The sequence below is a fragment of the Bufo gargarizans genome, chromosome 2 (assembly GCF_014858855.1).
Source record: "Bufo gargarizans isolate SCDJY-AF-19 chromosome 2, ASM1485885v1, whole genome shotgun sequence".
Lineage (NCBI taxonomy): Eukaryota > Metazoa > Chordata > Amphibia > Anura > Bufonidae > Bufo > Bufo gargarizans.
Window position 1 is genome coordinate 674,160,919 of NC_058081.1, and position 144,179 is coordinate 674,305,097.

The following is a 144,179-nucleotide window of genomic DNA, read 5'->3' on the forward strand; positions in this document are numbered from 1 at the left end:
GTCTGGTGCAGTTCACACCAGCGCTGACGTATGGAGTTGTAACTACACTATGGTCAAGAACAATATATGTCATTCACAGCCCACTAGGTAAATGTGGTTCCGAACCAGGCACACCAGCAACAAGTAAGTAAAATGAGCAGAGTGAGGAAGTGAAAGAGGAGGTGGTGGATGATGAAGTCACTGGCCAGGTGAAGGCAATGCCGCCTCTGTGTTGTAATGCTGGGATTTCTGTGCCAATGTCCTCCTCTGCCTCTTCATCCTCCAGCTTGTCCTCACCCTCCCCATTAGGCACAGTTCACAGTGGTCCTCCAGTATATCACCTATGCAAAGCTAGGTGTTGTCATGTGGTTCTGCCCCTTGTCAGGATGAGGACGAGAATGTCGGAACAGCTTTCCGGTGATCGTTGCCACAGATGTGAAATTAGCCTAAGTCAGGACATGCTTTCCGCCTCAGTGCATCCATTTCCTGAAAGTAAGTAGAGGTCTGGAAATATTTGACAAAGCAGACACAGCTCTTAAATTCCATATTCTGGAATAAAATGGATGTAAATGAGTGCTAACATCAAATGATTTCAATGTGGATAAAATTGGAGGAGTATTATTTCCAATAAACAAAAAAACATTGCCTGTACCATTTTAATTATGCCAAAATCTTTTTTGTGCTCACCTTACCATGATCCACTGACAATCTTCTGGTAACATGTCTGGATTTTCCCTGGTACTTCTGCTCGGTCCTTATCACCTTACCAGTATTGACTCTGAGTGATTATCTGAGTTATTCTGTGACTACTAGTGTTGATCGAGAATGCTCGACCGAACACCAGTTCAGCTCGAGCATCTTGAAGCTCGGCACATGGCGTATTCGGCCAAATGCCGCATGTAATCGAGCGCAATGCTTGAGTTTCCTCCCCGCACGTTTGTTGGATGCTGCACAGCCAACAAACGTACAGGTAAGTACTGCCCTTCACTGTAAGGGTCCATTCACACGTCCGTTGTTTCTTTCCTGATCTGTTCCGTTTTTTGCTGAACAGACCTGGACCAGATCTGGACCCATTCATTTTCAATGGGTCCTGAAAAAAAATCAGATATTGTGCTGTCAGGAAAGAAACAACGGACGTGTGAATGGACCCTTATGCCGTAGCCATGTTGGTTACTGGCATTAAAGTGATTGGCTGTCCGGAACTCTATATAGCACCCAATGACACGTGTTCGGCTCAGTGTTAGGGAGAGCTGTGCTGAAGAAGGGAAAGATAGTGTAGGGAGTGAAAAACTTGTCAGAGACCCAAAAGTCCTTTTAAGGACTATTGTTGTGTGTGGCAGCAGCAATATATATTTTTAGCGCAACCTGCGCTAAATTGCTAAAACTTTACAGACCCAAAAGTCCTTTTAAGGACAATTGTGTGTGGCAGCAATATCTATTTTTAGCGCATCCTGCGCTAAATAGCGTGCAATAGTTAGGCCGCTGCAGACAGCGACATTATCTGCGCTACATCTGTGGGGTACATCTCCTGTGTAACGTTTCCACATCCCAAATACCTGTGAAATTCTCTGTCATTTTATATTAGCTGCTGCTGACATCATTGACATTATCTGCGGTATTTCTCCTGTGTAACATTTCCACATCCCAAACACCTGTGACATTCCCTGTAATTTTTTATTAGCCGCTTCTGACATCAGCCACATTATCTGCGATATATCTCCTGTGTGATGTTTCCACATCCCAAATACATTATTTTTTTTTTTTTGCACATACACTTACAAATCCTATGCTACTGTACGTGTGACATACTTTTAAGCATATATAACATTTAATATAAAGAAGGCGAGCAGTAAGGGACAGGGAAGTAGCCGTGATGCTGATGATGCATGCAGAGGCCATGGCCCTGGGTGCATTGAAACTGTGCCTGCTGCCAGAGCACCAGAAAAACAATCATCCACGATACCTAGCTTCATGTCCCAGTTTGCAGGGCGGTGCAGGACAAAGTTCTCGAAGTCAGACCAGTGCGACCAGGTGGTTGGTTTGATTGCAGTAAGATAATGCTTCCAGTCGGTTAAGCACCACCCTGTCTTCCACCAAGTCCAGTCTCAGTAGCCAAGAGTCTGGTCAACACAATCCTCACCCTGATCCTCCTTCCTCCCACCATGGAGAGTCTTGCCAAGCAAGTGATCCCACACTCAGATATTCCAAGGAGCTCTTTTCAGCGCCATTCCTTCATTTGGGCCTCTGGACAAGACGCTTGAAGAGGGACATGAGATCTTGTGCCCTGATTCCAAAACTCTTGAGCATCCACAGTCACAAGGAGATGATAGTGGGAAACGGCAATTAGTGTTTCACTAATGATGATGATGATGAGACACAGTTGTCAATAACTGAGGTTGTTGTTAAGTCAACAAGTAAGAAGGATGAGCAGAGTGAGGAAGTGGAAGAGGAGGTGGTGGATGATAAAGTCACTGACCCAACCTGGGAAGGTGGCAAGCCAAGCGAGGACAGCAGTACAGATGGGGAGGGATCCACAGCACTGCAACAGGCTGGAAAAGGCAGTGAAGTGGCAAAAGAGATGGCCACACCAAACAGGCCCGCAACTGTTCCCCGGAGCACACCCTTGCGGAAATTTCCCTTGCCTAGGGGTAGGTGTTCAGCAGTCTGGCGCTTTATTGAGAAAAGTGTGAACGACAAAAGAATTGTAATTTGTAACCTGTGCCATACAAAAATGAGCAAGGGTGTGAACACTAGCAACCTCACCACCACCAGCAGAATCTGCCACATGGCATCAAAGCACCGTAACAGGTGGGCCAAACGCCTGGGTCCATAATCTGTTTCTGCGGGTACACCACTGCCTCCACTTCCCCTGTGTCACGTGCTGGCCAATCCCCTGTCGAAGGCGCAGGCCCGGATGCCTCCCGCCCTGCACCTGGACCTTCGCAAACACCATCCGCGACCACATCCACTTCCGTGTCCTAGCGCAGCGTACAAATGTCCTTACCCCAGGCATTTAAACGCAAACACAAATACCCAGCCACCCACCAACAGGCCATAGCAGTAAATGCGCAACTTAAAAAATTACTGGGCCTGGAAATGTTGCCGTTTAGGCTTGTGGACACTGAGGCCTTCCGCAGCCTGATGTCGTCGTCCGTCCCTCGTTATGCAGTCCCCAGCCGCCACAATTTTTCACGGTGTGGCGTGCCTGCCTTACAACAGCATGTGTCCCATAACATCACCCGTGCCCTGAAAAACGCAGTTACTGGGAAGGTCCACTTAACCACTGACACATGGACAAGTGCTTTCGGCCTGGGACACTACATTTCTCTGACGGCACACTGGGTGAACGTTGTGGAGGCCGGGAGCAAGTCGTACCCTGGGATGACACAGGTGCTACCGACGCCAAGGATTGCAGGCCCTAATTCCATCAGGGTTTCCACCACCACCTACGTTAGTGGCTCCAACCCCCACTTCTCCTCCTCCGTCTCCTCCTCCACTTCCACCTCAGGATTATCTTCTTGCAGCACCAGTCAGCCAACAGATGGTAGCTGGAAGCAGTGTAGCACTGCAGTTGGGAAGCGTCAACAGGCCGTGCTTAAGCTGATCTGCTTAGGTGACAAACAGCACACTTCCGCAGAGCTGTGGCAGGAGATAAGAGACCAGACTGAGCCGTGGCTCTCGCCACTCAACCTAGAACCAGGCATGGTTGTGTCTGATAATGGCCGTAACTTGGTGGTGGCTTTGGAGCTTGGGAAGCTCACACACATCGCATGCCTAGCCCACGTCTTCAACTTAGTGGTTCAGCGGTTTCTGAAAACCTACCCCAATTTGCCTGAGCTACTGGTGAAGGTGCGCCGCATGTGTGCACATTTCCGGAAGTCATCGACAGCTTCCGCTGGTCTGTCAACGCTGCAACAGCGCTTACAATTGCCAGCTCACCGACTGTTGTGCGAAACTCCTTGTTCCACATGTTGGCCAGGCTTTGTGAGCAGCAGAGGGCAGTAGTGGAATACCAGCTGCAACATGGTCGTCGCCTTTCCAGTCAGTTTCCGCTCTTCACAAGCGAGGAGTGGGCATGGATGCAGGCCCGGGTCTACCATAAGGCAGACCTAACGGCTGCTTTAGGGCGCACCTGACGCAGAGAAGGGGTGGGCGGAAAAATTAACCTTCTTTTTTATTTAAAAAAAAAACACTTGCGAGGAGTCCGAGTAGTTCCTGCGCCGCACCGCAGCTGGGCGCCTGGGTGCGTGTGTGCCATGCGGCCCCAGCGTCAGCTCTCACTCACAGAGCAGCACGAGAGCACGGCAACACGGTCACGGGGTCAGCAAGGGGTGTGACTGGCGTGGCGAGTGGCGCCGCAGCGCACGGCGGCGGGCAGCAACCGCTGGGACTGGAGGGAGCTGGTGACTCATGCTGTGACTCACACACAGCCAGACTGCCGATTGGTAGGTGATGATGAGCGCACGCAGAGCGCATAATGTTTATTACTGTAACTTACTTTCACAACATTACTGGGGGGGGGGGGGTTGTCTGTAGTCTGTGCCAGTGCCACGGAGGGGGAGAAATATGCCATGGAGGGGGAGAAATGGGCCATGGGGGGGAAGAAATGTGGCACAATAGGGGGTCATGGGGGTGATGTAAAAAGGAGGGGGTGATGTAGAAAGGAAGGGGAGACATGTGACATGGGGAGAATGATGTGCCATGGGGGGGGGGGGAAGAAATGTGACACAATAGGGGGTTATGGGGGTGATGTAAAAAGGAGGGGTTGATGTGACATGGAGGGGGAGAAATGTGACATGGAGGGCTGATGTGACATAGGTAATTTGACATGGAGGGGAGAAATGTGACATGGGGGAGAAATGTGACATGGGGGGCTGATGGTTGACATAGGGGCATGATGACTGACATGGGGGCATGATGGCTGACAATGGGGGCATGATGGCTGACAAGGGGGGCTGATGGCTGTCATGGGGGGCTGATGAATGGGGACTGATGGCTGACATGGGGGGCTAGTAGATGGGGCTGATGGGTGACATGGGGGGCTGATCTGAGGCTTTAGGGGTCTGATCTGAGGTCTGATTAACATTGGGGGTCTGATTTGGGGCTGTGAGCTGAGGTCTGATTAACATTGGGGGTCTGATTGCTGGTCTGACCTGAGGTGTAATGGAAAATATTTTTTTCTTATTATCCTCCTCTAAAATCTAGGTGCGTCTTATGATCCTCCAACCAGCAATTGTCTGAAGCAGAACGAAGATACCAGGACCACACAGAGGAGAAGCCAGCTGCTGCAGACAGGACCAGGGCCAGGTGAGCTGTGGGGAAGGGGAGGGGGGCAAAATGTAGCTTTGCTTGTGTTGGCAAAAATCCTTGCACCGACCCTGCATGGATGTCTGAATCAACACAGATGGTGAGCGGCGATAGCACTATTATCAGCATCACCATCCCACTTATGTGTCTACTGAAACGCTCGCTGCTCACAAGTAAGGCCAACGCTTTTCATGTGGAAGAGGTGGAAATGGGGGAAGATATTACACAGGGTGATAGCCAGACCACCCTCAGTCCATCTTCTCAGCGCAAATTGGATGATGATGAGGAGCACGAGACAGTTGCCTCCGCTACAGAGGGTAGTACGCATGAAAGTTTAATTCCATCTGTTCAGCGTGGATGGGCAGAAGAGAAGGAAGTGGATGAGGAGATTGAGAGTCATCCTTCTGATGACGACAGCGAAGTCTTGCCTGTTGGGACTCTGGCACACATGGCTGACTTTATGTTAGGCTGCCTTTCCCATGACCCACGCGTTTTATGCATTTTGGACAACACCGATTACTGGTTGTTCACCCTTCTCGACCCCCACTACAAAGAGAACTTCTCATCTCTCATTCCTGAGGTGGAGAGGACGAGCAAAATGGTGCAATACCAGAAGGTCCTTGTGGAAAAATTGCTCCAAAAATTTCCAGCTGACAATGCTGGCGGCAAAGTACATAGTTCCTTGGGCAACCGAGGAGGGGAGACGAGGGAAACACACAGTGGTTTCAACAGAGGCAGGGCAACACTCTCCAAAGCCTGGGACAGTTTCTTGACACCCCGCCAGGACCCTCACCCTGATTTGCAGCCTAGTGTCACAAGGAGGGAAAGACTTTGGAAGATGGTGAAGGAGTACGTAGCAGACCGTGTCAGCGTCCTCTATGATCCCTCTGTGCCTTACAACTACTGGGTGTCCAAGCTGGACACGTGGCACGAACTGGCGCTTTACGCCTTGGAGGTGCTGGCCTGCCCTGCCACCAGCGTTTTGTCAAAGCGGGTATTTAGTACTGCTGGGGGCATAATAACTGATAAGCGCACCCGCCTGTCAACTAAAAATGCTGACAGGTTGACTCTTATGAATATAATCAAGGCCTGGATTGCCCTGACTTCTCTACTCCACCAGAGGAAAGTGGCTAAACATAAAGGCACTTCAAATGTGTTTTTTATAATGTACTGAATACACTGTGTTCCCATGTACCCCTTCCACCACAAAAAAGGTATATGGTTCAATCTTCCTTTTCCCTTCCTCCTCCTTTCCTTCATATCAACATGCTTATTAGTCTGCCTTCGCTCCTAATGTTGTAAAGCATGGGTGTCAAACATGCGGCCCGCGGGCCGCATGCGGCCCGCAATGAATATTTTTGCGGCCCGGCAAGTATTTCTGAACATGAGCGCGCTGCTATCGGCGCGCTCATGTTCTCTCAGCAGCACGGGGAGAAGGAAGCTGTCCTCCCTCCCCCTGTGCTGCTGCCGCTGCCACCAATGAGAAGAGAGGGGGGGAGGAGGGGCGGGCGCACTGCGCCACCAATGAGAATAGAGGGGGGAGGAGGGGCGGGCGCACTGCGCCACCAATGAGAATAGGGGGGGGGCGCACTGCGCCACCAATGATTGGACTATTTCCATACAGAGCGGCGCCCAGCACTCACCATTAGTCCTGGGTGCCGCTCCGTTCGCCCGCAGTGCCCCATTACTGTCTCCTCTCCTGCTCCACATGCTGCTTACTATCGGAGCGATGGGAGGAGACATCAGCTTCACTAGTGGGCGTTCCTTCTCCCTGCGCTGCGATTGGACAGCGCTACAGCCAGGAAGAAGGAACGCCCACTAGTGAAGCTGATGTCTCCTCCCATCGCTCCGATAGTAATCAGCAGCATGTGGAGCAGGAGAGGAGACAGTAATGGAGCACTGCAGTCGAACGAGCGGCGCCCAGGACTAATGGTGAGTGCTGAGACATCGCTGGGCGCCGCTCTGTGTGGCCTGATAGTGAAAGTAGTTTAACACAATACAGGAGGCGGGTGCCGGCAGCAGAATCGCATTGCCGGCACCCTGCCGCTGACAGGGAGCTGCGATCATCAGAGGCTGTTAACCCCTTAGGTGCCGCACCTGAGGGGTTAACTGCTGTTCTGCCAGTACCCGCCTCCTGTATAAAGGGGTAATTTATCATTGGTGGTGCAGTGTGCCCCCCCCCCCCTCAACCCCCCCATCCCATTAAAATCATTGGTGGCACAGTGCGCCAGCCCCTCTCAACCCCCCCAGTATTGAAATCATTGGTGGCAGTGGCCACAGGGACCTCTCCCCTCCCCCTCATTGGTGGTGCAGTGGCAGCTTCTGATCGGAGCCCCAGCTGTGTAAGCCTGGGCCTCCGATCAGTTACCATGGCAGCCAGGACGCTACAGAAGCCCTGGTTGCCATGGTAACATCCCTGATGCTGTGTGCACAAGGCACAGAGCAGTAGGGACAGTGTGAACTCCTATTCACCCTGATAGAGCTGAATAGGACAAGGGATGAAAGATCCCAGGTTCTCGCCCCTAAGGCTACTTTCACACTTGCGTTCAGAGCGGATCCGTCTGAGACGGATCCGCTCATATAATGCAGACGGTGGATCCGTTCAGAACGGATCCGTCTGCATTATATTGTAAAAAAAATTCTAACTGTGAAAGTAGCCTGAACGGATCCGTCCAGACTTTTACATTGAAAGTCAATGGGGGACGGATCCGTTTGAAGATTGAGCCATATTGTGTCATCTTCAAACGGATCCGTCCCCATTGACTTCCATTGTAAGTCTGGACGGATCCGCACGCCTCCGCACGGCCAGGCGTTTTTTTTTTATGCGGCCCACATAAACTTAAATTATTTTTTTTTGGCCCATGTTAGCCTTTGAGTTTGACATGCTTGTTGTAAAGGGTCAGCTCACCTGCAGGCCCTCGCCTACAATCTTTTAGAGGGCCAGCTCACCTGCAGGCCCTCGCATGTAATGTTTTAGAGGGTCAGCTCACCTGCAGGCCCTCGCATATAATGTTTTAGAGGGTCAGCTCACCAGCAGGCCCTCACCTACAATCTTTTAGAGGGTCAGCTCACCTGCAGGCCCTCGAATATAATGTTTTAGAGCGTTAGCTCACCAGTAGGCCCTCACCTACAATCTCTTAGAGGGTCAGCTCACCTGCAGGCCCTTGCATGTAATGTTTTAGAGGGTCAGCTCACCAGCATGCCCTCACCTACAATCTTTTAGAGGGTGAGCTCACCTGCAGGCCTCGCATATAATGTTTTTGAGGGTCAGCTGACCAGCAGGCCCTCAACCATAATGTTTTACAGGGTCAGCTCACCAGCAGGTCCTCACCTACAATCTTTTAGAGCAGGGGTGGCCAACCTTACATACACAAAGAGCCAAAAAAAAAAAAAACATATGACTACCAGGAGCCACAAGATATACAATTACACATGAGTCACTATATTTTTCGCTCTACAAGATGCACCTAGGTTTTAACAAAGAAAAATAAGATAAAATAAATATTTTTCATCCGATCTGAGGTCTGCTAAAAATATTTATTTATTATTTTTCATTAGCAGAGAAAAAATATATATATATTTTTCATCAGACCTCAGATCAGACTCCTAAATCAGATCCCCAATCCTAATCTGACCTACAATAAGATCCCCAAACCTCATCAGACCTCCAAATCAGACCTCCAAAATAAGACCCTCAATGCTAGGATCAGGCAACAGAAATCAGACTCCCAGTGTCAGATCTCCCCCCCATGCTCATATCTCCCCCTTCTCAGATCTGACCTCCCATGATGAGACCTGACCAACCCATGCTCAAACAAGACCCCCATGATCAGATCTGCCCATGCTCAAATCTGAACCCTCATGCTCCGATCTTCCCACTCATGCTCAGATCAGACCCCCATTGTCCAGATCAGGACCCCCCCCCCCCCCCCCATGCTCAGATCAGAACCTCCCATGCTAAGATCAGACCCCATGCTCAGTTCTATAAATTAAAAAAAATATCTTCCCTCTCTTGATCAGGCACTGGGCTCCTGCTACTCTGCAGGTCTGACACGCTCTCCACTGTGACCTGATGAGCACAATGCCAGGTCATAGTGCGTGTCTCCACATACTACGTTCTCACACTGTGTTCTTTAGGACATAGTGAAGAGTGAGCTGGAGCTGCAAAGTAGTAACAGTGCCCTATCAGGAAAAGAGATCTGAGCATGGGGTGGAGAGTGAGCTTTCCTGGCTTCACAGCTAGAGCCTCACTTGAAGAATCAAAGAGCCGCATGTGGCTCAAGAGCCACAGGTTGGCCACCCCTGTTTTAGAGGGTCAGCTAACCAGCAGGCTCTCGCATATAATGTTTTTGAGGGTCAGCCCACAGCAGGCCCTCAACCATAATGTTTTACAGGGTCAGCTCACCAGCAGGCCCTCATCTACAATCTTTTAGAGGGTCAGCTCACCAGCAGGCCCTCACATATAATGTTTTTGAGGGTCAGCTCACCAGCAGGGCCTCAACCATAATAGTTTACAGGTTTCAGCTCACCAGCAAGCCCTCATCTACAAAGTTTTAGAGGGTCAGATCACCAGCAGGCCCTCGCATATAATGTTTTTGAGGGTCAGCTCACCAGCAGGCCCTCAACCATAATATTTTACAGGGTCAACTCACCAGCAGGCCCTCGTCCATCATTTTTTCAGTGGTTAGCTAAGCAGCAGGCACTAGCCCATCATTTTTTCCATGGTCAGCTCAGCAGCAGTCACTAGCCCATAATTTTTTCAATGGTCAGCTCAGCAGCAGGCACTCTCCCATAATTTTTTCGATGTTCAGATCAGCAGCAGGCACTCGCCCCTAATGTTTTAGAGAGTCAGCTCTGCAGCAGACCCTCACTCCTAATGATTTAGATGGTCAGCTCAGCAGCAGGCCCTCGCCCATAATGTTTTAGATGGTCACCAGCAGGCCCTTGCTCCTAATGTTTTTGAGGGTCACCAGCAGGCCATTAATCATAATTTTTCAAGGGTGTATGATGCCCTCATTTATGTGTAATAAAGGGTGTATTGGACTGTCGGTTCCTTGTAATTTTTGAAAACCCTTTCACTTAGTGCATAGCCTTTATGAGTGTAGGAGTCCCACTACCTGAACAATTGTACCACAATGTGAATGAGGCCCTCCATTATGTGATATACCGGTTGTATCGGAGTGCCCCTTCCTTCCAATTTTTGGCAGCACTTGCACTTTATATACAAGTAAATATACAGGAAAGAATGTTTCCTAACAATTTTTCCTCTAAAATCGATTTTATCTTCGGTTTTGTGCGTATTATTGTCAGTCTGTAAAAGTGGCGTACTACTAGGACAACAGCGTTCCAAGCAACGACCTGGGAGTCCAAGAGGCATCCAGACATCCTCCCCATGCTGTTCCCGAACCATTTCGGTGGTGTTTCCATCAATTTCTGACCTTTTCCTATGAACCAGACACCCTCCCCTCTTCAGAGCAGGGGGTGCTTGATTTAAAGGTTCTCCCTTTGACTTCCATTGTGCTTGGGTGCTTGGTAGACCACCCGAGCACTTTGGTGCTCGATCAATACTAGTGACCACACTTCTTAACCTCCTGCTGCATTGTACCTGACATCTAAGGCCTCTCAGCAATTTTCTCACTGGCCACTAGGCCCAATAATATGTAATGATTTCCTGGTTTGTACAGGTCATTTTTAGCACCTATCATGTTATCATTTCAGGCAGAATTACAATTAAAAGTAACACCTCTATATATAGATAACACAGTATCCAACTTTCACTATAGGCGATATCACAGCTTATCTACTCCCTCCTGGCATCTACACAGGTCACAGAGCATGCCTAGAAAACTCTCCCATAAAAGTCAATGACGTCACCTCTTGTGTATTGTGTCCACGGCTGCTGCGTTCAAAAGACAGGAAGTTTAAATATATTTTATGCCTAGTGACCAAAAAAAATATTGTAGGATTATATACATTTTTTTATATAGATAGTGACAGAAAATAAAGATGAGCCTCTTAGTCCACACTTGTGGAAGTGGTTTGCTCTCCCCTCCTCACAATTCTGGGCAAAGGGAAACAAAAGGTGCTATTGACCACTACCACTAATAGCAGGATGTCTCCATGACCGAGAGTAGTAACCTCTTCTTTTGGGAATCAGTTAACCAGAATGTAGCTATTGACGCCATGTTGCTCATTTAAAAGGAACCTGTCATCAACTTTCTGTGTCATGGTCATATTGTTGTTGGACCGTGACGCAGTTGCCGTGCAGTCTGGTTGCCAGTGGCAACGTGTAGTTTGCGGTTTGCACGTTCACTTCCCCTTTAAGGTGTGTCTCCCTGCTGTTTGGTGAGCTAGGGGTTAATCTTCTAGCTGGTGTGGATTTAGGTTTGTCCTGGGTGTGGCCACGTGGTGGATATTACCTGTGGCTTCCTGGCTTGAGTCAGTGGTACTCCAGCCTTGTTTGGTGTTGGAGCTCTGCTCCTTTCCTGGGTGAACTTGCCCAGTACTTGAGGGCCACCTTGTTGGACACAAATTGTCTTCCTTTTGTATGCTCCTTATACCCTACCTCACTTGTTGTATGTTGGGTGTGGGTTTATGTTCACGGTGTGTTGTAAGTCTTGATTGTTGTTACATGTCAGGGCTGTTGTTGGTGTTTGTCTCTGCATGTATGTAAGACGTTTTCCCTGTGTGTTGTTTCCTCCGGAAGGGGGTTGGTTTCCGGGAGGGATGAACCACTAGCCTGTATGCAGCGCTGCCTGGGGCTGTCATGCACCTTGCGGTATGGGGGTCCTGGCGGGGTCTGGTGTGCTGGATACCTGTGTGAGTTGTTTGTATGGCACCCCTTTTGGTGTTAGGGCTTCTGTACGTATGCACGGGTTCCAGTCGTGGAGACTTCGGCGGGTAAGTGTGTTGTCTTGTGTTCTTACCTGCCGATCCTCTTGCTGTGTATGGTCTCTCCTTTTCCCTGCTATTAGGTCTAAAGAGACTCTTGTGCTTCCATGAATAGGATGAACAGGATGTCTCCTCCCTGCTCCTATTTGAGGCATTATCAGGGCGACTCAGGGTCCCAGGTTTCCAGGGTATGAGCCGTTCCACCATCGGGGTCCACTCATGCGGCGAGGAGTTAGGGAGAGGATTAGGGACGATATAGGAGGTGACCTGCTTCCCTTTTCCTGGCTTCTTGGCCTAGCAGCTATCTGTTATATCTCTTGCATTGTACGGTGGGGAGTTTCCCCCACTCCCCACCGTGACACTATGCTGCCCATACTAACGGCAGAATAAAGTAGAGACAGTTTAGTTGATTTCACCAGTCTGTCATTTAAAAATAAATGGTTGCCGAGAACCAACATCACAATCATTGCAGACTGGGCCCGGAAAAAAGTCACGGCCACCCGAGAAGGCCCCCGGCAGCTGTCCTCGGGACTGCCTGCTCCCAGTGACCGCATTTGATTTCAGACCGGCTCCTGGCACAGTCACAGGTAAGGGCTTACCTGTGCATCGCCGGATGGGTGAGTCAAGATGGCAGCCCGCATGTGTTCGCTGGCGAACACTGCGAACTGGCCATCACTGTACATTTCCAGGAAGACTTATAGAGGGACACAGGCTTATGAGAAGAGAAGTATGTCCCTCTTGATTATCCTCTGCAATTTTGCCTTTTATTGCTGGTGTTCACATTGGCTACCGCTCTGCTTTTGTTTTATTTCAAGTAGCTCTGAAAAAAAAAAATCTCTGGCAAGACGATATTACATTTCCATTATAGAGTTAAGTACTTCCTTTTGCAAACTGCGAGCTGACATAACATTAATGTTACAAACAGCCAATTGAAAACCAATTAAGTGACTGGCACCAAGTGTATTTAAAGAAGGCTAATGGTGGTAGGCAGGGGTGCGAGAGAATCGGACTGCACCTGAGACTCTGGAAATGTATTTGTTAAATACCAGATATTAGAGGACGACCACATCTGATGATACTAGACTCACATCGACTATAGACAAAGCATCTACTGAATAAGCAGAAGCAATGAACTACATACGGACATTACCCTGTATTTGGATCCTATATCTTATGAAAACCTGCACAGGTAAGTACATCCGCTAGATCAGTGTTAGTATAGGCGACTATATATACCTTAATGTATCCAACTAACTTGTATGTAATATCTTACAATGTTTTGAAGCCCATGAAAATAGCTCAACTCTTAAAGCAAGCCATGCAAGACTTATAGACCACCTAATGCATGGGTACAACAAGGGGGTGAGACCTGTGCAAGACTGGAGAAAGGCCACAGATGTGTATGTAGATCTCTTCATATATGCCATTCTGGCAGTGGTAAGTGGTTCCCTGGACTTGTTCTTTCTCTTCGCATTCCCAATTTTGCTGGATAGCTCTGAATTATAGCTTGTGGGTTCATGCATGTTCTGGGGAGGATCAGTTTGCTACAGTAACATAGAAAGAGCCATGTGAAAAGCCAGGAAACCTTATTATCATTCCTCGCAGGAGAAAGCCACAATAGCAATTCATGCAAACCCAATTTACAGCTTGACGACTAATTTGTTTTTAATCAAATGTTATGAAACAAATGCAGAAAAATAGAAGATGATTACAGAAATCCTGGAGCCGAGTATTTGCATTGCAAAATGCACTTTATTTTTATATTCTCTATGGACCGCGGGTGAGTGCACAGGGGGAGATTAGGTTTCTGGAGACACTGAGACTTCTTATGGGTACAGTAGGCTTACTGGAGGATATACTGTAGAAATAGATGGAAAGATAGATAGAAGATATGAGATAGATAATTAAAAGATAGATAGCTAGATAGATAATTGATAGATAAATAGATATAAGATATGAGATAGATAGATAGATAGATAGATAGATAGATATGAGATAGATAATTGATAGATAGATACAGTATAAGATATGAGATAGATAATTGATAGATAGATAGATAGATTTAAGATATGAGCTAGATAGGTATAAGATATGAGATAGATAGATATAAGATATGAGATAGATAAGTGATAGATAAATAGATATAAGATATGAGATAGATAGATATAAGATATGAGATAGATAAGTGATAGATAAATAGATATAAGATATGAGATAGATAGATAGATATAAGATGTGAGATAGATAATAGATAGATAGATAGATAGATAGATAGATAGATAGATATAAGATATGAGATAGATAGATAGATAATACGGTAGATAGATAGATATAAGATATGAGATAGATAGATAGATAGATAGATAAGGAATGGATGTATGATGGAGATAGATAGAAGATATGAGATTAGATCAGTGTTTCTCAGCTCCGGTCCTCAGGGCCCACCTACCGCTCATGATTTGACAATACCCCACAGAAGAATACCTGGGGTAAGTCCTGATGCACTGACACTAATTCTATCAGCTGCTCAATACAAAGGAAATCCTGAAAACATGACCGGCAGGTGGGCCCTGAGGACCGGAGCTGAGGAACGCTGGATGAGATAGGTAACCCCCCCCCCCCCCATTAATAGTAATGCCCTCCTTAATGTGCCTAATAATAATAACTAGATGTGCATTTCATGAAGGAAATACATAGGAGGTTGCTTAAAAGACGCCGGTCTTAATAACCCATAAACCTGAAGCGTCAGCCTCTATATAACTTTGGCGCGTCCAGTGCCAATCTAAATGTAAGAAAGCTTCCGAGCTGTTTTACATTTAGACCATTTTCTAAGCTTATGGGCGCATTCAGACGATCGTAGCGGACCGCACATGGCCGCAACATGATAGAAAATGCCTATTGCTGTCTGCACCTGCGGACAAGAATAAGAATCTTTTCTACGGATCCACAGAACGGAACCACGGATGCGAAAGCACACGGTATGCTGTCCGCATCTGTTGCGGACCCATAGAAATGAATGGATTCGCACCCATTCCGCAAAATTGCGGAAATGGCTGTGGACTCATTTATATGGCCATTTGAATGAGCCCTAAAACTGGTGTAAAAAATGATGAATGAGACATTCCCCATCCCGTTCTGCACCCGTCCACTATTTAGACATGGCTTGAGCGGGGAAAGTTGCAGATTGCAAGGCTATTTGCGCCGCAATCTGCTCCAGAAGTACGAATAATATAGGCATATTTCTGAATAATAAATGTCCCCATAGTGCCTGAAAAGAGTTGAACGTTTGTGTGTGTAGTATGAAGTAATCTATGCATAATACTGTGTTTGCTGTCTATTATTTTGAATAGAATGAATATGTGGTGCAGTGCATACTGACACCAAGTGTGTCTAAATCATCATAGTATACGGAATAAAGAACTGCCATTAAAAAAACTGCAGACGAGCGTTAAGCTGTTTGGACTGTATTAATAGCAGAATTTTTCCATTCATTTCTATGGGGGTCTTTTAATTTTTTTTTATGTAATTTTTTTCAAAACAACAAAACAGATTGACCCCAGTAATACATACATAGTGCACCTCTTAGCACCAAAAGCTGCCAAATACAGTCTGCAGGTTGGGCTGTATTAATCGCAGAATTCTGCCATTCATTTCTATGAGGAATTTTGTTTATTTTTTAAATGTAAATTTATTAAAAACAACAAACCCAATCAACTGTATTCCCCTGTGTTACAATGTCACATGCACAGCTTCAACCTGTATTCTAATGCCCCGCTCACCCTGTGTAATGTCAATATGTATAATCCCCCCCCCCCCATTTGTCCCCAGTATTATAGTGCCCTTTGTATTGCTCCAACCTGTATTATAATGCCCCACTTACCCTGTGTAATGTCAATATATATATAATACCCCCCCATTTGTCCCCAGTATTATAGTGCCCTTTGTATTGCTCCAACCTGTATTATAATGCCCCCTTATTCTGTGTAGTGCCAGTATGTATAATATCCCCCCCCATTTGTCCCCAGTATTATAGTGCCCTCTGTATTGCTCTAACCTGTATTATAATGCCCCCCTTACCCTGTGTAGTGCCAGTATGTATAATATCCCCCTCCCCTATTTGTCCCCGGTATTTTAGTGCCCTCTGTATTGCTCCAACCTGTATTATAATTCCCCCCTTATTCTGTGTAGTGCCAGTATGTATAATACCCCCCCCCCCATTTGTCCCCAGTATTATAGTACCCTTTGTATTGCTCCAACCCGTATTATAATGCCCCCCTTACCCTGTGTAGTGCCAGTATGTATAATATCCCCCCCCCCCCATTTGTCCCCGGTATTATAGTGCCCTCTGTATTGCTCTAACCTGTATTATAATGCCCCCCTTACCCTGTGTTATGCCAGTATGTATAATGTTCCCCCTTGTATTGCCCTCTGTATTATAATGTCCCCTGTAGTTCCCCCTGTAGTTCTAGTATTTGTAATGCTCTCATCCCCCCCTGTACTATAATGCTCGTAGTGCTAGCATGTATAATGCTTTCACCTCCCCCAGAGTGGCCCCTGTACAGTAGTATAATGTCCCCCTGTAGTGCTAATATGTGTATTATAATGCCATAATGTCCCCCTGTAATATTATGTGTATTCCCCCTGCAGTATAATGCCATAATGCCTCCCTTTAGTATAATGCCCCCCCCCCCCTGTAGTCCCACTGTAGTATTATGCCCCCTCATAGTATAATCACCGTATAATGCACTTCTGTAGTCTCCCATAATATAATGCACCCTGGTAGTCCTCCTGTAGCATAATGCGCCCCTGAAGTCCACCATAATGTAATGTCCCCTGTAGTCATTTTATACACAATACTCTAACCCCCTCCCACCAGTGCTTTCAGTAGTGCCAAAATAAATATAGTAAAAAAAATATATACTCAGCTGCATCCCTCTCCATGTCCCCATATGCGATCCAGGCCTGCAGTATGAGTAGCCCCATGTTGGACCAGGTGATGACATCGCTGCAACCTCCTGAGCCGTTCTGCTGCCTCATAAACTTCAAGTTTGGTGGCCTGCGACATATAAGGCTGAACAGCCAGGATGGGAGCCATAAGCTCCCATGACCCACTGAAAACTGCTGCCCCCTCAGAGGCAGGTCAGCCGTCTCCTGAGGAAAGATTCTCACCTCATGGCTGATGCGGCCCCAGATAGATAGATAGATAGATAGATTAGCAGGAAACCTGGTATTAAGAAGGAGATTTATGAAGACTGGTGCTGTCTGACATCCCCTGCTGCTGGAGGATGTGTCTAATCTACTGGATGATGAGGCGTCATAAATTAGGCGCATCCTCCTGAAGTCCATTCATCTAACCAGATATCTACGACAGCTCTGAGCTGCTGTACATTTCTGGCTTCATGTTCGCCAGAAAAGGGGCATAAATGTAGATACATTTGTCAGGGTGACTGGCCATGCCCCTGCCCTTGCTACACCCCCTTTCACAAAAGTGGTGAGAATGTCGAAAATGTTTGAGATGTGACAATTTTTAGATATAATAAATCTCCCCTTAGTGTTTAATTTCTCTACAGCGCCACCATTCGCCGAGGTCTCGCGCAACTTTGGGTGAAACTAATTTTTCCTCCATGGGGGCAATACATTTTAATACTGTACGGAGACAGCATTAAAAACAAGGCGGTAATTTATTAAGGGCCTTACATAACTTCAGAGCATCCAGCGCCAGTTCTAAATAAAAGACAGCTTCCTTGATGTCTTACAGTTAGACCACTGTCTACGCCTAAACCAGGTGTAGGAAATGATGAATGAGACGGGCCTGCCGGGCCGTCCATCTCTCCACCCACACCACGCCCACTTTTTTACACATAGCATAAGCTGGGAAAAGTTGCAGATTGCGGCACAATTGCCCCAAAATCTGTGCCTGAAATGCGCCTAATATAGATGTATTTCAGGATAATAAATGACCCCCGAAGTGTTTGAACGAATCGACTTTTGATCTATGATCCAAAGCTCATCTTGTTCAAGCCTAGTCATCACTGTCACAGTTTTTTTTTTTATCTTCTTTTGAAAATTCACCTATTACAGACCATGAATTTTTGGGGTTTCTGAGCAGTTCTGTCTTAATAACATAACATTTTATTTCTTCTTTTGCAAATTACTACTGTAAACCTACATCATGTCCTGTTGTCATCAGGAGGAGAAGGAGCAGTTAATTACAACTTACATCTGGTATCATCAGGTAAAGTGGCATCTTTTATGATGAGATAAAAATTATATGCATAAGGTTAAAACCAATGAGTAATGTATTTTTGTATTTTGCCCCTCGGGAGGATCTGGTGATGTCACTGCCTAGTTCTATCTGGCGGTGGGCACTGGGTCTGTCTCCGGGAAAGAAAAGCAGCACAATACAAAATCACTGTAATTAAAATCCAAAAATAAATGTTTTTAATTTATTTGCACTTGTAAATTTTTATTTTTATTTTTTTATGTTCAGTATGGATATGGAGATCAGGAATATGAGAATCTAAATATGTGAGTCAACAATAGCATAATCTATTACTGTATTTGTAATACCCATTTACCATTTGTCCCTTTCTTTTACTATACAGAGCTGGTTTGATGAGTTTCTTACTTGGGATCCAGAGGAATTTGATAATGTAACAAAAATTTCAGTTCCTGTAAGTTGGATATGGGTACCAGATATAATGGTCATGGAACTGTAAGTATACAAAAACACACATGCCATGATAGGTGAATTATTGATTAGAACTATACATCAATAATAAAAAAAAAAGCATAATTAAAGTAAATGAAACCAAGGTATAGTAGTCAAGACAAGGGGGCACTACATCCATCTGGAGTAGAAAAAGTTCAGTCTCCAGAAGTGTCAAAGCTTCTTTACTGTAAGGGTACTTTTACACTTGTGACAGAGGATTCTAGGAGGCGGTTCCGTCACCAGAACTGCCTGCCGGATCCGGCAATCCGGCCACAAACAGATGCCATTTGTCAGACAGGTCCGGATGCGGATCCGTCTGACAAATGCATTTTAATACCGGATCCGTCTCTCCGGTGTCATACAGAAAAAAACGGATCCAGTATTTTATTTTATTTTTTACAGATTTAAAGGTCTGCGCATCCGCGGACTGGAAGAACGGATCCGTCAATGCAGCAATTTTAATGCCGGATCCGGCACTAATACATTTCAATGGAAATTAATGCCGGATCCGGCATTCTGGCAAGTGTTCAGGATTTTTGTCCGTAGAGAAAAATACAGCATGCTGCGGTATTTTCTCCGGCCAAAAAACGTAAGATGGAATGAACTGATGCATCCTGAACGGAATGCTCTCCATTCAGAATGCATGGGGATAAAACAAATCACTTTTTTCCGGTATTGAGCCTATGTGACGGAACTCAATACCGGAAAAGAAAAACGCTAGTGTGAAAGTACCCTTAGAACTGTGAATTTGTGGAACAGACTTCCTCAGGACGTGGTCACAGCAGGAACAGTGGATAGTTAAAAAAAAAAGGGTTTAGATAAATTCTTAAACATAAATTACATTAATGCTTATGAAAATGTGTAGGGTCTCATTCCGTTTTCTAAACTTTGCGTCCCCTCCTATCACTTGAACTTGATGGACTTATGTCTTTTTTTTTAACCATATTAACTATGTAACTACAGTATGTAACATGTGTGTCTGGTTAGGTCAGAAAAGGTTTTATTAAACACAGGCATGTCTTGGGTAAAATAGGGTAACGACCTGTCCATAAGACATCCTACATTTCCCCAGGTGTACTGCTTTGATCAGGATCCTAACAACATTTACCCAAACAGTGCTCTTTTGTAAGTTGAGGTACCTAACATTTAGTAACATAGTTTACTATAAAAAAAGACATAAGTCCATCCAGTATAAACTGTTCTCTGACAATGTTTATCCAGGTCCAAAAATCCCCAAAAAATATAAACAATTTTCATCATCTTAGGGAGAAATTCCTTTCTGAATCAAAATATGTGAATCAGAAACCCTTGATTAACAAGTAATTTAGATGTCACCATACAGAACCATAGCCAGCAAACACAAAAATGTGCTACCCAATAGAGTTGAGCGGACACCTGGATGTTCGGGTTCGAGAAGTTCGGCCGAACTTCCCGAAAATGTTCGGGTTCGGGATCCGAACCCGATCCGAACTTCGTCCCGAACCGAACCCCACTGAAGTCAATGGGGACCCGAACTTTTCGGCACTAAAAAGGCTGTAAAACAGCCCAGGAAAGGGCTAGAGGGCTGCAAAAGGCTGCAACATGTAGGTAAATCCCCTGCAAACAAATGTGGATAGGGAAATGAATTAAAATAAAAATTAAATAAATAAAAATTAACCAAAATCAATTGGAGAGAGGTCCCATAGCAGAGAATCTGGCTTCACGTCACCCACCACTGGAACAGTCCATTCTCAGATATTTAGGCCCCGGCACCCAGGCAGAGGAGAGAGGTCCCGTAACAGAGAATCTGTCTTCATGTCAGCAGAGAATCAGTCTGCACGACATAGCAGAGAATCAGGCTTCACGTCAGCCAACACTGCAACAGTCCATTTTCATAAATTTAGGCCAAGCACCCAGGCAGAGGAGAGAGGTTCCGTAACACAGAATCTGGCTTCATGTCACCAGAGAATCAGTCTTCATGTCATAGCAAAGAATCAGGCTTCACGTCAGCCACCACTGTAACAGTCCATTTTCATAAATTTAGGCCCAGCACCCAGGCAGAGGAGAGAGGTCCCGTAACAGACAATCTGGCTTCATGTCAGCAGAGAATCAGTCTTCATATCATAGCAGAGAATCAGGCTTCACGTCACCCACCACTGCAACAGTCCATTTTCATAAATTTAGGCCCAGCACCCAGGCAGAGGAGAGAGGTCCCGTAACAGACAATCTGGCTTCATGTCAGCAGAGAATCAGTCTTCATATCATAGCAGAGAATCAGGCTTCACGTCAGCCACCAATGCAACAGTCCATTGTCAGATATTTAGGCCCAGCACCCAGGCAGAGGAGAGAGGTCCCGTAACAGACAATCTGGCTTCATGTCAGCAGAGAATCAGTCTTCATATCATAGCAGAGAATCAGGCTTCACGTCAGCCACCAATGCAACAGTCCATTGTCAGATATTTAGGCCCAGCACCCAGGCAGAGGAGAGAGGTCCCGTAACAGAGGATCTGGCTTCATGTCAGCAGAGAATCAGTCTGCATGTCATAGCAGAGAATCAGGCTTCACGTCAGCCACCACTGCAACAGCCCATTGGCATATATTTAGGCCCCGGCACCCAGACAGAGGAGAGGTTCATTCAACTTTGGGTAGCCTCGCAAATATAATGGTAAAATGAAAATAAAAATAGGATTCAATGATGAAGTGCCCTAACCATATGCCCTTAATATATGGTTAAGGGGAGGTAGTTAATGTCTAATCTGGACAAGGGATGGACAGGTCCTGTGGGATCCATGCCTGGTTCATTTTTATGAACGTCAGCTTGTCCACATTGGCTGTAGACAGGCGGCTGCGTTTGTCTGTATTGACGCCCCCTGCCGTGCTGAATACACGTTCAGACAAAACGCTGGCCGCCGGGCAGGCCAGCACCTCCAAGGCATAAAAGGCTAGCTCTGGCCACGTGGACAATTTAGAGACCCAAAAGTTTAATGGGGCCTGAACCATCAGTCAGTACGTGGAGGGGTGTGCACACGTACTGTTCCACCATGTTAGTGAAATGTTGCCTCCTGCTAACACGTTGCGTATCAGGTGGTGGTGCAGTTAGCTGTGGCGTGTTGACAAAAGTTTTCCACATCTCTGCCATGCTAACCCTGCCCTCAGAGGAGCTGGCCGTGACACAGCTGCCTTGGCGACCTCTTGCTCCTCCTCTACCTTGGCCTTGGGCTTCCACTTGTTCCCCTGTGACATTTGGGAATGCTCTAAGTAGCACGTCTACCAACGTGCGCTTGTACTCGCGCATCTTCCTATCACGCTCCAGTGCAGGAAGTAAGGTGGGCACATTGTCTTTGTACCGTGGATCCAGCAGGGTGGCAACCCAGTAGTCCGCACACGTTAAAATGTGGGCAACTCTGCTGTCGTTGCGCAGGCACTGCAGCATGTAGTCGCTCATGTGTGCCAGGCAGCCCAGGGGTAAGGACAAGCTGTCCTCTGTGGGAGGCGTATCGTCATCGTCCTGCCTTTCCCCCCAGCCACGCACCAGTGATGGGCCCGAGCTGCGTTGGGTGCCACCCCGCTGTGACCATGCTTCATCCTCATCCTCCTCCACCTCCTCCTCATCCTCGTCCTCCTCGTCCTCCAGTAGTGGGCCCTGGCTGGCCACATTTGTACCTGGCCTCTGCTGTTGCAAAAAACCTCCCTCTGAGTCACTTCGAAGAGACTGGCCTGAAAGTGTTAAAAATGACCCCTCTTCCTCCTCCTCCTCCTCCTCCTCCTCCTGGGCCACCTCCTCTTCCATCATCGCCCTAAGTGTTTTCTCAAGGAGACATAGAAGTGGTATTGTAACGCTGATAACGGCGTCATCGCCACTGGCCATGTTGGTGGAGTACTCGAAACAGTGCAACAGGGCACACAGGTCTCGCATGGAGGCCCAGTCATTGGTGGTGAAGTGGTGCTGTTCCGCAGTGCGACTGACCCGTGCGTGCTACAGCTGAAACTCCACTATGGCCTGCTGCTGCTGCTCGCACAGTCTGTCCAGCATGTGCAAGGTGGAGTTCCACCTGGTGGGCACGTCGCATATGAGGCGGTGAGCGGGAAGGCCGAAGTTACGCTGTAGCGCAGACATGCGAGCAGCGGCAGGATGTGAACGCCGGAAGCGCGAACAGACGGCCCGCACTTTATGCAGCAGCTCTGACATGTCGGGGTAGTTGTGAATGAACTTCTGCACCACCAAATTCAGCACATGCGCCAGGCAAGGGATGTGCGTCAAACCGGCTAGTCCCAGAGCTGCAACGAGATTTCGCCCATTATCGCACACCACCATGTAACGGTCAGCAGAGGAAGAGACCGTAGAGCAGGACTCAAGTACAGTGCAGCAGACAAGGAGGCTGAAGTAGAAACCGGCTTTATTAAAGGAGAACTCTAACTGCCGGAGAAGCAGATTTACAATATGAACAGCTTGAGAATTCACAACAAAGATAATGGAAATTTGCATAAAGAACACAAATGAATCACAAACACAAGTACAGACAATAGCAGGCTACTCTCTTCTAGGTAGTCCTATCTGTCCCCGCTACCCGGGGTGCACCTCTACGGTGCACTAAACTAAATCCTATTCCACTATGTCCTAGCTCCGGTTAGCATCAGAGCACTCACAGTTCGGTGTCCGGCACATGCAGGCAGGTACAGTCTGGGTCCCGATCTGGTTGCTTGCTTGCTTGCTTCAGCGTGGCTCAGCTCTGGCCTCTCTTTGTAGTCTCTGTAACTCTGGTTAGAGATAATCAGCAGCTCTGGACGTATAATCAGGCAGGGCCTGGAATTCACTCACAGTTCCTCTGGTAAGTGCCTCACACTACAGCAGTCTCTCTTCTACACCAGGACACATCAGCTCAGTCAGAGAGCAAACACACTCTAATGTCCCAGATACCATGTCACAGCAGGTTGGCAGGGAGAAATCGCTCTAACCTTCCCTGTGGATCTCCCTCTCAGTGCACAGCGTCCTTCTTCCTGTGTACTCAGACACCTGCACCCCAGGCTCTCTGCTCAGCCCGGGAAAAACACTTAACTCCTTGTCCTCTGGAAACAACTCCTCACACTGTCCTACTTAGCCACAGTGGCCTCTGGTGGCTGGAGGGAAACATGACAGTCTGCTATATATATATGTGTTGGAAATGTTGCTGGATGATCAGGGCTGCCTCTTACAACCAGGCCGGGCTTGAGGCTCACCGGCAGCAACCACTCGTCGGTCAGTTGTTCTATACCCTGCCACAACTCCTGTGCGGTGTGGGGCCTGTCTCCCCAAACATATGAGTTTCAGAATGGCCTGCTGACGTTTACCCCGGGCTGTGCTGAAGTTGGTGGTGAAGGTGTGTGGCTGACTGGATGAGCAGGTGGAAGAAGAGGAGGAGGAAGCCGAGAAGGAGGAGGTGGCAACAGGAGGCAAAGAATGTTGCCCTGCGATCCTTGGCGGCGGAAGGACGTGCGCCAAACAGCTCTCCGCCTGGGGCCCAGCTGCCACTACATTTACCCAGTGTGCAGTTAGGGAGATATAGCGTCCCTGGCCGTGCTTACTGGTCCACGTATCTGTGGTTAGGTGGACCTTGCTACAGATGGCGTTGCGCAGTGCACACTTGATTTTATCTGATACTTGGTTGTGCAGGGAAGGCACGGCTCTCTTGGAGAAGTAGTGGCGGCTGGGAACAACATACTGTGGGACAGCAAGCGACATGAGCTGTTTGAAGCTGTCTGTGTCCACCAGCCTAAATGACAGCATTTCATAGGCCAGTAGTTTAGAAATGCTGGCATTCAGGGCCAGGGATCGAGGGTGGCTAGGTGGGAATTTACGCTTTCTCTCAAATGTTTGTGAGATGGAGAGCTGAACGCTGCTGTGTGACATGGTTGAGACGCTTGGTGACGGAGGTGGTGGTGGTGTTGGTGGTACATCCCCTGTTTGCTGGGCGGCAGGTGCCAACGTTCCTCCAGAGGCGGAGGAAGAGGCCGAGGCGGCAGCAGCAGAAGAGGCCGAGGCGGCAGCAGCAGAAGAGGCCGAGGCGGCAGCAGCAGAAGAGGCCGAGGCGGCAGCAGCAGAAGAGGTAGCAGGAGGAGCCTGAGCGACTTCCTTGTTTTTAAGGTGTTTACTCCACTGCAGTTCATGCTTTGCATGCAGGTGCCTGGTCATGCAGGTTGTGCTAAGGTTCAGAACGTTAATGCCTCGCTTCAGGCTCTGATGGCACAGCGTGCAAACCACTCGGGTCTTGTCGTCAGCACATTGTTTGAAGAAGTGCCATGCCAGGGAACTCCTTGAAGCTGCCTTTGGGGTGCTCGGTCCCAGATGGCGGCGGTCAGTAGCAGGTGGAGTCTCTTGGCGGCGGGTGTTCTGCTTTTGCCCACTGCTCCCTCTTTTGCTATGCTGTTGGCTCGGTCTCACCACTGCCTCTTCCTCCGAACTGTGAAAGTCAGTGGCACGACCTTCATTCCATGTGGGGTCTAGGACCTCATCAGTCCCCTGCATCGTCTTCCACCCAGTCTTGATCCCTGACCTCCTGTTCAGTCTGCACACTGCAGAAAGACGCAGCAGTTGGCACCTGTGTTTCGTCATCAGAGATATGCTGAGGTGGTATTCCCATGTCCTCATCATCAAGAAACATAAGTGGTTGTGCGTCAGTGCATTCTATGTCTTTCACCGCTGGGGAAGGGCTAGGTGGATGCCCTTGGGAAACCCTGCCAGCGGAGTCTTCAAACAGCATAAGAGACTGCTGCATAACTTGAGGCTGAGACAGTTTCCCTGGTATGCATGGGGGTGATGTGACAGACTGATGGGGTTGGTTTTCAGGCGCCATCTGTGCACTTTCTGCAGAAGACTGGGTGGGAGATAATGTGAACGTGCTGGATCCACTGTCGGCCACCCAATTGACTAATGCCTGTACCTGCTCAGGCCTTACCATCCTTAGAACGGCATTGGGCCCCACCATATATCGCTGTAAATTCTGGCGGCTACTGGGACCTGAGGTAGTTGGTACACTAGGACGTGTGGATGTGGCAGAACGGCCACGTCCTCTCCCAGCACCAGAGGGTCCACTAACACCACCACGACCATGTCCACGTCCGCGTCCCTTACTAGATGTTTTCCTCATTGTTATCTTTCACCACAACAACAAAAATATTATTTGGCCCAATGTATTGTATTCAAATTAAGCTGAATATAAATTTGAGGCCTAGTATTTAGGCGCTGGGTGACAGGTATAGATTTACTGACAGAATTAGACTTGGAAATGCACAGTAGCGTGTGTGTGAAGTTATTCTGAATGACCCTATGTGCACCTTGAATATTATATACCCTTTTAGGGATAGATTTCAAATAGCTCTGATACAGCAGAAACCACTAAATTAGGAAATTGCTAAATTGGGAATTGTATTTCAACCCAGAACAAAAAATGTGCTTTGACGGACACTAACTAACTTGCCCAGCCACAACAGTACAGCAGTAACGACAGATTTAGCGGGATATAAATTTGAGGCCTAGTATTTAGGCGCTGGGTGACAGGTATAGATTTACTGACGGAATTAGACTTGGAAATGCACAGTAGCGTGTGTGTGAAGTTATTCAGAATGATCCTATCAGCACCTTGATTCTGATATACCCTTTTAGGGATGTATTTAAAGTAGGCCTGATACAGCAGAAACCACTAAATTAGGAAATTGCTAAATTGGGAATTGTATTTCAACCCAGAACAAAAACTGTGCTTTGACGGACACTAAATAACTTGCCCAGCCACAACAGTACAGCAGTAACGACAGATTTAGCGGGATATAAATTTGAGGCCTAGTATTTAGGCGCTGGGTGACAGGTAGAGATTTACTGACGGAATTAGACTTGGAAATGCACAGTAGCGTGTGTGTGAAGTTATTTAGAATGATCCTATCAGCACCTTGATTCTGATATACCCTTTTAGGGATGTATTTAAAGTAGGCCTGATACAGCAGAAACCACTAAATTAGGAAATTGCTAAATTGGGAATTGTATTTCAAACCAGAACAAAAATTGTGCTTTGACGGACACTAAATAACTTTCCCAGCCACAACAGTACAGCAGTAACGACAGATTTAGCGGGATATAAATTTGAGGCCTAGTATTTAGGCGCTGGGTGACAGGTATAGATTTACTGACAGAATTAGACTTGGAAATGCACAGTAGCGTGTGTGTGAAGTTATTCTGAATGACCCTATGTGCACCTTGAATATTATATACCCTTTTAGGGATAGATTTCAAATAGCTCTGATACAGCAGAAACCACTAAATTAGGAAATTGCTAAATTGGGAATTGTATTTCAACCCAGAACAAAAAATGTGCTTTGACGGACACTAACTAACTTGCCCAGCCACAACAGTACAGCAGTAACGACAGATTTAGCGGGATATAAATTTGAGGCCTAGTATTTAGGCGCTGGGTGACAGGTATAGATTTACTGACGGAATTAGACTTGGAAATGCACAGTAGCGTGTGTGTGAAGTTATTCAGAATGATCCTATCAGCACCTTGATTCTGATATACCCTTTTAGGGATGTATTTAAAGTAGGCCTGATACAGCAGAAACCACTAAATTAGGAAATTGCTAAATTGGGAATTGTATTTCAACCCAGAACAAAAACTGTGCTTTGACGGACACTAAATAACTTGCCCAGCCACAACAGTACAGCAGTAACGACAGATTTAGCTGGATACAAACTTGAGGCCTAGTATTTAGGCGCTGGGTGACAGGTATACGTTTACTGACAGAATTAGACTGGGATATGGCCAAAAAATAACCACACTATTGCTGGTTAAATGCACTTGGTGTGACAGCTTGACCAACCACACTACTGAGGGTTAAATGCACTTGGTGACAGGCGCAGCTTGCCCCTGATGTAGTATATGGCCAAAAAATAAACAGACTATTGCTGGTTAAATGCACTTGGTGTGACATCTTGACCAACCACACTACTGAGGGTTAAATGCACTTGGTGACAGGCGCAGCTTGCCCCTGATGTAGTATATGGCCAAAAAATAAACAGACTATTGCTGGTTAAATGCACTTGGTGTGACAGCTTGACCAACCACACTACTGAGGGTTAAATGCACTTGGTGACAGGCGCAGCTTGCCCCTGATGTAGTATATGGCCAAAAAATAAACAGACTATTGCTGGTTAAATGCACTTGGTGTGACAGCTTCACCCTGATGTAGGCTTTAGCCAAAAAACAACCACACCATTGAGGGTTAAATGCACTTGGTGACAGGCGCAGCTTTCCCCTGATGTAGTATATGGCCAAAAAATAAACAGACTATTGCTGGTTAAATGCACTTGGTGTGACAGCTTCACCCTGATGTAGGCTTTAGCCAAAAAACAACCACACCATTGAGGGTTAAATGCACTTGGTGACAGGCGCAGCTTGCCCCTGATGTAGTATATGGCCAAAAAATAAACAGACTATTGCTGGTTAAATGCACTTGGTGTGACAGCTTCACCCTGATGTAGGCTTTAGCCAAAAAACAACCACACCATTGAGGGTTAAATGCACTTGGTCGCAGCTTGTGCTGGCGCACCACAAGACACAAAATGGCCGCCGATCACACCAGAAAAATGTGACTGACAAACGGTCTGGGCAGCCTAAAAACAGTGAGCAATTGAGTATCAGCAGCTCAATGATCCACAGCTGCAGATCGATCAATAATCAAGTACTTTGGAGGAGTTAATCTGCCTAATCTCGCCCTACTGTCGCGGCCGCAACCTCTCCCTACGCTAATCAGAGCAGAGTGACGGGCGGCGCTATGTGACTCCAGCTTAAATAGAGGCTGGGTCACATGGTGCTCTGGCCAATCACAGCCATGCCAATAGTAGGCATGGCTGTGATGGCCTCTTCGGGCAAGTAGTATGACGCTTGTTGATTGGCTGCTTTGCAGCCTTTCAAAAAACGCCAAGAAAGCGACGAACACCGAACCCGAACCCGGACTTTTACGAAAATGTCCGGGTTCGGGTCCGTGTCACGGACACCCCAAAATTCGGTACGAACCCGAACTATACAGTTCGGGTTCGCTCATCCCTACTACCCAATCTTCTAAGGCCAACCCTAGGTGGTCACCTAGAACATGTCACAAGACCAGATGAACTTCACTGCTAGATTACATCTGAAGAGTAAAGTGTCAAAAAATGGGTGTGAGCTCACAGTTAGAAGACCTAACCAGATGACCATAAGGAAACAGAGAAGTAGCTAGCAAGGGTCAAAGCCAGTGGAGTAAGTAGAAGCCAAATCAGTAGACAAGAGGTTAATCAGCAGTCAAATCAAAATTTGTACACAGAGGCTATCTAAGCAGAAATAGGGTATAGCACAAATGGACAAACAGAAGCCAGAAAACACAGGCACTGTTGTGCGCACCACTCCTGATCTCAACCAGCACCACCACACAGAGCAGAGTGGTGGCTAAGCGGGTGCACAGACACAGTCGGATCATAGTTAACTAACTAACTAATAGGGGGTCAGCCTGTCAGTGTTCCGACCATACGCTGCACACCTTATAAAATTGGTCTGCATTAGAGATGAGCGAATCGAAGTTGACAAAGTGGAATTCTATCCGAATTTCAGGAAAAATTCGATGTGCATTGAATCTGAATTTCCTCACGTTTCGTGGTAACGAATCGCATTTTTTCCTAAAATGGCTGCAGCACGTGTTAGGACATGGAGCAAGGAACTCGAGGAACTCGGGATCACCCACAATGCCATGCATGCAGCCAATCAGCAGCCAGCCAGCTCTGTGATGTCACAGCCCTATAAATAGCCTCCGGCATCTTGGATTCAGCCATTTTCCAGTGTACTTAGTGCAGGGAGAGACGACAGCAGGCGCTAGGGACAGTGCTAGGAAAGACTTTAAAACTTTTAATTTGCTGTATAGAAGTTCAGGGAAAGGATAGGGAGGAAGCATTCCATAGTATTGAAGCAGAACAGGGTTCAGTAGTAAAGGTTACACCCTGGGTAATAGGAACAATCCTATTCCACCTTGCTGCACTGACTGCAGATCCAAATTGCCATTATACAGCTCTGTAATTCCAGCAAACCGTTCTTGTTATTGGGGTGCAAGTGCTGTTTGATACAGACATTAACAGGGTTTATTACAATGAAATATATTATTTGCCCTTGTGCGGTGCATTTATATGTTCTAAAGCAGGCATGCTCAACCTGTGGCCCTCCAGCAGTTGTAAAACTACGACTCCCACAATGCCCTGCTGTAGGCTGATAGCTGTAGGCTGTTTGGGCATGTTTGAGAGTTGTAGTTTTGCAGCAGCTGGAGGGCCGCATGCCTGTTCTAAAGCATTGTTTGGCTTGTATTAGTGGGAAGAAAAGGCTTATTAGTCATTGTGTGGTGAAGTGTGAAAATTACAGCCCTTTTTGGTGTGTATTAGTGGCAAAAAATATATATTATTTGTCGTTCAGCGGTACAATTATATGTTCTAAAGCTTTTTGTGGCGTGTATAAGTGGAAAAAAGTATGGGCCTATTTGCCGTCCAGCGGTGCAGTTATATGTTCTAAAGACCTTTTTGGTGTGTATAAGTGGAAAAAAGTAAGGCCCTATTTGCCGTTCAACGGTGCAGTTATATGTTCTAAAGCCCTTTTTGGCGTGTATTAGTGGCACAAATAAAAGTATTTACGGTTGTGTGGTAAAGTGAGAAAATTACAGCCCTTTTTGGCATGTATTAGTGGGAAAAAAATACATATTATTTGCCGTTCAGAGGTGCAGTTATATGTTCTAAAGCCTTTTGTGGAGTGTATAAGTGGAAAAAAATAAGGGCCTATTTGCCGTTCAGCGGTGCAGTTATATGTTCTAAAGCCCTTTTTGGCGTGTATTAGTGGCAAAAAAATATATATTATTTGCCGTTCTGCGGTTCAGTTATATGTTCTAAAACCTTTTGTGGAGTGTATTAGTGGCACAAAAAAAAGTATTTGCCTATGTGTGGTAAAGTGAGAGAGTTAAAGCCCTTTTTGGCATGCATTAGTGGCAAAAAATATATATTTGCCGTTCAGCGGTGCAGTTATATGTTCTAAACCCCTTTTTGGCATTTATTAGTGGAAATAAATATAATATTATTTGCCGTTCAGCGGTGCAGTTATATGTTCTAATGCCTATTATGGAGTGTATGAGTGGAAAAAAGTAAGGGCCTATTTGCCGTTCAGTGGTACAGTTATATGTTCTAAAGCCCTTTTTGGTGTGTACAGGTGAAACGCGAAAAATTAGAATATCGTGCAAAGTTCATTTATTTCAGTAATGCAACTTAAAAGGTGAAACTAACATATGAGATAGACTCATTACATGCAAAGCGAGATATTTCAAGCCTTTATTTGTTATAATTTGGATGATTATGGCTTACAGCTTATGAAACCCCAAAGTCACAATTTTGAGGTACCCTTTGCTCAGGGGGTATGGATTAATTAGCTGACTAGAGTGTGACACTTTGAGTCTAGAATATTGAACCTTTTTACAAAATTCTAAGTTTAAGCTGCAATAATGCAATTCCTTTTAATTTGCATTACTGAAATAAATGGACTTTTGCGCGATATTCAAATTTTTTCGAGTTTTACCTGTATTAGTGGCAAAAAAATAAAATTATTTGCTGTTCAGCGGTGCAGTTATATGTTCTAAAGCCTTCTTTGGAGTGTATTAGTGGAAGAAAAAAAGAAAAAAAAGGGCTTATTAGCCGTTGTGTGGTGAAGTGAGAAAATTTACAGACTTTTTTTTGGGTGTTTTAATTTCCTTTTTATTTATTTGATCTAACGGTATGTCAGACAGAGAAGTACCAGGCCCTGCACAGGGGAGTGACAGAAATCTAAATGTTTCTAGTGCAGGCACAGGTCACAGCAGAGTAAGGGGGCGTGGCAGCAGGCAGCGAGAAGCCTGAGCTCCCGGTGTCATCTAGCGGTCGTGTCTTGACCAGCAACCAAGCGGTTCTTGAATGGTTGACTCGGTCATCCACTTCGTCCCAAGTGACATCAGACACCCCCAGCCAAGAGTTGATGTGTTCATCAGACACAACATTTAGTTGGCATGGCCCGGGAGCAGGCCCTGTGCCCTCACCTGTCCTCAACCTGCCTCTGTCCTTTTCTATTCCCTCAGCCAGAGAAGTATTATATGCTGTGGGCTCAGCTCCACTATACAGCGAGGACGAGCTACTAGAGGACAGACAGCAGCTACTGGCCAGCCAAGATGTGGAGGAGATATCCGCTGTTTCCTCCGGTAGGCGGGCAAGTAGTGATGAGGAGAGTGGTGTGGGAGCTGTAGTTGCGAGCAATCAGGCTCCTGACCCAAAGAACGTTGAGGAGAACATCAGTGACGTGCAGACAGTACTCAATGATGATGATGTAGCTGATCGTACTTGGGAGCCGGGTGAATTAGGGGCTTCATCATCATCGGGAAAAGAGGGTGGCAGCTTGCCCGTGAGGCAGCGTCGGAGCCAGTAAGTTGCTAGCGTGGCCGGGAGTCAGCAGGGTGGGAGCAGTGGGAGGTTGGGAGCCAAACGTGCTCGGGGTAGACCCCCCCGCTTTGCAGAAGCCTACCTGCCTGGAAAGTAGTGGTGCAGGGGTTCACGGAAGCAGCAGCGGTAGCAGTCAGTCAGTGCGGAGTGTGGCAGTTTTTTGTTAAGCCGCCAGAGGAGATGAACATGGCCATTTGTAGAATCTGTGGGCAGAAGGTGAAGCGTGGTCAGGTTGCCAATTTTGGCACTACAACATATGCAGCGTCACCATAAAGTGGTCTGGTTGAAGCGTGCCTCCGATGTGGTGGTCCAGCCTGCCGCAGCAACCGCTGCTTCACTCAGTGACACACACACGATTTCAGGCAGTCAAGGCTTCACCACCTCATCCGAAGGGAGCTGTATGTCCTTCCCATTATCTGCTGGTTCTGATGTTCCTGCTCCTTCTCCTACTCCTTGTTAGTCATTCCGTCTGCAATCGATTGCTAAAGCGATTGCCAAGAGAAAACAGTATGCGTGCACTCATCCAACGGCGCAGAAGCTGAATGTGCTCCTATCAAAGTTGCTGGTGCTGCAGTCCCTCCCTACCAAGTGGTGGACTCTGCACCTTTCAGAGAACTGATGGTTTGTGCCAAGCTGAAGTGGAGAGTCCCGAGTAGGGTTCGGACGAAATTCAGGTGAAAGTTCAGGTTCGGGACTCAAACTTGACCCGAACCTCACCCTCATACCGGACGCCATTTAAGTCAATAGGGACCCAAACTTCACTTTATTATTTTCCGTTATAACATGGTTATAACGGAAAATAATAGCATTCTGAAAACAGAATGCTAAATAAAATGTCTACAAACTCATCTCATCCACTTGATCGTGCAGCCGGTATCTTCTTTTCTTCAGGACCTGCAAAAGGACCTGCGGTGACGTCACCGAGCTTATTACATGGTGAGCGCGGTGACGTCACCGCAGGTCCTTTTGTAGGTCCTGAAATAAAGAAGATACGATCAAGTGGATGACGTGAGTTTTTTTTTTTTTTTTGTTTGTTTTTTTAACCACTCTATAGACATTTTATTTAGCATTCTGTTTTAAGAATGCTATTATTTTCCATTATAACTATGTTATAACGGAAAATAATAAAATCACCAAAACACTGAAGCCAAACTTGAACTTCAATGAAAAAGTTCGGGTTCAGGTCCGGGTACCCGAACTCGCAAAGTTTGATACGAACCCAAACTTTGCAGTTCGGGTTCGCTCAACTCTAGTCCCAAGCCATAATTTCTTTGCCAAAAAGGCAGTACCAGCCCTGCACATATATGTAGAACCGAAGGTGGGCCAGTCATTGAGCCTGTCGGTGTCTGCCAAAGTGCACGGTGGCGCCAACGTGTAGACCTGTAGCTACGGTCAGGGACAATACATGTCCTTTACGTCCCACTGGGTGAATGTGGTACTTGCAGAGCCACACCAGCAACTTGGCCAGGTGACGCCACTTCTGCCTCCACGTTCTTATGCCATTGGTCCTGCGACAATGTCCGCCTCTGCCTCCTCATCGTCTACCGTGTCCTCAGCCTCCACTACAGGGACAATTCACAGTGTCCCTCCAACATAACATATGTGCAGGGCATGGCGGTGTCACGTTGTTCTGCACCTCGTTTGCCTGGGCGAACAGAGTCACATAGGGAAGGAACTGCTTTGTGTCCTTCATCAAGAAATCACATCCTGGATTTCACCGCGACAACTCAAAATCGGAGCTATGTTGACCGACAACGGGAAGAAAATGGTATAGGCACTGCGTCAAGGAGGGCTGAGCCATGCGCCCTGCATGGCACATGTGTTTAATCTGGTTGTCAAGCGGTTCCTGAGGTCTTCCACCCATCTGCAAGACATCCTAAAAATGGCCAGGAAACTTTGCATGCACTTCAGCCACTCATACACCGCAAAGCACACTCTCCTTGAGCTGCAGTGGCAGAACAGCATACCCCAACATAGGCTGATATGCAACGTTTCCACCTGTTAGAATTCCACCCTCCATATGTTGGACCGACTATACGAACAGAAAAAGGCCATAAACGATTTCTTGATGATCCAAGCGGACAGGAGTACTCCCCTGTGCAACTTTGATATCAGACAGTGGCAGCTCATGCGTGGAACCTGCCATTTGCTCAGGCCCTTTGAGGAGGCCATGTTATTTGTCAGTCGCCAGGACTACAGGATGATTAACGTCATTCCACTGCTTCATTTCCTGGAACAGATGCTGGTAAATCTGGCTGGTCAAGGGACTGGAGACGTGGTGCCTAGATCTCACGGCCACATGAGCCCTGTGGGGCTGAACTGGAGGAGGAGGACATTGGAGCACAAGCAATGTGTAGCAAAATGGGTGGTTTTTATACACAGGTGACAGGAGAGGAGGAGCAGGAGCAGCCACTGGAGCTACAGTGAGATGAGGAAGATGAGGCAGAGGACCCAGACACCGTGGCAGTATGCAGTGGAGATGGAGGCAGGGAGTCCCTCCGAGTCACTTGCACAAATGGCCCGTTGCATGCTCACTTGCTTGCGAAGTGACAGCCGAATTGTCACCATTCGGCAGAGGAATGACTTCTGGCTCTCCATCTTGTTGGACCCTCACTACCGGTCCAAAATGGGGACCTTTTTTACACCCGCTGAGAGGGAGGACAAACTGAACTACTATAGAGACATCCTATGAAGTCAGTTGGCCGCTGCTTATCTGCGCCATAGTCCATCCTCTTGCAGGTCTGACCCAGGGGGGCCCTCTGCCCTCATGTTCCTCTGCCATGACTGCTGTGGCAGGGTGGGGGTAGGAGAAGTTCCAGCTCCATCAGCAGCAACTTAAGTCTAGAGTCGCTGATGAGCAGCTTTCTTCACCTGTCTAGTGAAGAAACTTCTCATCGGCAGTAGCAGCAGCTAGACCTGGAGCAGGACCAGCAGATGGTGGCATACTTGGACAGCACCCTGCCATCCCAAATTGAACATCCGCTGGAATATTGGATTTGTGGCCGCAACTGGAAGAGTTTGCCCTGAAAAAGCTGTCCTGCCCGGCCAGTAGTGTGGCATCAGGGCGGGTGTTTAGTGCGGTGGGGGCTATAGTTACCCCAAGAAGAACTCAACTGGCCACCCAAAATGTGGAGAGATTGACCTTTGTCAAGATTAATCAGGCGTGGATCTGCCAGGATTTCCACCCACCAATGCCTGATGCATCAGACTAGATCATCTATGGTGCCACACCAACACTTTGACAAAAGAGACCTGTTTCTTCTGGCTACCTGTCTCAGCTACTATTCTGATGCTGCAACCCGCCTGATGCCACACATCTTATGCCAATTGCTCCTTCTTTCACCCACCATCTTCAGCTAGTACTGGTTTTGCCACCCACCTCTCCACTCTGTCAATGGGTCACTCTGTGGTCTCCTGATGCTTCTGCCACCTCACTACTCAGGTTTCCTGATGCTGCTGCTGCCACCTCCACACTGTTATTGTGCCATTCTGTGGCCTCCTCCTGATGCTGCTGCTGCCGCTACCTCCACACTCTGTCATTATGCCACTCTGTGGCCTCCTGATGCTGCTGCTGCCGCCACCTCCACACTCTGTTCTTGTGCCACTCTGTGGCCTCCTGATGCTGTTGCCACATCCACAATGTCATTGTGCCACTCTGTGGCCTCCTTCTGATGCTGCTACCACCTCCAGACTCTGTCATTTGGCCACTCTATGGTCTCCTCATGCTGCTTCCACCTCACCACTATGTCATAGGGCCACTCTGTGTACTTCTCCTGCTGTTCCCACCCTCCCCACTTCATGACTGGGCCACTATTTTGCCTTTCGGCCTGGCTGACATCATCATTTATTTGACCCTTCTTTTGATCTGTCAGAAGAAAGGAAAAATTAGAAGCACAACGGATCCTGTCTATGTAACAGCTGTAAGGCCTGCATGACATGGTCCCTATTTTGCATCAGAATTGGCTTATGATTTGGTATACAAAAGGAGGAGTGGGTACAAAACACAGAAGACATGCAAATATTCCAGTCACGTGTCATCTCTGTTTTGGATCCACTCCTGTTTTTTGTTTTAGCAATATTGATGGATTACTGACCAAATGCTGACCGAGTGAAGGCGGATGCTCCACAGACTGGATCTGTTTTTTGGGGGTTGTTATTTTGATGGATCAGAGGAAGGGCAAAATAATCAGTGACATCAACACAAACTTCTTGACACCCATTCCACTCTGTCATGGGGGCTCTACTTGTATAATTATTTAATGGAACAGGTTGTTTTTGAAATCTATGTGGAATCAGTGAATTGGTGTAAAAGGAGTGCGGTCTTTCACTCTATAGTAGGATCTTGGGCCTCTGCACGGTTCTTTATACCTGGCGCTCACATCGACCTGTAAGGCTGAGTTGACACTTGAGTTATTTGGTCAGTAACTGCCCAAATAAGTGAAGTGTGCAGTGATTCTAAGAGCGACACCTGTCATGTGCGTGTCATACTGACTCACAGTATTGTTTTACTACCACAGCAGACTCCCTATGCGTGTTACTGCAAGGCAACACTGGTTCTACACCACTATAAAGGCTCTCTGCAGCCAGGAAATAGACGTTTTTTTTAATGCAATTCACCACGAATAAATTTTGGAGAATTTGACAAACCAAATTTTTTAGAAATTCGCTCATCTCTAGTCTGCATAGCTGCCATCCCTGAAGGAAGCCTCTTGTAAAGATGATGCACAAGAAAGCTCTGAAACAGTTTGCTGAAGACAAGCAGACTAAGGACATGGGTTACTAAAACAATGTCCTGTGGTCTGATGAGACCAAGATAAACCTATTTGGTCCAGATGGTGTCAAGCATGTGGGCTGGCAACCAGCTCAGGAGTCTACAGCCTACAGTCAAGCATAGTGGTGGGAGTGTCATGGTTTGGGGCTGCATGAGTGCTGCCGGCTGTGAGGAGCTAGAGTTCATTGAGGGAACCATGAATGCCAACATGTACACTGTGACATACTGAAGCAGAGCACGATCCCCTTCCTTCGGAAAGTGTGCCACAGGGCAGTATTCCAAAATTATAACGACCCCAAAGACCTCCAAGATGTCCACTGCCCTACTAAAGAAACTGAGGGTATAGGTGCTGGACTGGCCAAGCATGTCTCCAGACTTAAACCCTATTGAGCATCTGTGGGGCATTCTCAAATGGAAGGTGGAGTAGCGCAAAGTCTTTAACATCCACCAGGTCCGTGATGTCGTTATGTAGGACTGGAAGAGGATTCCACTAGCAACCTGTGAAGCTCTAATGAACTCCATGCCCAAGAGAGTTAAAGCAGTGCTGATAAATATTGTTGGCCACACAAAATATTGACACTTTGGGCACAATTTGGCCATTTTCACTTAGGGGTGTACTCACTTTTGTTGCCAGCGGTTCAGACATTAATGGCTGAGTGTTGAGTTATTTTGAGGGCACACCAAATATACACTGTTATACAAGCTGCACACTGACTACTTTACATTGTATCAAAGTGTCATTTCTTCAGTGTTGTCCCATGAGCGTAAGCGTAATATAGTGGGATTAAGTATATTAACAACATACATTTTGCCTCCCCACTTCCTCCCTTGTCCTCTCCATTTATATACATATGGGGGTGTTTTTCCTTCATATGCCACTGTACCAACAGACAGATGTACCAACAATCACCTGGTGATGTTTTTATTGTAGCATCAAGTATTTGAAGTCAATGGAGAATATAAAAATATATCCTTTATTTCAATTCATTAAGATACACACATAGATATTTAAAATTGGAGAAGTACACACCACATTAAGTGAATAAAAATCAATGTGAGGGACAGACTCAGGCAGACATAGGTCCCTTTCACACGGGCGAGAACTCAGCGCTGGTGCAATGCGTGAGGTGAACACATTGCACCCGCACTGAATCCAGACCCATTCACTTCAATGGGGCTGTGCAGATAAGCTGTGATTTTTACGCATCACTTGTGCGTTGCGTGAAAATTGCAGCATGTTCTATAGTCTGAGTTTTTCATGCAACGCAGGCCCCATAGAAATGAATGAGGCTGCATGAAAATTGCATAGAATCCTCAAGCAAGTGCGGATGCAATGCGATTTTCACGCATGGTTGCTAGGAGATGTTGTTAGTAAATTCATAAAAGTCAGTTTACTGTATTATTTTCCCGTTATAAAGGAAATTAATAGCACTTTTAATACAGAATGCTTAGTAAAATGTTGCTTGAGGGGTTACATTTTTTTTTACTCATCTTATCCACTTGATCACGCAGCTGGCATCGTCTTTCTTCTTCTTTCAGGATCTGCAAAAGGACCTTTGATGACGTAATCGCGTGGTGAGTGCGGTGACGTCAGCGCAGGTCCTGCTGAATGAAGATATAAGATTCTTCTATTATCTATTACATCATCAAAGGTCCTTTTGCAGGTCCTGAAAGAAGAAAAAAGAAGATGATGCCGGCTGCGTGTGGGATAAGGTGAGTTAATTTTTTATTTTTTTTAACCCCTCAATCGAGATTTTAGCAAATATTCGCCATGTTATAAGGAAAAATAATAAAATATACAGAACATCTAACCCAATACTGAACTTCAGTGAAGAACTCCGGGTTCTGGTCTGGGTACCACAGTTTTTTTTATCACGCGCGTGCAAAAACTGAACAACACAACGCAATCGCAGTCACAACTGACTAAAATTGCGTGCGCACTCGCGCGGGTTTCCTACAATGCACACGCTAAGCATCTGGAGCAAATCCGGGACGCCCGTGTGAAAGAGGCCATAGTGTTAACTACAAATGAGCATGAGCACTGGAAAGATAGAAAATGGTACAGAAAGGTTGAGCTCTGGCATCCAAACAAGGATTGCCTTGAAATAAAGTGCATAAAATGCAGCCCAGACCTAAACAATGCATGTAAACAAAAGTCATCCATAAATACAGATACCAAAAACTATCAAACTAATTATCAAATTCACAGCAGGAACCGGCTAAGCACCGCAGTCACCAAACCTGATAAAACCAAATTTCTAAACTTGTTCTGGAATATTCAGTATTAGATATCTTAAAAATTCTGTGTTTTGGGTAAAGGTCATTTGGTCTTTATAGTTAAAGAACAACCAACTTGTGCTTGATTTCTAGAGTGGATGCTGGGAAACTTCCAGAAGACAGTTATGTCTACATTGATTCTACTGGCAAAGTCTATAACAACAAGCCCTTTCAAATACAATCTACCTGCACCTTCGACATCTATTATTTTCCATTTGATCGTCAGAACTGCTCCATAACGTTCACTAGCTGGACTCACACAAGTATGTTTTGTCCTATTTCTGAAAGAAATGTACTAATTATTAGCATGCTCTGTTTAAATACAGGCCTTGGAGTGTAAAAAACACTATTTTATAACAATTTTATACAAGAGAGGAAAGGAAATACAGTTGAGATAAAATAGATATTCCCTCAGTTTTTCATTTAGGTCTGCTTTCACAGAATATTAACCTTTTTCAACTTTTTCTTTTTTTAGCACAAGATATTAATGTCTATTTTTGGAAACATAAAAGCAAGAAAAGTAGTTACACAAGTAAATATGCAAATGATAGCGCATGGGATATTCTCAAAGTATATCCCCGAAACGTACTATTTGAATATGGCACGAATAACAGCTTTGGAGAGACGGTATTCTATGTAAGTTAGAGGGTGTTTTTTTATTTATTTGCTGTATTGATGAAATATGAGGACTTCATGTCATCTTGTCTATTTGATACTACTATAGGAGGTTTTAGTCTTCCTTATAAGTAAGCAGTATTCTGACCTAAAAACAAGTAAACTTTATTCTGTAAAGTATACTGGTGGGTGCTACAGAACCAGCTAAATGGTGCCTCAAATGCTTGTTTGGGACTTGTGAAAAAAGGATTGTGAGAGGTAAAGGTGACTTGGATCGGCTTTAATTCTGCCTAAACATAAGTGGTTGTGCGTCAGTGCATTCTATGTCTTCCACCCCTGGGGAAGGGTTAGGTGGATGCCCTTGGGAAACCCTGCCAGCAGAGTCTTTAAACAGCATAAGAGACTGCTGCATGACTTGAGGCTCAGACAGGTTCCCCGATTTGCACGGGGGTGATGTGACAGACTGATGGGCATGGGTTTCAGGCGCCACCTGTGCGGTTTCTGCAGAAGACTGGGTGGGAGATAATGTGAACGTGCTGAATCCACTGTCGGCCACCCAATTGACTAGCGCCTGTACCTGCTCAGGCCTTACCATCCTAAGAACGGCATTAGGCCCGACCAAATATCACTGTAGATTCTGGCGGCTACTGGGACCTGAGGTAGTTGGTTCAGTAGGACGTGTAGCTGTGGCAGAACGGCCACGTCCTCTCCCTGCACCAGAGGCTCCACCAACACCATCACCACAACCATGACCGCGTCCCTTATTAGATGTTTACCTCATAGTTAGCGTTCACAAAGCAAAGTAAAAAGTGGTTAAGTCTGTTAAAAATAATTAACTGCCAATAAAAACCCTGATGTAGGGTATTGCACTAAATTATTTTTTTTTTACTCTATATGACAGCGGTATTTATGGCCTAAATTTCACAGTAACCTATGCACGTCTAATCCCAGATGTGCAGTATATCAGAGGGTTTTTATAACCCCCAGTAAGCACAAAGCCGTATTTCTGGCCTAAATGTGACACTCACTTATGCACGTCTAATCCTAGATGTGCACTATATGAAACAGATGTTTTTTTTCACCCCAGTAAGCAAAAAGCTGCATTTTTGGACTTGCAGACATGCAGATAGCCGGTGCTGGTGCACTATCGTTGCATAAAATGGCTGCCGATCATGTATTGATGTTGACTAACTGAAATAAAAAAAGTTTGTTTTCAGCAGTAGTTGGCTCAGGGCAGGCTTAAAAAAATTGTGCACTGCACCCACAAAACACTTTTGCTGTAGATCGCTGAGTAAAGAAGCAGTTCTTCATAAGATTTCCCCCTGATCTCTCCCTCACAGCAGCTGCAGCCTCTCCCTACACTAATCCGAGCCGAGTGACGGGCTGCGCTATGTGACTCCAGCTTAAATAGAGGCTGGGTCACATGCTGCAGTTGGCCAATCACAGCCATGCCAATAGTAGGCCTTTTGGGGCAAGTAGTATGACACTTGTTGATTGGCTGCTGTGCAGCCTTTCAAAAAGAGCCATGAAAGCGCCGAACACTGAACCCAAACCCGAACTTTTACATAAATGTTCGGGTTCGGGTCCGGGTGCCTAAAAACCTAAAGTTCGGTAAGAACCCGCTAAACTCTACTCATGATCTTGAGTACCATGACCAACAGTCCAGCTGGGTGCTTCACCTATGAGATTAGTTTTTATCTCCCGTGTTGATTGCCTTGTCTCTTGAGCAGTGGTGTAGCTCTAGGTGGTGAGGAGGTATCAGCCACACCCAGAAAAAGCCCAGACATTAGTATCATTTTGTTAGGGTCCAAAGAGTTTCAGGATATGCATCTGCTCTTGTGTACTGAAGTATTGTTATGGTTCTTCCAAGATTATTTCTTGTTAATGTAATTGTTAATGTAGTGAGCTACTTAACAGATACAAAGCCATAGTGGTACAAAGTCACATTCCTGAGGGGTTTGCTTGAGACATGCATACTGCACATGGGACATTCTCAGAAGGACCAATTGACCGGGTAGAAAAGTTCTATAGTTGTAACAAGGGCTTAAGATGTCTGCATTTCACTATTTTTAGGCACCGGAAAGCAGAAATGTGCTTGCCCAATTTCAGGTTAAGAGATTGTTTCTGCATTTTATGATCTGTATATCTTTTCTGTATATACCTTTATCAGTGCTTAGGAAACTTCTTATCCACTTACCTATTGTTTCAGCCTATTTATTCCCGTAGAATCCACCATAAAAGAGCTTTTGAAACTTTAGCTTGTGCTGATTGGTGAGTACACTTTTTAGTGTTGGTCAATGATTTTTCCATAGATGAATCTATACTTTAAACAGCATACAATCTAAAACTGACTGTATGCATGCTTAAGATGAACCTGAACCTGATGATTTTGGCAGGTCCAAACAGTCCTATCAATGTGTATATGATCCTTCTGACTCTCTCCTGACAAATTATATATTTTTTTTAAACTTTCTTTCCTTTTCCGATGCAAGCATGAATGTGTATGGGCAGGGAGGCTTGCTTGGCAACCAAATGTTAATGTTAACAATATTATCTTAATATAAAGACACAGTGAGAGCAGTGGGTCTAAAGAATTGTTCTAGTTTCCTATATAAAGACTCCACAGAAAAGAATCATATTTTTGGTACATATGGGTTTGACAGTGTGAAAATTCCATTAATTGTGTCTTTATTCTTGAGATTTGCTGTTCATTTTAGGGTTAAATATACACTGACCAAAAATATAAACACAACACTTTCTGTTTTGCTCCTATTTTGCATGATCTGAACTCAAAGATGTGAAACATTTTCTACATACACAAAAGACCCAATACTCTCAAATATTGTTCACAAATCTGTCTAAATCTGATAGTGAGCACTTCTTTTTTGCCGAGATAATGCATCCCACCTCACAGCTGTGGCATATCAAGGTGCTGATTAGACAGAATAATTATTGCACAGGTGTGCCTTAGACTGCCCACAATAAAAGGCCTCTCTGAAATGTGCAGTTTGATCACACAGCACAATGCCACAGATGTTGCAACGTTTGAGGGAGCGTGCAATTGGCATGCTGACCGCAGGAATGTCTACCAGAGCTATTGCTCATGCAATGACTGTTCATTTCTCTACTATAAGCCGTCTTCAAAGGCATTTCAGAGAATTTGGCAGAACATCCAACCGGTCTCACAACCGCAGACCACATGTAACCACACCAGCCCAGGACCTCCACATCCAGCATGTTCACCTCCATGATCATCTGAGACCAGCCACCCGGACAGCTTCAGCAACAATCGGTTTTCATAACCAAAGAATTCCTGCACAAACTGTCAGAAACCGTCTCAGGGAAGCTCATCTGCATACTCGTTGTCCTCATCGGGGTCTAGAACTTACTGCAGTTTGTTGTCGTAACCGACTTAAGTGGGCAAATGCTCACATTAGATGGTGTCTGGCACATTGGAGAGGCATTCTGTTCATAGATGAGTCCCAGTTTTCACTGTTCAGGGCAGATGGCAGACAGTGTGTGTGGCGTTGTGTGGGTGAGCGATTTGCTGACGTCAAGGTTGTGCATTGAGTAGCCCATGGTGGCGGTGGGGTTATGGTATGGGCAGGCGTATGTTATGGAAAACAAACACAGGTACATTTTATTGATGGCATTTTGAATGCACAGAGATACCGTGACGAGATCCAGAGGCCCATTGTTGTGCCATTTATCCACGACCATCACCTCATGTTGCAGCATGATAATGCACGGCCCCATATTGCAAGGATCTGTACAGAATTCCTGGAAGCTGAAAACATCTCAGTTCTTCCATGGCCAGCATACTCACCGGACATGTCTCACATTGAGCATGTTTGGGATGCTCTGGATCGGCGTATACGACAGCGTGTTCCAGTTCCTGCCAATATTCTGCAACTTTGCACAGCTATTGAAGAGGAGTGGACCAACATTCCACAGGCCACAATCAACAAACTGATCAACTCTATGCGACATAGATGTTTGCACTAAGTGATGCAAATGGTGACCACACCAGATACTGACTGGTTTTCTGATCCTCTTCCCCCAGTAAGGCAAAACTGTGCACATTTCAGAGTGGTCTTCTATTGTGGGCAGTCTAAGGCACAATATTCATGCAGTCTAATCAGCACCTGATTAGACACCTGTGAGGTGGGATGGATTATCTCGGCAAAGGACATTTTCTACTAACACAGATTTAGGGCTCTTTCACACTTGCGTTGTCCGGATCCGGCGTGTACTCCACTTGCCGGAATTACACGCCGGATCCGGAAAAACGCAAGTGTACTGAAAGCATTTGAAGACGGATCCGTCTTCAAAATGCTTTCAGTGTTACTATGGCACCCAGGACGCTATTAAAGTCCTGGTTGCCATAGTAGGAGTGGGGAGCGGGGGAGCGGTATACTTACAGTCCGCGCGGCTCCCGGGGCGCTCCAGAATGACGTCAGAGCGCCCCATGCGCATGGCTGACGTGCCATGCGATCACGTCATCCATGCGCCTGGGGCGCCCTGACGTCACTCTGGAGCGCCCCGGGAGCCGCACGGATGGTAAGTATACTGCTCCCCCGCTCCCCGCTCCACTTTACCATGGCTGCCAGGACTTTAGCGTCCCAGCAGCCATGGTAACCACTCTAAAAAAGCTAAACGTCGTATCCGGCAATGCGCCGAAACGACGTTTAGCTTAAGGCCGGATCCGGATCAATGCCTTTCAATGGGCATTCATTCCGGATCCGGCCTTGCGGCAAGTCTTAAGTTTTTTTGGCCGGAGCAAAAAGCGCAGCATGCTGCGGTATTTTCTCCGGCCAAAAAACGTTCCGTTCCGGAACTGAAGACATCCTGATGCATCCTGAACGGATTTCACTCCATTCAGAATGCATGGGGATAATCCTGATCAGGATTCTTCCGGCATAGAGCCCCGACGAGGGAACTCTATGCCGGAAGACAATAACGCAGGTGTGAAAGAGCCCTTATACAGATTTGTGAACAATATTTGAGAGTAATGGGTCTTTTGTGTATGTAGAAAATGTTTCAGATCTTTGAGTTCAGCTCATGCAAAATGGGAGCAAAACCAAAAGTGTTGCGTTTATATTTTTGGTCAGTGTATTTATGAAGGATTATATGAATCTATGGTTTTAATATTTTGCCCTGTTCATTTTTCCAGATAATATTAAAAAGAAAACCTCAGTTTTATATTGTGAATCTGATCCTGCCCAGTATGTTGCTAATGGTTATGAATATTGTTGGATTCTACATACCTCCAGAAAAAGGAGAGAGAACATCTTTCAAGATAACTCTCCTCCTTGGATATTCCGTCTTTCTCCTCATTGTAGCAGAGGCATCTCCTCCTATTGGAACACCATTAATAGGTGAAACCTTTTTACAAGAATTTACTGCATCTAAATGTTCTGTTATGGTAACAACAAAGGCATTCTCCTAAAAATTATCAGGGGGTAAAAATTTTATGGAAGAAAAAAATTCAATAATAATATACCCTTGTTGACAAAAAAAAAAAAGAAAATAACGCACCCAGATAGAAATGTTGGATTGCTTAAAATTTGGCATGCAGTTGTCTCTCAGGCAGATATGTAAATGATGACAGTTGTGGTCTGATAAATCACTGGGTCTTACCACAAGAGGGAGTAACAGTGCTTCCCTGCCTTATAAAAGGCTCTCAGAGGCTACTTTTGAGTAGTGTACTTCTTGGTGAGTGATCGTTTACTGGTAGACATGCCTCTATGACTCACTCAAAAAAATGTTTCCCAGTTGACAGACTTTGAGAGAGGGTGTATTATTGGACTGAGAGAAGCAAGATTTCAATGATTTGCCCGCCATCTACACCATTACAACGTAGTTGTTATGAAGTGTTGGGAGCAGTGGTTACGTGAGGTCAAGCATACAGTAACCCCGATAGGATTCCCCTAGAGGTATTGGCCGATGAGGCCACAGAGGCCACATCTATCCCGGAGCTGGAGGTGTTCCGGGACAGGTTTGGGGCCGCCCAACTCCAGGACCCTGCTCTGGTACGGGACAGAGAGAGAGTGACTGTAATCAATGGGGTAGCCCAACACCCGGGGGCAGAAGCAGTGATTTCCCATATGGCTGTTTCCTCAGATTTATTGTACTGCGTTGACAAGTTCCGACAAGTAGTGGAGAAGTTAGTAGTACCACAGCGCTACCGTCGGACAGTATTAGACTTGGCTCACACACATGTAATGGGAAGTCATCTTGGGGTCAAAAAGACACTAGAGCGTATACTCCAGTGGTTCTTCTGGCCTAGAGTCTATGAAGAGGAGGTATTGTGAGTCATGTCCAGAGTGTCAGATTACTGCTCCCACTGAGGATTTTTGTAGTCCACTGGTACCTCTTCCCATAATAGAGGTATCTTTTGAGTGGATCACTATGGATCTTTTAGGGCCTGTGGTAAAGTCGGCCTGGGGCCACCAACACATATTAGTGGTATTGGACTATCCGCAGTATTCCTCTCTGCCATACCTCATCCAAACTTATTGCCAGGGAACTATTTGCCATGTTTTGCTGCACTGAGTTGCCAAAAGAGATCCGTACGGATCAAGGTACTCCTTTTATATCCAAAGTGACAAAGGAGTTGTGCAAGCTGCTTTAAATCAAACAGTTACACACATCAGTGTATTACCCCAAACAGATGGGCTGGTGGAAAGGAGGGCTGCACTCCTGACCGATCTGCTGAAAGGAAGGAAGTCAGTCAGAATTCAGTGGAATCCTCAGGCAGAAGAAGCATTTCAGGCCCTGAAATTGGCCCTTTGTAAACAGCCCGTCCTTTCCAACCCCAACTTTAAGGACGAATTCATCGTCCAAACGCATCTGAAGTAGGGCTAGGAGCAGTTCTATCTCAAAAAGTGAGTGGAGAAGAACATCCGATCACTTATTTGAGCAGAAAGCTTATCCCAGCAGAAAAGAACTATAGTGTAGTGGAGAAGGAGTGCCTAGCCATCAAATGGGCCTTGGAGTCCTTACGGTACTACCTGCTGGGGCAACATTTTCGCCTGGTGACGGACCATTCACCATTGGTCTGGATGAGAAATTCCAAGGAGAGAAATGCTCGGGTCACCAGGTGGTTTCGTTCCTTGCAGAATTTTAATTTCTTGGTGGAACATCAGGCAGGAAAACTACAGGGTAATGCTCCCAGAATGGTGCAGGAACCCTATTTAGGAGATACATATTGTGGTTTGTTGTGGTGCACCTGAGATGTGCCACCAAGGTACCCAGCCTTGGTGGAGTGGAAGCCAGAGCCTGGCTTTTACTGGGAGTAAGCAAAGAGCTGGGTGGGTGCTTACTCCCCACGATCCACTCTGGGGTTTATACATGGCTCATGTCCTAGATTGTCTTTTAAAAGTGAGCAGCAGGAAGCAGGGTGTGTCTGTGGAGTGAGAGGCTGCAGATCACACACTGCAAGGCACGTGTAAAGGAAGCACTGGCCTGTGGACTGATTACCTAACCCGGCTGCGATACGGCTGCAACTGAACTGTAAGTTGGCTGGAACAAGCAATAAACAGTGTTGAAGAGACTTTGTTGTGTCCCTGCTTTTGTTGTGTCCCTGCCCACGGCATTACAGTGCATTATTTTTTGGTGTCAGTTCCTGTACATTTTATATATTTATTTGAAAGCATCATTGGAATTCACTATGGAAAGCCAAAATAAATCAATATGAAATACCAGTGATTTAATATGACATAAGCTGGCACAGTCATGACAAGTTTAATTTTAATAGGGTTTTCCAAGTTTTTTTAACTGATGACCTACCCTCTGTATAGGTCATCAGTATCTGAATGGTGGGGGTCCGACACCTGGGATCCACGTGATCAGCTGTTTGAGAAGGCAGTAGAGCCACCAGTAGTGTTGCGGTCTTCTCTCTGCTTACCAAGCACAGCACTGTACATTTAATTGGGGCTTTGCTTGGTATTGCAGCCCACTGTCAGACCCCACTGGTCAGATACTGATGACCTATCCAGAGGATAGGTCACCAGTAAAAAAAACACCTGGAAACCCCTTTACAAAAGAAACTGCTGACCTTTGTCAAGCCAAGTCCAAATCTCTCCAACCACCAACATAAGTCATCTGTGTATCTCTTTCTCATAGAACCATGTACTGTATGTAGGTACAACATAGAATGCAAGTTTCCTGCGTAGCCCAAGACTACCAAACACATGACTGTCTTCAAGAGCTTGGACAAAAAGATGACACCTACTGTACAATATGTGAAACCTTGTTATAAGAATCAGTAATGTGAACTAAATAATATTCCACAGCAGAAGAAATGTTTGCAGAAGTATATTACATCATGAAAGATCCAAATAGAAATATTTGACTTCATTCAGTATTCTTCACAGTGGTAGGATTCAGTCAGATGTTGAAATGACTATAAAATGAGACAGAAGCAGAATATCCACATAGTTTTTCCCAGCCCTGCCACTAGCCTCATTTGTGTCTGTATCCTTAGGGAATGGATACAATGGTGCAAAAAGTGCATTTGTAGATGCTGATGGGTGCACTGGAACCCTTGGCTCAAGAACGTCTCACAAGATATATGTGGCATTTTGATGTCATTGGTGAAATGGGGGACAAATATCTGTGTTTCACAGTGAGTTTAAAGTACTCTTGCTTTAAATTGTCAACCCATACCATATTAGGCAGATTACAATAGAAGCATAGAGATTTCATTTGAGATATGGTGAGGATAAGTTGTCAGTGAGGTCTGGGCTGAGTGGAAAACAAAAATAATAATACCTTAATTGAAAGAAGTCTCCTGTGAGTCAATGAATTTCATTGTGTATTATTCTTTTACTACATAGCATGAGTGCTGTATTCACTGTATTGTCTGCAGCGATGATGCGTGGTGCTACTGAATTCAATTGATCCTACTGAACTTAATTTTGGGATAAAATGTATGTACTGAGCTTGTTTCTGGTACTGTAGTTATATAGTCTACCTGGTTCTGGTACTGAGTATATATAATGAGCTTAGTTTTGGTAAATTATTTGTTATAAATTTGGTTCAGTTAATGTATTTTAATGTTAAATTTGGCTCTGACTTTTATATTTAGACGGTTAGATTTGCTGTGGTGATCTGTACACGCCGTACATCTTTCTTTTTGCTATGCATGCCTATGAATGTGTGTATATTACATCTATAGTGTAGCAAATGAATTTTTAAATTCTAGGCTGAGGGTGCATACATAGTTACCCAGATTCCATATTAATGTATAGTGAATTTGGAATATTGTAATTGTTGATTATTAGGGTATAGAATCCTACAAGCTGAGGTGGGAATTTGTTAATAAACTTGATTCCCACACCTGATTATTTATAATGTATATGGAATCACCTAGTGATTATTCTCCAGAAATACGTGAACTATTTATTTCTCTCTTATAGGTTCATATTTTGGTATGGGCATGGTATTAATTGTGCTCAGCGTAATGGAGAGCATTTTCATATCTCATCTAGTCCATCAACAGGAACTTAATCGAGCAGTTCCTAAGTGGGTGAAAACACTGGTCCTGGAGAAAATGGCAACTGTTCTTTGCTTAAAGAACAATGATTCATTTATTACATCATGCAATGATGCATCATCAGATGTATCAGAGCAAAAAGAGAACAGCAGCACTGGTAAGTGGTAGACTACAGGTAAAACCAACTACTGCGTGCTACTTGTATTACTGAACTAAAGGTGAACTGACATTTCCTTGTGCAAACACTCCAAGCCAATCAGATATTTCTCCACTTCTGCTCTCTCTCCCCTCTCACAGCATGCAGATACCGTACATCTGTCTTACCCCTTATTTGAGCAGTTACGGGGCCAAAACTGACCATATTACTTAAGTGTCAACTCAGCCTTACAGGCCTTACAGGTCGATGTTAGTGCCAGGTATAAAGAACCGTGCAGAGGCCCAAGATCCTACTATAGCGTGAAAGAATGCACTCCTTTTACACCAATTCACTGATTACACATAGATTTCTACAGGACCTGTTCTATTAAACGCTTATACAAGTAGAGCCCCCCCCCCCCCCAACAGAGTGGAGAGGGTGTTAGCAGTAAGTTTCTGTTGACGTCACTGATTATTTTGCCCTTCCTATGATCCGTCAGAACAATAACCCCCCAAAAAAGGATCCTGTCTGTGGAGCATCCGCCTTCACTCAGGAGTGGATCTAAAACAGAGATGACATGTGAATGGAATATTTGCATGTCTTCTGTGTTTTGTACCCACTCCTGCTTTTGCTACCAAATCATAAGCTAATTCTGATGCAAAATAGAGACCATGTTATGCCAGCCTTACAGCTGTTACATAGACAGGATATGTTGTGTGTCTCATTTTTCCGTCCTTCTGACAGATCAGAAGAAGGGTCAAATAAATTATGATTTCAGCCAGGCCGAAAGGCAAAATAGTGGCCCAGTCATGAAGTGGAGAGGGTGGGAACAGCATGAGAAGTCCACAGTGTGGACCTATGACATAGTGGTGAGGTGGAAGCAGCATGAGGAGACCACAGAGTGGCCCAATGACAGAGTGGGGAGGTGGGTGGCAATACCAGTACCAGCAGAAGATGGTGGGTAAAAGAAGGAGCACTTGGCATCAGATGTGTGGCATCAGGTGGGTGCAGCAGGTGGCAGGTAGTCAGAAGAAACCGATCTCTCTTGTCAAACTGTTGGTGTGGCACCATGGATGATCTAGTCTGATGCATCAGACATTGGTGGGTGGAAATCCTGGCTGATCCACGCTTGATTTATCTTGACAAAGATCAGTCTCTCCACATGTTGGGTGGACAGGCGAGTTCTTATTGGGGTAACTATGGCCCTCGCCGCACTAAACACCCGCACTGATGCTACACTACTGGGCAAACTCTGCTAGTTGCGGCCACAAATCCAGTTTGGCTGCCCAGTAGTCCAGTGGATCATCAATGTGGGGTGGCAGAGTGCTGTCCAAGTATGCCACTACCTGCTGGTTCAGGTCCTGCTCCAGGTCTAGCTGCTGCTGCTGGTGAGTAGTTTCTTCACTAGGCGGGTCAAGATAGCTGCTCATCAGTGACTCTAGACTCAAGTTGCTGCTGATGCAGCTGGAACTGCTCCTACCCCTACCATGGCAGAGGAACGTGAGCGCAGAGGGCCCCCCCGGTCAGACCTGCAAGAGGATGGACGATGGCTCAGATAGGCAGCGGCCAACTGACTACATAGGATGTCTCTATAGTAGTTCAGTTTGTCCTCCCTCTGAGTGGGTGTAAAAAATGCCCCCATTTTGGACCGGATGTGAGAGTCCAACAAGGTGGAGAGCCAGAAGTCATCCCTCTGCTGAATGCTGCCAATTCAGCTGTCACTACGCAAGCAATTGAGCATGCATCGAGCCATTTGTGCAAGTGACTCGGAGGGACTCCCTGCCTCCACCTCCACTGCATACTGCCATGGTGTGTCTGGGTCCTCTGCCTCATTGCCCTGTAGCTCCTGTGGCTGCTCCTGCTCCTCCTCTCCTGTCACCTGTGTATAAAAACCACCCATTTCACTACATATTGCTTGTGCTCCAATGTCCTCCTCCTCCAGTTCAGCCCACACAGGGCTCATGTGGCCGTGAGATGTAGGTGCCACATCTCCAGTCCCCTGACCAGCCAGATTTACCAGCATCTGTTCCAGGACATGAAGCAGTAGAATGACGTTGTTCATCCCGTACTCCTGGCGACTGACAAATAACGTGGCCTCCTCAAAGGGCCTGAGCACGCATGAGCTGCCACTGGCTGACATCAAAGTTACACAGGGGAGTACTCCTGTCTGCTTGGATTATCAAAAAATTGTTTATGGCCTTTCTCTGTTCGTATAGTCAGTCCAACATATGAAGGGTGGAATTCCAGCGGGTGGATATATCAGCCTATGCTGGAGGATGCCGTTCTGCCGCTGCAGCTCAAGGAGGGTGTGCTTTGCAGTGTACGAGTGGCTGAAGTGCATGCAAAGTTTCCTGGCCATTTTTAGGATGTCTTGCAGATAGGTGGAAGACTTCAGGAACTGCTTGACAACCAGATTGAACACGTGTGCCAAGCAGGGAGCATGGCTCAGCCCTCCTTGACCCAGCGCCGATACCATGTTCTTCCAGTTGTTGGTAACCATGGTTCCGAATTTGAGTTGTTGCCGAGAAAGCCAGGATTCAATTTCTTGATGAAGGACATGGAGCAGTTCCTGCCCTGTGTGACTCTGTACGCCCATGCAAACAAGGTGCAGAACAGCGTGACACCGTCATGCCCTGCACATGTATTATACTGGAGGGGCACTGTGATTTGTCCCTGCAGTGGAGGCTCAGGACACGGTGGAGTATGAGGAGGCAGAGGTGGACATTGTAGCAGGACCAAAAGCGTGAGAATGTGGAGGCAGAAGCGGAGTCACCTGGCCAAGTTGCTGGTGTGGCTGTGCAGAAACCACATTCACCCAGTGAGCCGTAAAGGATATGTTATGTCCCTGACCGTAGTTGAACTCCACACGTCCGCACTGCCGTGCACTTTGGCAGATACCAACAGGCTTAAGGATTGGTGCAGAGTCCACCACTTGGAAAGGGAGGGACTGCAGCACCACCATCTTGGCCATGAGCACATTCAGCTTCTGCGCCATTGGATGAGTGCACGCATACTGTTGTCTCTTGGCAATCACTTTGGGTATTGATTGCTGACGGAATGACTGATGAGGAGGAGCAGGAGCATCAAGACCAGCAAATGATGGGAAGGACAGACAGCTCCCTTTGGCTGAGGTGGTGGAGCCTTGATTGCCTGAAATCAGATACCGATGCCGCTGGGTGATGCAGCAGTTGCTGCTGCAGGCTGGACCACTACAACAGAGCCACTTTTCTCCCAGGCCACTTTATGGTGATGCTGCATATTTTGACGCAGGGCCGTGGTGCCAATATTGGCACCCTGGCCACACTTCACCTTCTGCCCACAGATTCTACAAATGGCCATGTTCACCTCCTCTGGTGGCGTACACCGCCGAGTAGGTGATTTTACCCCCAACACTTCGTACTGACGGACTGCTACTGCTGCTGCTTCCGTGAACCCCTGCACCACCACTTTCCAGGCAGGTAGGCTCTGGAAAAGCGGTTGGTCTACCCCGGGCATGTTTGCTCCCGACCTCCCACTGCTGCCACCCTGCTGACTCCCGGCCACTCTAGTGACTTAGTTGCTCCGCTGCTACCTCACGGGCAAGCTGACACCCTCTTCTCCCGATAATGATGAAGCCCCTAATTCACCTGGCTCCCAAGTGTGATCACCTACATTATCATCATCGAGTACTATCTTCACATCACTGATGTCCTCCTCAACAGTCTTTGGGTCAGGAGCCCAACCGCTCGCAACACCAGCTCCCACGTCACTCTCCTCATCACTACTTGCACGCTTACCGGAAGAAGCGGCAGATGTCTCCTCCAGATCTTGGCTGGGCAGTAGCTGCTGACTGTGCTCTAGTAGATCCTCCTCGCTGAAAAGTGGAATCGAGCCTACGGGATATAATACTTCTCGCGGTGAGGGAACTGAAAATAACAGAGGAAGGTTTAGGACAGGTGTGGGCACAGGGCCTGCTCCCAGGCCATGCCAACTAAGCGTCGTGTCAGAGGAACCCACCGACTCTTGGCTGGGGGTGTCTGATGTCACGTGGGATTAAATGGTTGACCGAGTGAACCATTCAAGAACCACTGGGTTGCTGGTCAAGACATGACCGCTAGATGTCACCAGGAGCTTAGGCCTCTTGCTGCGACTCCTGCTGCTACGCCCCCTTACTCTGCTGCGACCTGTGCCTGCGCCAGAAACATTTAGGCCTCTGCCACTCCCCTTTGCAGGGCCTGGCACTTCTCTGCCTGACATAGTGTTAGATCAAATAAATAAATACAAAAAAAATTAACCCCACCCCACATCACCACACAATGGCTAATAAGCCCTTTTTTTTCCACTAATACACGCCAAAAAGGGCTTTAGAACATATAACTGCACCGCTGAACGGCAAATAGGCCCTTATATTTTTCCACTTATACAAGCCACAAAAGGCTTTAGAACATATAACTGCACCGCTGAACGGCAAATATATATATATTTTTTTCCACTAATACACACCAAAAAGGGCTTTAGAACATAAAACTGCACCACCGAATGGCAAATATCTATTTTTTGTCACTAATACATGCAAAAAATGGCTTTAGAACATATAACTGTACCGCTGAACGGCAAATATATATTTTTTTGCCACTAATACACGCCAAAAAGGGCTTTAGAACATATAACTACACTGCTGAACGGCAAATAGGCCCTTATATTTTTTCACTTATACAAGCCACAAAAGGCTTTAGAACATATAACTGCACTGCTGAATGGCAAATAGGCCCTTATGTTTTTTCCACTTATACACACCATAAAAGCTTTAGAATATACAACTGCATCACTGAACGGCAAATAATATATATTTGTTTCCACTAATACACACCAAAAAGGCCTGTCATTTTCTCATTTCCCCACACAACGTCAAATAAACTTTTTTTGTGCCACTAATACACGCAAAAAAGGGCTTTAGAACATATAACTGCACCGCTGAACAGCAAATAGGCCCTTACTTTTTTCCACTTATAAACTTCACAAAAGGCATTAGAACATATAACTGCACCACTGAATGGCAAATAATATATATATTTTTTGCCACTAATATACGCCAAAAAGTGCTTTAGAACATATAACTGCACCGCAGAACGGCAAATAATATATATTTTTTTGCAACTAATACATGCCAGAAAGGGCTTTAGAACATATAACTACACCGCTGAACAGCAAGTAGGCCCTTATTTTTTTTCACTTATACACGCCACAAAAGGCTTTAGAACATATAACTGCACCTCTGAACTGCAAATAATAGAAATTTTTTTGCGAGAATGGGCGAGCACTCATACACTTGGTCACCAGATTGAAATATGCTAAAAATGTATTAATCTCTAAATATATATCCCCATAAAATATAAAACAATAAAAATAATGTGATAAAATAATGCAATAATCAAGGTCTACAATGACATATAATAAAAACAATCAGGGTATTCTGTGGTATATAGTGCACCAAAAATCTTTCTGGTTATACACCCGGACTTTGTATATCATTGTAATTGTATACTGCTGTTTCAAAAAGAGAAAAGAAAAAAGTTTCCTTTATATCTCTGTCCCAGGTTGGAAAAGTGGATGTCACTTCAGGTGTTAGTAATGCACTTATCACAAGAGCGCAATGTGGCTGAATCCAAGATGGCTGCGGCTATTTATAGGGCTGTGACATCACAAGTGTGGCTGGCTGCTGATTGGCTGCATGTATGGCATTGTGGGTGATCCCTTGTTCCCAGAGTTTCTTGCTCCATGTCCTAACACATGCAGCAGCCATTTAAGGAAAAAATGCGAAACGTTACCACGAAGCGTGAGGAAATTCGGATTCGGTGCAAATCGAATTTTTTCTGAAATTCGGATAGAATTCCACTTCGTCAACTTCGATTCGCTCATCTCTAGTTAACTTTAAAGCTGCGCACAAGGCATGGCTCAGCAGGCCAAATGACAGAATCCCATAGATCAGAAGATCACACGTTTTAGCCCCCTTAGAAGGCTAAAAAAAATCATTCAAAATTCACAATTATACAAATAAAAATAAACATAAATAAAAATGTCTGAGCTATTAAAATATAAAATATAAATATTGAATAAGAATGATCAAAAAGTCATACATACCACAAAAATGGTACCAATAAATACTAAAGTTCATCCTGCAAAAAACAAGCTCTCATAGATCTTGCTATGCAGAAAAATAAAAAAAGTTATGGCTGTCAGAAACAGAAAAATTATGTTAAAGGTTTTTTTTTAAGTAGTTAAACAAAATAAATACTATACAAATTTGGTATCAACCTAATCATATTCCCCCGCAGATTAAGGATGTCATTTCATTTTTACTGCACAGTGAATGCCGTAATATCAAAAAACTTTTGCAGACTTGTGGGTTTTTTCAATTTCATCCCAAGAGTTTTTTTCCAATACACAACATGGTAAATTACATGGTCTAATAAAAGCATACAAAAAATATGTGAATGGTAAATTTAAAAAACGTTATGGCTCTTAGAATGTAGGGAGAAAAAAACAAAAAAGCAAAAATGAAAATGGTATTGTTTTTAAGGGGTTAACGGCCCAACATCCATGATACATGTACAGTGGATGTCAGGAAGGGGTTAATATATAACATTTTCCTATAGAATGAGACTAATGACTACATGGATAATTAGTTATATCTGTCTAGACTGGGAGTACAATATGCTTTGCGTAAAGAATCATTTGGAAAGATATCCAATAAAGATTAGCAAATTGTCCGGTTTGGAATCCATCCCAAATTTTTTTAAAATGTTAATTCTAATGTGTAGTACATGTGGCAAGTATCATAAGCCAGTCAATCCCCATTTGGGTTTTTAGGAAAGATATTCAAATTAGCTTTCCTAGGCCACTTTTTTCATATATTTTTCACAGAAACCCAGGGGAGCATTGACTGGCTCCTCCATAAGAAGTGATCCATGGCCTCTCAGGCAAACAAGCAACTTTTCTTTGATTTGCTCCGTTAAAGGGTGTTGGAATGCTGGATTCCTAGTATGATTCTCTCGGTTTTCTTTCCTTTTTATTTTTTTAGAAGAGAGGCTAACTTGCATGTTTCCTTTCAAGAGAAGGGTTATGTGGGAATGCAAGCACAACAACAGATAAAAAATCTTATAATGAAAAGGCACAGATTAAACAGTTTCAGGCTACCACTAAGGGGAATTCTTATTATGATTGATTAACAACAAAATATTTGAGAAAATTAATCTATGAAGCACAAGGAGATATGTATAACTATACATACTAGAGTTCAACAAATTAAATCAACAAATCAAATCTATTTTAATTTTGAATCCATCCAGAATTTTGCAAACATTTTTGACTCTAGCAAACCCAAATATTTTGTGATTCATTTTAGTCGAAGAGAGAGACCTGAATGTAAAAAACATGTGCTTTCTACCTAAAAAGATTAGAAAAGTTTAGTGTTTCACAACTATAGTGTAGCTTTCTAAATCATTGCTCAACTACTTACACGAGATTCCTAACATAACTGGTGCAATAGCTGTTCCAGAACAAACAATTTATTTTTACCATAGCAACAGTAGAAAGAAGGTTTATTTACAGCTGAGAGGCCTTGGGGGACCTTTGTGTGGGTAATATTTATTTTATGGAGACCACTATGTGATGACTAGCTGGGAAAAATATATGCTATTGAGAATGTCTATCAGCTGGCATTAGAAAGATTGATTTTCAAATTAAATAATTATAATTAAAATTACAACATGCAGCAAAATAAATTCTTTCTGATTCCAACTGATGTTAGACATTCAAGTTTGCATATATTTACCCAGAAATAATTATAATTAAAATTACAAAATGCAGCAAAATAAATTATTTCTGATTCTAACTGATGTTGAAATGCTAGTTTGCATATATTTTCCCAGAAATCAAGAAGAGCATTGTCTAGCCTACAAGAGTCATTACATATGTTAACTGGTCTCCATAATAGAAGTAGTACACACCCAGAGGTTTCAAGTAGAAAAGCTCAAGTTACCTGCGTTGCTGGTGCAAGGAAGGTTTAACTCTGTAAGGCTATTCTGTATTTTTTTTTTTTATTCCTGTGTTCCACATGTTTTCCATGAATTGAAATATGTTTGGGTTTGTTAGAATCAATGATGAGCAAAAAAAAATCAAAATTCTTAGTAAGTTCTAAAAAAAAAACAGTTTTTGGGAGGGTTCATTTAAAACAACCCTGAGAGAGCCCCCACATTCAAGTGAAAGTGAAACAACAGAGCTACATTTCAGTCAAGAAGCCATGCAAGCTAGCTCTGCTTCCGGAAGAACAAAAGATCCAGAATGTCTCAAGAGAAAGCTGCCTCACTTAGCTGACTGGCCTTGGGAGGGCTGGGTGGTCTTCAGGGTGCTCTTCATCATTAGGGTGTCACAGCTGTGTCATGGTCTGGTGGTAGTGAACCGTGACACTTTAGCCATGCATGCTTGTTGCCGGTGGCAACGCGTAGTTTTTAGCATGTTTACACACTTCCCCTTTAAGGTTGTTGTCCATACAATGTAGGAAGGCGGGATATGCCACTCCCAGCTCAACCTTGCTCACACTTTAACCCCATACCCACTAGAATGGGAAGGGACAATAACCTTAAACCTTACACGTTGCCACCGGCAACAAGCATGCACGGCTAAAGTGTCACGGTCCACTACCATCAGACCATGACACAGCGGTGACATAGGGATACCAAAAGAATATGCATGATTATCAAATGACAGGCAACATTGCTGTTGGTTTCTATGGAGAATTTATGCAAATTTGTATGTCTTAATTCAGCTGGCATTTGATAAGATTACAATTATTTTCCATTTTGGAAAAAAAAAAAGCTTAATTTGAATATCTTTATTTAGAAACTTTATGCAAATTAGATTACCTGACAAAATAGAAAGTACAGGATATCCTGTCTGATGCCGACAGAATTAAGATATATGAATTTGCATATATTATTCCCAGAAAGCTAAAACAATGTTTCCCGTAATACAGTGCTCAGCATGAATGTTTTTTGGTTTCCGTAATGATAAAAAGCACAGTGAGGAGTACCCTCCAAGGCCAATGAATAGAGCAAAGCAATTTTCTCTTGAGATGTTCTGGTTCTTTTGTTTTTCTGGATGTGGAACTAGTTTGTATTTTTTTTTTATTGAGAGTGTGACTCTGTGTGAGGATCCCAACACTCTCTCTAAAATAAATACAAATCATACAAGTACAAACTAAAGAATTGTTAGAAATATATATATATATAATGGCCAAGTCAGAGTCCTGCCCTTTACCTTGTCAAAATGTTTTGGTATGACCTGCAGGCAGCTGTGCTTGCAAGGCATCACAGGAATATTGAACCACATTTAAAGGGGGGAATGATCCCAAATTCCTCCCCAACATCATGCAACTCATATTTTTAGCCACAAGAAATGTTTGTTGATGAAGGGAGATCTACAGGCTATTCAATTCAAGGGTTTACTTTCTTGTACTGTTGGTATTTACTCAAAAAAGACAGACGTAGTGTGTTATTTGTTTTGTTAGACTGATTTATGTATAAGTGTGACACATAGTAAACTGTTTATTAATAATGCAGAAATGTAGGTAATTTAGAAGGTTTCACTTACTGTACATTTTCATGAACTTGTATAAGGTATGCTGATTGTGTTTATGTGAAGAGAAACATTGGCCGATTTTTGTTTCTTGATCATGTGTTTAGATACCACTTAGTAGTAGCAGCTATGATATATGTACTTTGTATTAGTGGATTTATACTTAGTTTTTTATGTGCAGAAAAACTGGCAAACTACAATGATGGGAACATGAAGCATGATGGGCAATTGTCAACCACACAAGACTCGGAAGTACTTCTCAGAGTTCTAAAGGAAATTGTATCCTTCCGAGAGTGCCTGAAGAAGAATACTAATCAGTGTGACGCCAGAGAGTGGCTTCACGTTGGATACATCATTGATAAATTCCTTTTCCGAATATATGTATTAATCATAGTTGTGTATATGGCTTCCATGATAGTTATATGGGCTCAATAGCCTAGTGTTTGAGGTTTACTGGCCCAATGCCTAATGTTAAACAATATGCAGTACCCCTTTATGTATAATGGAACAAAAATCAATGTTATTTGTAGAACCAATACTTATTCAGATGTAATGTGCTAAATAATTAATAGATGAGGCCATGCATATGGAGTGTTGCATTGCAACTTTATTAGCTTTGGAAATAAAATAGAATGCTGTAATATGCAATATATTCATTCAAAGCAGTGTTTTTTTTACTATGAATCTAATATAATCTCAAGGTGTTGTTTTGAAAAATGTCTATGAATGACAGTGGAGGTAGAAATCAAACAATGAGAGGAATTGGATATTCACGTTTAGCAGTTTTCTCACGTGGCGAAAAATGGGGGCCGCTTCCTGCGATTCTTGTTGTGGGGCAAGGTTCATGCCACGGTGGACACCTGGAGCAGCTCTTATGGGCAGGGACAGTACCTGTCTTTCATGGCCCACTTGGTCAATGTTTTTTTCCAGCAGCAGTAAGGCAGCACTCAGACAATCAGGCTAGGTTCTTTTAACACCCCCCCCCCTTCCCCCAACGATTGTGTCGGCCTGGCTCCCACACTTATCCGCCTTCTCCTCTTCCATGGACATGTTCCTGTTCCAAACAGCAGCTGGGCACAGGGTCTCTCGCACTACCCCTCCTTCCTATCACGTGTCAGATCAAGTGTTGCCACGCTGTGTTAGAGCTGATAGACCTGTAAGAGAGTAGTCACACCGGTAAGCAGCTGCTCAAGCAGAAAACATCCTGATGGCTGTCACTCCGCCGACTCCAACTGGGCAAGGTGGTCAGCAACAATGGGAGCAACATCATGGCCTCCCTGAACCTGAGCAAAATAACACATGCTCCCTACATGGTGCATGTCATCAACCTAGTGGTGCAGCGCTGTCTAAATAAGTACACTGGCTTGTACAAGGTGCTGGCAAAGTCCAGGAGACTGTCCAAACACTCCAGCCACTCTTACATGGCTAGGAACGCTATCCTGGATCTGCAGCGACAACACATTCCCTCAAGCCAATTTTCTTTTTTTCTCATAATACTGCGTGTTTAAACATCATCTGCCTCCAATAAGGGACAATTTTTTGAAGCTTTGGAATATGGAAAAACCCTGAGACATGTTGCAACCATGGCGTGCCAGAGCTTGGGGAGGAGAAAAACATTATAAAAAATCATTAATGAAAAAAGATAACATTTTCCTGAAGTCCTAGGAGGCTATAGGGGGTTACATACCAACAATCAGGGCAATTGGAACATCTTTGATTCGCCCCGAACCGATTTGTGTGCAAACCGAACATTTTAAAAAATTTGGCAGACTGGACCTGAAACGAACCTTGACTGGTTCGCTCGTCTCTAATTACTTTGCTTCTCTCATAGACTCCAATGCATTAGCATTGGAGTCTATGAGAATATTACATTGTTCCTATGGAGCCTTGCCACAGGCAGGCTCTCCATTGGAACTAATGTGCATCAGCCTCCTGTTATTCAGGAAGGCAGGGGTTGCTGCACATACACTCTGGCTCCCTTGGTCCTAACTGGGGGGGAGCCAGAGCATGGCCAGGAGAACACGCTTCCGCTTTTTATCATCGCAGATTCCGTGGTCACATTTGACCTTGGAATCTGAAGGGTTAAATGTCCGCAAACTGCTATTTTGCAAGCCCTATAGAAGTGAATGGAACAGTGCCCACACTTGCTAGGTGCATTTCCCATTCTTTTCAATGCAACTCCCAAAATTGCCAAGCATATGTGACCCACACCAATCAGACATTGGGGGCATATCCTAGAAATATGCCTCCATTGTCCAAGACAGGAATATCCCTTTAATAAATCATATTGATTGTAAAGTTTAGCATCAGCACTAATGATAGCCGTCTTCTTAAATCGGTTCCTATATTGGCCCCAGAATGTTTAGCCAGATCTCTGGTGTCCTCAGGGGTATATGAGCAATGACACTATATGTGGCATAGTTTTTATTAATATTTACCAGAAAAAAATAAACTTGGGGCATAACACAAAAGAGGGGATGGATGGGGAAAATGGTTGGAGGGGGCCCAAAATGGGTAAACAGCCCCGGCCTATGATACACTTGATCCGTCCCTGTGCATAAGGTATTTGCTGTCTGTCCTCTGTGGAATTGTGCAATTCTTACATGTTTATACAAGTGGAAGGTCACAATGCACTGCTTTGGAAGTAACTAGCTGTTGACTTTGTGGTCACTTGCTGATGATCAGATGATTTTAATCGACTGTTGCCAAAATGTGATCATTCTATGTCCAAAGACTGCCTAAAGATGGTTTAGATCTGTAATATCTGAAATCTCATAGAAATCTTCATTGTAAACGAGGATCTCCAAACAAAAGTATCTCATTTCCAAAAAATACCCTAAAAAATAGAATGAAATCAATATCCCAATATCCCAGAAAAAAATCTGCACAAATTATGCAACAAAGATACAGAGGGACATGTATTAGCTGGGAATCAATGGCTCATAATATGAATATTCACTGATCATTCACAATTAATGATGTAGATGTTTCACTCTTCTTATAATCCATTCAGTAGTCATGTTTATTCCTCTCTACCAAGCATAGTAACATTGTAGCATAGTTTGTAAGTGGAGGTGAGCAAAAAGTTCTAGAAATTTGTTCCTGATCCAAATCCAATTCTAACAAATTGGTTTAAAAATTTGATTCTGGTCTGAATCAATTCTACCCAAATCAAAAGTGCTCCAATGGGTAGGACACAATGTGGTATCCCCCACTCCCAAACTGTTAATGCAAAAACAGCAATAGAAATAATGTCACTTATATATATATAGCTATGGATAAGCACATGGTTCATAGTGTTAACAAACAGCCTTTAAAAAAAAGAACACTGCACCCTCATATGTATGCTTTGTAAAATTAAACAAATTTAAAAAAATTGTCCTGCACTAGGGGCAGATGTCTTCTGGTGTTTAAACACACACGGTAGTATCAAAAAAACAATGGCTTGTTCTAAACAAGCATTTCAAAATGTATGCATTACTAGGGCAGATGCCTACTTGTGTTTATGCACACACACACTCTAATATCGGACAGTAGTAGCTTGTTTTGAACAAACATCAAAAAATGATGCCTGCAGATGGCTTCCCATGTATACTCCCATAAACTAGTATTGGAAGAAGCAGTGGCTTACTTGTTCTAAACTGCTATTGACACACTAAAATATGATTAATGGTACATTTATATATATGGTAAAAAAAAGTTGTGATTGTCGCTTAACATCTTCAAAATTATCAATTAGTTTCACATAACAAATCAGTATTACAAACCAGGATCATGCTACTTTCACATCTGCATTCTTCATAAGGTAGCCATAATCTTATATAAATGAATGGGTTCGCATCACAAGTTGCAGAACGGGCTGTCCAATAGAAGTGAAGGGGGTGGCTCTTAATTACACCTGCTCAGCGCTCCGATGTCGACAGTGAGCAGATAAATAATGAAAAGCTGGCCTGGGTGCCAGGTGTCAGACCCCCGTCGATCTGATATTGATGACCGATCCTGAGGATGGATCATCAATATTAAAATCCCTGAAAACCCATTTAATTGAATATATGGACTACCAGACATTTCATGGTTTTATAGTTTATTCGAGTCATAAGTGGAGTACATAAACAAATGACCTGCCAAGTGCTTTACCTCAAATAGCATCTTAAAATAATATTCAAAGTTACTGGATATTTCTACCAAACCAAATGTGGGTTATCAGAAGATGCTTGCTAGACATTATTCAAATAAAAAAATATATACAAATTAAGCTAAGCATCAATTTCAATATGGCTGATCATGATTTCTTTTGCAAAATAGATGTCCTCCAAACTTAATAGAGCTTGTGGAGTGCTCAGTCAGTATTCCTTATTGACAACAGCTAATAAAAGAAAAAGGAAACAAACTACATGTACTTGTCGGTAAATGTTGCATATGCCCCTAGACATATCTGTGACTCTTTGGAGATCTACTCTATATTTATGCAATGCTAAACTATACATGCAGTACTAAAACTAGTATAATGTATACCTATACACACTGTTTTCCTAATATCTAGTAGTAGGGATGAGTGAATCAACTTTGGATGCTTCATCCGAAGTCGATTCGCAAAAAATTTCCTGCTCCGTACTGTATTCGAATGTATTGGCTCCGATGAGCCGCAGTTATTACTTTGCAAAGTCTTGCGAGACTTAGTGTAATAACTTTTTGAATTAATTATTACTGTAAAAAACCTTGATAACGAACCAGAGTTCAATATCAAGGGTGCAGGGGAGAAGGTAAGTATGCAAAAGGGCGCCTCCCCCCAGGGCTCTCTCTATAACGGGACCCAGGTGTAGGAATGCCGAGTGGTATAGTGCGGCCTATCTGTTTTTTTATGTGTCACGTTGCTCCTACATGGATACTGCTGGATCCCATTCTTTGGCTCCGAAGCAATACACAGGGGGAATAATTGAGGGATTAGAAAGAATAACTTGAGTCCAGACCATGAGGGTTTCATGCCCTCCGCACTCACATGTCCCAGATATTTCACTTGGGGCTTCAGTAAGTGGCACTTTGAAGGCTTTACTTTCAATCCATATTGGGCCAGAGTCTGGAACACCTCTGCCAAGTACTGTAAATGCATTTCATAGGTCTTGGAGTAGAGATCATCCATCATCCAAGTACAGCAATACGGTTTCAAAGTTGTTGTGTACAAGATATCTCTCCATGAGTCTCTAAAATGTCCCATGGGCGTTGCACAGCCTGAATGGCATGTAGTTGAACTCAAACTCACTCATTGGGGTTGTGAAAGCTGTTTTCTCTTTATCCTACGGTGCCATTGGGACTTTCCAATAGCCACTGATTAGCTCTAGCGTTGAGAAATAAGCAGCAGATCCCAGGACTGCTAGAAACTCCCCAATTCGTGGCAGGGGGTACGCATTCTTGTGCAAAATGTTGTTGATCTTGCTGTAATCCACACAGAAAACGGATGGCTCTTACCTGGGTACAGCCGATCCTCAGGGTTAGGCTCCAAAGCAATAAAAGGGAATAGTTGAGGTAGGAGATGGAGAATAAATCGAGTAAAGACCTTGATAAAGTTAAACAGCTAATCCAGACAATATTCAAGCTTTCTCTTGGTTTCAGCAGGTTTTAGCATAAACTGGCATGCAAATTTGATAACTCTGCTTTCTTTCTCTGCTGTGCTAAACTCGGCTTTAGTCTGGTATCTGGACTTTCGTTCTGTTCTCTATCTGTGGAGTGGGAGGCCTTTGGCTGTTGACCTCCTCCAGACACTCTGTAGTTAAATCTGCAAAGAGTCATGGTGCTCTATGAGCTACTTCCCTCTAAAGAGACTCCTGCTGCAGCAGGGGACCCTTCCACTTGCTGCTACATCATGGGCACGTCTGGCTCTCATGCTGCCCTAGTTTATTCTGACTAGACTTCCTGCAGACCCTCGCCTTTGGTAGGAAACAGGACTGGCCCACTTCTTCCCAAAAAGGGGAAAGAATGGAATGGAAAATTCCATTATGACTAAAGATATCTCTGCTATATCCACTGCCACCTGCTGGTGAACCAGGCACAGTACATGAACATAACAGTTACATAGCAAGATTATGAATGCGCAATGTGAAGGACCTGGAAAAAATACACAGGAAGACAATATATTAACCATTAGAGACAGTAGCAGAGTGAAGAAATGGTTATACCACTCTGGGGTATTACAGATCCGCCCAAGGGCGCCCATCCGCCCAAGTGCAGGATGCAGAGACTCACCAGGATCCTCCCTCCTTACTAGTCAGTTCAATCGAGACTGAGTCCAAGATAGCGAGCCAGCTGCAACTCAACTGGGGTGAAATGGTGTGGGACGATGAGCCTGAAATAAAAGAGGCCCTTGCTGAGATCCAGGCTGCCCTAGAGAAGCGGGCACCTGGCGGGCCAGAAGTGTCCGCTGTACTGGCTGGTGCGGCAGAGGCGGCAGGAGCGTCCACTCCGCCACCCAAAGTCGCTGTACCCCCCACCTGACTGAATCTAGAAGTTCTGGCTTTGGTGGTGGCCCATGCCCAGACTACCTGGGAGTACAACAAGGCGGTGAAAGAGTGGGTCATCCAAGTCTTGGACAACCCGCAGCAGGGAGACCTGAAGTTGGAGCGCTGATGGGGACCATGATCTGGTTGTCCGTGGGGCGTGGAAGCGGCTTCCTAGCAGATGACAAAACCAAAGAAAAGCTCTTTGTAGGCTGCAGGTCAGTGAAGCGGCCTTACTTGCCACAAGCCCGACACAGCCTCTAAGTGGGGGATCGAGTAGAATATACCTCCATGGGCTCTGCTATAGGCTGCTTTGGTGCTGTGTTAATCCTGCTTGCCAAACCACTGGTTACAGCGACGACACCTAAAATCTGGCAAGAGGATCCAGCAGCACCGTCCCAGGTAGGCTGCCTGCAGAAGACTGCAGAGGGAGGCCTCCGCTTCCAGAAGAAGCCGCAGCCGTCACCAGAGGTATTGATCCGAGGCCTACCTCCACAGCCATTGATTGACATCACGTCCCATGCTGCCCTAGCCCTCTTCCGCTCTTTCATGACTGTGCGGTACCAATTGCCTTGAAAGATGCTGTCGGCTACACCGGGAGGACACCAGTTTCCTAGGCCCCTATAGGAGGTCCAGCTACAGCAGCCCCTACAGCAAGAGATCCTCAGGCCCCCTGCTCTGGCAGGAGGTTCCAGCACCATCAAACATGAGGTCCCTACTGCTATTTCCAGTACAGCAGCCCTGCTCAAGCCTGGAGTGTCCACTAGAGGGAAGTGGCGTTTTATATCTGCTACATCCATTGCCTACAAGGGGCAGGAGAGATCCCTTGTGAGCTTCAGCAGCTCAAGCAGCGAGGAGGACTTCAGGTTCCTCCTCTAAGAAGTTCCTGATCTGCCATACTGAAAAAATCATGGACAGTCGGAGCCACTGGATAAACTGCGCTTTGTTTGTTTTGTTGCCCTTGTTTGGTCCTCATCCAGAGGGTCAAGTCTTGTTAGGACTCCGCCCATGACAACAGTACCCCAAGTTGCGCCCACCAGAGCCAAATACCCTTTTCCCCCCTTCTCAGGTTAAGTGGAAACCTCACCTGCCTTATGGGTTCTCACCACAAATTGCTGTGATTTTTTACTTTGTACTACCTCATGGATCCAGTAGTGGGAGCCCCACCTGTGTTGTTGCTAGCACCTTCCATCCATCATCCACAGATCGGGAACCTTGCACATGTTTTCACTACATTGTTGCACTAAAGTATACGGTTCTGCAACGTCCAAGCACTTTAGCCCATTGTATGGACCCTTTTATGGATACCACATTGTGATCCGGATGCACTTTGAATGGACATTGGACTTTGCACTTTTAGCTAGATAGTTAGCATCCTTGCTTCTTTGCTCCTATGGACTGCCTCTGAGGACACCGAATACTAATGGTTTCACTTTGCCTTGTGTCAGTGTAGAAAGCCTAGGCGTTGTATTGTATTATTTGAATATGCCCTTAACCTTTTCTCTCCACAGACTTGGTAGGGTAAGGAGCCAGTATGTCCTCTGTCTTTGGGTTCATGTGCTGTTGCTACATATGGAGGACCAAGTGGTAAAGTCACAAGCAGTCTAAACATCTTTAAAGGGTAACCCCACTGCTAAAAATGTGAGTTAAGAGGGTACTAGCCCTCATAAGAGCTATGAAAGGTATATGAGTTCCTCCTCCTGGTTCTAGGTGCCTTTAGGCACTGTGCAATGCCTTAAAAAAAAATGTTTGAAAAGCTACCAGTTTAGACATCAAGGTGACAAAGCGTAAAGCATGATTAGACATTGATGCCAGGAAGGGATTACAGAATGAAGCCACCCTTCTATTTGCAGGCCTTTATTGTATCGTGGAGGGATTACAGTACATGACACCCTCACACTCCATATACAGTACTACTTTGTCAGGTCATGCAGTAAATGATCGCTTGGTGCAGTCTTTTGGTTCTCTGGTTATACCAAGAGGGAAATGAGAAACCCTACTTAAAAGGGCAGAGACCGGTGGGTAGCCATTGCTAGTTCAGTTTATGTATATGATAATATAAAGTGATATAAAGCAGCACTCTAACTTATCAAGGGAACCCTGAAGCATACCCTAAGCACATCTTGAGGGTGGCTTGGTTTTAAGACAGAGTGGAACTTACCATTCCATTCTCCCCCTTTTGGGCGAAAGTGGGCTAATCCCATTTCCTACCAAGGGAGGGGCAGCAAGAATTGTGTAGTCTGTCAAAGCCAGGGCAGCATCAGACGTATAATGATGTAAGAGATAGGGGAGGCCCCCCTGCTGCAACAGGATCCTCTTCAGAGGCAAGCAGCTCGTAGAGCACCATGACTCCTTGCAGATTTACCTACAGAGTGTCCAGAGGGCGTCAACAGCCAAAGGCACCCCACTGCTGAGAACAGTCCTAAAGTCCACCTATCAGAATAGAACCAAGTCTAGCACAGCAGAGAGAGAGAAAGCAGAGCACTCAAGTTTGCCTGCCAGCTTATGCCAAAGCCTGCTGGAACCAAGAGAAAGTCTGAATATTATCTAGATACAAGTCGATGCAAGTAAAGCTGTTAAACTTTATAAGAGTTTGGACTTGACTTATTCTCCACCTCCACCATTACTTATCCTCTTTATTGCTTTGAAACCAAGCCCTGGGAACTGTCAGTATCCAGGTAGGAGCACCATGACCCACAGAGACTGTTAAGGCCGCACCACACCACTCGGCATTCCTATAGACCTGGGACACGATGGGCCCTGTTGGGGCGGCACATTGCATGTGCCCTGTGCAATATTTAGTTAGTGCAGTCAAATGTCATATAGGTACTACACAGTGGAATTTATTTAGGGCTCTGTATTTGCATTTGAATTCTAGTATTTGTTCACTGGTGAGGCCTGGTAATCATATGGTTCACCGCTTGATGTTGGTTATAAATTCATACAAAGAGGAAGATGATGATTAGACTTGAGAAGAGACATCTAAGAGGGGACATGATTAACCTATACAAATATACTGTATAAATGGGCCATACAAAAAATATATTAAAAAAAATGTTCCATGTAAAATGCCCTCAAAAGACAAGGGGGCACTGCCAGAACCAACCAGCCTGTGCAAGCCTCACACAGCAAGGTATTCACTCGTTTGTGGCATAAGAGACCTTACTGCTGTGGGAAGGATTATTGCTTTTGGCACCTACCACAAGCACCAGAGTAAACTCTGAGTACCACCACCATCTTCAGAGCCACACCTACCACTCCCATACTCCAAGCACTTCTCAGCAGTCCACTGAACAGTGTTCACATGGGCAGTACTGACCAAACCAAGGGCAGCAGGAAGTGTCAGGCTAGCAAATGCACATTATGGCTCCATTCATCTGAGGTGCGGTGCGGCCATTATGGATGGCAGAAAAGAAGCCCAGGAACAAGGGCTGGATTAACTATTACTAGGGGGCCTCAGGCACCAGGTGCATTCACCTGGTTTCTGGAGCCCCTGCACTTAATTGTATCTGCCTCGTAGATACAATTGAGCATCCGGCAATGCTGGTGGAACAAGGGAGCCATACTTTCCCTGCCCCTCCATTCCAGGCACTTTTCTGTGATGTGGCCCCTAACACTGACCCCCTAGCCCTAATACTGGCCCCTAACTGACCCCTGGCCCATAACACTGACCCCTGCCCTAATACCTAGAGTTTCTAGAGTTTGTGTGCTAACTTTTCAGTAATATAAACCATGGTTGGTGACAGAGGTCAGCAACCTCTGGCACTCCAGCTCCAGTTGATAAACTACAACTCCCAGCATGCTCCATTCACTTTTATGGGAGTCTATGCAGATATTGCCCTAATCAGATTTTAGGAAAACGAACTATCCATCCTAAAGCCGGATGTTTGACCACCTTAGATGTAGAGGTGGTAGTTTCACCCAAGCCCTGCTGACTGAGGGAGCCCCAAAATCCCTCTATCTTAGAGGTCAGCATCCCTGGTATTCCAGTAGTTGGGAAACTACAACTCCCAGCATGCTCCATTAACGTCTATGGGAGTTGCACAAACAGCTAATCAATTGTGCATGCTAGGAATTGTAGTTTCACAACAGCCAGAGTGCTGGAGCAGGTATAAAGACACCAGTATTATAAGTGGCACATGGATGGGGCCCAATGTCATTTTATGTTCAGGTATCTAATGAAGGATTTCTTTCTCAGATTTCCTTTCTTCAGTTGTAGCTTTAATTATAATTTAAACTTTAACATTTCAAATTAAGCTTGTAAATGTTCCAAAGTCATTCTAGACGATCAGTTTAACAATGTATTTATAATGGCTTCCCCTGGATCGCATAGCACGAAAGATGAAGTTTAAATATACTCTGGTTTTAAAGCTTCATTTGCATCCCGTCCCATTTTGCATCTATTTCTCTATTTTATTCTGTTCCCTCAGAACTCTATATAAAATGCAAATCCCTGCAATTCTTTCCATGAGTATTATGTTTTGCTTTGCTATTTTTTTGCTTTTGCATGTTCTATATTTCGATATTGATGAACAGCTAGCCAAGTAAAACTTTTTTTTTAAAAGCTGCAAGTAAAAAAAAAAAAATACAAGGTTTTTAAGATGATGTAGACAGTCTGGTTAGCTCTGTAACATTTCTGACAATTTTTATTGTATTACTTCCATCTTAATTTTAAAGGGTTGACCACCTTTTACGGTGTTTTTGTCAAATCCCTCTCCTGGCCAGACCTGCTGAAAGGAAGCATATTTGCCTGCTCCCCACCACTGGGTCCCTGCTCCTTCACTCGCCAGCCTTGGCTGCCTTGATCGGGTCCCCCGCTGTCAACATCCGCTTTGACGCTGCTACAATCACTGGCCTCAGCGGTGACCTGTCCCCCCCTGCGTCATGTCAATTAGTCAAGTGACACAAGGAGGCAGGTTTTGGTTCACAAAAGTAGATTCACGTGGATAGCTCACCCCCCTTCTCAATATGAAAAAGGTGCTCTAGTCTGAAACTGATCACCCAATCAGTCAAGGAGCGTCAGGAAAAATTTTTAAATACGACTGGCACTCACTATGTGGGTCACATCAGCATAATTTTATAAATCAACGCAGTAAAATCAAGCAGAAAAATGCAATCTTAATCACACTTTAAAATATACAATGTGGGTCACACTTTATAAAACCACAGTTCCGGAAAACACAATATCTGTGGGACACATGTGTTAAAATAGTCACATTTAAAACATAGAATATGCAATCCTTCCTCACAAGGGGAGTGAAGTCCCCGAAACGCTTTTGGCGTCATACCCCTGCATTGACAAGAACCTGGATACTACTCGGACCACTTAAGCAAACTTAAAGATTGGAGCGCTCCATATCTCCTTATCCTGTGAGTTAAATCTCACCCACGAATCGGATTGAAAGACTAACCCTCGAAATATCTCTGGAAGAGTCACATGAGACGCACCAGAGAGCGAGGACGCCGAGGGAGCATTCACAGCCGTGCAGTGGTGAGTAGACAGCCGAGAAACGGGTCGGACGAGTACCACTATACATCGGTAAGCTGCATATTCTTAACAGCACCTACCACCACGCGCTATTGCCCATAACAACACTGGGCATGATATAATTCTTACTAAGGCATTTTGCTCCCTGCGGAATTGGACTGCAACATTGAAGTGTGGACATTACACTCTAAGGAGACCGATTTTCTGTAGTTGAAGCGTCCGAGTATACGTGAAACCTAAAAGGACAGTGCCCTAATAACAGTATCGATTTGTCTTGTCTAAGAGCAATACTTTGCCACACAGGAGTAAGCGTGTGACATAAGCGGGACTTGGGCAATATAATTTTCCATAGCATAGCACTTGAAGGAACTTCCTTTCACACGCAGGACCCTACTTTACACGCAGAGATCTGCTGCCAGTGGATTGCATATTCTATGTTTTATATTTTTTAGGGTGTGTTTCAAATGTGACTATTTTAACACGTGTCCCACAGATATTGTGTTTTCCGGAACTGTGGTTTTATAAAGTGTGACCCACATTGTATATTTTAAAGTGTGATTAAGATTGCATTTTTCTGCTTGATTTTACTGTGTTGATTTATTAAATTATGCTGATGTGACCCACATAGTGAGTGCCAGTCGTATTTACATACATTTTTTTTCAGAAGGTTTTGGTTCACACCAGCGCTAGAGAAGCAGAACAAAAAAAAAAAAACAGAAGTGCTGGATTTGGCACATAATTGAAGCAAGGTGTCCTGAATAGGTAACATTGACTATAATGGGGTCCATTCCAGACACTGTTTTTAACAGGCCAAAAAGTTCTGCATGGGACTTTTTTGTCCGCTCTTTTTGATGCAATCCCCAGTTTTAATTTCATTGGTGGCCAGTGCGGGCTCCCCCTGGCCCCACCCCCTCCCTCTATTGTATTAATTTCATTGGTGGCCAGTGCGGCCCCAATCCCTCTATTGTATTAATTTCATTGGTGGCCAGTGCGGCCTCCCCCCCTCCCTCTATTGTATTAATTTCATTAGTGGCCAGTGTGCGGCCCCCCCGGCCCCCCCCTCCCTCTATTGTATTAGTTTCATTGGTGGCCAGTGTGCGGCCTCCCCTCCCCCCCCCCTCCCGATCATTGGTGGCAGCGGAGAGTTCCGATCGGAGTCCCCGTTTAATCGCTGGGGCTCCGATCGGTAACCATGGCAACCAGGACGCTACTGCAGTCCTGGTTGCCATGGTTACTTAGCAATATTAGAAGCATTATACTTACCTGCTGCGCTGTCTGTGACCGGCCGGGCGCTCCTCCTACTGGTAAGTGACAGATCATTAAGCAATGCGCCGCACAGACCTGTCACTTACCAGTAGGAGGAGCTCCCGGCCGGTCACAGACAGCGCAGCAGGTAAGTATGATGCTTCTAATATTGCTAAGTAACCATGGCAACCAGGACTGCAGTAGCGTCCTGCTTGCCATGGTTACCAATCGGAGCCCCAGCAATTAAACTGGGACTCCGATCGGAACTCTCCGCTGCCACCAATGATCGAGGGGGGGAGAGGGGAGGCTGCACACTGGCCACCAATGAAACTAATACAATAGAGGGAGGGAGGGGGCCGCACACTGGCCACCAATGAAATTAATACAATAGAGGGAGGGAGGGTGGCCGAGGGGGCAGCACACTGGCCACCAATGAAACTAATACAATAGAGGGAGGGAGGGCCGCACACTGGCCACCAATGAAATTAATACAATAGAGGGAGGGAGGGGGGCCGCACACTGGCCACCAATGAAACTAATACAGTAGAGAGAGGGAGGGGGGGCCGGGGGGGCCGCACTGGCAACCAATAAAAATTAAAACTGGGGAGGGAGGGGGGTCTGCCCCCTGCTGCCTGGCAGCCCCTGATCTCTTACAGGGGACTATGATACGCACAATTAATCCCCCTCAGGTGTGGCACCTGAGGGGTTAATTGTGCGGATCACAGCCCCCTGTAAGAGATCGGGTGCTGCCAGGCAGCAGGGGGCAGTCATGTACACAGTTTGTAGTTTCACGATCTAACTCATATCCGACAGTATATTCTAACATAGAGGCGTTCCCATGGTGATGGGGACGCTTCAAGTTAAAATATACCATTGGATTGGAGAAAACTCCGATCCGATGGTATAATAGGTACTCCTGACTTTACATTGAAAGTCAATGGGGGACGGATCCGTTTGCAATTGCACCATATTGTGTCAACGTCAAACGGATCCGTCCCAATTGGCGTTGACATTGTAAGTCAGGACGGATCCGTTTGGATCTGCACGGCCAGGCGGACACCAAAACGATTTTTTCTTCATGTCCGTGGATCCTCCAAAAATCAAGGAAGACCCACGGAAGAAAAAACGGACACAGATCACGGACCTACGGACCCCGTTTTTGCTGACCTTAAAAAAAAACGGTTGTGTGCATGAGGCCTAAACTGAAGCTTGTGGCCCTTGTGGCCCCATATACCACGTGTCATTTATAATGCTGGTTTGTTTCTTTATATGGGACAAAGTGGCTCTGGTGTGACTGCTACCTCTGTACCTAAGGGTCCCTTTACATGGGATGACAGAGCAGCAGATAGTTGGGAAGGAAGCGTTCCTTCCTGACAATCTGCTGATTGCTGGTTGAGGAGACCGCTGTATTTACATGCAGCGATCTCCTCCAGAGTATAGGGAGGAGCAATCCCTAATGACGTTGCTCTTCCCCATACTGACCGGCAGATCGTGATTACACAGCACAATCTGCCACTGGGAAACAATTTTTGTGGCGCACAAATGATTGAATAAGCCGATGAACGAGCATTTGGCTCGTTCATCGGTAATCGGCGGTACATTTACACTGCCCGATCATCGCTAACGATCTGGCCAACAATCAGCCCGTGTAATACTGGATTTAGGCTAAGGTTCTGAGTAGATTAAACTTTTCTACTGACCATATTCATATGTTTAAGCTCAAAACCGACCTAACAGATAAACACACAGGTTTGTTCTCCCAACTTCTTGAAACAAGTTTGCTTCAATTTTACAGTTTCTTTAAAATTAGGGTTAGTTTGGCCAGCTAGACACCTAGAAGATCTTCCTGTGGACCCAAACCACGATCCTGAGGTCTAACTAAAGCTCACAGGGATCAAATTAGATAAACCAGTTATACCTGTTGATGATACAGTATGGTCTAAATTTTATATGAAATAATACCAGCTGCATGAACTAAGGAAGAGATTTCTTTCAAAATCTTATGACATTGCCCAGGGACTATGTTCCTGACATTGGGAAATCAGATTGCAAGCTCCATAGGCACCCTGGTAGGTCTGAGTGAATTACTGCAGGGCTGACATGAATTTTGGGGCCCCATACAGACACATTTTGTGGGGTCCGTTGACCACACCCTGGCCCCGCCCTGGTGCCACCCCACCCTGTCTCCACCCCTTTGGCCCGCCTTATCCTCTCAATACATGATGTATATATATCCCAAGATGGTTCCATTACAAAGTAGGACTTGTCCCCCAAAAATATTCACTCATATGACTACGTAGACAGAAACGCCCAAAAAGTTATGGCTCCTGGAAGGAGGGGAAAGAAACACAAAAAATTGCTCAGTTGTTAAGGGGTTAATATACCCTAAAACACAATCCCATACAAATCGTTTACTATATAATTCAGTCACGTCACTGCTGATGCAGTACCCCAGTACAGGGTCACTGGAAAAGGGTTAATTGTTATACTGTTATCTGGATAATTGAAATGTTCTGATATGTTGAATTTGCTGTATGGATAGGTCAGGGTTAACAACTGTGACCCAGCCTCTTGGGATGCTAGGAGATGGACCTGGGTCTGCCCTAATCAGTAGAGAGTCGTCTAGCTGTATTACTGAGTGGGCACATCTGCTTGCCCCTAAGGACTAGGCCTGGAGAACCATCATCTCTGAGACAGTTTCAGCTAAGAACACAGATTTAGGCCTCTTGCACACGATCGTATGGCTTTTTCTGTATTTTGCGGTCTGTTTTAAACAGATCTGTTTTTCCGTTTTTTTGTTTCAGCAGTGTTTCCGCTTCTGTTCTGTTTTTCCGTTTGATTTCCGTTTGTGATCCGTATTTTGAGGATCGCAAACGGAAACGGAAGCATACAATAATGTTTAAACAGTAAGTACATCAAAAAATTGGGCTGGGCAGAACATTTTCAATAGATGGCTCTGCAAAAACGGAACGGATTCAATACGCATTCCGTTTCTTTTGTGGAACTATTGACTTGAATGGAGCCACGGAACGTGATTTGCGTGCAAAAATAGGACATGTTCTATCTTTGAACGGAACGGAAATACGGAAACAGAATGCATACAGAGTACCTTCCGTTGTTTTTGCGGACCCTTTGAAGTGAATGGTTCCGCAAACAGAACACCAAAAAATGGAATGGAAACGGAAACAATAAACGTTCGTGTGCATGAGGCCAAAGAAGGAGAAAGGAGATAAGAAGGTCCAGAACCTGCAGGGCCATGTGCTGGATTCAGTCAGCAAGTGACTGGGCATGTTTACAGCTGTGAGAGGGAACCGGTGTACAACAACCCCCATCATTGTTGCTAGTCATCCACACATTGCTATTGGGAACAAACTGCTTTTGTAATTGTGCCTTGATACTGTTGGATGTACTACTACTCCTATTGTGCACTTTAGTAAAGAGAGACTTATTTATTTGTCTACAACTGGCCTGGTGACTGACTTCATTACAGTACTCCGGGCACCAAGGGCACCCTAACTACCACCAGGCAGGAGCCCCAACACCAGGGTGTACCCCAACAGAAGAAAGGGTGCGCCCTCTTGTAACTGCAGGCATTCTTATAAACCGGCCCCACTTGGCCAGACCTGTAAAGGGAAGCTAACTTACCTGCTTCTGGCGCTAGCTCCCCGCTCCTTCTCCTCCCGGCCTGCGATGCTCCACTGGGCTCCTTCGCTGTAAAGATCCAGTTTGATGCCACCTGCAGCCCATCACTGGCCATGGTAGACCGGATCCCCTTGCGTCATGTGAATATTGTCATGATATAGGGGGAGCCGACAAACCCCTTTAGGGCTTATGCACACAAACCTATATTTTTTGTTTTTGTTTCCGTTCCGTTTTTTTTGCGGACTGTATGTGGAACCATTCATTTCAATGGGTCCACAAAAAAACGGAAGTTACTCTGTGTGCATTCCGTTTCCGTATGTCTGTATTTCTGCTACGCAAAAAAAATAGAACATGTCATATTTTTTTCCGCATTACGTACAAGGATAGTACTGATCTATTAGGGGCCAGCTGTTCTGTTCCGCAAAATTCGGAATGCACACAAATGTCATCCATATGTTTTGCGGATCTGTTTTTTCGTGTGCATGAGCCCTTAAAGTGCTTTTCTGAGACTTTATAAGGCTTATATTAAAGCAAAAAAAAATAAACAGCAGCAAATGCTATAAAAAATAATAACCTCCCCATCCGCACCGATCCAGCACAGAAGCCCCAGCAGCTGGAACCTAAGGGGTCACGAGCCATACTGCGGACCACACGGGACCACTAAAGTCAACTGGGACTGCTGCCGAAGCACCTGCATTGGATGGGTGGGGGATAGAAGAGGAGAGTAGTGGGGTTTGAGAAACTGGGCCATTTAATGTTGATGGTTTTTCCGTAGCAGATGATTGGCAGAATGAGGGGGCTGCAGCGCTTGCAGTAACTGGGACTGAGATGTAGTACCCGACTCAGCCACAACTATATTTATGGCACTGTGCCTGATGGGCGGTGGTCTTCAACCCATGGACCACTGTGGCACTGGTTCCCCTTTTCAAAAAGACATAGCTACCACTGACACTCCCCAATGTCACATGCCTGTCACAGGACTATATAATTGTCACCCGAATTCCTCTAAATAAAATATGGAAGTAAAACAATCCATACCCCGTGTCCTGCCTTGTCAGACTATCTGGTTGTCGGTGTCAGAATCTTGAGATACTTCGCACCCACAATAGATAACTATATGCTGAAAGTAGTCACTGCTGATTGCGCGTTTTCATTTTCTTTACTGGATTACGGGGCAGAAATCTTTCTTTAGTTCTTTCAGCAGCAGCTGCAGAAATTGCAGAAACCTGCCGTAAGGCTACTTTCACACTTGCGTTGTTAATCGCGGTATTTTGATACGGCAGAAGATCACAATACCGGAACTAAACTGATCCGTTTTGATTTTGCACATCAGGATGAATCCATTCCGTTAGAATGCGGTTGTGTGAAAAAAAAAACGGATCCGGCGCTAAATACATTGATAGTCAATGGGTAAAGAATTTTTTAGGCTCCTAAAAAAACGGATCTGTCGCCATTAACTTACATTGTTTTTAGTGACGGATGCAGTTTGTTCTGTTTCTGTGACCGGACACAAAACTGCAGCTTGCAGAGGTTTTCTGTCCGGTCGCAAAACGGAATGCTGCCGGAACGGAAGACATCCTGATGCGTCCTGAACAGATCTCTTTCCATTCAGAAAGCAGGAGGACTAAACGGATTATATATATTTTTGTCCAGTATTGAGAACCTCTGCTGGATCTCAATACCAGAAAACAGCGAAGCGAGTGTGAAAGTAGCCTAAGGGCTCATGCACACGACCGTATGTATTTTGCGGTCCGCAAAATGCGGATCCGCAAAAAATATGGGTGGCGTCAGTGTGACATCCGTGTTGCATCCGTATTTTTTGCTGATCCATTGTAACAATGCCTATCCTTATCCGCAAAACAGACAAGAATAGAACACAATTATAGCGAACCCTGAGCAGTGTGACAGCTGAGGCCAACTAAGGATCGCTGTGTAGCAGGTCAGCCATAGAAATTAATGGGGTTGCAGTGCGACTCTCAAGTTGCCGCAACCGCGAGCCCAGAATCGGAAAAAAAACAGTAGGGTTGGAATTTTTCAGATTTCAGGGTTGCGGGTGTGGCAACTTGAGAGTCGCACTGCAACCCCATTGATTTCTATGGCTGACCTGCTACACTGAGGTCCTTAGTCGCACAGCTGTCACTCCCAAGATCGCTGTGTAGTCCTGGTCATCAAAGTAAAGAAAAGAGCTGAGCAAGCCTCCATGTGCTGCGGAAGTGGCCGCCCCTCCAGTATTGGGACCCTCATTTAATGGGCTGGAGTCATCGCTCTCATTTATAAATGCTCCATAGACTAAGGCCTCGTATTTTCTTTCCGTGTCCGTTCCGGTTTTTTTTTGCGGACGTTTGCGGAACCATTCATTTCAATGGGTCCAAAAAAAACTGAAGTTTCCGTATGTCCGTATTTCCGTTCAGCAAAAAAATAGAACATGTCCTATTATTCTCCGCATTACGGGCAAGGATAGGACCGTTCTATTAGGGGCCAGCTGTTCCATTCAGCAAAATACGGAATGCACACGGACGTCATATTTTTTGCGGACCTCAAAATACATACGGTCGTGTGCATGAGACCTTACAATGTTGTCACTAAGACCTCCACACACACACACCCCCCCCCAGCAAAAAAAAAAAAAGCCTTGAAGTGTTAATGTGAACAGACCACTAAACTGACGAAACACATGACTCTGTAATATGATCGCCATGACGTGGCTGTAACTACAGTAATACACAGAGGGAGGGGTCGGTCCTCTGCTTATAAAGGAGGAGCCATTCCATCAGGAGAACATAAAGGACACACACCTGCAGCAAGCACCACTGTAGGATGACGTGCAAGTGACGGGGAGGAGAGCAGCCTTGTGTAAATACCGACTTATGGTCATCAGGTACTAGGGATGAACTAGAAGTCTGGATCCTTCTCTGGAGGTAATGGCCACTATGGTGACTGTGCTCATCCTGCTTGTGCTCTTCCTATATACAGGTGAGTGCACCAGGGCTTTACAGATCAGCTTTTGGTATCATTTTGGAGTATATACAGTATACAGTAATTTTTTTTTTTTTAATGTTAGGAGGCATGGAGGGTCTTAGTTATGAGGAAAGATTAAAATAATCTAATTTATTTAGTCTTGAGAAGAGACGTTTAAGGGGGGACATGATTAACCTGTACAAATATATAGATGGTCCATACAAAAAATACGGCGAAAAGCTGTTCCATGTAAAATGCCCTCAAAAGACAAGGGGGCACTTCCTCCGACTGGAGAAGACAAAGTTCCGTCTCCAGAAGCGTCAAAGCCTCTTTACTGTAAGAACGGTGAATCTGTGGAATAGACTTCCTCAGGACGTGGTCACAGGAGGAACAGTGGACAGTTTCAAAAAGGGTTTAGATGAATTCTTAAACGTAAACAACATTAATGCTTATGAAAACGTGTAGAAATCTGAGTCTCACTTCCTTCTGGGATTCGTGTCCCCACCTATCCTTTGGTGGACTTATATCTTTTTTCAACCGTATTAACTGTGTAACTTCTCCTCCCGCTTCTTTTTCTATTTCTTATAGAGCCATTAGGGCACTTTTACTTCTTACGTTTTTCCCCCACTGTAATGAGTTGTAATACTCGTGTATGAATATATGCTGCCTATCATTACCTCTTTCTATATAGTTATATGCTGTGTATATTTATATAAGCACATATTGTATATGGATGTATAGAAAGAGGGGGGCATGACTTATATGTGTGTTCAGTAGATATAGTGACATATTTTCAGAAACACAGTATCCTCAGCTGCTGCAGAAGCTCTTTTTGAAGAGTTGGGTATAAAATACTAGGTAATAACTTGTTGGAACGGAGAAAGCGGGAGCAGCACATGTTGTCATTGGTTGACACACACATACAGTAGATATATATATATAGATCCAGAAAAAAGAGCGGCACTCCGGTAGACAAAAGCAAGTGAACCCTTTATTCACCCAGGTGGTGTAACGTTTCGGCTCTAAGCAAGGCTCATCCTGCTTGTGCTCTTCCCATATACAGGTGAGTGCACCACTTGTGTGATAAAACTGCTATACACAAGTGTATCTAAAACCTAGAAAACAACCATTGTTTTGCAAATTATGCTTCGTACCAGTCGTCTCAATAGGAAAAGAAAATTAGACTCTATGAATTTTAATACAGAAAACATTTGGCAGCTTGAATCATTAGCTGGAAAAAATGCATCTCTAGGTTCAGACTGTCAGGCTCTGCAGGAGCAAGGCTCATGCTTAGAGCCGAAACGTTACACCACCTGGGTGAATAAAGGGTTCACTTGCTTTTGTCTACCGAAGTGCCGCTCTTTTTTCTGGATCCGTTTATTGGGGTAAGAAGTCCATCCCCCTCGGACGTGCACCCGAACCTTTTCCCTCGAGCCAGTGCCGCCATTTTTCTTCAACTAAAAAAAAATAAATATATATATATATATATATATATATATATAGAATATTACAGTATATAAATGTTAATATTTTTTTTCATCCTTGAACCAGAGTCATATGACCTGAAATCCAATAAGTCAGCATTGGTGGAGCTCTCAGACTACCTTATGGATGGCTACCACAAAGGGGTAAGACCCGTGCAGAACTGGAGAAAAACCACCACTGTATTTATAGATGTGGCCATATATGCAATTCTTGGAGTGGTAAGTTGCATTTTTTATTTTATTTCCATGAGTTATTGTCATGCACTTACCAGTCCGCGCTCCCATAACGGCTAAGTGTTGTCATCTCCAGGCGGGTTGAGAACCTGGCCTCGTGATGGGGTTACACGATTAGCTCCAACGCTAGTGACCTGGCCTTGATAAATTCAGCGCCGGGTCATGAGGGACACAGAACCAAAAGGATTCTGTGCCAAAGCTCGATGTACAGGTAACAGTGTATTCAAACCAGGCTTCTGCTCCAGCGGACGTCATTTTTTAATGCCCGGCCACCGACGTAAATTTACTGTTTTGGGTTGCAAAACGGTTAACTTCCAAGCCTTCACAATTAGATTGGGCCACCAAGTGAGAAGAACATTGTTAGGCAGTGTTGATACACTTGAGTTGGACGGCACTCCTGAAAAAATCTTTTTTGCACGGTGCTCAGTGGTAATGTGAGATAATGAATATTAAAGGAGACCACGGCACTCGTTTTTTCGTATGTAAGAAAATTATTTTTATATTTTCATATTTTCATTTCATGATTTTCATTTCATTTCATGATATTATTCCAAAATGTCATTGCGCGCATCCCACAGCAGGCAACATGCAACACGGACAAAGGCCGTGATCAAGGTCCCATACAAGGACCGAAACGTTAAACGTTGGCCAAGTCTTTTGCATTCCTGGATGCTTTAAAACAATGAAATTTTGGAATAATATCATGAAATGAAATGAAAATCATGAAATGAAAATATGAAAATATAAAAATAATTTTCTTACATACGAAAAAACGAGTGCCGTGGTCTCCTTTAATATTCATTATTAGGCAGTGGCCTGGGTATACCTGATTTATAGCCATTTGTGACTAAATCATTCGGAACAAATCAAATTTCTTGGTGAACTTTGGTGAATCAGCAGAATAAAAATTTTCAAAACTTCGCTCACCTCTACCCAGCACCCCTCTCATCGAACAGGTGACTGTGACGAGGCCTCCTCACAGCCTACCAGGCATGGCGCCATACATTGTATAGTGGCTGTGCTTGGTATTGCAACTCAGGCCCTTTCACATGAATGGGGCTGACCTGCAACTAGACCATGTGATCAATGAACGCGGCTGCCGCACTCACCTAAGCCCCACAGCTTCTTCAAACAGCTGATCAGCGGGTGCTGGGAGTTGGACCCCCGTTGATCAGATCTTGATGACCTATCCTGAGGTTGGGTCACCAACCCCTTTAAGAGCAGTTACAAAGAGAGCCTCTAACACCAGAGGACATGTGCTGTTCTGCATTATCCAGATAATGATCAGGTTTCCCAGCAGGTTGGTAGAAGTCCCAGAAGGAGGACACTTTGTTATGAGCTTATTGTCAAAGAACCCTAGGGATGAAAACCCCCAATGTGTCAAAAAGGACATGCCATCATATGTAAAACCGTATATAACCTACATAGCGAAATCCCTGTGTAAAGAGAAGCCGCGCTCAGTCTTCAGAGTCAGGATATGTTAACTTCTTGATAAACGACTTGATAAAACTGCTATACACAAGTGTATCTAAAACCTAGAAAACAACCATTTGTTTTGCAAATTATGCTTCGTACCAGTCGTCTCAATAGGAAAAGAAAATTAGACTCTATGAATTTTAATACAGAAAACATTTGGCAGCTTGAATCATTAGCTGGAAAAAATGCATCTCTAGGTTCAGACTGTCAGGCTCTGCAGTTTCCACTTTACCTACTGAAATCGGCAAATATTCCGGCTAAATAGAGCTATCCTTAAAGGGATACGTACACCTGTGCACCTACCCGATTATATTGCTTCAGTGCATCTGTTGGATGCAGGTGCTGTTGCAGTCTTCATTTTGTTTAAAGCAAACAATATGAGAAAATATACAGAATACAATGTTACACTTGGTGTCTGTGCTCTAACACCCGGTGGTACCATGGTGGCCAATGCTACTACTAGTTAGGAGCGAATATATTGAAATTCTTGAAAATCAGACAGATGATTGGATTTGGGTCTGGATAAATTTGACAAAAATCAAAAATGCTCCAATTGCCCTGAAATGTTGTATATCACTCTCTGAGATCTCCTAGGACTGTATCCAGAGGCCCAGGAGGAGCAGATGGAGGATGGGAGCGGCAGTGGCTCTGGCAGTAGTTGTACTCACAAATCACAGTGACGATCCTCATACTGGCAGTCCCTAGGACCATGCAGTGACAGGAGGGCACACACTTTCTTCCATCAAGGCACTCCCTGGTATTTGGGCTCCCCTGGTGGTTGGGCGACCGTTGGTGTTAGGTATTGTTCTCGGTGCAAAGCAGGAGAGTAGCCGGACTGGCCAGCGAATGGTGGAGTCAAATATCAGGGTAGCAGGTGTAAATTCACCTGAATGGAGCTTAGCCCCGCCCAGGCCAGTGATACTAGTTGTGACATCACTGGGCCGGCAGTAAACAGTGAGAAGGCCTGCCAATCAGATGCTGATGATCTATTCAGAGGATAGATCATCAGTTTAAACAAACTGCAGAACCCCTTTAAAGTGCAGAATAGGAGTTGTAGTAACAAGGCACAGTTCCAAGTAGATCACAGTGTAATTCCTTGATATTAGCAATATATATAGATATCAGCAATGTTGGAGGTTGCAGTACTCCTTCTCTCTGTCTCTCTAAAGTCTCTCTGCAGAACTATAGAGGACAATGAGGTTCTTGTTACCTGCTTCTGCAGTTCCCAAGCTGAGGGGATGCAGATAAAAGATGGACAATTGGACAAACCATCTCAATGCATGGAAGGGTGCATTGCTAATATTCCCTCTCACAGCAGCAAAGTCTCTCAGCCATAAACGTGCACACTACCTTGCTGACTGACTCCCCTGCACGGCATTGTAGATTCTGGACCTTCTCATTCCCCTCTCTCACAAGCACTTTAATGGTAAAGTAGCTTCCTTGGTTGTACAAGTCTCAGAGATAAAGGTTCTGTGAGCTCAGACCTAGTTCTGAGGACCTTGCTCATGTAGGTCTTCACTGTTTCTCCGGCAGAACTCGTCTCTCTCTCTATCTCTCTGACTAACAAGGACATGGACTCAGGTTCATCTTCTGGCAACTTAAAAGGATGAGCCAAAGTGTTAACTTTTAATTGTTCATAAGATGCTATTAGGTACACAAATATAATAAAACACAACATTTAACCTAGCAATATAACATTACATTAATTAACCCTTTGCAGTGACCCTTTTCTGGTCTCCTGCATGTAGACAACTAATTTCAAGCTCCTTAATGTGCAAAGATGCATGTCCTAAGGAAAGATAACCATCTCGCTAGCGCCACCTTGTGGAAGTGAAAACCTACAAGTCAAAATCAGATTTATTTATTTTTAACAAGCCTTTGGATATTTGAATATCATTAGAGATGAAAAAACAAGCTATTGGGTATGACAAGATAAAATAGCTAAATATCCATCCGTAGACAGCTGTTTCAGGGTGCATACCCCTCATCTGTATGAAGTAGATTCTGGCTGGCTGAGTCTGATACCTTGGGTGCAGGGTGCTGGCTGTCCTTAAAGAGACCACCCCTGTATGGAGAGTTACTGGAAGGGTGCCACTTCCACAAGGTGGTGCTAGAAAGATGGTTCTCTTTTCTCAGGGGATCCAACGTTGCATATTGTTTTCCTATGGAGCATTGCCAATAAGTCTCCATGGTGTACTCCCAGTGAGTCTCCATACAGGACTGGTCTTTTTCAGGTCAGCCAGTACCCTGCCGAAGTTTTTTAATGGTGAGTCAGCATTAGCATTCTTAAAGTGCCAGTGACATATATAGCTATGAATAAATGCACGGTTCCAGGTGGTCACAAACATTCTCTTTAAAAGCAAACTGCACCATAGGATTTGTATGTTTTTTTTTTTTTGTATTTTTTTTAAATGTTCCAAAAACCTTTCACTTTTTAGCGGCAAATGGCTGCCGGTGTACATACACACGCACCTCCTCCGTTATCTTTTTTAACTTCTGATCTGAACAAATGGCTTACCACTCATCTCTAGCTCCTTCCTAAGCTTAGGAAACAACGCTGGTGCTCAAAATGTTTTTTATGAGAGGATTGACCCTCTTTAATACTTGGCTCTTTTACTTAGAACAGAAACAGAAATTAAGTACCCCCTGGTGGTCCGACAACTGCCTCCTGATAAACCTCTACTTAATGCACTGCCGAGACCAAACAAAACCACCCTCTACAAAATAGTTATTTCTATGTCCTCTTCACAAATGTAAGGCTGGGGGGTTACATGGACATCTTAGGTGTGCACTACGGAGTATCACAGTGTGGCAGGGAATCCATAGAAATTAATGGAGTCACAGTGTGTCTCTCAGGTTTGCTGTAACCCCTACCCCAGAATTGCAAAAGGATTGGACCCTGGTGGATTTTTTGCACTTCTGGGTCACAGATGCAGCAAACCCGCTCTATGACCCCATTCATTTCTATGGCTGCACTGCCACACTGCAACCCGTGGACTCCGTGTTGCCCTAGCCTAAGGGTACGACCTCACGGAGCTGTCGTGAGCCGTTCAGAGCATGGCTGCGGTCGAGAACCATGTGGCCAATTAGGGAAAAGCTATCTCATATTTAACTAATGAAGACAGCACTGTATAGGTCTGAATTCTTAATGTCCGTGTCGTTAAAGGTGCCGTGCAGCTATTAAAGAGGACCTTTCACTGCTCCTGACATTCCTGTTTTAATAGCTCCATGCATTCCCCATGTAATAACAATCCTGGAGCATCTATTCTTATGGCTCTGTGTTCTGCCATTACTTTATTATTTGTACTAGAAGTTATGGATGAATTGCTAGCAGTCTGCAGTAAGGGTACAGAGGGGAGGTAACCAGTTGGGGGTGTGTCCCTGCACAGACTGACTCTATCCAATCAGTGCTGCCATTTTCAGACTGTGCAGGTACACCCCCCAACTGGTTACCTCCCCTCTGTACCCTTACTGCAGACTGCTAGCAATTCATCCATAACTTCTAGTAGAAATAATAAAGGAATGGCAGAACACAGAGCCATAGGAATAGATGCTCCAGAATTGTTATTACACGGGGAATGCATGGAGCTATTAAAATAGGCCTGTCAGGAAAGGTGAAAGATCATCTTTAAGAATTCAGACTGGTTATACAAGGACATCTTCATTAGTTAAATATGAGGCATCTGGGGCCTATTTGAGGCGCATGGTTTTCTACCGCAGCCGACCTCATTCTGAACGGCTCACGACCTCCGTATGTGGTCTTACCCTAAGACTTGGCCAATTACCTCCCTTCTTTAAAAAAATAAAATAAATGTATTTTAAATAATTTTGTGAGGTTTTATTTCTATGACCTTTTTATTTGACTGATTAGTATTTTTTATTTTTTTCATACAAGGGAAAATATAAAATAAAAATGGTTACTTTCTGTTATGGTCATTTTGATAGAGGAGATATAATATAAGACTAGAAACTGTGGTGTGGGCTAGTGGGGGCATTATTTATGTTCTTTATTATTTAATTTTTAAAAGGGAACCTGACACCAGTGAAATGCAGAGTAATCTGTCTGCAGCATGTTATAGAGCAGGAGGAGCTGAGCAGATTGATATATAGTTTTATGGGAAACAATTTAGTATAACTTATAATTTATTCGTTTAAATTCCTGCTCATCCTGAGTTTTTAAGCCAAGGAGGCGGTCCTATCAGTGATTGACAGCTCTCTACATATACACAGTCATAGAGGGGAGGCTGTCAATCATTGATAGGACCTCTTCCTGGACTTCAAAGCCCAGAATAAGCAGGAATTTAACTTTATAAATTACTAGTTTTACTGAATATTTTTACATAAAATGATATATAAATCTGCTCGGCTCCTGACAGGCAGTGTGATTTCAGGGGTGGGGGGTGTTACTTGTCAGTATGGTGTCATTTTCACTACATCATGGTTTAGTTGGTGCGGGGCGAGCCAAGCGCTGTGTGACCTAGGAGTCCTGTCAATGATATGTACCAGCCAGTCCTTTCTATTAACCCACATTAATGCTATTAATAGGGAGAAAGCCGGCGGGGGGGGGGGGGGGGGGGGGGTGTATGCAACTCATGTGTTTCCTGATTTCTCCTAGAAGTGAATGGAGAGAGCTGTGCACATGTAAGATGAGACCCTTTAAGATGACTTTATGGTTTTTCTATGGGAGATAAAGCAGCAAGAAATATTATAACCACAGCAAACAATCTATGCTAGGTTAGTTTCATGACAATATTGCAGCCAACTTTACGCTGCTCTGAGATCAGCCTTCATCAGAGTCAGACCCACCTATGTATACCCTCTGGATAGCTGACATTCCTCTGAACTGACAGCCTCAACGTCAAAGTCACCACAGTCAAGTCTGAACACACATCAATGCAGAAAACAAAAACTTGGCTGATCACAGCATTGTGTTTTGGAAAACCTTAAAGGGCATCTGTCAGCAGATTTGTACCTATGACACCGGCTGACCTGTTACATGTGCGCTCGGCAGCTGAAGGCATCTGTGTTGGTCCCATGTTCATATGTGTCCGCATTGCTGAGAAAAATGGGATATATGCAAATGAGCCTATTAATATATGCAAATGAGCCTCTAGGAGCAATGTGCCCTCTGCACATTGATTGACAGTGCCAGGGAAAACATCATCACGCCTGCCTGGTCCTGTCAATTAAAGTGCAGAGGGAGCGGCAGTTGCAGAGAGAGCAGAGCCTCTAGGTGTAACGGCACTGCCCTTGTTGCTCCTAGAGGCTCATTTGCATATATTAAAACATCATTTTTCTCAGCAATGCGGGCACATACGAACATGGATTGGGACCATCAAAGATGCTTTCAGCTGTCAAGAGCACATGCAGCAGGTCAGTCAGTTTCATAGGTAGAAATCTGCTGACAGATGTCCTTTAAAGGGTGTTGCGGAGCTTCAAGGTATACCCTCAATATCTTCACTTTAAATCCCCTTGTAGCTGAAGAAACAGGTCAATATTCAAGAGACAATTTCCCCAGTGACTGGACGACACACAGTTTGGGAGTCAACTGACTTTACTAGGCATGCGCACCTGGTTTCAAACCTCCAACAGCCTCATTTACATACAATACATAGATTACTATGGTACAAGGAAAGGTGGGGTCAGACAATAGCAAGGGCTGATGGGAGGTTGAGGGGGGAGAGGTAGAGGTACAGACAAGAAAGACATTCGATAAGTGCCGATGTTTGCCACAATGCTCCCCCAGAACCAAGCCGGCATACACAGTCTGATCCCAACGGATCGGCTTGGGGATGTCCGGAGGAGAGCTCACAGATCACTTTTCAAGTTCAGTTTGTTTGGATAACCCGTCGGCGTTGCCATTTTGCTTCCCAGGGCGGTAGTGGATGGTAAAGTCAAAAGGCTGCAGCGCCAAACTCAAGCGCAGCAGCCTGGCATTGTCTCCTGACACCCTGTTCAGCCACACCAGCGGGTTGTGATCTGTGAATAAGGAAAAGGGTTGTCCATACAAATAGGGCTGCAGCTTTTTAAGGGCCCACCCCACGGCCAGGCATTCTTTTTCTATGGCGACGTAGCTTACTTCCCGGGGTAAAAGTTTTCTGCTTAAGTAAGCCACTGGATGCTCGCCGCCATCTTCTCCGACTTGGCTCAGTACTGCCCCCAATCCAAACATAGAAGCGTCTGTGTGGACAAGAAAGCGTTTAGTTGGATCAGGGGCGGCAAGTACAGGTGCATTCACAAGAGCCGTTTTTAGTTGCTGGAATGCCTGCTCACACTCTGGGGTCCAGACTACTATCTTAGGAAGATTCTTGCGGGTCAAATCGGTGAGGGGTTTGGCCAGGGTACTGTAGTTGGGTACAAATTTACGGTAGTATCCTGCGGTACCTAGGAATGCCAGTACTTGAGTTTTGGTCCGAGGGGTTGGCCATTTGGCTACAGCCTCTACCTTAGCCGGTTCAGGTTTTTGTTGGCCACTCCCTACCCGGTGTCCTAGTTAATCCTGCCTCCCTAATACGGTCTAGTACGGCTCCTATGTGGGTCAGGTGTTCAGTCCAGGAGTGGCTGAAGTTCGCTATATCATCTAGATAGGCGCAAGCGTACTCCTGGAACCCATCCAATAGCCGATCCACCATCCTCTGAAAAGTAGCCGGAGCGTTTTTCATCCCGAATGGCATGACCTTAAACTGGTACAGGCCAAACGGGGTACAAACGCTGACTTAGGGATGGCGTCTTCGGCTAGGGGAATCTGCCAATACCCCTTACAAAGATCTATTGTGGTGAGGTATTGGTCCCTGGCCATTTTGTCCAGGAGCTCGTCTATCCGGGGCATAGGGTAGGTATCGGATACGGTCTTATCATTAAGCCTCCGGTAGTCTACGCAGAAGCGGGTAGTCCCATCCCGCTTCGGCACCAGAACTACTGGGGAGGCCCAAGGGCTTTCAGAGTGCTCTATGACTCCTAGTTGTAGCATTTCTTCAATTTCCTTGCACATATTATCCTTTACAGATTCAGGTATGCGGTAAGGAGGTTGGCGGAGAGGGGTCTGCCCTGGTGTTTCTACTCTGTGGGTGGCTAACGGGGTGTACCCGGGGAGATTAGAAAAAGTGGTTCCTTTTTCCCTTATTAGACAATGAGCCTGCGCCCTTTCCTGGGGACTCAGCCGTTCACCTAACTGAACCTCTTCCAGGTCCTTTTTCTGGCCCTCTTTCTCTAGGAGGTCTGGGAGAGGTAAATTGTCAAAGTCCTCTGCGGCAGAGGCGCAAATAGCAGTCACCTCTTCTATGCGCTCGTAGTAGGGCTTCAGCATGTTCACATGGAGCATGCGTCTGCCCCCTGCTCCAGCGCACGGGCCGATCACATAGGTGGTATCACAGATTTGCTCCACCACCTTGTATGGGCCCTGCCAGGAGGCCTGCAGCTTGTCATTAGGGACTGGCCGTAGGATTAACACCTTCTGCCCGACCTGAAAGCTGCGGTCCCTGGCCCCCTTATCATACCATCTGCGCTGTCGTTGTTGGGCCGCTTGGAGGTTAGTACGTACCGCCTGGGTCAGAGCCTCCAAGTGTTCCCTAAACTCCAGCACGTATGGGGCAATAGGGGTACTATTCGTAGTTATCCCTCCCTCCCAGTGTTCTCTGATAAGGTCTAAGGGACCCCTCACTCTCCTCCCGAACAATAATTCAAAAGGGGAGAATCCCGTGGATTCTTGGGGTACTTCCCTATAGGCAAAGAGCAAGTGGGGCAAAAAATGTTCCCAGTCTTTTTGAGTGTCTATGAACGTGCGGATCATCTGTTTAAGTGTTCCGTTAAACCGTTCACAGAGCCCGTTGGACTGGGGGTGGTAGGCAGAGTTTAAGATCGGTTTCACCCCACACACTTTCCAGAGTTGGTGGGTGACCTCTGCAGTGAACTGGGTGCCCCTATCCAATATAATCTCCCGGGGAAATCCCATACGGGAGAATATTTGCATAAGGGCATCGTCTATAGTCTCTGCATGTACATTGGTCAACGCCACTGCCTCTGGGTATCTAGTGGCGTAGTCCACTACGGTCAAGATGTATTTCTTACCGGAGTGACTGGGTTTCGCTAGGGGTCCTATTATGTCTACGGCTACTCGACTGAAGGGTTCTTCAATTATGGGCAGGGATCTGAGTTTGGCTTTATAGCGATCCCCTCTCTTCCCTACCCTCTGGCAGGTATCGCACGTTTGACAGTATTGTCTAATATCCTTTGAGATACCTGGCCAGAAGAAGTTCTGCATCAGCCGATGTTTCGTTCGGCTGATTCCTAAATGTCCTGATAATGGTATATCGTGCGCGATGCGCAGCAACTCTTGTCTATACTTTCGGGGTACCACTAACTGCTTAGTGGGCACGGGTATGGACCCTGCTACTGCCTTCTCTGCATAGCGGTATATGAGACCTTTGTCCCAAGCATATCTCTCTCCCTCCAACCCTCCTTGGTCCTTGTTTATCCTATATTTATATACCTGCAGGGAGGGATCTAGGGCCACCTCACTGCCAAATTCCAGGGGGGCATCCCAGGGGAGAATAGGAGGGGTGTGTGGCATATTGTTTACCTGAGCCTCAGAGTGATCGGATGGAGCCGTGGTGTGTGCTTGCTGCCGGGTAACAACCGGGTAGGCCTCTTGGATAGTTGGTTGAGGGACAAAAGCAGAGGTGAGCTCCCCCAATTCGTTGCCCAAAATAACATCAGCGGGCAAATCCTGCATAATTCCCACCTCCACGTTTCCATGCCCTGCCCCCCAATTCAAATGCACCTTGGCAGTGGGAACTTTGTAAATTGCTCCCCCTGCCACCCGTACAGCTACACAGTCTCCAGTGAGGGTGTGCTTAGGCACCAAATGATTTTGGACCAGGGTTAACGTGGCCCCAGAGTCACGTAATCCTTGTATACTCTTCCCCTCCATGTGTACCACCTGGCGGTGCCCCTGACGGTTGTCTAAGGCGGCTTGTATGGGGTTTACCTCGTGTAGGATCCCCAGAGGCTCTTCTATTGAGGTGAGCTATTGTGGATGTTGGGAGCACAGATTCTCTTTGGCAGCAGTGTACTGCAGCCCGATTGGGGGGAGGAGGACCCTGGTGGTTCCAGTTCTGGCGAGGTCGGTTACGTGGGCAGTCTCTCTGGATGTGCCCCTGTTGGTTGCAGGTGTGGCAGCGGATCGGTGGTCGGGTATTGTACCTAGGAGGGTACTGGTTGTGGCTCGCGGCTGGTCGTGGGTGAGACAAGGTAGTCACTGCTGGCAGAGGGGTGGTAGATCCATACGTGGTCCGGTGTGGTGTGCGTTGGTCTCGTCTGGTGTCTTGGAACTCGTCAGCTAGCTTGGCTGCCTCTGGTAGGGTACGGGGTTTGCGATCTCGTACCCAATTTTGCAGTTCTGTGGTTAGTCCATTAAAAAACTGCTCCATTACTATTAACTGAAACATCTCTTCCATAGTGGTGACCCGTGTCGCTTCCATCCACCCCTTGGCCGCTCGTTGTAGTTGGTGTGCCCATTCAGTGTGTGAGTCTTTTGTTTGTTTCTTGATATCCCGGAATTTGAGTCGGTATGCCTCAGAGGTAATGGCATACTGTGCTAGGATGGCTTGTTTGACTTGATAATTCCTGATGTCTTTGTCTGGGATGGTTCGGTATGCCTCTGCGGCGCGGCCTGACAATCTACCTGCCAGCAGGGGTACTTGGTCGGCTGGGCTGATGTCGTGTAGCTGGCACAACCTTTCGAAATCCTGTAGGTATTCGTCAATATCACTTTCTCCTTCTGTGTAATTTTTAAAAGCTTGGTAGGGAATCTTAGCTTTTCCCTGGGTAGTGCTGGTGGGCGCTGGGGCTCCTTCCCCAACTCGCTGAATAGCGTTTTGCTTAGCTACAATGTACTCGTGTACATCTGCTATCAGTCTTTCTAGTGTCTCCACAGAGGGGGTGTTTGGGTAAAAAGCTAACCTGCTATTGAGCTCTCTTGTAAATTCTGTTGGCTCTGTCTCCTGTGGAGTTGCCGCAGTGGTCGCTCTGTCCCCCTCCATGAGTTCGGCCACAAGAGTAGCTTTGGTTTTGTTGCTGGATTTTCTTCCCCTTGCTTCCAATAGTTCCTTTAACGTAGTTTGTTTCAATGTTGCATAATTCGTCTCCATTCACCGTTCGTTCGAATGACTGCACATATTCTTGAACTCCGGTATATCCGAATGGCTGTTTCAACGAACTGCTGCTTTGCTGTGCGGTTTGAATCCCACCGCTGCCACCAATCGTTGCGGAGCTTCAAGGTATACCCTCAATATCTTCACTTTAAATCCCCTTTTAGCTGAAGAAACAGGTCAATATTCAAGAGACAATTTCCCCAGTGACTGGACGACACACAGTTTGGGAGTCAACTGACTTTACTAGGCATGCGCACCTGGTTTCAAACCTCCAACAGCCTCATTTACATACAATACATAGATTACTATGGTACAAGGACGGGGGGTCAGACAATAGCAAGGGCTGATGGGAGGTTGAGGGGGGAGGGGAAGAGGTACAGACAAGAAAGACATTCGATAAGTGCCGATGTTTGCCACAAAGGGGTTGTCCCATCTGGCTCTATTTACCACTATGGGAGTTCAGAAAATAACCGTGTGGAGCTATTTTTGGAAGTCCCAAAGCAATGAATGGAGAGTGGCTGTCTTGTGCAATACCCCACATAGGGTTTCTGCAATTGTTTGTTATATTTTGTCCTAATGTCATATTATGTGTTATATTCCATTCCTCCACTCTTGGTGGAAGAGGGCTGGTGAAGGGAGAGGAAGCACATGACAGTTCCTACTCCTAGGAACCATATCCAATTCTCCCGTGAGACCAACACTCCAGACAGATTTTCAGTATCAAGTACACTGCTTCCAGAAAGCATTAGTGTGACAAAACAGCAGAATGATCAGAGAAATTCTAGCTTTATAGACACTGCTGCAAGTGAGGGTCTATGGCTCAGACACCCACCACCCAAACCACCACCAGGCCAGACCAACTTCAAGCCAGTATCACACTCGACACCTATATCCACAAGTGCTATTAAAATTGCCACACAACCAGCCACACAACTCCTCATCTGGTGCGAGAAACTGCACTTTGTACTTAATACTGTTGGATGTGCCAAAATTTATATTTTGCACTATGTAAAGAGAGTTTACTTCTGATCTGATTCTTCAAACTACCTTTTCACTGCACCGAACCCCAGGGAGCAACACCGTGACACGACATCTCATCAGGGCCGATACCACTCCCATCCTCTGCATCGGCTCCTCGGGGGCTCGCTGCACTTGCTCCCCCTTCTCTTCAGAGACATGAGCAGGAGGTTCCTTACATGGGACCCTCACTTATCTGATATTTATAGCATATCCTATCCATATGCTGTAAATTACCCAGCTAGGAATACTCCTTCATAGTTTTCAGAGTGGAAATAAAATGAGCGGATACACAGCACAGATAGTATTTTGCTAGGACATTGAATACTTTGTGTCTCTTTGCTGTGTTACTATTTGTATAAATGTCTTTTCTTCTCTTCCTATGTTAACAGGATGAGAAAAACCAAATTGTGAAGAGCTATATCTGGTACAACCAGGTAATGTTCCAGATATTGTGTAGAAGGAACCCCCTCTTACAGCATTATAATAATAATAGTATAAATATCAAGTAGCTAATAAACTGAATTGCAGTGATGTCAGCATCTTGTTTGTATCTTATCTTATACAGTCATGGGTGGATGATTTTCTTAAGTGGGATCCGATCCAGTTTGACAACATCACTCACATCTACCTTCCCACACATTCAGTATGGCTTCCAGATATTATGATTGAAGAAATGTAAGTCTAAGGCAATAAATAATCAGTGTCTTTGGCTTCCACACACAGATAAGGGGGAAAAGAACCAAAATTGTACAAATAATGGTAAATAAAAATGAGCTGAAGACTAAATATATGAGTGCAGTGCCATCTCCTAAAGCTGAGCTACATAGATAGGGATTAGTGCATGGTTATTGGGGGTCGCAGTCTATAGAAAAACTCTACCTTCTGATCTATGATCCCTTCATATATGCTCTTATCTGATGACCATGAACCTTTAAAGGGGTATTCCAGTTATACAAAGTTATCCCCTATCCTGTGTATAACTATCAAATCAGTGGGGGGTCCTACCACTGGGACCTCCATCGATCACGAGAATGGGGACCCCATACCACATGCAGTCCCCCGAAATGGACAGAGCAGTCGCTTGCGGCTACCACCAGGGGGAGCTTAGCAGCTTACTGCATACTGTGTGATTATTGCATCTATATTTCACCTGAAGTGCCACCATTGCTTTTATATGGTCACTGATTACCTCTCTAACCTTTATAAATTGCTCGTTACTGCATTACCCAAAAAAAGAACCTGGAACAGTGCATCATACGATGTATGTAAATCTCGGAGTCGTAGACGTGGTGCACTCTTTAAACATAGCCATTATGGCTTGACCAATGTTCTCGAGGTCCTGAGGACACATCATCACAAGTCCATTCTAAATTCCGCACATGTGGCATTGTCCTCTGGTTCCCGGGCATGCTTAGTAAAACTGGGTGTACTTGCACTGGCTACACTGATGTACATATCCAGGAACTAGAAGATGTGTGTAAGATTTAGAATGGACTTGTAATCATTCTTCCCATCCTTAATCACTATGGGGGGACTAAAGCGACTGACGGGTTCACCTTAATGTATGCCGATGGCTGAAGGCAGACAGAATTTTATCTTTTAGGGTGTATTCACGTGTCCATTTTGCAGACCACAAACCACGGATCCACAAAACACGGGCAACGGCCATGTGCACCCTGTGCCGCAAAACATAGGACATGTCCTATTTTTGGGCTCATCTTGCGGATCGTGGACTCATTGAAGTCAATGTGTCCGCCCCATGATGCATGGTGCACATGGCCGGTATTTTGCAGATCCACAGTTTGCAGTCTGCAAAATGGACACAGCCGCATAAATGCACTCTTAATTTTATGTCTCTGCAGGAGATAAGTAGATACATATAAGAACACAGAGCTTTCATGTTGGTTTGGATTAATAAAACAAAATGGTTTTCAAAAATGGACATGAACATGAGGAGTCCGTACAATCTGAGTCCCATTGTCTATACTATAGAAATATTCAGCACACATTGACAATTGACTGATCGTTGTTCTCTGTCTCCAGAGTGGGCGCTAGGGAGTCTACAGACGCACCGTACGCCTTTGTGAATAACAATGGCAGAGTTTTCAAGAACAACCCCATACACATAATGACTTCCTGCAGTCTTGACATCTACTATTTCCCCTTTGATATTCTGAACTGTTCCCTCTCGTTCAGAAGCTGGCTTCATTCAAGTAAGATTATCAGAATTTTCTTACAAAATATGTTCACCCAAATGTATTAGAGAGAGTCTGTCAGCAGTTTTGACCCTACTTAACTGTTGAAAGCTATAGACAGGGGCTGGGAGAGCAGGACAAACATTTAGTGGAGCTTTTATTAACAGGAGTAGTATGAATATGAAGTATTATTCTGCCAGATTCTGCCCCTGCAAGTGCACTGAAGGCGGAGCTTCACTGTAAGTGCACTTAATTTAAGTGCTCTGTACTTTGAGTGACAGCTGTTCTGCTCTGGTTGGATTCTACAGCTGTCACTCAGAACCAAGGGGTGAGGTAGTGAAGTAGCCCAATGCAGAGTGCACTTCCCAGTGAAGCTCTGTCTCCCAGACAATTGCAGGAGCAGAATCTGTCAGAATAAAAGTTTATATTCACACCACTACTGATAATAAAAGCTCCATAAAATGAATGTTTGTACTGCTCTATCCAATCCCTACCTAGTGCTGTCAGAAGTTTAGCATGGTCTAAACTGTTCAAAGACTCCCTCTAATAACAGGTCACCACAACAGGTGAATCTACCCATAAATCCAAATCACGCTACATGATCTGAATCTGAGATGGTTCATACCTCTTTAACTATATTTTTCAGCTCAGGAAATAAACATTTCTTTTTGGAGAACACCAAAGGACATGCAATTAGTCAAAGAATCTTCTGAGAATGAGGGAGAATGGGATATAGTAAGCGTGGTGCCCTGTTACCAAGAAACCACCGACCATAGCCTTAAGTTTGGTCTAATTACATTCTACGTAAGTGTCCACTGTTCATTCTTCTTCTTCTTGATAACTCAGATTATTGGAAGTTTGAATACAAAGTCATTGTCAGCCTCTGTAATAGTAGAACCTAGATCATTTTCATATTGTATAAATCACATTATATCTGGCTGCTTGCATGTTATCTTTCCTACATTTGTTTACCAAAGGTTGGTATCAGGAGAAGACCTCTCTTCTACATTGTGAATCTGATTCTCCCCAGCATTCTCCTCATGATCATGGATATTATTGGCTTCTATATTCCACCAGAGAGTGGAGAGAGGATATCATTCAAGATCACTCTTCTTTTGGGCTACTCTGTCTTCCTCATCATTGTATCTGATACATTACCTGCAACCGGAGCTCCACTAATAGGTGAGACCACAGCAGCACACTGTACAGAGAAATGTATTGGCCACCAAACTGGTATTATACTGGAATGAAGGGGCTTACCACTGCCAACATTTATGACCGATCTACAGGTGAAAAATTTCTAATTGATGGGGTTCTGAATGCAGTGTGAATAAAGAGGTACTGTTTACGAGTGACCACCTCTCTATTCAGTTCTATGGGAATGATGGACATAGCCAAGTGCTTTCCAACACAAGGGAATGGAGAAGCAGCTCACACATGGAACTTGGAGACCATCGTTCTCATAACCAATGGGATCTTTGTATCACAATATTACGTTATAGTTACTAGATTTCTAGGGAAGGCTCATTGCTCATCGGCAGTTATTCTGATCACCAGTTTTGGAAATTAGAAGTTTTTTTTCTCCTGAGTTGAGGAACACTGGCTTCCACCTCATGTGGTGTTTGCCTTCCTCTGGATCAACATTGCAGGATAATAAGCTGAATTATAAGAATGTATTCAATTCTTGCTTTTTGTATGCTTAGGAGCCATGTGGGCCGTCCTAATCACTGATGGACAGCTAACTTGCTAGGCTTAGTTGTGCTGGGTTAGCTGTCAATCACTGAATAGGACCGCCCCTATGACTCAGAAGCATAGAAAGGGCAGAGGTCATATATATAAATCTACTCAGCTCTTCCTGCTCTATAACACGCTGCCTGCAGATTACACTGCATTTCCATGTGGACAGGTTCCCTTTAAGACCTGGCCACTTTACAACACATTTAGGTAGTAACAGGAAAACTCTTAGTTGCCCACAGCAACCAATCAGAGCTCAGCTTTCAGAGACCTTTAATGGGGCATGGAAAGTCTAATAAAAATACAAAATTAATTAAGAAAGTATATAAAAAAAAACTTTGATTAGGACATTAGGGACATCTTATTAAAATTTTACACAAAGGTTTAGTTACTCTTTAAAATAAATCTAGCAGAACAATTGGAGCAAGGAATAGGGAGATCTCTAGATCCATGTGAGGTACAGGGCTGGTTATTACTTTGTTAGAAAGAGATTGTCATGAACCAGATTATGTTTGATTTTCATTTTTTGTTATTCATGGGATTTCCAATTTAGGAAATAAAACTGACCTCTGACTGAGACATATTGACTGAGCACCACGGAAATGTGTAGAGGGCTATTCCGCTTGTAGCACTTTATCCCCAATCCACAGTATAGGGGATAACTATTAGATTAGTGGGGATCCTACCACTGGAACCCCAACTGATCACAAGAAAGGGGACCCTGTAGCCTACCGGGCCCCCGAAATGAACAGAGTGGTAGGTTGAGTATGCACACTGCCGCACTATTAATCTCTATGTTGTACTCTGCTATCTCTGGAGCTCCCACAGAGATGCATGGAGCAGCAGGGCCGGCAGTGCACATGCTGAACCGAATACTCCATTAATTTTAGATGGTCTCATGGGGCATCTAATACTTTACCCCTATCTAGTGGATAGCGAATAACTTGCTATCCCTGGAATACTCTTTTATACGCGGTGGTTTCACGTGACAGTAAAACTTGTGTAACACACACGTACATTTCAGTTGTTGTTTGTGATGTATCCATGTAATTGCATTTAACTTCCACAAAACACATTCCTCTGTGTTGATGCGTCATTCCTCCATTTTTCGGCTTCAGATATTGAACAATGAGACAATAAAATTATGCATGAAATTAAGTTGTCTGGAAGAATAAAACTGATGAGCAGCAAAATATATCAATATCTTTCTGGGAATAAAGCAATCAAAACGCAATGAGGGAAACAAGAATAAATAATGAGGGAAACAGAATATTGTTAAATATAAGGACATTGTTTTTTTATGCAGAAACACATAAAGTAGACAGATAAGTAACGGGAGAAGAAATTACAAAAAAACTTGGAAAATGTACCCATGTGTGGAGATATCAAGATAGCAGCCATGACACCTGTTAAAGGGGTTATCTGAGTTTTTTTTTAAATCTCATCGCTCAGTGATGTGTATTACAAGTATTGCCTTATCATGATTAGCATTACCCCACCAGGCGAGCAGGGACGGACTGGCCATACACCCTACTGGAAAATTTCCCAGTGGCCCGATGCCCAGGGGCCACCTGAGCCTTTCCCACTGCGGCTGGCTGGGGACACAATGATCTGATACTCTCAGTGTTGATGCGGAGAGCTTCAGGTACTTATGTACCTGGCCGGTGGCCACAGGTGTCCTACTGAGTTCAACTGTATCGCCAGCTTCAAGATTTAATATTAAATGCTGCATTTGTGAATTGAAACCAATGGCTCCCTGCTGTTCACCTTCATAAGCCACTATATCAGGCAATGTACAAATGGTACAGGGACACAGGCTTCTCAGGCCACAGGCTGGAAGAGGCCTGTGGCCTACACTAGTGATGGTGACTTGGCTATAGGGAACATTACTAGTGGAAGTCTAGCCAGTATGCTGCAGGTAGGGCTGGCTCATTGCTGTGGCCCACATCTCACCTCCTAAGCCCACTGCTCCATATATTATTGGTGATAATTGGGGAAGGAGGACAGAACATGACAGTTCCTGGGGAGGAATTTTGTGATGCACTGTAGAACTTGGTTCTGCTGAATTGGTATTGCCGACCATGCCTATTTGTGTTGTCTTGCTTTCTGTCAATTTGAACCCGTTGACAACATGGGGGCCACATTTAGCTTTTTATTTCCAGGGCCACATTAAATTCCCAGTCCATCCCTGCAGGTGAGCGCTGGACTCCCTGGTCTTATTTGGTTGTAGGCACTTCCAGGTTCTCATACCGTACACTGGGCATGTAATCCTAGCCCGGTTTCAACCCACAATGTACCTGGGTTGCGCCTGCACAGTCAGGGACCTTGGGTGCGCAGTCGGGGACTGAGGATGTGAGAATGAAGGATTGGTCATGTCAAACGTCAACATGCCTGACCCGTTATTCACCCAACATCATCTGTCCAGGGAGAGTCAGGAAGCCCCCATACACATGAGATAGTTGGGTGGTCCTGGAATCAGCAAATACTGCAGACATTCCTTTCATGTGTATTGGCTGTAAAAGGAACCTGTCACCATGATAATCTACAAGCAGCAGGGTATAGAGCAGGAGGAGCTGAGCAGACTGATATATATATATATATATATATATATATATATATTTGTTGAGAAATATTTAGTAAAACCTGCAAATTATTAATTCATTTCTGCCATTTTAATGCCAAGGAGCCATGTGGGTGGTCCTATCAGTGACTGACAGCTAACTCTGCATGACTAAGCATATAGGGAAGGCTGTCAATCACAGAGTAGGACCGCCCCCATGACTCCTAAGCATAAAAAGAGCAAAGGTTTAAATGATTCAATTGTACGTTTTACTGAATCCTTTCAAAGAAAACCACCTATCAGTCTTCTCAGCTCCTCCGGCTTCGGCTGCCCGCAGATTATGCAGCATTTTCATGGTGACAGGTTCCCTTTAACTCTAGTTAGCAAATTATAATTTTGTTGAGGTACAAGCAAAATACAAGCTAGACTTCACACCCTTAGGTTAGAACAATGGGGGAGATTTAGCAAAACTGGTGTAAAGTAGAACTGGCTTAATTGCCCATAGCAACCAATCAGATTCCACCTTGTATTTTTCACAGCTCCTTTGGAAAATGAAAGGTGGAATCTGATTGGTTGTTTTGGGCAATTACACCAGTTCTACTTTACACCAGTTTTGATAAATCTTCCCCTATGTATTTTCAGTACAAATATAGGCCAAATATGAACATGACTGGTGGCTCTAGATATGATGCTCTGTTCCTCCTGTTGACCTTGGTGTGAAGTGACTATGACATTGCCCTTTCTTTCCAGGTATATACTTTGCTTTGTGCATGCTTCTGCTTTTGATAAGTCTAACACAAAGCATCTTGATCGTCCGATCGTTTCATCAGCGCAATCTCAGGCCAGAGGTTCCCAAGTGGTTAAGAACATTAGTCCTGGAGAAGATGACACTTTTTATCTCCATAAAGGGTCTAGGACGACCTGATGTATCTGGTCCCGGAACCTGTTTTCATAATGAAGATGCCAGCAGTGGTGAGTGTTAGAAAAGGAAGTGTAGCAACGTTAGGCTAAGGCCCTTATGCACCCGGCCGTATTATTGGTCCGTCTCCAATCCGCATATTTTGTGGCCCACACATGGACCCATTCATTTCTTTAATTTCCGCATCGTGTGGACGGGACGCCAATTATAGAAGCTGTCCTGTACTTGTCCTTCATGTGGAGAAGAATAGGCTTTTGCTGGATAGACAGGATAGGATATTACTGGTTTTAGTAAGTGACTTTTTTGTCACTTTTTTAGGCGCAAACAATGCCAGAGCCAGATGGTACACGTTGGAGGACCGCAAAACAGATACGGTCATAGGCGGGAGGCCTTATACTGGAAAGAGAGTGCGGATGCTATGCTGCCCAGTGAGCGATGGGCACCTTCTACCTACCTTACTCTCCTATGTGGGTGCTTTTTCCCATAGACCTCCATTTTAATTGATTTTTTTTACTGCCTTTCAAAAAAGAAATCTGTGATTTGTGTTGGTATTTTTAATGCCATTTTTGCATGGCGTTATTATTATTCACCAATGTTTTTTTCCTATACAGCTTGGCAGAGGAAGTGACATTACAGGGCGGCACATGCGGTATTTTCCTATAAAAAGATAATAGGCATGCAAAAAATGCCATTAAAAAACACCAGGTGCTAAAACAAACTATATGGGCAAAAACATCTAAAACAAAAAAAAGGCTTCAAAAAACACTGATCAAAGCAAAACTTTGCTTTTGGTCGGTTTCACCCACAGGTTTTTTTTTTAGTAAGTGACTTTTTTGTTGCTATTTTTAGGAGCAAACAAACAATGCCAGCGCCATAGTACATGCTTGCCAATAGAAATCATAAAACGCTGTACATACAGTGTGATGATTGCAGTAGTGTTTTAAAGGGTATGTGTCATCAGAAAATGACTTTAAATCAAGTTTTTTATTTTAGAATTTGTCAGACTGCTGTTCTGAACAGATTACTTTTCAGCAGTCATTGCATTATCATCTCAGGCAGGATTACAATGGAAGATAAAACCATTATAGATAGCACAGGATCCACCATTCACTATAGGTGATATCACAGCTTGTCTGCTCCCTCCTGTCCTCGGTACAGGTCATAGATCATGCCTAGAAAACTCGCCCATAGAAGTCACTGAATCCCCTCCAGACCATTGTGACTATCACCCACGGTGACCATTCTCAAATATATCTCTGAATGCTGTTAACAACAAGAGCAAGATGGTGGCCCTCATAGTCATTGTTCAGGAAATAGACTTTAAAAAAATCTACAATCAGAAAATAAAAACAGACTAGAAAAAAGTCAGTCACTATCTGGGTCAATTGACAAAAATATTCTAGAAAGAAATTATTGATAGAAATATTATATAGACTTCTTTATAGGAAAAAAGTCTGATAAAAATGCAAGTGAAGCATGTGACTAAACAACGCCACCCCAAAAAACACTTGAATTGCTTTTACCTTACATGCATGCCTATAGCTTAGAGGTCAGCAAAATAATTAAAGGGGTTGTCTCATAGTTAAAGGGGATCTCAGACATTAGGGGCATATCGCTAGGATATGTCCCCAGTGTCTGATAGGTGTGGGTCTTTAGAATGGAGCCTACACAGCATTGTAACGGTACCTTTGTCTTTGTATTTAGACTTGCACCAGCAGGAAAAACTAAGTTTAATTCATATGCAAATGAGCACTCGCAAGTGCCCAGGGGCGGCGTTCAGTGTGTAGGTACCCAGGCTGCTCTGCCTTCTTTTCACTTGCACCTTTTTGATTGCTTGGTCTTGCACTTTTGATGTATAGTGACAAAAAATAGTTTGTTTTAACACAGTTTTTATTTTATTTTTTCTACGGCGTTCGGGTGAGGGGGTAGATTATGTGATTTTTTCATAGAGCCGGTCGTTACGGATGCGGCAATACCCAATATGTCTAGTTTTCTTTTTTTTCTATTTTTTTTTTACTATTTTATGTGTTTTATTTTGGGAAATGTATTTATTTATTTTTTAACTTGAAACTTTTTTTTATTATGAAAAACACTTTTTAACTTTTTTTTTACTTTTTATTTTTGTCCCACTCTGGGACTTCAACTTCTGGGGTCTGATCCCCTCTCCAATGCATTACAATTAGGGATGAGCGAACCCGAACTGTATAGTTCGGGTTCATACCGGATTTTGGGGTGTCCGTGACACAGACCCGAACCCGAACATTTTCGTAAAAGTCCGGGTTCGGGTTCGGTGTTCGGCGCTTTTTGAAAGGCTGCAAAGCAGCCAATCAACAAGCGCCATACTACTTGCCCCAAGAGGCCATCACAGCCATGCCTACTATTGGCATGGCTGTGATTGGCCAGTGCAGCATGTGACTGTCACGGCCATGGCTATGACCGTGACTCTTCATCCGCATGCGATTGTCAGCGGTTTGGTTTTGTTGTCAATCACAGGCGAGGGCAGTGGTATTTGCCTCACCTGTGGTTGCCGCTGACAACGCTATGTATGTGGCAGCTTTCCTGCTGTGCATGCGGTTGCACCTAGCAACCTCTATGTTAGGTGTGTGTGTATTGTGTTTACGGTGTTGTTTGTCTGTGTGCACTCTGTCTAGTGTGTTGTGTGCACTGACACTTTTCCTGCACTGTGGTTGCCCGTGGCAACGTTTGGTTGTCTGTACATGTGGTGGCAGTGTCCCGGCCTCCGGGCTATCTCCCAGGACACGGTTGCCACCCATGTCGTTGCCAGCGGCAACAACCACAGTGTGTTGGTACTGTTGGACACTTTTCCTTTAAGTGGTGTTTCCCTTCTCTGGTGCTGGAAGGGTTAACTCCCTTCCCAGTGTGTGTGTGTGAGGCACTGGGTGTGTCTGACCCTTGGGTGTGGCCTCTTAGGCCTATAAAGCCTCTCACTTTACCATGGCTCAGTAGGTTGCTTCAGTCATGCTTTGCTGTAGCAGCCTCCTGTGATTTCCTCCTTCTTGTAAGGGCCACCCTTCCGGTCATAGGTTCAAGTTTGTGTGATGTTCAGTTTATGTTTTCCTTTACTATTCTGTGCAGCTATGGATCTGGGTTCCTGTGTGTGGATGTGTGTGTGCTGAGTTATATTTGTATTGTTTGTGGACTCTAGCTAGTCTGCACACGGACCCAGTCAGCAAGGCTGTGGCAGGTGGCTGGAACTAGTGCAGCACCTGCCATATCCATAGGCCTGTTGATGTTCCCTTCTTCATGCTGCTTGGCCAGTGAGACTCCTGCTCCTCCGTGTCTAGGAGGAGTGGGTTGTCTTACTCTGTTCTCTAGTTCAGGGCCGACTTGAGGGCTTGTAGGGACTATAAGGTTCCAGCGTATGAGCCCTCCTACCATCAAGGTCGGCTCATACTGACAGGAGACAGGGTCAGCCTTAGGGACGCAATAGGAGGTGACCTGCTCCCTATTCTGTGGTCCTGGCCAAGTAGCGACTGGACATCCATCGGCATCGCACGGCTGAGGATTTCCCCCATCCTCAGCCGTGACAGTGACCCAGCCTCTATTTAAGCTGGAGTCACGTAGCGCCGCACGTCACTCTGCTCTGATCAGTGTAGGGAGAGGATGCAGCTGCTGCTGTTAGGGCGAGATTAGGCAGGGATTTACTCAGCAAAAACACTTAATGAAGTGATCGATCTACAGCTGTGAATCATTCAACCTCTGCTATTTAATTGCTCACTGTTTTTAGGCTGCCCAGAGCGTTTTTCTGTCACTTTTTTCTGGGGTGATCGGTGGCCATTTTGTGTCTTGTGGTGCACCAGCACAAGCTGCCACCAAGTCCATTTAACCATCAATAGTGTGGTTTTTTTTTTGTTGCTATATCCTATATCAGGTGCTTGGCTGTGCTTGCTATTTTATTGAGGGGTGAAATACAATTGCCAAAATAGCAGTACCCTAATTCTAGTGTTTCAGCTGTGGCTAGCCAATTGTAATACTGTCTGCTGTCTGGCAAAGGATATTATTTTGTTCTGGGTTGAAATACAATTCCCAACTTAGCAATTCCCTAAATCAGTGGTTTCTGCTGTATCAGGCCGTTTAAATCTATCCATAAAAGGGTATATTACATTGAAGGTGCTGATAGGGTTATCCTCAATAACTTCACACGCTACCGTGCATTTACAAGTCTAATTCTGTCCGTAAACGTATACCTGTCATCCAGCGCCTAAATAATAGGCCTACAATTTATATTCAGCTAAATCTGTGGTTATTGCTGTGGCTGGTCAATTCATTTAGTGTCCGCCAAAGAACAGTTTTTGTTCTGGGTTGAAATACAATTCCCAACTTAGCAATTCCCTAAATCAGTGGTTTCTTCTGTATCAGGCCAAGTTTAAATCTATCCATAAAAGGGTATATTACATTAAAGGTGCAGATAGGGTCATCCTCAATAACTTCACACGCTACCGTGCATTTCCAAGTCTAATTCTGTCCGTAAAAAGGATACCTGTCATCCAGGGGCTAAATACTAGGCCTACAATTTATATTCAGCTAAATCTGTCGTTACTGCTGTGCCTGTATTAGTGTAATACGGTACCTAAATAGATAGCCAGATAGTGTTAGGTGCCTATAAAAAAAGGCCTGAATTTGAATTCAATACATTGGGCCAAATAATTTTTTTCTTATTGTGGTGAAAACATCTAGTAAGGGACGCGGACATGGTCGTGGTGGTGTTAGTGGACCCTCTGGTGTTGGGAGAGGACGTGGCCGTTCTGCCACAGCCACACGTCCTAGTGAACCAACTACCTCAGGTCCCAGTAGACGCCAGAATTTACAGCGATATTTGGTGGGGCCCAATGCCGTTCTAAGGAAGGTAAGGCCTGAGCAGGTACAGGCATTAGTCAATTCGGTGGCCGACAGTGGATCCAGCATGTTCACATTATCTCCCACCCAGTCTTCTGCAGAAAGCGCACAGATGGCGCCTGAAAACCAAGCCCATCAGTCTGTCACATCACCCCCATGCATATCAGGGAAACTGTCTGAGCCTCAAGTTATGCAGCAGTCTCTTATGCTGTTTGAAGACTCTGCTGGCAGGGTTTCCCAAGGGCATCCACCTAGCCCTTCTTCAGCGGTGGAAGACATAGAATGCACTGACGCACAACCACTTATGTTTCCTGATGATGAGGACATGGGAATACCACCTCAGCACGTCTCTGATGATGACGAAACACAGGTGCCAACTGCTGCGTCTTTCTGCAGTGTGCAGACTGAACAGGAGGTCAGTAAGGAAGACTGGGTGGAAGACGATGAAGGGGACGATAAGGTCCTAGACCCCACATGGAATGAAGGTCGTGCCACTGACTTTCAGAGTTCGGAGGAAGAGGCAGTGGTGAGACCGAGCCAACAGCGTAGCAAAAGAGGGAGCAGTGGGCAAAAGCAGAACACCCGCCGCCAAGAGAGTCCGTCTGCTACTGGCCACCGCCATCTGGGACCGAGCACCCCAAAGGCAGCTTCAAGGAGTTCCCTGGCGTGGCAGTTCTTCAAACAATGTGCTGACGACAAGACCCGAGTGGTTTGCACGCTGTGCCATCAGAGCCTGAAGCGAGGCATTAACGTTCTGAACCTTAGCATAACCTGCATGACCAGGCACCTGCATGCAAAGCATGAACTGCAGTGGAGTAAACACCTTAAAAACAAGGAACTCACTCAGGCTCCCCCTGCTACCTCTTCTGCTGCTGCCGCCTCGGCCTCTTCCTCCGCCTCTGAGGAACGTTGGCACCTGCCGCCCAGCAAACAGAGGATGTACCACCAACACCACCACCTCCGTCACCAAGCATCTCAACCATGTCACACGGCAGCGTTCAGCTCTCCATCCTACAAACATTTGAGAGAAAGCGTAAATTCCCACCTAGCCACCCTCGATCCCTGGCCCTGAATGCCAGCATTTCTAAACTACTGGCCTATGAAATGCTGTCATTCAGGATGGTGGACACAGACAGCTTCAAACAGCTCATGTCGCTTGTTGTCCCACAGTATGTTGTTCCCAGCCACCACTACTTCTCCAAGAGAGCCGTGCCTTCCCTGCACAACCAAGTATCCGATAAAATCAAGTGTGCACTGCGCAACGCCATCTGTGGCAAGTTCCACCTAACCACAGATACGTGGACCAGTAAGCATGGCCATGGACGCTATATCTCCCTAACTGCACACTGGGTAAATGTAGTGGCGGCTGGGCCCCAGGCGGAGAGCTGTTTGGCGCACGTCCTTCCGCCGCCAAGGATCGCAGGGCAACATTCTTTGCCTCCTGTTGCCTCCTCCTCCTACTCGGCTTCCTCCTCCTCTTTTTCTTCCACCTGCTCATCCAGTCAGCCACACACCTTCACCACCAACTTCAGCACAGCCCGGGGTAAACGTCAGCAGGACATTCTGAAACTCATATGTTTGGGGGACAGGCCCCACACCGCACAGGAGTTGTGGCGGGGTAAAGAACAACAGACCGACGAGTGGTTGCTGCCGATGAGCCTCAAGCCCGGCCTGGTGGTGTGCGATAATGGGCGAAATCTCGTTGCAGCTCTGGGACTAGCCGGTTTGACGCACATCCCTTGCCTGGCGCATGTGCTGAATTTGGTGGTGCAGAAGTTCATTCACAACTACCCCGACATGTCAGAGCTGCTGCATAAAGTGCGGGCCGTCTGTGCGCGCTTCCGGCGTTCACATCCTGCCGCTGCTCGCCTGTCTGCGCTACAGCGTAACTTCGGCCTTCCCACTCACCGCCTCATATGTGACGTGCCCACCAGGTGGAACTCCACCTTGCACATGCTGGACAGACTGTGCGAGCAGCAGCAGGCCATAGTGGAGTTTCAGCTGCAGCACGTACGGGTCAGTCGCACTGCGGAACAGCACCACTTCACCACCAATGACTGGGCCTCCATGCGAGACCTGTGTGCCCTGTTGCGCTGTTTCGAGTACTCCACCAACATGGCCAGTGGCGATGACGCCGTTAACAGCGTTACAATACCACTTCTATGTCTCCTTGAGAAAACACTTAGGGCGATGATGGAAGAGGAGGTGGCCCAGGAGGAGGAGGAAGAGGGGTCATTTTTAGCACTTTCAGGCCAGTCTCTTCGAAGTGACTCAGAGCGAGTTTCTTTGCAACAGCAGAGGTCAGGTACAAATGTGGCCAGCCAGGGCCCACTACTGGAGGACGAGGAGGACGAGGATGTGGAGGAGGATGAGGATGAAGCATGTTCACAGCGGGGTGGCACCCAACGCAGCTCGGGCCCATCACTGGTGCGTGGCTGGGGGGAAACGCAGGACGATGACGATACACCTCCCACAGAGGACAGCTTGTCCTTACCTCTGCGCAGCCTGGCACACATGAGCGACTACATGCTGCAGTGTCTGCGCAACGACAGCAGAGTTGCCCACATTTTAACGTGTGGGGACTACTGGGTTGCCACCCTGCTGGATCCCCGGTACAAAGACAATGTGCCCACCTTACTTCCTGCACTGGAGCGTGATAGGAAGATGCGCAAGTACAAGGGCACATTGGTAGACGCGCTACTAAGAGCATTCCCAAATGTCACAGGGGAACAAGTGGAAGCCCAAGGCGAAGGAAGAGGAGGAGCAAGAGGTCGCAACGCAGCTGTGTCACGGCCAGCTCCTCTGACGGCAGGGTTAGCATGGCAGAGATGTGGAAAAGTTTTGTCAACACGCCACAGCTAACTGCACCACCACCTGATACGGAACGTGTTAGCAGGAGGCAACATTTCACTAACATGGTGGAACAGTACGTGTGCACACCCCTCCACGTACTGACTGATGGTTCGGCCCCATTCAACTTCTGGGTCTCCAAATTGTCCACGTGGCCAGAGCTAGCCTTTTATGCCTTGGAGGTGCTGGCCTGCCCGGCGGCCAGCGTTTTGTCTGAACGTGTATTCAGCACGACAGGGGGCGTCATTACAGACAAACGCAGCCGCCTATCTACAGCCAATGTGGACAAGCTGACGTTCATAAAAATAAACCAGGCATGGATCCCACAGGACCTGTCCATCCCTTGTGCAGATTAGACATTTATAACTACCTCCCCTTAACCATATATTATTGTACTCCAGGGCACTTCCTCATTCAATCCTCTTTTTATTTTCATTTTACCATTATATTGCGGGGCAACCCAAAGTTAAATGAACCTCTCCTCTGTCTGGGTGCCGGGGCCTAAAAATATCTGACAGTGGCCTGTTCCAGTGTTGGGTGACATGAAGCCTAATTCTCTGCTATGACATGAAGCCTGAATCTCTGCTATGGGACCTCTTTCCTCTGTCTCGGTGACGGGGCCTAAAAATATCTGACAATGGCCTGTTCCAGTGGTGGGTGACATGAAGCCTGATTCTCTGCTATGACATGAAGCCTAATTCTCTGCTATGGGACCTCTCTCCTCTGTCTGGGTGCCGGGGCCTAAAAATATCTGACAGTGGCCTGTTCCAGTGTTGGGTGACATGAAGCATGATTCTCTGCTATGACATGTAGCCTGATTATCTGCTATGGGACCTCTCTCCTCTGTCTGGGTGCCGGGGCCTAAAAATATCTGACAGTGGCCTGTTCCAGTGTTGGGTGACTTGAAGCATGATTCTCTGCTATGACATGAAGCATGATTCTCTGCTATGGGACCTCTCTCTTCTGTCTGGGTGCCGGGGCCTAAATATCTGACAATGGCCTGTTCCAATGGTGGGTGATGTGAAGCCTGATTCTCTGCTATGACATGAAGCCTGATTCTCTGCAATGGGACCTCTCTCCTCTGTCTGGGTGCCGGGGCCTAAATATCTGACAATGGCCTGTTCCAGTGGTGGGTGACGTGAAGCCTGATTCTCTGCTCTGACATGAAGCCTGATTCTCTGCTATGACATGAAGCCTGATTCTCTGCTATGACATGAAGCCTGATTCTCTGCTATGACATGAAGCCTGATTCTCTGCTATGACATGAAACCTGATTCTCTGCTATGGGACCTCTCTTTTCTGTCTGGGTGCCGGGGCCTAAATATCTGACAATGGCCTGTTCCAGTGGTGGGTGACGTGAAGCCTGATTCTCTGCTCTGACATGAAGCCTGATTCTCTGCTATGACATGAAGCCTGATTCTCTGCTATGACATGAAGCCTGATTCTCTGCTATGGGACCTCTCTTTTCTGTCTGGGTGCCGGGGCCTAAATATCTGACAATGGCCTGTTCCAGTGGTGGGTGACGTGAAGCCTGATTCTCTGCTATGACATGAATCCTGATTCTCTGCAATGGGACCTCTCTCCTCTGTCTGGGTGCCGGGGCCTAAATATCTGACAATGGCCTGTTCCAGTGGTGGGTGACGTGAAGCCTGATTCTCTGCTATGACATGAAGCCTGATTCTCTGCTATGACATGAAGCCTGATTCTCTGCTATGGGACCTCTCTCCTCTGTCTGTGTGCCGAGGCCTAAAAATATCTGACAGTGGCCTGTTCCAGTGGTGGGTGACGTGAAGCCTGATTCTCTGCTATGACATGAAGCCTGATTCTCTGCTATGACATGAAGCCTGATTCTCTGCTATGGGACCTCTCTCCTCTGTCTGTGTGCCGAGGCCTTAAAATATCTGACAGTGGCCTGTTCCAGTGGTGGGTGACGTCAAGCCTGATTCTCTGCTATGACATGAAGACTGATTCTCTGCTGACATGAAGCCTGAATCTCTGTTATGCGACCTCTCTCCTCTGTCTGGGTGTCGGGGCCTAAATATCTGACAATGGCCTGTTCCAGTCGTGGGTGACGTGAAGCCTAATTCTCTGCTATGACATGAAGCCTGATTCTCTGCTATGACATGAAGCCTGATTCTCTGCTATGACATGAAGCCTGAATCTCTGCTATGGGACCTCTCTCCTCTGTCTGGGTGCCGGGGCCTAAAAATATCTGACAGTGGCCTGTTCCAGTGGTGGGTGACGTGAAGCCTGATTCTCTGCTATGACATAAAGCCTGATTCTCTGCAATGGGACCTCTCTCCTCTGTCTGGGTGCCTGTTCCAGTTTTCCAGTGGTGGGTGACATGAAGCCTGATTCTCTGCCATGAGACCTCTCTCCAATTGATATTGGTTAATTTTAATTTATTTTTATTTTTATTCATTTCCCTATCCACATTTGTTTGCAGGGGATTTACCTACATTTTGCTGCCTTTTGCAGCCCTCTAGCCTTTTCCTGGGCTTTTTTACAGCCTTTTTAGTGCCGAAAAGTTCGGGTCCCATTGACTTCAATGGGGTTGGGGTTCGGGTTCGGGGCGAAGTTCGGGTCGAGTTCGGTTCCCAAACCCGAACATTTCCGGGAAGTTCGGCCGAACTTCTCGAACCCGAACATCCAGGTGTTCGCTCAACTCTAATTACAATACAACCTGTATTGTAATGCATTGGCTGTCAGCTTTTATGCTGACAGCCGGCCTGTGAGACTCAGCCCAAAGGCTCATGCACACGGCCGGACGTGACCGTATTGCTGCCCGCATACAGGGGGTTCGCAATACACAGGCATTGGCCGTGTGCACCCCGCACCACGGATCGTGGCCCATTCACTTCAATGGGTCCGCAATCACGGAGATGCGGAAGGGAGGCACGGATCAAAACCCCACGGAAGCACTATGGAGTACTTCTGATGTGTTTCTGACTGTGCCTCAGCACCGCAAAAAAGTAGTGCATCCACTACTTTTTTGCTGTGCGGACCATCGGATGCACCTGTACCCTCCACAAACCCTCTGCATGCTGCGGTTAGTTTTGACCGTGGCATACAAGGAGTTAATACGCTGGCATCGGTGTCTTCACTGATGCCGGCGTATGCAGCAGGCGCCCGGCTGTCAGTGACTGCCGGGTCCATGCCACTGATCGGGCAGGCGCAGCTCCTGCACCCGCCCAATCAGTCCGCCGTACATATACACCGCTGGTCCTTAAGTGACGTCCACCAGCGCTGTACATGTACGGCGAGGGTCCTTAAGAGGTTAAGGATTATTTGCCAAAGTGTGCAAATGGCAGAAAGTCATGTTGGAAATCAAACTTGCTGAACAGGTTTTTTAACTGCTTTCACATCTGTGCCAATTATTTCCACTGTTCTGCTCATTTACAGGAGCAGAATAACTAAAATAATGGACGTGCCAGCAAGTATCTGAAACTACTGGTGCCACATGTGTTGTAGCTCTCAAGGGATGTGCAAGGTGGAGAGGATGGAAATGGTAAACTTGGGAGAGGATGGTGTTACTCAAGGTGTCTGGGGACCTGCTCCAATGCTCCCTGGGCAGAGTGAACAGGGGGCACACTGATTCCCCTAGGCCCACCCTGGTTGTGGTCTCCTGACTGATGGAAGGCTTTTTATCCATTTAAAATACGCTTTTCAGTGAAAAAAAACATAAAATCTCTAGTGATGAGCGGGAGGTGCCATATTCGATTTCGCGATATTTCGCGAACATTCGATTGAATATTCGTGATATATTCGTCGAAATCGAATATTCTTAATTTTTCCAATTATCGCAAATAATATGCGATTTAATTAATCGCGTATTGCGATTTTTCTTTTAATAGTATAAGGCAACGTCCCTATGACTAATTGACTATGGCTAGGCTAATATGTGTATTTTACGAAATTTCATAATATTGCTCTAAGTCTTTTAGAATATTACGAATATTCTAAAAGACAAAGTTAGAGCAATATTACGAAATTTCGTAAAATACACATATAGATTGTAATTTAGCTAATATACTGCTATAATCTTTTTTTTTTCTCCAATTTTTTTTTGCCTCTTCTGAACTTAAGTTTTGTTAAAGATGTACACTATTAAAAAAATTACTATAGCAGTATATTAGCTAAATTACAATCTATGTGTATTTTTTACGAAATTTCGTAATATTGCTCTAACTTCGTCATTTAGACTATTCGTAATATTGCTCTAACTTCGTCTTTTAGAATATTCGTTATATTGCTATAACTTCGTCTTTTAGAATATTATGAATATTCTAAAAGACGAAGTTAGAGCAATATTAAGAATATACGTAAAAAGTTGAAATCGCAATTCGATTAATTCAAGTTATAATAATCGAATTGCGATTTCAACTTAAGCACTGCTATATTCTATATTCGTTAATTCTAGCCTAATATGGAATATAGCAGTGCTAAGTTGAAATCGCCATGCGATTATTTTGAGTTATATTAATCGCATTGAGATTTCAACTTGGACCTGGTTTACTATGGTTGGCTTCAATCGCTTGGTAGAATTTGCGAATATGACGAATGTATTCGTCATATTCCACAAAACGAAGATAACGAATGTATTCGTCTATTCCACAAAACGAAGATATTCTCCATCTTCGTTTTAGCTACCTATTCATCAACTTCGCGAATTCTAGCAATCATATAGGAAAGTTGACTATAGAGACAGCTAAGTTTATTTCGCTATGCGATTATATTACTTAGCTTTTTTTTATAAATAGAATAATTATAATAATTATCAGGTATTATAATTATTCTATTTATTTTTAAAAAAAGCTAAGTAATATAATCGCATAGCGAAATAAACTTAGCTGTCTCTATAGTCAACTTTCTTATGTGATTGCTAGAATTCGCGAAGTTGATGAATAGGTAGCTAAAACGAAGATGGAGAATATCTTCGTTTTGTGGAATAGACGAATACATTCGTTATCTTCGTTTTGTGGAATATGACGAATACATTCGTCATATTCGCAAATTCTACCAAGCGATTGAAGCCAACCATAGTAAACCAGCTCCAAGTTGAAATCGTAATGCGAATAATATAACTCGAAATAATCGCATGGCGATTTCAACTTAGCACTGCTATATTCCATATTAGGCTAGAATTAACGAATATGGAATATAGCAGTGCTTAAGTTGAAATCGCAATTCGATTTCTATAACTTGAATTAATCGAATTGCGATTTCAACGTAATTCTCAAATCCGACAGTACATTCTACATAGTACATTCTAGTATATGTACATTCATAGTACATTCTAGTATATGGAGACGTTCCCATGGTGATGGGGACGCTCCATGAGCACGGAAGTCGGCAGAAGCGGCAACGGGCACTGACTGGAGCATTAAAAAAAATAAAAAAATAATATTCGATTTCGCGAAATCTCGAAATCGCGATATTCAAGAAAAAAAATTGCAATTCGAATATTCGCGCTCAACACTAAAAATCTCCTCCACATGTTTAGTAACGCCGGGTACGTAACAACACAAATATCATGTAAATTATCCCCTCGCAAGGCTTCGGAGATAACTAATTTCACCCCACCAGAGCGCATACATTTGAATGCTGTACGGAGACGGCTCTCCATACAGCGTTCTGCCTCTTAATAAATTAGGCACATCTCACTCCAGCGCACAGGTATAAAGACTGGTGTAAGGAAATGCCAATCTTGATAAATGTCCCTCAATGACTTGCTAACATAGGAAAGAACCAAGCCCATGGGTAGGACCTGCCCCTTTTTTAGTTGTTGCTAGAAAGGGAGAAATAACCCCGTATACACAATCTTCAAGACTATAAAATAGCAGTATCTGAAGAAATACATCTATATAAATAGCAGCAACATAGAACATCACACATTTATCCTTTTAGCAGAGATCCATCGGGTTACTGAATATGGACCACATTGACTATAATGGGGTCCATCAGGTTTCCATTAGGGAGTTTAACATTTTAGCTTACAAAACAGCCCTGCAGGTAAGACAATTTGTTCCAATATTTTTGAGGGAATCTGTGATGGAAGAGTCTCAGATGTAGATGTGAGCACAGCCTTATTACTTACCTCCAAAGATGTTGACAAACAACAAGAAAGTGGAGAGCACAGATGTAAAGCCAAGAGAGACCGCTGTCACCATCATTGGTTACAGTTCACTGGGTTACAGTTTTTCTTTGCAGAAAGCATCATAACTGGCTTAGAGTCTTATAGGCCAGGCAATGCTAATCAGCTGCCAGCTTATGTTGACTGGTGGGAAGCCCACAATTTTTCTACAGCCCAGGATTCATGATTAGTCTTCATCCACTCCTGCTTGAAGGTCCTGTGTAACATGCACCACCCCCCAGGGCCCTATTGCTTTCCAGGTTTAGTGGGAATGCCAAGTGGTGTAATGTCTCTATATGTGTCATGATGCTCCCCTCTGGATACTGCTGGACCCAAGACTTTGGCTCCGAAGCAATAAAAAGGGCAATAATTAAGGGATAAAAGAAAGATTGAGTCCAGACCTTGTATGTTGTTAAAAAGCAGCTTTCCTTGAGTAAACGTTCATCCAAAACAATCTTCAAGCTTTATCTTGGTCCCAGCAAGCGTTAGCATAAACTGGCAGGCTTCTTCAGTAACTCTGCGTGTTCCCTTTCTCTGCTTTGCTTTCTTTCTTTATGCTGCACTAAATTCTGCTTAATTCTGGTCTCTGTAATCTAGGACTCTCCTGGTGTCCTTGGATGGGGTGCCGTCAACTGTTATTACCCTCCTGACACTAAGTAAAACTTATCTTCAGCCGAACAACCCTTCCTCTTGACGTTTTTTTTTTATGGTGGCCGAAGAACTATTCCTTTGGCCCCTATGGCTTCCAGACATGTTTCTTCATGGCCAGCAGAGCTTGGGGTGCTCTGGCCGGCATAGGCATGCCTGCGCGTGCCCCTGCTCACACTCCTCCTCCCCTGTCTAGAACTCCACTAACTCTCTCTGGAAACTTCTGCCCCACCCTTCCGGCAGGAAGCAGGACTCGTTCACCTCTGCCCAAAGGGGGGATAATGGAATGGTAAGTTCTATTCTCTCTAACTATAGCTCTGCCATTTTCACTGCCACCTGCTGGGGAACCAGGCACATTACATGTAATAAAGCAGTTGCATATAGATATTATCATTGCACAATGTAGAGGGCCTGGACAGAAATACACAGATGACATTCAGGTTAGCCCATTAGAGATAGTAGCTGGGTGCAGGAGTGGTAACACCTGTTACACCTGCCCAAACCACTAATGAAATAACATGCTTTTTTGGTCAAGCCGGACCTTCATGTTAACATCAAACTATCATATCTCTGTAAATGCTTGTAAAATGTTAAATTCCAAGAACTGTGATGTTAGACATAGAGCACGTTTCTATATTTTTATGACATGTTTGTACTTCCATGTTTCCAGAGATACCTGCCAACTACAAGACTGAAAAGGAAAGTGAATGTTATGTGCCAGCACAACTGAAAACAGTGTACATGAAATACTTGGAAGCTCTAAATCACATTGTGAAAGAGATCACATGTATCCGGGTCCACCTGAAGAACCAGAACATTCACAAAGAGTGGCTACTTGTTGCTTATGTTTTAGACACATTCCTCTTTCGAATTTATCTTGCTCTCCTGGTTATTTATACTGTGTTAATTATCTGCCTTTGGTCTAGATAACTACTAAACCAGTACATAGTTACTTACAGAATAGATAGCAAAGCTGGTCATAAATATTGTGTCAGTCGAACCCACCACTGTCAGTGGGACATCCTGACTCTTCCTCGATGGCAGATGTTTGGAGAGAGAGAAGGATCAGGCAGTTGGGTTTCAACATTCCTGATACTTTCGTTCATGGGAGATGAAACCCCACAAGAGCTGTCTGGCATCTGTTACCCTCTCCTTATTGAGAACATGCACACTCAATGGAGATGAGCATGCATGTGCATGGGGGATCCCAAGAGATAGTTTTCAGTTGAATGAACGGCCTGACAACAGTTATCCAATGTGTATGGCCAGCTTAAGGATGAAAAAGTACAATACATGTGGATGAAAGGAAGAGGTGGGGCTACATTTTTAAAACTTAGTTTCCACATTTTTAATACAGAGGAATGAAAAAAACTAAACAAAGTATGAACAAGGCTAAACATTTCCTATGTGACCACACAAGGTTATCAGTCTGGATTAACATTCCTACAAGAATTCTGTTAGAATGAATATTATTCTGTTCTAAGAAATCATCTAAGCTAAATATGAGCCAATTGATTCTACACTAAAACATATATTGTACACATTTCCCAAAAGCCCCAGTTTCTAGCAATTTCAAAGTTTTTGGAATTTGTCTCACAGGAACCTCTCAAAATGGCATTTGCTATTTTACATATTAGAATACAAGGTATATATGAAGATGGAGGATAACATGACCCTGTCCCAGCCAACTTACCTACAATGCCTTGCAGTCAGCTCCAGCCAATAATGGGGGACTAAAGCATTGATGTCAGTGGACGCGTCATAAGCGCATAGGCAACATCCGAGCCAGGATCTGCCATGCTTTTCTGGGCTCATACATCGAAGAGACATCAAGTTTGTTAGAGAGAGGAAATAGATTTAAAACCACAGAAAACAGCTAAATTAGTGTCAGGGTTTTTTTTTTTTACAGTGAGGAGAAGACAATAGCTAGTTAGATTTATAATCATTTCACAGAGAGATAGGTTTAACTCATTCAGACTCCCTCAAGGAGGCTGGTAGTGGCAGGTGTTTTATACTGCTTGTGCCAATCTGCAGAATGTACGTAGAGCTATACTACTCAATATATTATTACTATAAATCAGCCCAATCTTCATTACATAATTCAGTCACAGACAGTCGCATTCACCAGCCATATACTGTAGTAGACTCTCTCCAACAGACCTTATAAAAATAAAAAATACTTTAAAAAATTTTTATTTCAGTTACTCACATACTAGTCTCCCTGAATTGACTCTCTCCAACAATATTGTGCACTTTTAGTTTTTCTTGATAAGTATTGTGCTAAGTATAAAGACCCTGATTTATCAAGACCGGTCTTGATGCCTTTAATTTATTCTCGTATGCCTGATTTAAATCTATTCCAGCTAAGTGTTGCCACAAGTGATGCTAAATGTGCTGGGCCAATGGTCCTGTCCAAGCCCTCCCCTCATTACAGCCTATATTCAGAAAGTGGTGAGGCCCGGGAGGTGTAAAAACACCAAATGCAACTAGATTTAGTCCAATGGTGTTTAATACACCAGGTTTGTGACATTTTTATGCCAAATAACAGGCAAAAGGGGAAGATAAAACTCCCTCAATGTGTCTAGTAAAAGAGTGGCAATGAACGGGGTAATGAAAAATGGAACATCATCTACTAATGGGCATTTGGGTGGCTGTAGTGCAAGGTTGGCACAAGCTGTCTGACCAGTAGTAATAGGTCTCAGTTGTCCCTCATCTCTGGTAGTCAACAGCTTATTATTGCAAAGAAAGCTGATGCCATTTTGGAGTAGATTACTTACTCATAGTGTAAAACACAGCAGGGTAACGTTGATGCTACCTCTGATTCTGTCACCGTGCCTATGGGCTCGTTCCTTCTGCTCCTCCTCCATAACAGTTAATTTGAGGCCTGATAGAAGTATTTTTTTCCCTTCATCTCTGCTTTTAGGTACCTTTCCTTCTGCTTTTCTGCTAATAGACAACACCCCAGATACTAAAGAAAGTAATCCAGATAGGATTCCTGTTAATACGGTGGTAGTAGTGACACTTGTATCCATGGTGGGGGTGGTAACAGGGGCACTGATAGCCATGGTGATATTGGCACTTGGGTCACATACAGAGTTAGGAATCAAGTGGGGTGCAAGGATCCAATGACATATCACAGTCTGAGATGATACGGAGTGGATGACATGTGGGGAGGAGGGTGATAAATTGCGGATCCAATGTATGAACGAACATCAAATAACCTGCCAGGGGCAGATCTCCATCTACTTTGGTCAGCTCTGGAACATATGATGCTGCTGGTGTTTTTGGAGTATATTACCAGGATATGCTCTGTAACAAGATTGCTTCAGCATTCACTAAGCAGATGGCTCCCCATAGCTTCACCGCCTCTGCCAGTTTTACCGCTAAAATTAGCAGAAACAGTAGCAGCTAATAGTTTTCTTTGCCAACCTGAAGCACATCAGAAAATGGATACACACCACCTGAGTTACCTGATTCAATTGTACCTAGACCGTGTCCTTTCTCTTGCAAATACCATGATCCATGAACCCATGAATTCTTGGGTCAGCTGATTGGATCTGTGGTCTCATTCACCCTCCAGTGTACTGTGGATAGGGTTTCCAGTGAGGCTGGTGGTTTCATCAAAAAAGATAAACATTTTCTCCAAAAATAGTCCTCCAATGAGGATTTTTACAATCCTCCAGCTGATGCCACTGAATATACTGTATCTACCATTACTGACAGTGGGGACTGGTTATGTACCAATGATTCCTCTGCCTCTGTCTGCCTGTCCATCATGTTAGATACTGTACTGCTGTTACTGCCCCTGCTACCACTACTACTTCCCCTACAAAGTCTCACATCTCCTGCCTTGTCTATCATGTTCCATTCTATACTGCTGCTGCTGGGAGCCCTACCCTGCAAACTTGAAACTGCTCCCAAATAAGAGATACATTTATTGATGGATTTTGTATAAGCCATTGCTTCTTCATTTTCCATGGCAATATACACAATCGAGTCACATTATTATCACCACCAGCTAATATCCAGAGTAACCACCATGTGCAGCACAGACAGCAGCTAGACGGGCTGGGAGTGAAGCTATAAGATCTTGGTAGGTTGTCACAGGAGGGTGCATTGGGAGGGAACATGACAATTGAGGTGGCCCCACAGATGCTCAATTGGGTTCAAGTATGGGGAATTTGTGGGACAAAGTAGTACTTGGAAATCTTAGTCATGCTCTTCCAACCAATATTGGAGATTTCTAACCATGTGATATGTAACATTCAGTGGTGTACCTCCAATAGAGGCAGACCATGCAGCTGCTATGGGGCCCATGGGCCCACAGGAAACAAAAGGCCTCATCCCCTAATTACACTTATTACAGTCTAGCTCTAGTATATTAACCCTATAATCAGTGGAGAAAGCTAAAGGACCTCTGATGATGTCATCAAAGGTCCTGTACATCTAGTAAAGGAACTGCACAAAGATTGGTATACAGTAGTTCCCAGGTAAGTTAGTAGTATCAGTCAGGACTTGTGATAACATAATTTAGTAAAGGAACTGCACATAGCATGATCACAGGTCCTACAACCCCCAACAGCATGGAGAAGAACTTCACCATGAGCTCTCCACTGAGACTAGAATGGAGTGGTAAGAGGAGGTCCTCCCCTTTTCTCTTCATTTGTACCCCATTCCCTATTTTTACTCATATCTCACTCGTATATAAAGTACTGCAGACAGTTACAACCAGCACGAGCTCATGTACTATTACCTCACACAACAACCATAATATATAACGGACGACATACCACATAAATCTGTAAACATTGCACTGTTATACTGTGTACTGCTCACATCAGTGCACTGCTCTCTCTCTCTAAGATATATAGTACATACAGCAGTTTACTGATATGTAAGGTACGTGCTGTAATGTATATATCATACCTTTCATATCAGTACACTGCTGTATATACTGGCCAGGAACGGTTAGAAGGAGGGGCTATGAATGGTGCATGGGGGGCCCAATTTAGATTATTGCTATGGGTCCCAGTGATTTCTGTGTACACCCCTGGTCTCATTGTCTTGCTGGAAGATCCTATTTGTCATAGCGAACACAAATAGCATGTAACGTTGTACGTGATCCTCAAGGATAGATCCATACCCAAATCGGTTGAGAGTGCCTTCCACAAAAACATTCTCCAGACCATAACACTGCCACCACCAGCTTGTATTCATCTAGCAATGGTTGCAGGGTGTCTGTTCCCTGAGGTTTCTTGATTGACACACCAATGTCCATCCATTCTATGATACTGCTGTGGAAATTGAACCTATTTCTGCCGAAGCAATTTCATTAGCAGTGGAGCAGTGACCATCCATCTGCTTACAAGCCCCATACACTGTAGGGTTCACTGAACTATTGTTTTAGATACACATCTCGTAGCCATCTGCTTTATTTAGAAGCTGATCCACTGTAGAGTGTTGGTCCACCCTCGTGCACCTTCGTAGCCAATGTTAACCTCTCACATCAATGGCACGTGCTGCTCCACAGTTTCCATGTTGCTTGTTTTCAATGGTGCCATTTGTCCATTGACAATACCCTTTCTCCACAGCAGCACAAGGTCAGAAATACTGCCACCCAATGTCCGAAAGTCAATAATCATCCCTTTTAGTAATGAGGGATATGTGTGCAGACAGTCTATCTCACACCAAATATACCCACCAAGGCAGCTCACGACACCTGAGTTCCTTCATGAGCTACGAGCTGCCAACGTCAAAAGTAGGAAGTGGTCATAACAATGTGACTCAACTGTGCATATTTTCCTTCAAACAAACCATTACTACTCCCCCGAAAAGAGAATATTTTTTAACTAGTTGTTAAAAATGAGCTATTGCATCTTCTGGAAGGCGTTGGATACATCCCTGCAGAGAGCCAGAGTGTCTTACACAACTTTTCAGGACAATTGAGAACTTTGAATTCTGATTGAATTTATTCAAACCAAATAAAATCAAAAAGCCAAATTGACAGAATCAGAAGCCAGTCAAATTTCCGGAAATTAGCTCATCTCTAATCTAAGACTTTTTTGAAGTGGTCACCTATTTCTACTGTGACGACCTCCTGAGGTAGACTATTCCACAGAGGCACAGTTTCTATGAATAAAAGGTCTTGTCGCCCCTGGAGTACAAAGTACTTAGGGTACATGTAATACAGTTTTGCTTAGATACATGCTTATTTAGCTATAGTTTGTACTAACTGTAATTTCTCTCATTGGGACCACCTCCCATTAACTCAGGGGCATAGATATAGGGGAAGCAGATGCTTTGGGAAGGGGCCTACCCAGGAGGACGACTAAAAGATTTTATTGTCAGGGCACCCTCAACAGTATTATACAATGACATTATATTACAGTGACACTGTAGAAAACTGACCGAGTGGCTGCTGGGCCTCGTCTGAGAGAGCGATCTTGACTAGCCACTGGAGTTGGGGTTGCACAAGAGGAGGGGATTGTGAAGAAGTTGCTGGGGAGGGGGCCAGTTCAAAAATTTGCTGTAGGTCCCAGTCATTTCTAGTTATGCCACTGCATTAACGCGTGATACCTAGCTGGGCCCAGACCGAACCATCCCTGCACATGCAACAACATTTCATCACTTCAATCCACTGTACCGTATATAAGCGTTCTAGACCAAATCAACATTTTTTTATCACAATGATTTTCTGTGCCCCTGTAGCAGGAAATGGTCTTGCAGAATACAAATGACAATGTACATATATTTGCTGTGGTAACTATAATAAACCTAATTTAATCAGCATAAGACATAATTTTCCGTTTCTCAGGATGGCAGATCTCCAAGGCTTCAGCTATCACATCATTTATCATCATTGTTATATTTCTCATGCAATGTGTAGAAGAAATAAACTTGCGGTACTCACCAGATTTTTTTGCAGCTTGTTTATTCAGGTTTAAAACATGGTCGCTGGTGCGGACACTCACTCAGCTACAGGCGACGGCCGTTTCACGCTACTCGCGCTTTGTCTGTCCTCCCACATGATGGTGTCAGCCCGCACATCTCTTTATGCTGCATCTGACGTCATCGCTATGGCAACGATACACAAACATGTATTTAGCCCCTTCTACCCCGGGCCAGTTTTCACCTTCCTGCCCAGGCCATTTTTTGCAAATCTGACATGTGTCACTTTATGTGGTAATAACTTTGGAAAGCTTTTATTTAAGTCATTCTGAGATTGTTTTCTCGTGACACATTGTACTGTATGACATGTCATAAATTTGAGTCAATATATTTCACCTTTATTTATGAAAAAATCCCAAATTTACCACCAAACATTTTGAAAAATTCGCAATTTTCTAAATTTTAATTTCTCAACAGAAAGTAATACCTCATAAAATATTTATTACTTAACATTCCCAATATGTCTACTTTATGTTTGTATCATTTTGTAAATGTTATTTTATTTTTGGGGGACGTTAGAAGGCTTAGAATTTTAGAAGGGTTTTCGAAAATTTCCAAAACCCACTTTTTAAAGGACCAGTTCAGGAAAATGCAGGAGAAATTTCAAAATTTCACTTTTTTGGCAGATTTTTTATTTTAATCCATTTTTTTCTTTAACAGCCAAACAAAACTCAACATTTATTACTCTGATTCTGAGGTTTACAGAAACACCCCACATGTGGTAGTAAACTGATGTAAGAGCGTACGCCAGGGCGCAGATAGAAAGGACTGCGGCATGGTTTTTGGAAGGCAGATCTGGTTAAACTGGTTTTTAGACACCCCTACTTTTAGACACCCCTACAGTAGAAACTCCCAAAAGTGACCCTATTTTGGAAACTAGGGGATACGGTGACAGTGTTATTGCTAATATTTTGGGGTACATATGATTTTTAATTGCTATATATTATGTTTTTTGTGAGGCAAGGTAACAAGAAATAGCTGTTTTGGCACTGTTTTAAATTCTTTTTTTACAACGTTAATCTGACAGGTTAGATCATGTGCTATTTTTATAGAGAAGGTTGTTACGGACGCGGTGATATCAAATATGTCTACTTTCTTTGTTTGTTTCAGTTTTACATAAAGCATTTTTGAAAAAAATATATATGTTTTTGTGTCTCCATTTTTTGAACGCCATATTTTTTTTATTTTTTTGGCAATCGTCTTGTGCAGGAGCTCGTTTTTTGCAGGAAGAGTTGATGGTTTTATTGGTACCATTTTTGAGTACATATGATTTTTTGATCATTCATTATTACACTTTATGAGGTAAGGTGACCAAAAATTTTGGCACAGTTTTTCTTGCCCAAAAATTCCTCAGCGTTCACCTGAGGAATTAGGTCATGTGATATTTTTATAGAGCAGGTCGTTATGGACGTGGCAATATGCATACCTATTTTTTGACCGATTGTCTGAGGTAGGGGCTAATTTTTTGCGGGATGAGATGATGGTTTGATTGGTTCTATGTTGGGGCACATATGCCTTTTTGATCGCTTGGTGTTGCCGTTTTTGTAATGTAAGGTGTAAGGTGGCTTTTTTTGGCACTGTTTTTATTTTAATTTTTATACTGTGTTCACCTGAGGGGTTAAGTCATGTGATATTTTTATAGAGCTGGTTGTTACAGATGCAGAAAATCCTAATATGTATACTTTTTTTTATTATTTCACTTTAACATAATTTATTTTGTTTCAAAAATGCAATTATTATGTTTTAGTGTCTCCATGTTTTGAGAGCTATAGTTTTTAAAAAAAATTTGGGCGATTGTCTTATTTAGGGGCTCTTTTTTTGCGGGATGAGGTAACGGTTTTATTGGTACCATTTTGGGGGGCATACGCCTTTTTGATTGCTTGGTGTTGCACTTTTTACAATGTAAGGTGACAAAAATGACTTTTTTTATACAGTTTTTATTTTTATTTTTTTCCGTTGTTTATCGGACAGGGTGGATCATGTGAAATGTTTATAGAGCCGGTCGTTACGGACGTGGCGATACCTAATATGTGTGTGTTTTCTTTTTTTTATACAATAAGGTGAAAGGGGTGTTTTTTTATTTTTTTACTTTTTAAAAAAAAATGTAACTTTATTTCTGTACTACTCTGGGACTTTACTTTTGGGGTCTAATCCCCTCTGCAATGCATTACAATACACCGTTCCATTCAGTATTTAGCGCAGACGCAGTAGTTAAGTCTGCAGCCAGTGAGCATCCTTGCTTCGCTATGCCTGCGCTGAATACTGAACGGCACGGCGCAGGAGGATGCGAACGCTGCCTGGCCCTGTCAATCAAGACTTGAAGGAAGGTGACAGAGGTGGGAGAACGGAGCCTCTAGGAGCAGGAACAACAACCCCCCCCCCCGCTCCTAAGATGCTTCTTGGATAATTACATGTATGGGGTCCTCTCTTACCAGACGTGTTTCGGGGTATCTATGACCCCTTCCTCACTGAGGGTGTCATACATGCTCAGTTATGCGCCCGAGCTGCGTTGGGTGCCAACCCGCTGTGAACATGCTTCATCCTCATCCTCCTCCACCTCATCCTCGTCCTCCAGTAGTGGGCCCTGTCTGGCCACATTTGTACCTGGCCTCTGCTGTTGCAAAAAAACTCCCTCTGAGTCACTTCTAAGAGACTGGCCTGAAAGTGCTAAAAATGACCCCTCTTCCTCCTTCTCCTCCTCCTGGGCCACCTCCTCTTCCATCATCGCCCTAAGTGTTTTCTCAAGGAGACATAGAAGTGGTATTGTAACGCTGATAACGGTGTCATCGCCACTAGCCATGTTGGTGGAGTACTCGAAACAGCGCAACAGGGCACACAGGTCTCGCATGTAAGCCCAGTCATTGGTGGTGAAGTGGTGCTGTTCCGCAGTGCGACCAACCCGTGTGTGCTGCAGCTGAAACTCCACTATGGCCTGCTGCTGCTCGCACAGTCTGTCCAGCATGTGCAAGGTGGAGTTCCACCTGAGGGGCACGTTGCATATGAGGCACGCACAGACGGCCCGCACTTTATGCAGCAGCTCTGACATGTCGGGGTAGTTGTGAATAAACTTCTGCACCACCAAATTCAGCACATGCGCCAGGCAAGGGATGTGCGTCAAACCGGCTAGTCCCAGAGCTGCAACGAGATTTCGCCCATTATCACACACCACCAGGCCGGGCTTGAGGCTCACCGGCAGCAACCACTCGTCGGTCTGTTGTTCAATACCCCGCCACAACTCCTGCACTGTGTCGGGCCTGTCCCCCAAACATATGAGTTTCAGAATGGCCTGCTGACGTTTACCCCGGGCTGTGCTGAAGTTGGTGGTGAAGGTGTGTGTCTGACTGGATGAGCAGGTGGAAGAAGAGGAGGAGGAAGCCGAGTAGGAGAAGGAGGTTACAGGAGGCAAAGAATGTTGCCCTACGATCCTTGGTGGCGGAAGGACGTGCGCCAAACAGCTCTCCGCCTGGGGCCCAGCCGCCACTACATTTACCCAGTGTGCAGTTAGGGAGTGTAAGGGATCGCCTCTTATTTGGGGGTCATTCGCACAGATATCTTCAGGACACCAAGTTTAAGATCCAAACACTGTGCTTTATTGCGGCACATCCGCTTAAACATAAACAATAATACAAAATAACAAACACTTGCCCGGCTAGGCTCTAACTAAACAAATAGATGCCTGACTCACCTAAGTCCCTGTTCACACCCTGTGAACACGTGCGGCTTTCTGAGCCAAAGTCCCACAGCCTCCTGGCTGTACAGAGCACAGTACGCCCACTGTCTCCAGTTCAGTATTTCTTGTGGGGGATTGGGGCTCAGTAGTCTGCCTGACTATGGCCCTGCGACCCTCCCAGGCGTCGCTGTGTCCCCCAACTCCAGGCTATCTCACAGCCTTGTGGTCCCTCAGCATTGCCCAGCTGAGACCACACAGACAGAGCCTCCAGGCCTCTGTCCACAGGTACCACACTCCCCCCTTTCTGACACTCTGGGAGGTGCTTTGTGCTAGGCTGATTACCTCCAGCTTCTCTCACCTGTGGTGGAACAGGGGTGTGGACCGAACTATCCACCCCTTCCTTGCCTCTAACCTGAGTGAGACCTGTCACTGTCTCACATATCCCCCCCCTTTGTTCAAGCCCGTGAGGGTGAACACCTGCATAACCACGGGAGGCTGGTGAGAGGGCATCCACCTGGCCTGGACGTGGGGAACAGCCACCCACCCTGCTCTTTGGCTGCTCCCAATAAGAACCGGCCCAGATTGGCTTTACAGCCACACTAAGTAACCCAGTGTCAGCGAGCACTAGCTGCCGCTGACACAGAAAATTACCGGTTCTTATTTCACCGAGGCCAGGAACCTCGGTGACACGTACCTTCCCTTTGTTCTGCCAGACCCACGCCATCAGAGCTTGGTTTATCACCAAAACCAACATCTTGCCTAACCGAAAATGCCTAAAGGCCTCATGTGCCCATCTCATGGCCAGATACTCTTTTCTTACTCTTTCCCGAGTGATGATGCGCTGACGTATATTTTGATCTCTCTCTCTTTTTAGATCCTCTGGCTCCTGTACATGCGCCTCACGTCCTTTCTGGGACTGCTGCAGCTCTTGCCTGAACTGTTCCCAGTCATGGTCATATCCCGAGACTTTCTCCTTTGCTTTGCAGGGCTCCTTCAGCAGAGCATGCTTGCCCCTACTCGCTTCTTTTAAGTGCATCTGGGTCACTTCTTCCTTCTTTCCAACAGTAGTTACCCCAGCTACTATGGCAGTTTTAGAAACCTCTGCTTCTTTAGCGGCTTTTTCCACTTCGGCCGCGGCTCCCTTTGGCTTAACTTTGGCCTCTGTAGAACCTGGGGACTTCATGTCAACCAACATATCGGCCTTAACTTTTTCAGTCTTTGTCTTCTTGAAGTCTCCAGTCTCTTTGACCGCCTTCTCATCCTTCTCGGACATGGCACCATACACTTGCCCTGTTAACCCCTCCCCCTCTTTCTCATTGAGGCAGGAGGCACCAGGGTCTTCAGCAGACTCCTCGTCTTCTTTTATTTTCTCCAAAGGCTCACCCAGGACCCTGTTCTCATTTTGTGGAGGAGTCAGGAGATACAGGCCATTGTAATAGCCCAGATCCGAAAACTGATCGTTCACCTCCTTGTACTTCTTCCCCAGCAGCCTGCTGGCTATTTGGAAGGCCTTGTATGCAGAGGGGACATCTTCCAGGCCTAGGCTACACGCTACCACGGGTCTGTGGTCTTCGGCATCCACATCAGCCCCATCAACTGGTTTAGCAGAAGCATCTTCCATCTTCTCTGCCACAGCCAGCACCACAGTGCCACCCTCTCCAGTCCCATTTTTAACCGGCTCTGGCTTCTTGACGTCTTCCAGAGAACTCTCCTCTTCAGGTTTCTCACCTTCTACCTGCTGCTCAAGAGCACACTTAGATTTCTCCAACTCATCTTTTAAGCTCATGAGATTTTCAGTCTCTGCTCTGAGTTGCTTGTTCAGCCTCTCCAATTCAGCATGCTCCTCAAGCGCTTCTTCCAGGGCTTTAGCCAAGGAGAGGGCCTTGGTCTCCTTTTCCCAAGCATCAGTCTCTGTTTGGTCACTTTTTTCACCATATCGAGCAGAGACGCATTTCTCTTCAGCTAGGAGCCAGTCCCACTTCTCCTGTTTCTTTGCTGGATTAGACATAACTTGCTTCTGGTGGTCCAGGTCCACCATCAGATCATCCAATCCTCGCTGAAGTTTGTTCTTTGTTTTCTCCACCTTTTTGTAAGTCACACCCTGTTTCTCCAGGCGCTGAACCACCAACTCCATGTTTTTCAGCAGTTTCTTTTCAGCTTTTTGCACAAGCTTGTGGGAAGTGCCCCGCTTTTTGGCCTCCGGTTCCAGCTGCTCCTTGCTCGGCTCTGCTGCAGCAGATGTAGGAGTATCGCCATTCTCTTTCTTTGCCCTTTCTGAAATTTTCTTCAGTTGCTCTGTGAAGACAGCTAGTCCCGTCTCTAAGGTTTCTAGGGAGCGTGAGGAGAGAGAGAGATCATCCTCCTGTTTGCAGCTGTACTGTCGTGTCAGGTCACCTACAACTGCCTGGACATGGACCTCAGACCCTAGGCTGATGTCACCCGACTTAATTCTCATCTCGTCAGATATAACTGTCTGGTCGCTACTAGTAACCACCTTAGTTTCGCAGGACCTTGATATGGTAGCTTCACTCTCTGAGTTGCTATCGGTCACAGCACATACGTCACCTATACCGCTCGTGTCATTGTTAATTCTGACCTCTAGGGGCACCGCTGAGCTAATCCCCACCTGGGACACTTCCTTAGTAACCGACCAACATTGTGGAGACTGCATTTCCACCTCTGGTACGTGCGGTACACCCTCTAACCCTATCATATTTTCCTGCACCTTCAAACACTGAGCTGGAGCTGGGCTTTGCTCCACACTACTTATATGCACGTCTTCAAACCTTTTGATTACGTCATATCGCGCTTCATGAAACATAGCAGATGCAGAAAATAAAGTTTCATCATCATTTACATTTTTACCACCAGGGGGCGCTTCTCCCCTGACCACAACCTGCAACGGAAAAGTTATATCACTGTCACCACATATTTCATATGACATCATATTTTCCTTATGCATTTCCGCATTTTTGTCACCATCACCTTGCACTTGACCAGCACCATTGTTTCCAATGGTCAATATTCTTTCCCCATGCAGGTCAAAGTGCAGCTCCCTTAGATCCTCACTTAAAGGGACAGGTACAGGTTCTGCAGGAGTTTCGTCACCATCTGCAGAAGTGTCTACCTTACCCCACAGCAACAAACCGATATCACGGCCCAACACTCCCTCATGCATGAGTGTATCTGTAACATCAAGTTCATCAGTCTCTGTTCTCATTGGAGTCTCACGCTCAGTGAAAATCAGTGGATAGTCCTTATCCGCACGACTGTCCAGCACCTTTATTATTTTATCAGTCTCTGGTTTCAATATTGTGCTACCTCTTACCCGGGCTAGCATGGGATCCCGGATCCTTGTCATCCCAAAACTAGCTTTGGTCATGGGCAACTGAGGAAACCCAGAAACCTTCTCCCCTGCAGGGTTTCTGCGAGGGAGCCATCACAGCAGGCTTATCCGCCTGTCCAGACACAGTTTTTTCTCTGTGTGACTTATTACCTACCGGCCCAGCAGATATCCCCTGCCGCCGGCTCACTGTCACTGGGTCTGCCACATAGTTAATAACAGGAACAGTCTTACCCTTTGTAATCAACCAGTCTGGTAAAGCAGTGACATCCTCTCCCGCGGACTCATCAAGGTTGTGGTTGCTCCTAGCAACAGCTTTACCGCACCTCCGCACTTCCTCTCTAGGACTCAGGACACAGTCGCAGGGAAGATATGCACTCCTGAGAACCGCACCGCTCTCCACCTCTTTGTCTTCCCGACGGTTGCCCTTGGCAACGGCATATCTTTGCTGTTCATCGGACTCTCCAGGTACACAATTTGTAGCATTTTCTCCGCTCCACAGCTGCCAAAATAATGGGAAGTCTTTGCCAAGCACAAACTCCACTTCCAGGGTCTCACATTTTAAGAGCTCCCATTGCACAGGGCCATAGTCTGTTATAAAGGTCAGAGACACGGTGACATCTGTCTCTGGCCCTCTCTCCAGAAAGTCCAGCACTTCAGGCCTGACGCGAGACACCTGCTGGCGGGCATCTAGAGTGACCCCCAGCGGGATTCCCCCAATCACCAACTCGCAGGATCTTTCTGTACAGGGTCCATACAGTGTTGAGAACCCATTTCTCAAGGCCAGCTGCAACTGTGCCTCCAAAGCCTCTCGCTCTGCATCAAATTTCGCCAATTCATTTTTAGTGTAGCCAATTGCTATGGCCATGTCTTCTGCATGCTGTATGCGCCAGCGCTGCCGGAAGTACTCTTCCCCGAGACCCATGGTAGCAGGAAAAGCTTTCAGCCACAAGTCCACTTTTGCTGGGCTACTGGCCCTTTAATTCACTGCAGTTTTACTTGCACCACAGCAAAATAGTTCACACTCTTTTGAGCAGCACCTGCTCCACTGGACAAAAAAAAAGCTTCCGTTCCTTTAACGCCACACACGGCAAAAAACAGCTTTTAGCAGCACCTGCAGTCTCAGCGTTGCCCCTAGCAACCGACCGTTGCCCTTCTCTCATGGACAACTGCCCGCATCCGACACCAATTGTAAGGGATCGCCTCTTATTTGGGGGTCATTCGCACAGATATCTTCAGGACACCAAGTTTAAGATCCAAACACTGTGCTTTATTGCGGCACATCCGCTTAAACATAAACAATAATACAAAATAACAAACACTTGCCCGGCTAGGCTCTAACTAAACAAATAGATGCCTGACTCACCTAAGTCCCTGTTCACACCCTGTGAACACGTGCGGCTTTCTGAGCCAAAGTCCCACAGCCTCCTGGCTGTACAGAGCACAGTACGCCCACTGTCTCCAGTTCAGTATTTCTTGTGGGGGATTGGGGCTCAGTAGTCTGCCTGACTATGGCCCTGCGACCCTCCCAGGCGTCGCTGTGTCCCCCAACTCCAGGCTATCTCACAGCCTTGTGGTCCCTCAGCATTGCCCAGCTGAGACCACACAGACAGAGCCTCCAGGCCTCTGTCCACAGGTACCACACTCCCCCCTTTCTGACACTCTGGGAGGTGCTTTGTGCTAGGCTGATTACCTCCAGCTTCTCTCACCTGTGGTGGAACAGGGGTGTGGACCGAAGTATCCACCCCTTCCTTGCCTCTAACCTGAGTGAGACCTGTCACTGTCTCACAGGAGATATAGCGTCCCTGGCCGTGCTTACTGGTCCACGTATCTGTGGTTAGGTGGACCTTGCCACAGATGGCGTTGCGCAGTACATACTTGATTTTATCGGATACTTGGTTGTGCAGGGAAGGTACGGCTCTCTTGGAGAAGTAGTGGCGGCTGGGAACAACATACTGTGGGACAGCAAGCGACATGAGCTGTTTGAAGCTGTCTGTGTCCACCAGCCTGAATGACAGCATTTCATAGGCCAGTAGTTTAGTAGTGGAGATGCTTGGTGACGGAGGTGGTGGTGTTGCTGGTACATCCTCTGTTTGGTTGGAGGCAGGTGCCAACGTTCCTCCAGAGGCGGAGGAAGAGGCCGAGGCGGCAGCAGCAGAAGAGGTAGCAGGGGGAGCCTGAGTGAGTTCCTTGTTTTTAAAGGTGTTTACTCCACTGCAGTTCATGCTTTGCATGCAGGTGCCTGGTCATGCAGGTTGTGCTAAGGTTCAGAACGTTAATGCCTCGCTTTAGGCTCTGATGGCACAGATCTTGTCTTCAGCACATTGTTTGAAGAAGTGCCACGCCTGGGAACTCCTTGAAGCTGCCTTTGGGGTGCTCAGTCCCAGATGGCGGTGGCCAGTAGCAGGCGGACTCTCTTGCGGGTGTTCTGCTTTTGCTCACTGCTCCGTCTTTTGCTACGCTGTTGGCTCGGTCTCACCACTGCCTCTTCCTCCAAACTCTGAAAGTCAGTGGCACGACCTTCATTTCATGTGGGGTCTAGGACCTCATCGTCCCCTGCATCGTCTTCCACCCAGTCATCCTCCCTGACCTCCTGTTCAGTCTGCACACTGCAGAAAGACGCAGCAGTTGGCACCTGTGTTTCGTCATCATCAGAGACATGCTGAGGTGGTATTCCCATGTCCTCATCATCAGGAAACATAAGTGGTTGTGCGTCAGTGCATTCTATGTCTTCCACCGCTGGGGAAGGGCTGGGTGGATGCCCTTGGGAAACCCTGCCAGCAGAGTCTTCAAACAGCATAAGAGACTGCTGCATAAGTTGAGGCTCAGACAGTTTCCCTGATATGCATGGGGGTGATATGACAGACTGATGGGATTGGTTTTCAGGCGCCATCTGTGCGCTTTCTGCAGAAGACTGGGTGGGAGATAATGTGAATGTGCTGGATCCACTGTCAGCCACCCAATTGACTAATGCCTGTACCTGCTCAGGCCTTACCATCTTTAGAACGGCATTGGGCCCCACCAAATATCGCTGTAAATTCTGGCGTCTACTGGGACCTGAGGTAGTTGGTACACTAGGACGTGTGGCTGTGGCAGAACGACCACGTCCTCTGCCAGCACCAGAGGGTTCACTAACACCACCACGACCATGTCCGCGTCCGCGTCCCTTACTAGATGTTTTCCTCATTGTTACCGTTCACCACAATAAGAAAAAAATTATTTGGCCCAATGTATTGAATTCAAATTCAGGCTTTTTTTTTTACAGGCACCTAACACTATCTATTTAGGTACCGTATTACCCTAATACAGGCACAGCAGTAACCACAGATTTAGCTGAATATAAATTGTAGGCCTAGTATTTAGGCCCTGGATGACAGGTATCCCTTTTACGGACAGAATTAGAATTGGAAATGCACAATAGCGTGTGAAGTTATTGAGAATGACCCTATCAGCACCTTCAATGTAATATACCCTTTTATGGATAGGTTTAAACTTGGCCTGATATAGCAGAAACCACTGATTTAGGGACTTGCTAATTTGGGAATTGTATTTCAACCCAGAAAAAAAGATATCCTTTGCCAGACAGCAGACAGTATTACAATTGGCTAGCCACAGCTGAAACATCAGATTTAGGGTACTGCTATTTTGGCAATTGTATTTCACCCCTCAATAAAATAGCAAGCACAGCCAAGCCCCTGATATAGGATAGCAAAAGAAAAAAACACACTATTGATGGTTAAATGGACTTAGTGGCAGCTTGTGCTGGCGCACCACAAGACACAAAATGACCGCCGGTCACCCCAGAAAAAAGTGACAGAAAAACGCTCTGGGCAGCCTAAAAACAGTGAGCAATTAAATAGCAGAGTTTGAATGATTCACAGCTGTAGATCGATCACTTCGTTAAGTGTTTTTGAAGAGTAAATCACTGCCTAATCTGGCCCTAACAGCAGCAGCTGCAACCTCTCCCTACACTGATCAGAGCAGAGTGACGTGCGGCGCTACGTGACTCTAGCTTAAATAGAGGCTGGGTCACATGCTGCACTGGCCAATCACAGCCATGCCAATAGTAGGCATGGCTGTGATGGCCTCTTGGGGCAAGTAGTATGACGCTTGTTGATTGGCTGCTTTGCAGCCTTTCAAAAGAGCCAAGAAAGCGCCGAACACCGAACCCGAACTTTTACGAAAATGTTCGGGTTCGGGTCCGTGTCACGAACACCCCAAAATTCGCTCATCCCTAGTTTGGATGAATTTCTGGAGTGTAATAATATTACAGGCTATAGCTACTATAGAGGGGTCGTTGATCCAGGGAGTTATTCTGATTGCCTGATTGGAGTCGGAAAGGAATTTTTCCTTCCTCTGGATCAACTTGCAGGATAACAGGCCGAACTGGATGAACAAATGTCTTTTTTTGGCCTTATGTACTATGTTACTATGTACTATAGAGGCAAAATTCTGCATAGCGAAGAGCATTCTTCAAACACATAAAAGGTACAGTGGTCTTAGCTTGCCGAAAATCCCTGATTACTATTTGGAAACCTGTGTGGGGCAACTCAGGGAGTGGTGTTGTGAGGATGTCTCAAAGCATTAGCTACATATTGAGCTCTCTCTTATTCCATTGCGCAATTTTAAAGAGCTCCTCATAGCCTCCTTAAATGAGAAATTTTTACCTCAGACACTCACACATACTGTCTCCTCAGCTATCACCGCGTGGAGGAAATTCCATCCGTTAGGTCAACACTAACACATATTCCCTTTGCCGTTTGCACCAATACAATCATTAGAGCTCCTTATCCCGTGGTTCTCCAAGGTTATACATAAAGTGACCGACCTCTTTTCCCAAGATACTTTGCAACCCTTCTTTCCTACATGACAGGTTTCGTATACAACATATATCTTCGTATATGCCACCTGTTACAGACGGAACATCCCTTTTTGGTTACAGCTAGTGATGAGGCTGCCATGCGAAATGCTATTCGGCTCGAGCATCGCTATGCTCGGCAGATCCGAGTGCTCGGCCGAATAATTCGGGTGCTCAAATACAATGGAAGTAAACGGGAGAACCCCAGGCACCGCCTGCTCGGAAGAGAAGAGGGTGTCTGGTTCATAAAAAAAAGGTTAGAAATTGATAGAAACCCCATCAAAATGGTTTGGCAACAGCATTAAGAGGATAGCTGGATGCATCTTAGACTCCTATTATGTGCGACATACAATAGACAACCACACAAAGGCTATATGCCAAAAGCCAGGTATGTGCCCAATCTGTCTATGAGACAGATAACAGCCAGCATACCTTACAATGGCAGCCTTGTGCACTATGAGATATTCCAAACTAGCTCTCATCTAACTGAGAACCTGTAAACCTCAAAGTTATTTTGCATCTGTTGGATGGCTAGGGTGGACCTGCACACCTTGATCAATATCATTAGACAAAAAGTTTTCTGATTGTCCAAACATAATATTCAATAACCTTTCTATGCCGTTTTGTCATGTAAAAACTAATTTGCATAAACATGGGCATATGACATACAAAGACATACAAATGAGCAGAATCTCTCAAGAACAGCATCTATTAGTTGCATAGTGTTATGACAAGTCTATTCACTCGCAACAGCGAATTGTCACGGTAGATAATATAAGGGAAGAACAGAACACGGCAAAGCAAACAAAACAACTGACTAGGCCCCAAATGCTAGGGAACAAAGGGGTCACCTCCTAGCAATACCTAAAACACTTTCCCTATGCTGCTATGCCCATGTGCATATCTCGAAGGTAGATATGCACATGCCCACGTACCTAAGACTTTAACACACTGAACCAACCCCTCAGCTGTAGGGAAGCGGGAAAGAGGCACCCAGCTCCTTCAACAACCGAAAGAGCTAGCATCACCCTAGAGGCCTAGTCAAAACAGACACAGAAGGAACAAAGGAAAAGGACTTATCTAGAGATATGTTGTAGCAGATGATCCACCAAACTTCCAGAGCTCACACAAAGCAGAACTATAACCCGCAAAGGCTATAGGGAGAGGGAGGAATAAATAGCCTTACCATCTACCTAAAGAGCAACACCTTGGAGGAGGTGGGATTCTGCTCAAACCAACGACAAAACAAACTGTCAGATCGAGTCACGTGCAGTAACTCTGACAGATCTCCTCAGAACACCCACTGGGCAGGGTGTGACAGTACTCCCCCCTCTACAGGTGACCTCCGGACACCCAGGCCCCACTTTATCAGGGTGTGCACTGTGAAAGGCAGCTAGCATTAACATCGGTAGCCGGAACCCACATCCTTTCCTCTGGACCGTATCCCCTCCAATTCACCAGGTACTGAAGGGAACCCCGAAGAACACGTGAATTGAGAATTCTGGAGATCTGAAACTCCAGATTACCATCAAGCAAAACAGGAGGAGGAGGCAAAGGAGATGGTTCCGCAGGTTCCACATATTTCTTTAACAAGGACCTGTGAAACACATTATGGATCTTCCAGGCCTGCGGAAGTTCCAGACTAAACACCACCGGATTGACAATGGCCGAGATTTTGTAAGGGCCAATAAATCTTGGACCCAATTTCCAAGAGGGTACCTTCAGCTTAATGTTTTTAGTGGACACCAAATCACCCACACACAGGTCCAGACCAGTCATACGTCTCTTGTCAGCCATCCATTTATATCATAATTTCACCCATTTTTATCAGATTAACTTGAATCTTCCACCAGATAGATGACAAAGAGGAAGAGAATCTCTCCTCTTCTGGTATCCCAGAAGATTCGGTGCCAGAAAAGGTACCAAACTGAGGGTGAAAACCATATGCGCCAAAAAATGGTGACTTATCAGTTGACTCCTGTGTACGGTTATTCAAGGCAAACTCAGCTAAAGACAAGAAGAAGGACCACTCATCCTGATTCTCAGCAACAAAACACCTCAAATAGGTCTCCAGGTTTTGGTTAGTGCGCTCAGTTTGACCATTCGACTGAGGATGAAAAGCCGAAGACAAAGACAACTGAATACCTAGACAAGAACAAAACACCCTCCAAAACCTGGAAACAAATTGCGTCCCCCTATCAGACACCACATCAGAGGGAATACCATGTAATTTCACAATGTTATCAATAAAAACCTGAGATAGAGTTTTTTGCATTGGGCAAACCTGATAATAGTACAAAGTGAGCTATCTTGCTGAAGCGGTCCACTACCACCAAAATCACAGTTTTCCCAGAGGAACTTGACAAATCAGTAATGAAGTCCATGGACAAATGCATCCAAGGACGAGATGGTATAGACAAAGGAAGAAGAGATCCTGATGGCCGAGTGTGAGCCACCTTCACACGTGCACAGTTCTCACAAGCTGCTACATAACCTTCAACACCTTTACGCATCCCTGGCCACCAGAATCTCCAGGAAATAAGATCTATAGTGGATCTACTTCCAGGATGTCCCGCAAGGACAGTATCATGATGTTCCTTGAACACCATGTATCGCGGTTCAGAAGGAACAAACAACTTGCCTTGAGGACAAGAATCAGGTGCCTACTCTTGAGCCCCCAACACTTCCGTCTACAGCTCGGGGTAAAGAGCGGAAACCACCACCCTATCAGCCAAAATCGGAGCGGGATCCTCCGAATGTCCCCCCCCCCCCAGGAAATCAACGTGACAACGCATCCGCTTTTACATTTTTAATCCCAGGGCGATAGGTGACCACAAAATTAAACCTGGTAAAAAACAATGACCATCTAGCCTGCCTAGGATTTAAACAATTTGCAGAGTGCAGGTAACCAGATTCATATGGTCAGTAAATACCGTAATCGGATGAGTAACCCCTTCAAGCCAATGACACCACTCTTCAAAGGCCAATTTGATGGCCAACAACTCTTTATTCCCAACATCATAATTTCTTTCAGTGGCCGAGAGTTTCTTGGAGAAAAAAGCACACTGGCGCCATTTGCTAGGGGAGGGACCCTGCGACAAGACTGCTCTGACTCCCACTTCTGACGCGTCAACCTCCACAATGAATGGTTGAGACACATCAGGTTGCATCAGAATGGGAGCGGAAGCAAAACATTTCTTAATAGCAGAAAAAGACTGTAATGCCTCATCCGACCAGACAGAGAAGACAGCGCCCTTCCTAGTCATATCTGTCAAAGGTTTGACAATGGTAGAATAATTCAGGATGAATTTTCTGTAGTAATTAGTAAATCCTAAAAAACGCATCAGGGCTTTCTGATTCTCCGGCCGGTCCCATTCCAGTACTGCATGGACTTTTTCGGGATCCATACGAAAACCGGAGGCAGAAAGAAAGTACCCCAATAACGGCAGCTCCTGAACAGCAAACACACATTTTTCCAACTTAGCATACAATTTATTGTCCGAAAAGATCAATAACACTTGTTTCAAATGATCCTGATGAGTCTTCATATCGGGTGAGTAAATTAGTACGTCATCAAGGTAAATAACCACAAACCACCAAATTATGAAAAATTATGAAAAATGTCATTGATAAAGCGCTGAAAGACTGCTGGATAGGGTTGAGCGAACCCGAACTTTAGGATTTTTGAACCCCAGACCCGAACATTTCAGTAAAATTTCGGGTTTGGGTTCGGTGTTCGGCGCTTTCTTGGCGCTTTTTGAAAGACTGCAGAGCAGCCAATAAATAAGTGTTTAACAGTCTGACCTTAGAAGCCATCACAGCCATGCCTACTAATGGCATGGCTGTGATTGGCCAGAGCAGCATGTGACCCAGGCTCTATATAAGCTTGAGTCACGTAGCACTGCACGTCACTCTGCTGTTACAAGTGTAGGGAGAGGATGCTGCTGGACTGGTGACTTCAGGGAGGAAATAGGAGAGAATCTAACTCAGCGATCTACATAGAAATAGTTGTGTGGTTACAGGGCACAATCTGTTAGTTAGGTGGGCGGCGGTCATTTTATGCAAGCTCAGTGCACCAGCACTGCATCTGAGCTTTTGGGACATTGAAAATCAAAATTTTTTGGGCAATATACAACATCTGGATTAGTCAGTGTGCAATTTAAGCTAGAAATACAGCCATCATTTTCTGGGGTTTTAAAAACACACTTTTTTTACACGAACCACTATTTTCCTGATCTGCACGTGTTAAATTCAAGTTTAATATATACAGCTTTCATATTCTGTTACAAAAAAAAAACACTTTTTGGCAATATACAACATCTGGATTAGTCAGTGTACAATTTAAGCTAGAAATACACCCATCATTTTCTGGGGTTTTAAAAACACACGTTTTTGCCAAAAACCACAATTTTAAGGCCTTGCAGCATTAGCACGTGTGAAATTACAGGCTTATATACTGCTGTCAAATTCAGTTGTTAAACAAACACTCGTTTGGGCCAGGCCTTGTGAGATACACCCTCTACATACATGGGTTTGATTCAGGCATTTGAAATACAGCCATTTTGGGCAAAGAAATCTTTAATTCAAGCCTACAGTGGGTCAGGCCATGTGAGATACACCCTTTACATACAGGGGTTTGATTCAGGCATTTGAAATACAGCCATTTTGGGCAAAGAAATCTTTGATTGAGGCCTACACTGGTTCAGGCCGTGTGAGATATACCCTAAACATACAGGGGTTTGATTCAGGCATTTGAGATACAGCCATTTTGGGCAAAGAAATCTTTAATTCAGGCCTACAGTGGGTAAGGCCGTGTGAGAGACATCCTTTACATACTGTCGTTCTAATCTACTATTAATTAAACACCCATTTTGGGCAAGATCTTAAATTCGAGAAATATGAGGAGAGCATCAAATAAGGACGTGGCCCAGGTCGTGGTGCTGCTGGTGGAGCTCCTGTTGCAGGAGACGTGGTTGATCTGTGCCAGCTACACGCACAAGTGAAACCCCTTTCTCAGGTGCGAGTAGGCAACAGAACCTGCAGTGGTATTTGGTCGGGCCTAATGCAGCTCTACGAATGGTGAGGCCTGAACAAGTACAGGCGATAGTAGATTGGGTTGCTGACAGTGGATCCAGTTCCTTCACATTGTCTCCCACCCAGTCTCCTGCTGAAAGACCACAGTTGGCACCTGCAGCCGATGTCCCTCAGTCTTTCACCTCACCCCCTTGAAAATCAGCCAAGCAGTCTGAGCCCCAAGTCATGCAGCAGTCTCTTCTGCTTTTTGATGACTCTGTTAGCAGGGTTTCCCAGGGCCATCCACCTAGCCCTGCCCCAGAAGTGGAAGAGATTGAGTGCACCGATGCCCAACCACTTATCTTTCAAGATGAGTACATGGGAGGACCTTTGTAGCACGTCTCGGATGATGACTAAACACAGGTGCCAACTGCTGGGGCTTTCAAAAGTGTGCAGACCGACAAGGAAGGCAGGGGTGAAGACTGGGTCCTCGACCCCACATGGAATCAAGGTCATGCGAGTTACCCGTGTAGTTAGGAGAAAGATGAGTACATGGGAGGACCTTTGTAGCACGTCTCGGATGATGACTAAACACAGGTGCCAACTGCTGGGGCTTTCAAAAGAGTGCAGACCGACAAGGAAGGCAGGGGTGAAGACTGGGTCCTCGACCCCACATGGAATCAAGGTCATGCGAGTGACCTGTGTAGTTAGGAGGAAGAGCCACCAGCACAGCAGAAGAGGGAACAGGGTGCAAAAGCCGAGCGGCCATCCTCTAGACAGTACGCCTGCTACTGCCCACTGCAGCAAGGGACTGAGCACACCAAAGCCAGCTCCAAGGAGTTCCCTGGCATGGCAGTTCTTCAGACAATGTGCTGACGACAAGACACGAGTGGTTTGCATGCTGTGCAATCAGAGCCTGAAGCGAGGCATAAACGTTCTCAACCTGAGCACAACATGCATGACTAGGCATTTAAGTGCAAAGCACGAGCTGCAGTGGAGTAGACACCTCAAAAACAAAGAAAGGTCTCTGGCTCCTCCTCCTTCCTCTTCTGCTGCAGTCTCGGCCTCTTCATCCACCTCTGGAGTGACATTGCCACCTGCCACCCTGCAAAGAGAGGATCTGCCAGCAACACCAACACCTGGGTCACCAAGCATCTCCACAATGTCCCACGGAAGCATTCAGCTCTACATCTCCCAAACACTGGAGAGGAAGAGGAAGTACCCCCCTACCCACCTGCGATCCCTGGCCCTGAATGCCAGCATTTCTAAATTACTGGCTTTTGAAATGCTGTCATTACGTCTGGTGGAGACGGATAGTTTTAAAGGCCTTATGGCGGTGGCTGTCCCACAGTACGTCGTGCCCAGCCTCCACTACTTTTCAAGGCGAGCCATCCCTTCCCTGCTCAACCAAGTAGGGGGACAAAATCAGGTGTGCACTGTGCAACGCTATCTGTGGCAAGGTGCACCTGACTACGGATATGTGGACCAGTAAGCACGGTCAGGGCCGTTATATCTCCATAACAGCACACTGGGTAAATGCAGTGGCGACTGGGCCTGAGGCGGATAGAAGTTTCGCGCATGTCCTTCCACCACCGAGGATTGCAGGGCGCTTCAGTTTGCCTCCTGTTGCTTCCTCCTCCTACTCTGCTTCCTCATCCTCTACCAGCTCCTCATCCGGTCAGCGTAACACCTTCACCACCAACTTCAGCACAGCCAGGGATAAATGACAGCAGGCAGTTTTAAAACTTATCTGTTTGGGGGACAAACCCCACACCGCACAGGAGCTGTGGACGGCCCTTGAACAACAGACCGATGAGTGGTTTGTGCCAGAAAGCCTCAAGCCCGGCCTGGTGGTGTGCGATAATGAGCGAAATCTCGTAGCAGCTCTGGGACTGGCCGGTTTGACGCACATCCCTTGCCTGGCACATGTGCTGAATTTGGTGGTGCAGAGATTCCTTAAAACTTACCCTGATATGTCAGAGCTGCTGCATAAAGTGCGGGCTGTCTGTGCGTGCTTTCGGCGTTCTCACCCTGCTGCTGCTCACCTGTCAGCGCTGCAGCGTAACTTCCTAACCGCCTCATATGCGACGTGCCAACAAAGTGCAACTCCACCTTGCACATGCTGGCCAGACTGTGCGAGCAGCAGCAAGCGATAGTGGAGTTTTAGCTGCAGCACGCACGGGTGAGTCGCTCGACGGAACAGCACCATTTCACCACCAATGACTGGACCTCCATGCGAGACCTGTATTCCTTGTTGCGCTGTTTCGAGTACTCCACCAACATGGCCAGTGCCGATAACGCCGTTCTCAGCGTTACTATCCCACTTCTTTGCCTCCTTGAAAAAACGCTCCTGGCAATGATGGAAGAGGATGTGGCACAGGAGGAGGAGAAGGAAGAGGGATCATTTCGTAGGGTTTCCGGCCAGTCATTCCCAAGTGGCTCCGAGGGTGGTTTCCTGCACCCACAAACCCAAGGTACACAATTGTCCAGCCAGGGCACAGTTCTGGATGATGAGGAGGTGGAGGATGAGGTGATGGAGGAGGAGGAACCATGTTCAGAGCAGGGTGGCACCCAGACCAGCTCATGGCCATCACTGGTGCGTAGATGGGGGGATACAGAGGACACAGACGATACACCTCCCACAGAGGACAGCTTTTCGTTGCCTCTGGGCAGCCTGGCACACATGAGCGATTACATGCTGCATTGTCTCCGCAACTACTGCCGAGTTGCCCACATTCTAACTTGTGCTGATTACTGGGTGGCCACGCTGCTGGATCCCCAATACAAGGACAATGTACCGTCCTTAATTCACTCACTGGAGCGTGATCGTAAGATGCGCGAGTACAAGCGCACGCTGGTCGACGCACTGCTGGTGGCATTCCCACCTGACAGCGGGGCACAGTGGAAGCACAAGGCAGAGGACGAGGAAGAGGTCGCCAACGCAGCTGGGGCACTGCCAGCACCTCAGAAGGCATGGTTAGCATGGCCGAAATGTGGAAAAGCTTTGTCAGCACGTCACAACAACCAGCACCACCAGCTGATATGGAACATCTTAGCAGGAGGCAGCATTTCACCAACATGGTGGAGCAGTATGTGTGCACATGCCTACACATACTGAATGACGGGGTCTGCCCCCTTCAACTTCTGGGTCTCCAAATTGGGCACATGGCCTGAGCTTGCCCTTTATTCCTTGGAGGTGCTGGCCTGCCCTGCAGCCAGTGTATTATCTGAATGTGTGTTTAGCACGGCAGGGGGCGTCATCACAGACAAGCGTAGCCGCCTGTCCACAGCCAATGTGGACAAGCTCACATTCATTAAAATGAACCAGGCATGGATCCCACAGGACTTGTCCGTACCTTGTGCAGAATAGACATGTATAACGGCTCTAACCCGCCATTGTTATACTGCAGCACAATTGCTCATTCTTGTATTTTGGATATTTCACACTCTTTTAGAGTGTACCCTAATAAAAAATAAAAAAATTTAAACCAAAAACCTGTGTTGGCTACCTCATCCTCCTCCACCGCCGCTTCCACCTACACCACTACATCCACCGCCTCTTCAAACTCCTATTCCATATGGAACTCCACCTCATAAATCAAATTTTTTTATTTTTTTTTGTACGTATTTTATTTTATATAATTTCACTACATTGTCAGTTACATTTTCTGGTGAAATTCGCCAATTTTTGGGTGTATAGTACCACTGCTATACCAAGTAGACAGGTTTAAAAAAGAAAAAAAAAGGAAATTACATTTTTGGGTGAAATTCACCAATTTTTGTGTGTATAGTACCACTGCTATACCTAGCAGACCATAAAAAAAATAAAGAAATTGTCAGTTATATAGTCTGGTGAAGTTCAGCAATTTTTGGGTGTATAGTACCACTGCAATACCTAGTAGGCTGATAAAAAAAAAATATGAAATTGTCATTTACATTTTCGGGTGAAATTAACCAATTTTTGGGTGTATAGTACCACTGCTATACCTAGTAGGCCAGTTAAAAAATAAAAATAAAATTCATTTACATTTTTGGTTGAAATTAACCAATTTTTGGGTGTATAGTACCACTGCTATACGTAGTAGACCGGTAAAAAAAAAATAATTGTCAGTTACATTTTCTGGTGAAATTAGCAAATTTTTGGGTGCATAGTAGCACTGTTATACCTAGTAGACAGGTTTAAAAAAATATATAATTGTCAGTTACATTTTTTGGTGAAATTCACCAATTTTTGGGTGTAATATACCCCTCCTCTACCTAGTTGACAGCTTAGTAAATTTCAATAATTTTTCTGTTACATTCTTGGGTTGACATTGGGTTGACACCTGCTTATGCATAGGTGACAGGGAATAAAATTTTATAAATTATTCAGCAATTAATGCGCGCCTCATCCTTTCATTCAATGCTTAAACTTTGAAAAGTTGTCACACTTTTATACTTTAATAATTTCTCCCATATTTCAACTCTAAAAATTTTTTTTTTTTTAAATGTATCCTACCTTGGATGTGGTCTCTCTTTCTCACGCTCCCTCTCTGGCCTGGAACCCTGATTCCCTGTCACCCGTGATCACCAAAGAACATCGAAAGTTGATAGAGCAGATATCAAATTGGATCGTGAAGATTACGGGACATGCCACATGCTGGGGCAGTAAGTGTGCACACGCCTACACGAACTGACTGACAGGGGTCAGCCCCTGCAACTTCTGGGTCTCAAAATTGGGCACATGGCCTGAGCTTGCCCTTTACCCCTTGGAGGTGCTGGCCTGCCCTGCAGCCAGTGTATTGTCCGAACGTGTGTTTAGCATGACTGGAGGGGGTTATATCACAGGTTATATTTCCCAATGTTTTGGGGTGTACCCTAATTTTTAAAATAAAATTTAAAACCAAAAAACTGTGTAGGCTACCTCCTCCTCCACCGCCGCTTCCACCTACACAGACACATCCACTGCCTCCTCAACCCAATACTCCATATGGACCTCGTCCTCCTAGATCA

General features: G+C 45.2%; 3 protein-coding genes across 3 annotated transcripts; all 3 read left to right on the forward strand.

Moving 5' to 3' along the window:
- The first annotated feature begins 891 nt into the window (after window positions 1–891).
- LOC122926281 (5-hydroxytryptamine receptor 3A-like) lies at window positions 892–42,754 on the forward strand. Its single transcript, XM_044277655.1, has 6 exons — window positions 892–949; window positions 13,463–13,614; window positions 18,368–18,412; window positions 18,783–18,892; window positions 39,499–39,668; window positions 42,738–42,754. The coding sequence occupies exons 1-6, from the start codon at window positions 892–894 to the stop codon at window positions 42,752–42,754; spliced, it is 552 nt and encodes a 183-aa protein (XP_044133590.1).
- A 162-nt stretch (window positions 42,755–42,916) lies between these two features.
- Window positions 42,917–59,712, forward strand: LOC122926282 (5-hydroxytryptamine receptor 3A-like). Its single transcript, XM_044277656.1, has 4 exons — window positions 42,917–42,949; window positions 45,194–45,398; window positions 49,443–49,676; window positions 59,452–59,712. Exons 1-4 carry the CDS (start codon window positions 42,917–42,919, stop codon window positions 59,703–59,705), a joined length of 726 nt encoding a protein of 241 aa, XP_044133591.1. The 3' UTR covers window positions 59,706–59,712.
- A 19,345-nt stretch (window positions 59,713–79,057) lies between these two features.
- LOC122926284 (5-hydroxytryptamine receptor 3A-like) lies at window positions 79,058–107,311 on the forward strand (the record flags this gene model as incomplete). The annotated part of the gene is made up of 9 exons (XM_044277658.1): window positions 79,058–79,109; window positions 80,646–80,797; window positions 93,849–93,893; window positions 94,025–94,134; window positions 95,503–95,672; window positions 96,301–96,458; window positions 96,632–96,836; window positions 100,699–100,832; window positions 107,285–107,311. Coding segments are annotated over exons 1-9 (1,053 nt in total), but the record flags the coding sequence as incomplete, so codon positions are not given.
- Between the last annotated feature and the right edge of the window lie 36,868 nt (window positions 107,312–144,179).

What these genes read in the sequence shown, in the direction of transcription:
- LOC122926281 (XM_044277655.1), top strand. Translation starts at nt 892, where the DNA reads ATGCTTGAGTTTCCTCCCCGCACGTTTGTTGGATGCTGCACAGCCAAC. An exon ending in TATATGCCATTCTGGCAGTG is followed by an intron (nt 13,615 to 18,367) that starts GTAAGTGGTTCC and finishes TGTTGTCATCAG; the next exon opens with GAGGAGAAGGAGCAGTTAAT. An exon ending in CTTACATCTGGTATCATCAG is followed by an intron (nt 18,413 to 18,782) that starts GTAAAGTGGCAT and finishes TTTACTATACAG; the next exon opens with AGCTGGTTTGATGAGTTTCT.
- LOC122926282 (XM_044277656.1), top strand. Translation starts at nt 42,917, where the DNA reads ATGCATCCCACCTCACAGCTGTGGCATATCAAG. An exon ending in TATTGGAACACCATTAATAG is followed by an intron (nt 45,399 to 49,442) that starts GTGAAACCTTTT and finishes TCTCTCTTATAG; the next exon opens with GTTCATATTTTGGTATGGGC. An exon ending in AAAAGAGAACAGCAGCACTG is followed by an intron (nt 49,677 to 59,451) that starts GTAAGTGGTAGA and finishes TTTTATGTGCAG; the next exon opens with AAAAACTGGCAAACTACAAT.